This window comes from Canis lupus, chromosome 23 (genome assembly GCF_048164855.1).
Source record: "Canis lupus baileyi chromosome 23, mCanLup2.hap1, whole genome shotgun sequence".
NCBI lineage: Eukaryota > Metazoa > Chordata > Mammalia > Carnivora > Canidae > Canis > Canis lupus.
Genome location: NC_132860.1, coordinates 41,787,061 through 41,891,825, shown reverse-complemented (window position 1 = coordinate 41,891,825; position 104,765 = coordinate 41,787,061). Strand labels below are relative to the sequence as shown.

Here is a 104,765-nt window from a genome sequence, read left to right as displayed (position 1 = left end):
TCTGGAAAAAAAAACCCAAAACATTACTTGCAGTTAAAGAAATCTACTATTTTTAAAGCCTCTACTCCTTTTTCAGTTTTCCCAGATCTTAATAACTACGTACTCTCCAAAATGGCACAGGCCACTTCCACTTTCACAGACTTGTAGTATCAAAAAGGAGAAAGGGATGGGAGGATAGGCAAAATGGGTGAAAGGGAGTTGGAGATACAGGCTTTCAGTTGCAAAATGAATGAGTCATGGAACTGAAAGGCACAGCATAGGGAACATAGTCAATGGTACTGTAATAATGTTGTATGGTAACTGATGGTAGTTACACTTGTGTTGAGTCTAGAATGAAAGAATAAACTTTTTGAATCACTATGTTGTACACCTGAAAATAATGTAACATTGTGTCAACTAAAATTTCAAAAAAAAATTAAAAAGGAAAATATGCCAAACAAGTTATAAAGGTTTTAGATATATATTCAATGCATTAATATATTTAAAATAAACACAATAGAATATATAGAATGTATAAAACTCAATATTAGTGTGAACACACAAAAATATAATATGCACATGGACAAGGAAAAGATGACTTGCAAAAACACTTTCATTTGCAGGATGGTCCCCTCAAAAATTTTTCTTGGAAAATTGCATAGTAGGTTTAACAAATACAGATGAAATTTTAAATAAAAAATTTAATAAATTAAAACCTATGATGTAGACACCATGGCAAATTTTACATACAACAAATAAATTCCTTTTTAAATAAATTTTTTAAATTATGATATATGATATAAATTAACTATGTTATGCACAAGAAAATTACAGAATTTGTGAAAAATATGAATTCACAATAAACTATAAAGTGTTGCTCTAAACTGGCAAATACATATGGGTATGTACAATGAAGGCTTTATTTTATTTGTAAGTATATATCTCTGGCTCAATATACAATTCCCTTGGAGAGAGCATTAATAATCCACATTTCAGGCCTGTTATTGTCATTGTCATGGTTTAATGTCCTGACCATAATGTGAGAGTAAGCCACAAAACATGCAGAATCAAGTCAAAAGTAATATTAATATCCCCAAGGTTTATGGCCCTGCCTGCCAGATGGGAATTATGTGGGAATAATTCAGAATGAAATGAGTTAAAAAAAAAAAAAAAAAGAACCTTGAATCCATTCTGTATGTGGAGTAATCTAGGATGGTTTGAGACTCAAGAAGGATTTGTAAGGTATCTATTAGCTAACATAAATCCAGAGAATTTAGGATAAAGACCCTATTAGTTAGAATGTATGGAGTTGGAGGTGATATATAAGAATTATAAATGAGGTCTCTATGTATTTCTTACTGTCCTGAGCAAAGCCATTCAGATGTCGGGTCTCTTCCCAATCACTGGTTGGTCTGCAACCCCAGCTAAATTGGGCGTATAATCCAAAATTCAACTTAAGGATAACCTTAAGTTGCCTGAAGTGATATTAATGTTTCCTTGGTAGATGAATATGGTTCCTTGGTGGGCAAATCCACTTAATTTAAAATAAATTATAAAAATTTAGAAGTAATGGTACCTATAATTTAATGTCCTTAAGAACAATTTGTGTGTCTGGAGGTATACATATACAAAATTGTAAATATTGTTTGTTTTTTTTTTTAAAGAAGATTTTCCTTATGAGAGAGAGAAAGAGTGAGCACAAGCAGGGGGGAGAGGAGGGAAGGAGGTAGAAGCAGACTCCCCACTGAGGAGGGAGCCCAACATGGGATTGATACCAAGACTGGGATCATGGCCTGAGTCAAAGGCAGACACTTAACCAACTGAACCCAATACTGTTTTTTTCTTCTAATACTGTTTTTTAATAAGAAAAACCACACACTTGAATACCTAATAGCTTAACGTTATGATTATAATTAAAATATTTATGTAAATGATGAAACTTATTTTATTTTTTATTTTTTGAAACTTTTTATTTTAATATGACAGGTTAAACATTAATGAATTTGATAACAGTATTAAATATAAGAATTAGCACATACTAACTTTAATCTGTTGTATTTATAAGACTCATTTAAATACTTAGAAGGGTTCTATTTGTTAGGTAGTAGAAGTACTAAAGGAGAAAAATTGATCAAAGGTGATTGTTAAAATTCGATACATTAATTAAATAGAAGGAAATATTTGTCATTGAAAACTAAAAGCTTAAGGGTTAATAGGTTTTAAAATTTGAATATAAAAAAAATAAAAAATAATAAAATTTGAATATAAAACAATTATTTTTAAATGCTAATATAACTACGAATTTTATTTTCTGTGCACAAAAGCCACCCTCAAAGACACCAAAAGAATTTCCCATTAACAATAATAAATGTGAGATTCAGTGAACTTTGTAATATATTCGGCTTATAGCCCTAAAATGCTTATGAATTTTTCTCATTCTGAGTACCAGATTCCTGACTACTAATTAGTCAGGTTTCACCCAGTCAAATTACCTATATTTTATAGTTTGTAACTTGAAGAATAGTCGAATCTATAATCTAAAATCTATGATGAAAACTATATATACTTTTTTTATACATAACTTTTTACATACAAAGGAAAAAATAACTATAAAAATACAGTTATTACAGAGCTGCAGTCTAAGAGAGGAGCAACATGACCAGGGTAAATAGTTGTTCATTACGGAGACATGTAGGTGTGTAGTGATGTCAGCAAGATGTCCAAATAAAATGCTCTTTGTTTACATCCCATTCTCAACACTCTTCCACATTATTAATCATCTTGAAAACGCAAGTCTAAACCACAATGGGCTATTGCATCACACCTGTTGGAATGGCTATTATTAAAAAGACAAGAGGCGTTGATGAGGATGGGTAGTTAAACCTTGTGCATCTTTGGAACATAAATTGGTATAGCCACTTGGAAACAGCAGAAAGGGTTCTCAAAAAATGAAAAATATAACTACCATATGATCCAATAATCAATCTCTCTGTTGGATGTCTATCAAAGAATATGAAATCACTGTCCCAAAGAGATATCTGTATCCTCATGTTTATTGGGGCTTTATTTACAATACCCAAGACATGGACACAGCCTAAGCTTCCATCAGTGAATAAATGGATAAATAAGATGTGGCATATATAATAAACAGAAAATTATTTAGCTGAAATAAAGAAAGAAATACAGCCATTTACAACAATATGGTTATACCTTGAGTATGTTATGCTAAGTGAAATAAGTCAGACACGGACAAATACTGTGTGATATCACTTATATTTAGAATCTTAAAAAAATAAAAAGCTGAACTAATAGAAACAGAGTATAATGGTGATTTTTCAAGGACTAGACAGTGGGAGAAATGGGGACATATTGGTCAACAGGTAGAAATCTTCAGTGATAAGGCGGTTAAGTTCTGGAGATCTAATGTACAGTATGTCATTTATAGTTAGTAATACTATATTAAATATGAAAAAGTTGAGTGGAGAATATGTCTTAAAATTTTCATTACAAAAAATGATTAGTTATTTGAAGTGATGGATATGCTAAGTAATCTTTTGTGGTAATCATTTCACAGTATATGCATGTAGCAAATAATCACCCATATGATTTAAATTTACACAATGTTATGTTTATTTTATCTTAATAAAGCTACATGGATGGGTAGAAAGCACCTAGATAGATTGTTGCTTAGTTATACAAGGTGATTATTATCCTGTTGTATCTCCTAGAAAGTGAAGAAGCAGCTAGTAGCAACAGAAATCAATAAATTGTCATGAATGACAAATATCAGACATTTGTAGGATTTGAGAAAAATAGAGAGGGAAGAATATAGAAGTAGAGAAGGTCAAATAAACATGGCATCAGGCAAGGCTATAAGAAAGAAAACTATTAAAAAAATGTGAAAGGGTTGGACAGAAGGCTGTGGCAGGTGTCGCCAAAGGGTCAAAGGATTGAGTTGCTTGATAATTCAGTTTTAAGTTATAACTTGTTCTATGCTGTGCTAAAATTTGTCTTTAATATTTAGTGAAACACTTTTGTCCAAATTAGTATAACCAATGGCTCTGGGGTCTGAAGAAAGGGGAGATTTTCCACGGTTAGGAATATAAAAGGCAGAGAGAAAAGTACAATCTTAGAATGTAAAATTGAGAATTCAGCAGAAGCAAGAAATTTGATCAAGGTATGCCTCCTAAACCCACACAAGACTGCGAGGTGCCTGGACTTTCCATATAAAGTGGAGTAGGAACTCAAAGTAGTTTGTATTTAAAGACAGAAAGATATGGACAACGACAATGAATATAAATAAAAAAAGGGAACCTCAGTTAGTTAAGTGTCTGCTTTGGTTCTAGTCAATTATCCCAGAGTCCTGGGATCAAGCCCTGTGTAGGGCTCCCTGCTTAGGGGGGGCATCTGCTTCTCCTTCTGCCTTTGCTCCCTATCCCCCACTCTTGCTCACACATGCACTCTGTCTCACGCATAAAAGATAAGTAAAGTATTTAAAAAGAAATAAATATCTGATGAACAACAGATAATTGGAAGATTTAATGACATTCCAGTGACAAACATATGGATTACTTTTATATGTAATGAAATGTAAAAGATGGACAGTAGACACTTTCTCCTCTACAAGGAATTGGCAAGAACATTTACTGCATCAGAGAGAATCTGTGAACTGGCTCACACTGTAATCTTCTCTTAGCCTTGCCATGGCTCTTTATAAACTTTCTGGTGATAGCCTATAAAATTTGCTGGGGTCAGATACCTGTCTTGAAAATTGTCCAGAAAACACTTCTCATTTTCTCAAGTTATGTTCCTTGTGTCTATATTCACAGCTTTATCTTTGGTTTGGAAACTGGCTTATACTCTGTTCTTTAGGTAACCCTTAGCTCTACCTGCTTCCTTAATGTCAATGTTATCTATCACTTTAGTTACAAATATTCCTCTGTTAGCATAACCTTCATCAAAGCCCTGCTTCTTTCTTCTGACAACCAAGGGATAGGGATAAAAACATTATTTCCATATTTCAGGAGAAACTCTTTGTGTTGTTTGCGGCTTTTTGTATCCTCAGATATCTACCAATTAAGACATGTAATAATGTTCTATAGTTTTTTTCTTACAACATATTTGCAACTATAACTACAAACTCTGGGAAGAACTTTTTTTTAAATTTTTATTTATTTATGATAGTCACAGAGAGAGAGAGAGAGAGAGAGGCAGAGACATAGGCAGAGGAAGAAGCAGGCTCCATGCACCGGGAGCCCGACGTGGGATTCGATCCCAGGTCTCCAGGATCGTGCCCTGGGCCAAAGGCAGGCGCCAAACCGCTGTGCCACCCAGGGATCCCATGGGAAGAACTTTTTTAACTGAAAGATTAAATTCTTAAAATTACATGAAAGTATTTGTCATGAATCTACAAAGTTTATAGAAATCATTTTCAAATGTCCTCCATCCAGAGGCCTCTAGCTAGAAAGTAACAGATTAGAAGAGCCATTCTGAGACCATAGCCAAGTTTGCCAACTTCAACTGGTCTACCCCAACCCTCCTTGTAATTAGTATTCATCTTCCAGCTGAGATGCTTTGGAGAAAAACATGAGGCAAATCAGCAGGATTTCTTATTAGTAACTAAAGCAAAAATAGAAAATGTCATTAAACAAAAACTCTTACTGAATTGTATGGGCTAGCAGCTAACCCTTTAAAAAAATCGGATGCATGAATAAGAGTAATCAATAGCTGGTATCATTGCTTCTTTTACATAAGGAGCAACTAGCTATGGAAAGAGATGCAGACAACCTAGCAGGTTATTTCTGAGAAGGAATCACAGATGGAAAGAGAGCCCTTCCTAACATCCTTCATTCACAGTGAACATAAAGCCAACACTATTTCTCTGGTGGAATGAAGCCTCTTGTTTAATTACAATGACAGCCCTCTTACAAGTATAGCTTCTACTCCCCTTTCAGGAAGAACTTTCTTGAGCTATTTCAAATAACAAATTATTTGGTAGTTTAAATCACTTCAAGAGAGTATATTTTTCTGAAGAATGAACTTAAACCAGCTGTATGAGAAACAATGCCATGCAAAGGGAACCTAAGAGAATGGAACTCTCAGTTACTGGCTCTAATCAAAGCCAATTCCTATATCTAAGCTTCATAGTTTTATAATAATTAAAATACCTGTGAATGTTGCCTTCCTTATTTATCCCTAATTGTTGGGCCCTTTCATGTCCTAGTGAGAGAAAGATTCCCAAAGTTCTTTTCTTGCACCTACAAGAAATTATGAGAGTGAATAGAATAATATTTATTTGCCTTTTCATCTATCTTACCCTATTTCCATGTCCCATAGGTAAGAGATTTAAGAGGTATTATATAATTTTCATTTGCAGATAAACATGCATGTATATCTATAGTAGGTCAGACAAAATCCTATGCACTTTCACAAATATTGTTTTTTTAAATTACCTTTTCTGCAAGATGTAATTATATCATTTTACAGTTTATAAAACTGAGACTTCATGAAAGTAAAATATTAGGTCAGTTGCCAAAGGTCAGTTGGCTAATGTGGAAGAGAATTGGGTTTTAGAACCTGGTATTTCCTTGGAGAGCCTGATAGGTAAGACATTCGAATTTTCTTGGGGAGAGAAACAAGGTAATGTTTTTATTGTATGTTGACAAACATAGAAAGTAATCAGTAAATGGTTGTGCAATAAATCTTAAGTCACTACTCCTTTTCTACTTGGCCACGTCTTCTTGTCCCTTACGTGTCTTCTGCCCCTCAATGCAAATCTGTGTAGAGTAAGTCACAACATTCAGCATTAAGGTTTGTAAAAGTACTGAGTGGCATATTTCAAGAAATACTCATTTAAACTTGGAGCCATTAAATGAGCCTGAACTCAATGTATAACTTAAGGTGATCATGGGCGGTAATACATGATAACCGACAGCATGGAAGGGGCAGGCCAGGTACAATAGTAATGTAATAGACAATAGTACTATACTTTTAAAATAACTGTCTACCCTAATGAAACCTTAATCCACTGTCCTCATTTACATTGGCTTCTTATACATTTCTCCTGTTTAGGAGTAGAGTTGAATACCTGAAGAGGTCAGTCACTGAGATTAGGTACTACTAAAAAACAATGGCATTGTATAAACCCTTGCAAAATGCATCACCAGAGCTGAGGTAACATAATCATTGGTAGATATTCTTTTCTCCTCTGTTTTTCTCTCTGTACAAGAAAGAATCAATCAGATTACCCCATGGAATAAAACTGAGACAAATTTAATTGGAGCTAGGCAGGCAGTGCACAAAAATGTAGATGTATACTTACACTTCCTTCTCTTCTAGATGTGTGTGGTTTCTCTTACTTCATTGAAAGCACAGGCCCAGCTCATATGATACCAAATTATAGGGCAGTAGACTTCCCTTTTCACCACAGCTTTTCATAACAATTTCCAATTAGTAATTCACTCGGTGTACCAGTGTTACATAATTTTTCTCTCATTGTATTATTTTTTGTTTGACAGTGAGGGGAAGTATTGGAGAGGGATTCAGAATGTATGTGTGGATGAGAATATTTTTCCATGGTTCTAAATTTCATGTTAAATGAGTTTAAGAACTTGGTAACCTCATTATGAATATATAAGTAATCTGTAGATGTTACTGGCACAGAAAATGAATAATTTTTTCACTTAAAGGAGAGAAGTTGAACTTTTTGGAATACTTCCATTATCTTAAGAATGTGCATTTCAAGAAGCCCTCAGGTCCCATAGATTACACCTAGACAATAAGGCTTCCCCACCCCTGAGGTGACACCAATACTGTTTCTGCTAAGTACAAAAGAGAAAATTGACTGTATCTTTTCCAAGGCAATTGGCAATAGGGCTGTAGTTATCTTTTTTTTTTTTTTTTTTCATTTTTAAAATAGCCAAAACCAAAGGAACAGCCTGACCAGTTAACCTGCCTACACAATTGCAGGGCAATGAGGATCACATGTCTTTGGGGCTGGCTCTGCCTCCCCCAACCTGTATTCAGCAAAGGTACCATCTTCTAAGCGAAATGACACTTTGACAACTGCAGTCATTATAAGACAAATGCAGTTCTCGGGAATTGGAAACACTCTACTGTCAGCTTCCTGGCTCAGGATGTTCCCAGGCTAATGATTATCTCACAGCTGCAAACCTTGGAGGATGCTGCTCTTTCGTTAAGGCTCAATGAAGATTTCTTCTCTGGGGTACCCAGACTGGATGCTGGGTGGATTTCTTCTCCACTGCCACATCAGTCTGACCAAATGAAAGAAGAAAAAAAAAGAAATGTCTGTGACTTAGACTATTTCCTCTTCTCAGGTTTTGGAAAGGTCTTCCCCTAGGTAGCCTTGGTATCTTGAATGATTTAACCCCACACCTAAAAGACCTGTGAGACAGGGTTCAGCCTTTCATGTGGACATTTGTGACAAAATGGGAGTCTCTATCCTTGCTTTTTTATTGTGATTTTAAACCACAATACATCTGAAATCAGGAGACTTGGGTTGTACTTCCAACTCCATCACAAATTTTTTACCTTCTCTGGATTTCATTTTCTCTATTTCTAAAATGAGCTCTTTAGGTTAGATGGTTTTAAGGTTTTCTCAATGTCAAATATCTTTAATCTTTACAGACTTTTTAATTTGCTTCAAGCTAACGATAGCTTGAGATGCAAACTGTCACATTAGTTGGCATCATATTGTAAACTATCCTCCCCCCATACAGACACAGTCTATTTAAGGACAATGAGAATCAATGCTATTGAAAATCTGCAAAAACGTCAAGCACTATTATTTTTTATTTCAATCCTCATGCAAGTTTTAGAATTTTTTTTTAAAGATTTTATTTATTTATCCATGAGAGAAACAGAGAGAGAGAGAGAGGTAGAGACACAGGCAGAGGGAGAAGCAGGCTCCATGCAGAGAGCCCGATGTGGGACTTGATCCCAGGATTTCAGGATCACATCCTGGGCAGAAGGCAGAAGGTAAACTGCTGAGCCACCCAGGGATCCCCAAGTTTTAGAATTTATATCATTATATAAATTTTTCAAGTAAAGAAACCAATAACTTGATAGATTAAAAAGCTTGAGGAATTACTTTGCTTGCAAATAGCAGTTTGAGGATTGTAAAGCTATGTTTATTGCACATTTTTATGGTGCCTTCTACTATATATCTATTTACATTATTCACTGATAAAAAGTCTTCTATTTTTTTAAAGATTATTTGTCAATAATTTATAGAATAATTTATAGAATGTGCCAGGCTATTTTCTAAATACTGAGAATATACATCCTGCCATCACAGAACTTATGTTCTAGTGGGGAGGAAAGATAATATACAATAAAAATAATGGGTAAATATCTGGCTATCATGCATTACTAGACAGTGATAAAAAACAAACAGAAGAATAAATGCTGGCAAAGGGATTGAGGTTATTGAAGTGTTAATGAAGGTGAGGATAGTGTGCCTATTTGAATGGGGGTAGAATAAAAATTTTCATTATGGAGGTGATATCTGAGGAAAGGACCCACAGAGGTGAGGGAATAAGCCATGCAGATAACTTGAAGATCTAAGGTATAAGCAGAGGGAACAGTAAATATAAAGCTCCTGAAGAATTAGTGTCCTGTAATGTACAAGGAGCAATCAGTGAGGACCCAGTGAATGGAAGGTGGGAAAGACACATCAGAGAGATAATGAGGTCATGGGTGATGGTAGGAAATGGACTCTACAAGGTCTTACAGGCCATTAGAAATTCTTTGCCCTTAATTTCAAGTGAGGCATAAGCCATTGGAGGCTTCTGAGGGGAGGAATAACCTATTTAACTTACATTGTGAAAGATATTTCTGGTTGCTAGGTAAATAGAATATATAGGAATAATGGAGGAAGTGGAGAGAACAGTTAGGGTCTATTGGTCATGATGATCTAGATGAGATATGATATTGGCTTAGACTAGGCCTACAGTGGTGGCATAGAAATAGTTAGAAGTGGTAAGAGTCTGGGTATTTGAAGATAGAACCCACAGAACTTCCTGAATTGAATGAGAGGTAAGAATAAAGAGGAGAACTAAGAAGGGGCCTATAGTTTTTGATCTCAGGAACTGTAAGTTTGTAGTTATCACGTGAGATACAGAAGACTTATGGAGAAGCAAATGTGGGGGGATACATTAGGAGTTTTGGATGCTGAATATTTGGGTGTTTAAAATTAGATTTTAAGTTTGGCTTATGTATTAAATACCCATGGAGACATTAGGGAGTTCATTATATGAGATCAGAGTTCAGAGGTCTGAAGTAGAGATACAAAATTTTAAATAATCAGCCTATATATGGTACTTCAGTCCTTTGAGAATGTATGATCTTTCTATGGAATCAGAGTAAATACAAACAAACAAACCCAAGAATTCCAAGAACTAACCCTGATGTATTCCAGTATTTATGGAATGAGGACTAAGGAAAAACCATCAAAAGATTATGAAAAGTATCAGCGAAAAGGTAGGTAGAAAACCAGGATCTGTAGTTTCCTAGAAGCCAAGCAGGGAAGAAAGCCTTTCAAGGATGAGGAAATGATTCTGCCACACATCAGTGATAGGTACAATAATATGCCATCTGGAAATTTACTGATTGATATAGCAAAGTAAAAATCTTGGTAACGAAGATCTTGGTAGAGACCAACTCCCCCATCCCCTCAACCCAAAATTGACTGAATTGCATTTAAGAGAACATGCAAGGAAAGAAATTGAGGCTGTAAGACAAGACAACTCTTAGAATTCTTAGGAATTTTGCTCTAAAGGGAGAAAAATGTGGTAGTAATTGACATGAAGCCATTATAAGGATAATAAAGATGGTTGCTAACAGACAGCATCTGAAAATTCTTTACTTTTTTAATATAGCAAAGAAACAACAGGATCAAGGTTGATAAGCATTACAATTCAGACGATCAGTAAATACTTACCGAATGCCTTCTCTGTGTCAGGTGCTTCTCTAAGGCACTGGATACACAGCAGTGAACCTGCAGAGAAGTCTGTTTACAAAGGAAAAAGTTCTGTGCAGAGAATTGAAACAGAGTTTGCATAAAAGGAAGAGTGACCAATGGCTATTAGAGATTGCATGTTCAAAAATGCAGTTCAAGAGATCTCCAAGACTGCCTTTAAGTTAAATAATTCTCTCGAAGGACCCACCAAATTCAGAAAAGCCCTGATACGTGGGGCTGCAGTTCATTAAAGTAAAAGGATGTGAGCTAAAATCAGCCAAGGAATGATTCACATAGGGCAGAGTCAGGAGATAAGAGATGTTAAACCTACGTCATTGTCCCTCTCAGTGGAGTCATGCAGACAGCAGTTACATCTACCAGCAACAATGTGTAGCAATATTTATGGAATATTCCCAATCAGAGAAGATCACTGAAACCTTGGTGCCCAGCATTTTATTGCAAGTCAGTCACAGAAGCATGACTACTCATAGTACTCAGCCTTACTAAATTGTGACCCTACTTAACTCAGTCTCTGGCCCCTTCAGTGGGCAAGCTGAGAGCAGTGGCCTAAGGCCCCATCAAAACTAATGTTGTTAAAATAAACTGTTTGTTGTGGCCCAAGAATCCAGGAAAAGGAACTCTTACAAGCCAGAACATTCCAAGACGTTAGAGGTTGCTTTGCAGGAACAGTCCAAGGGCCAAAATTTTCCTTGGAAGGTGTTCTCTCATACTGTAGTGTAGAATTTTAATGTTTTCATGTAACTATCCATATCTTTAAATAATCTTTAAAAGGTTCTGGTATTGTCTTACTTAAACAACTCTCAGCTTCCAGAAGCTCAGCTAGAATTTCTGAATATTTTAGCAGTTTAATCTGATTTTTCCTTCTATTCTTTTGGCTAAAAACTGTTTGGTAGTTTGAAATTTATTTGATTTCAAGAAAGCTCTGGGCTGAATCAACTGTGTCCAAGTTGGTAAACAAATTATTTTTAATTACTGAGCAGCTTGAAATAATTTAACCATTTTCATTCAGAAGATGAAAAAGATGGAATACATTTTGTGACAGCTGAAAACTAGTATCATATTAGACAATCTAAGAACAAAAATAATCTTTAACAGACCTGGGAATATAGAATTTCAAACCCATTGTTTCTCATGACAGAAATAAATATTTCAAGTTGTAAAAAATAAAAGATTAAAAAAATAGACATCCACTTACAGTCCAAAAAGAGATAACTAAAATGCACAAAGTAAATAACCTTCAAGATATAAACTATAACTATTGTCACAGTGTTTTAGAGAACCCCTAAATACCTTATCACAGCAATCCACATATCCCCTCCTGCATATATTCTGAAGTTTTTGAATTTGCCATATTACTATCATCAATAACCAAGAAACAAAATGTGGTAGTTTCTCTGACACAGAACAGCTTGCAAGCACATGCTCAGAAATCAAATATGAAGGGAAGAATAATAACTGATTATTTACTCTGAAAAAAACTTTGTGTTCAAAGAGGAAATATTAGTTTATTAGTTTTATCAGTTTTGAAGTCTCTATCAGTTTAGGAGAAGAAAGGAATTGGAGGACAGAGATTGAGTTTGAGGTGCTTGATGTGGTACTTGCAACTGCTCTATATTTTCTTCTTTTTTTAAGATTTATTTATTTATTTAATTGTGATAGACATAGAGAGAGGAGAGAGAGAGAGAGAGAGAGAGGCAGAGACACAGGAGGAGGGAGAAGCAGGCTCCATGCCAGGAACCCAATGCGGGACTCGATCCCGGGACTCCAGGATCGCGCCCTGGGCCAAAGGCAGGTGCTAAACCGCTGAGCCACCCAGGGATCCCCTGCTGTATATTTTCAAGGGTTCTCCTTCAGAGCAGCTCATGCTTGATTTCTAAGGGCTATCCTTCATCACATCTCTAGATCACTAAAAGAAGGATAAGCATTAGTTTATCGTTTACCATCTTTTAAGTAATCCTATCCTAACTACATATTTTAGTATTATCTAATTGTTTTTTTTAATCCTATAATGATGATGTTATTATGCCCATTTTATAGAGAAAAAAAATAAGGACTGGAGACACTGGATAACTTGCCTAAAGATAGAAGGCTAGTAAGGAGCAGGAGTGAAACCTGAACCTCGTTCTATCCCTGAATTTGAAACTGTGGAGGTGTTTTATAGAGATCCAAAGGATCAGATTCATGAAGGTCATTGGTCATGAATGAGTCTGCAGAATAAACACTTAAGGTAATTTTTCATTAAAAAATAATGGAGCCAGAAAAGAAATGCTTATTGAGCATTAGAACTCCTCGGCGGTGCTGGCCTACAGAAAAGAAAATAAACCTCAAAGGACACACAGTCTAGTCAGGAAGAAAAGATTCTCCAATCCATAATTATAGTCCACTTTGATTGGTGGTGTAAACGAGTGGGTTGTGGGACATAGGAGCGAGTACTCTGTTCTATTCCGAGTTTAACAAGGATCATATGAGAGTTGTACTCAAAGCATGAATTCTTCAAGGAGGTGAACTGTGGAAGGAAATTCCAGGTGAAAATGTATAAAGTATAAAGAAAGGCACAGAAGCATGAAAGATTGCAGACTGGTTAATGAAGGAGGAATTTAATGATTTGACCATAGCATGCCATGTTCGAAGGGATTTAAGAGGCGATAAGACTGAGAACAGTTTAGGATCAGATTACCTATTTTAGGAAATCTGGAGTCTATTGCATAGTCAAAGAATAATCATTGAGAAGGGAATGTATGAATAGATATCTGTGTATTGGAGTTTTTTAAATGCTTGCTTTTTTATGCCTTAAGGATTGGAACAGTTTCTCCCTGGAGTTAGATGGCTTTTATTTAGAAAAAATATCTTGATGAGTTACTTTGAATGTGAAAGATATAACATGTTCTCTTTTTCTCCTGCCTTCCTTCACTGGGACATAGTTTGAAAAGAGACAGTAAGACAAAATGATATGTAAGCTGGACTGCATAATAATTTATAGTATAGAAAAAGAAGTGAGAGAAGAGAAAAAGCTGAGCTGCATCACAAGTGGGCAGAGAGAAAGAAACCACTGTTATGATTTTGAGCATTGAGAATGCCTGAAATATTCCTCTTTTTTTTAATTTTTATTTATTTATGATAGTCACAGAGAGAGAGAGAGAGAGGGAGAGAGAGAGAGGCAGAGACACAGGCAGAGGGAGAAGCAGGCTCCATGCACTGGGAGCCCGACGTGGGATTCGATCCCGGGTCTCCAGGATCGCGCCCTGGGTCAAAGGCAGGCGCCAAACTGCTGCGCCACCCAGGGATCCCTATTCCTCTTTTTTTAAGATTGTATTTATTTATTCATGAGAGACAAAGAGAGAGGCAGAGACCCAGGCAGAGGGAGAAGCAGGCTCCCTGCAGGGACACCCTATATGGGACTGAGGCCCAGAACCCTGGGATCACACCCTGAGTCAAAGGCAGACACTCAACCACTGAGCCACCCAGGTGCCCCCCGAAATATTCCTAGTAACAGCAGAATCTAACATTCAGTCTTATGGGTCTCCATTGTAATTTTTACCTCAGACTTTGGTAAAAATTTATATATAAGCTTTGTGCAGATGTACTCGAGAAAAAGTATTGAAAAGGGACTATATCCCACATCACAGTGGCACATGTCAAAGAAGAAAGCAGCTGAGAGGAAAAAAATTTGATTTCTAAATGGATTTTAGAGTCCATTAGGCATATAAGGTAAAGGACAGAAGAAACTGTGAGAATAAATTTCCACACAGATTTGCAGATACCATGAGAAAATATATTGACTTCCCAATCACCCAAGGTAGGGGTTTTTAAGAAAATTTCATTTAAATACCATAGGACATTGATAAATAAGAAATAAATATGACAATTAAGTGATTCCTGCAGTATCCTGTGTAAGTGATGTGTAAGTGATGACAGTGATTTGAATTAAAGTGTTTGTGGTAGAAATGGAGAATATTAGATGGGAACAGGGTTTCACTCTTGAAAGTAAAATCAGAAGTATGTGGCAATTATTTCGAAAATTTTTAAGGTATTTCCTCCCTTCCCCCAAACAGTGGGATAGACACTAATGCCATTTACTGAGACCAGAGAAGGGTAGAGGGAAATAAGTAGAATTAAAACAAGAGATCCGTTTTGCTGCGTTGGACTTGAAATGTATTTTAGATAACTTAATGGAGTTGTTGCTACCTCTCTGTTGATAATCACCTAAGAAAATAGTATATCTGAGGCACTTGGGTGGCTTAGTCGGTTAAGCGTCTGACTCTTGATTTCAGCTCAGATTATGATCTCAGGGTTGTTAGATCAAGCCTCACATCGGGCTCTGTGTTCAGTGAAGTCTGGTTGTCCCCTCCCCCTGTTTTTCCCCCTTTTCCCTCCCTCTCTCTCTCTCAAATAAATGAATAAATCCTAAGGCAGAGGCAGGGAGAATATAGTATATACGAAGAGCGTTAGTGAACATTGAATGGAGCCCTCATGTACTGCAACATTCAGAGGCCTAACAGAAAAGGAGAAGCAAGGACAAGAGACTAAAATGGAATAGCCAGTGAGAAGACTAAGTTAACCAGGATGTGATGAAAACAAAACAAGAGTATTTCAAGAATGTAGGAGTCTGCAAATATACAGATGCACTGAAACGCCAGAACACCTGCACCCCGATGTTTCTAGCAGCAATGGCCACAGTAGCCAAACCGTGGAAGGAGCCTCGGTGCCCATTGACAGATGAATGGATAAAGAAGATGTGGTCTACGTATACAATGGAATATTCCTCAGCCATTAGAAACTACAAATACCCACCATTTGCTTCGAGGTGGATGGAACTGGAGGGTATTATGCTGAGTGAAATAAGTCAATCTGAAAAGGACAAACATTATATGGTCTCATTTATTTGGGGAATATAAAAAATAGTGAAAGGGGATAAAAGGGAAAGGAGAGAAAATGAGTGAAAATATCAGTGGAGGTGACAAAACATGAGACACACCTAACTCTGGGAAACGAACAAAGGGTCATGGAAAGGGAAGTGGGGGGGGACTGGGTGACAGGCACTGAGGGGTCACTGGACGGGATGAGCACAGGGTGATACGCTATATGTTAGTGAAGTTGGAGTTGAACTCCAATAAAAAATATATTTAAAAAAAGAATGTAGGAGTCTGTTTGTCCCAAATGCTGTTGACAATTTGGCTAGGAGGAGAACAGGTAAGAATTCTTTGAATCAGATGTTTAGAAGTCAATAGTAACATTGACAATAGTATTTTTAGTATAATCTGAGTAGAGTATGTGCGAGAATTTGCTGTAGAATTACAGAAAAAAAAATCAGGAGTTTCAGAAGGAAATGAAATACATTGTTTAATATGAGACATACTAGAAAAAGTTTGTATGTTCCTAGAACTATTCTAGAATGAAGAGATAAATTACAGAGAGTATGTAATAACAGGAACTGTGCTTTAAAAAAATGTATAGTATCCTCCAATTGTCTTGCAAAGATCTACTTACCATTGAGGCATCTGCTCTTCCCCAGACATTGAGGTTCCTGGGTACTAAAGGTTTGTAGTTGGCTCAATAATACCTTGGTTGACATTTCTTGGAAAATAAGTCAGTTCTTTTATTTCTCCTATCATTTTCTTTTTTAAATTTTTTTATTTCAGAATAGTTTTAAATTTTCAGAAAACTTGAAAAGATAGTGTTTCTCATACTTCTCCTTTGTTTCCCCTTTTATTAACATCCACTATAGTATAGTACATTTTTCCCAGTTAAGGAACAAATATTGATATATTAGCTAAAGTCTGTGCTTTATCCAGATTTACTTGGTTTTTACCTAATGTCACTTTTCTGTTCCAGAAACATCACATCTCTTTAGGCTACCCTTGGCTGTTTCAGTATCTCAGAATAACCTTGTTTTTGATAACCTTATAGATTTGAGGAATACTGGTCAGATATTTTGGAGACTGTCCCTCAATTGGGACTTTTCTGATGCTTTTCCCATTATTAGACTGGGGTTATGCATTTTTTGAATGACCACAGAGGTAAAGTGCCAATCATATTACATCATATCAAGAAAATATTCCATTACTATTGATGTTATTATTATTTTTTAATGAGAGACAGCAGGGGGTGAGGAGGAGGAGCAGAGGAAGGGGACAAGCCCACTCCATGCTGAGCATAGAGCCCAACGCAGGGCTCCATCTCGCAACCTTGAGATCATAACCTGAGTGGAAACCAAGAGTCAGATGCTTAACTGACTGAGCCACCCAGGCACCCCTGTTGTTAATCTTAATCACATGACTGAGGTGGGGTTTGGCAAGATTCTCCATTATAATGGTCCTCTTTTTCCACTTTTGTATACTGTAATCTTTGGAAAGTTTTTATGCACAGCACACACTTAACTGTTATACCTCCTCAAATCAGAGTATCTACACAAATTACTTGGAATTCTTCTGCAAGAGATTAGTCCCCTCCCCTTTATTTCTTTACTTACTTCTTTATTCAATCATTTGTTTACCTCAATATAGGTTTACTGGTATTTGTATTGTACATGGAATTATAATTCAGTACAAAACCATTTACATTGTTGCTCAAGTTGCTCCAGCTTTTAGCCATGGGGAACTCTTTCAGTTGTCCCCTGTGTCTCTTGGACAGATCCCTATTATGGGGTGTTTGTTTATGAGTACTTTCTTATTTTTGGCACTAGAAAATGCTCTAGGCACATCTTGTAAATTTCCTCTGCCAGTCCTACAATCAGCCGGAGGTTTGCAGCCCGGGTTCTCTTATATTTGACAATGGTATAATAAACCAAGATCTGGGCAGTGGTATGCTCACTGGTACTGGGATGTTCTTCTTTTAGATTCTGTCAGCTGTCAGAACAGAGAAATATATGTGTATATACTAAACCATGTATATTTAAATATATATATTTAAATTTCAAATCCCAATTATTCACTCTGGGTATATAGTGAAGTCATGATGCTTATATATTATGTCTGTTTCCTGTGACTATCCTAATATAGGATTTTGTTGTCGTTGCTGTAGATTCTTTGAGATTGTCTACATAGACAGTCAAGTCATCCATGAATACAATTTTGCATGTAATTTCTTTCTAATGTGTATACCATCTATTTCCTTATCTTGTTATATTGCACTAGCTAGAACTTTCAATGTGATGTTGAATAGAACATCACAATCCTTCTCTCGGTTCACCTAACCAGAAATTTATCAGTTTTATTGACCTTTTTAAAGAAGCAGCTTTGGTTTTTATTTTCTCTGTTTTTCTGGTTTCAATTTCATCAATTTCTACTCCATTTTTTAAATTATTTCTACTGCTTTCTTCTATAAATATAAATTGCTCTTTTATTTTACTCTGGTTTCTTAGATGAGCAAGCTGGAGTTATTAATTTTATATATTTCTTTGTTCCGAAATCAAAACAGTATAACTTAATGGTTGGCTTTTCCCCATTCCTTTATTTTTTGAAAAAAATTTATTGTTTGAGAGAGATAAAAAGAGAGAGAGAGAGCATGTGCTTGTGCACAAGTCAGGAGAGGGTCAGTGGGAGAGAGGGAAGCAGACTCCCCACTGATTGCAGGGCCTGAAACGGGGCTGGACTTGGGGCTCAATATGGGGCTCAATCCCAGTACCCTGAGATCATGACCTGAGTGGAATTCAGACACCTAACTGACTGAGACACCCACATGTCCCATCTTTATTTTTAATTTACTTTTATAGTCTTACTTTAAAAGAAGAACTTTTGTATACTACATATAGTTGGGTTTTGTACTTTGATCCATCTAACAATTTCTGTCATTTAATTGATGTGTTTAGACCACATTTACTTTGAAATAGATATTGATATAATTGGTTCAATATCAACTATGTTAGCAACTGTTTTCTATTTGTTGACAGAGGTTTGTTTCTCTGAGCATTTTATGTAATTTTACATATCTCCAAAGTGGCTGCACTAGTTTGCATTCCCATCAACAGTGCATGAGGTTTCCCCTTTCTCCATATCTTCGCCAACATCTGCTGTTTCTTGTGTTGTTAATTTTAGCCATTCTGACTCGTGTTAGGTGGTATCTCATTGTGGCTTTGATTTGTACTTCCCTGATCATGTATGATGTTGAGTATCCTTCATGTGTCTGTTAGCCATCTGGAAGTCTCCTTTAGAGAGATGTTTGTTCATGTCTTCTGCCCATTTCTTTTTTTTTTTTTTTTAAGATTTTATTTATTTATTCCTGCGAGACAGAGAGAGAGAGAGAGAGAGAGAGAGACAGGCAGAGGGAGAAGCAGGCTCCATGGGGGGAGCCCGATGGGGACTCGATCCCATGCCTCTGGGATCACTCCCTGAGCCAAAGGCAGACACTCAACTGCTGTCCATTTCTTAATTGGGTTGTTTATTCTTTGCATGTTGAGTTTGATAAGTTCTTTATAGATTTTGGATACTAGCCCTTTATCAGGTACTTCATATTTGCATATATCTTCTCCCATTCTGTAGACTACTTTTTAGTTTTGTTGATTGTTTCCCTTACTGTGCAGAAGCTTTTTATCTTGATGAAGTCCCAGTGGTTCATTTTTGCTTTTGTTTCTATTGCCTCTGAAGATATGTCTTATAAGAAGTTGCTGTGGCCAAGGTTAAAAAGGTAGCTGCCTGCGTTCTCCTCTAGGATATTGATGGTGTTCTGTCTCACACTTAGATCTTTCATACACTTTGAATTTACTTTTATGTATGTTGTAAGAAAGCTTTCCAATTTCATTCTTTTTTGCGTGTAGCTTCCCAGTTTTTCCAACACCACTAGACCACTAGTTGAAGACACTGTCTTTTTTTCATTGGATATTCTTTCCTGCTTTGACAAAGTTGGCCATATAGTTGTGGGTCCATTTCTGGGCTTTCTGTTCTGTTCCATTGAACTGTGTGTCTCTTTTTGTGCCAGTACCATACTTTCTTGATTACTACAGTTTTGTAATATAGCTTCAAGTCTGAAATTGTTTTTTGGGGGGAATAACACACCCTTTTAATGTTTTTAAATATTTTTAAGGTTTAAAAAGTGTTTAAAGTTTGTAATTCTTAGTAGGAAAACATTATCTGAATAAATATCCTAATGGCAAACCACTGTAGAATGTTTCAGTTGCATGTGGGGCAGAGGGGTAGGGATTCTCTTTCACAGCACCCCAGCTTTCTTCTTGAGAAGGTCAGAGGTACACTGGTTTGTATTATTGCAACATCCATTAAGTGATCAAAGTTGCTTTTCCTTCAGCAGGGGCTTTATTTGTCAGAAGGGCATTATGCTTGACCTCCAAATTTGGCTGACAATTTACTGAGGAGATTCATAACCTTTGGGTTGCTCTGATATTGTGACATATTTGCTGGGTTCTGGGCTACATCCTGGAAGGCCACCATAACTTCTGGATCCTGCATGGCTGCAAGAACCTCTGGGTCACTAAGAATTTCATTGAGCCCAGGCATTCCTGCCATTCCAGGCATCCCCCTTGGCATTCCAGGCATTCCTCCAGGAAAATTACTAGGCATTCTCCCCAGAAAGCCACCTGGGAAAGAGCCATACTGAGCTCCTGATTGTCATCTGGCTTCTTCCTCCCTCTGGGCTCTTTCATGTTTTTCCTGAGCTTTCTTAACCCTTCCTATTCTTTCTTTGATCTCTCGCTCTTCACATTTTTGTTCATACTTCTTCTGATGTTCAGCAATTTTGTGGGCCCTCGGTTGAACTTCTTTCAGCATTGCACTAGCATCTTCATCATAATCCAGTTTACAAGCAAGGGCAAGATCATGTGCTGCTTCTTCCCAATGACCCAGAAGTCTGTGTGCTTTCCCTCGCCACTTGTAAGGCTGAGCTGAATCAGGATTTATTTCAATAGCTCTTGTCACAGTCTCGAATGGCAGCATTTGGCTTCTGTAATTTGATGAAGACACTGGCTCTCTTGGCATACAAAATGGCTAAGCGAGGATTCAGTTTGATGGCATCTGTGAACAAGTCAATGGCTTTCTGTAGTTCACCATCATTTAGGGCATCAATGGCAGCCACTTTTTTCGTCATTTGCCTGATCCATCATTTCCTAGGTTATCTCTACATGTTCATCTCCCATTTGTTGAGGGGCATCAGTATCTGGTTCAGTTACACTTTCATTGTCAATTTCTAGATCACTTTCCTCACTTGAGGGTTCCTCTCTTTATGTTTTCCTCCGCCTTCTTACTGTTATTTCTTCGTTGATATGGTCTTCTGATTTAATTTTATGAGTAGCAGGTGGTATTTCACCCCCCATGCTCTCCACCCACTCCCTCAGGAAGCCATTTCCTCGGTGTGCAGAACTCTCGGATCCTGCTTACACATTTTCACGAAGGCCCGAAGCTCGCTCACTTTGCGGGGTCCCTGATCCAGAGGCGCTGGCAGGGGGCAGGGGGCAGGTGGCAGGTGGCAGGGGGCAGGGACAGGTGGCAGGCGGCGGGCGGCAGGCGCAGCTGAGCTTGCAGCCGATTCCAGGCGCGGGGACTAGCTCAGCGTGACCGTGTGGAAGGGGGCTCGAGTCTGGAATTGTGATGCCTCCAGCTTTGCTTAACCACATTTTTAAATTTCTATTACAATGTTTTTTTATTTCTAGTATTTCCTTTTGATTCTTAGGTTTTCCACATGCCTACTTATATTACTCAGCTTATTCATACATGTTGTTTACTTGTTCTGTTGAAGCTCTTAATATATTACTCATACTTATGTAATTCTTTTATTTCATTCCAAGCCTGTGTCATGTCTTGAGTCTGGTTCTGATGCTGGCTCTCTCTCTTCAGGCTGTTTTTCTTTTAACTTTTTGCATGTCTGTAATTTTGTTGTTGAAAGCTACTGGGGTAACTAGGCCTCTAGTGTGAGGATTTATGGTAAACTGACTAATAGTGGGACTTTGTTTAATGTTTGTCAAAGCCACAAGTGCCAGAGGCTTTGAATCCTTGTCTCCATGTTTGTGTCTCCCCTCTTGACTTTGGGGTTCTCTGTGAACTCCTCCTCAAAGAGTATCTTGTAGAGCTTTCAGCAGTGATCCACTATTATTACACTGCAGCTCTCTTGGAATGGTGGTTAAGTCTCAGGGAGAGGATCATTCTATTATGTTATGATTAAATATCAGTCCTCCAGCAGGCCTGTGTCTCTGGTCTGTGAGCTTCATGAGTGTTTCTTTTTATATAGCTTTCCAAACTCTTTAGGGAGTCAGGAAGGCTAGCACAGGCTAAAGTGAGACAAATGTATTTAACCCACTGTAACAGGGTTCTGGGAGTCTTTCCCCCTGGAGAGTAGGCCTTTGTTATGGAGAAGGTTCTAAACACATTTCATAAGAATTTCTCTTTTCTTCCCTTGCCAGAGCCACAAAGGGATCTTTCTCACATCTTCACCACAAGAACCTGGTGTGGATCCTAGAAGTATAGTCCATTAAAGTGCAGGGACCCCCTTTTAACTGCTGACTCTCACACTGGTCCACAATCAACCACAAAATTACCAATCAAGTGTTCATATCAGTTTATGGCTCTAGAAGCTTCTCCCATGGGTAATAAGATCTTGGCTGGGACTCCCTGAATTCACCTGTCTCTCAGGATTTCAGCGTGGCAGTTTGTATTGCAAATTTCATTGTCTGCTGTATCCAAGAAAAATTATTGATTCTTGGTTTGTCTAGTTCTTTCTTACTATAAGGATAAGAATAACAATTTCCAAGCTCCTTATATATCAGAGCTGAAAACAGAAGTCAGTTGCTTTGTGTTTAATTTATCAATTCATACCTGTCCTGTTTTTTCTGTCATCTAGGTCTTTTCAAATGAATAACCTGAGCTTTATCTAAGACTTCAGTGCCTGAGTGATACTGCTGTTAAGTGCTACTCTTCCGTGGAGTTATTTAAATTTTACCATGGCACAGAAGCATATGTAATATGAACAACAGATTTGGTTTTAGAAGACCTGACTCTAGCCCTTGATGGCTGTGTGACTTTGGGTGTTAGGATTATTAAATGGATCAGGTAGGGTATATGCTTAATCAATGCTTGATTTTATTAGTGTTATTTAGAAATATTTCTTAAGCTTTTAAATTATGTATTGTTAGTAATAAAATTATCATTTAAAATCTAAGTACGTGATTTATTTTTTTAATGTTTTATTTATTCATTTTTGAGAGACACAGAGAGAGAGGCAAAGACACCGGCAGAGGGAGAAGCAGGTTCCACGCAGGGAGCCCGATGTGGGACTCGATCCCAGGACCCCGGGATCACGACCTGAAAAGGCAGATGCTCAACCAATGAGCCACCCAGGCACCCCAAAGTACTTGATTTCTGTACGAGAGAATTCTAGATTTTTTAGGGCAGATCAGAGAAATATTTTCCAGCTGATAGTCATATAAAAATACTTTTAAATTTTTACCAAGTAGGTTACTCCTATTCACAACGTATTTAAGAGTAGTTAAGAGTTATCAAACATTGAAAGCTTAGGGCCTACTTGGGTCTGAATCCTTTGTTCTTTTGTTTGTTTTGTTTTTATAGGTGAAATCCTAAGAAACCAGGTCTTATTTTTCATTCATTCACTAATTTGTGTGTCCATTCACTCATTGCATATATTTATGGAGCTTGAACATGTTCCAGTCATGTGACTGGTATTGGAGATAAAGAGTAAATGACTTAAAGCTTCTCTACTCGAGGTGTTCAAATTGTGTTTGAGAACAGCTATATGAAGCAACAATTACATTAGATTGAGGAAAATTTTGTTAACAATAGGGCTATGAAACAAAATAAATCAAATTGTGAGAGAATGCTCTAAAGTTTAGACTTGATCATGTATACCTAGCATTAAGCCAAAGGATAATTTTTTAAAAAGGGAAGTGCATGATGAGATTTTTTATACTATATTTCTGCAACTGAGCAAAGGATTCCAAATAGAAAGATACTGCAATAATATAAGTGAGAGGTTTAAAAAGCCTGCATACGATAATGTAAATAAGATGAATTTGGGAGTTCTTCAGGAAATGGAATTGATAGAGGCACGTGGGCAGTTTAGTTGGTTAAGCATCTGGCTCTTGGTTTTGGCTCAGGTCATGATCTCAGGATAAGGATCTGTCCTCAGTGCAGAGTTCACTTGTGAGTAACCTCCGCCCCCCTTCCCTTTGCCCCTCCCCCCCAGTTCATGTGCACACTCCTGCACCTGCTCTCTCTTAAATAAATATATGAATAAAATATTTAAAAATAAAAGGAAAATGGAATTGATAAATGATTTCTGAAGATAAGTGATAGAAAGGCTTGTACCAGATTTCTCCCTCCTTTAATTCACTGAATGGTTAAAACTGAAAGCAGTAACTAGGACTCAAGCATATTCTGTGAGGGCGTCAAGTATAAAGAGGACTTTTTTGGCCACTAAACGCAGTGTAGTGGAAAAAGAGAATTGATCTGAATAAACAAAATTGTATGTATAAACGGTGGAATTGTATGTGCAAACAGAAGACCAGAAAAGGGGAGCATAGTTCAATGTAGATTTTTAAAATTATATTTTGTTCAATCCCACAGTGCAATGACAAATTCAATTGATTCTAATTCTGAATGGGAATTTCTGGGTTTTGAGGGTCAGATTAAAAAGGAGAATTTTTTTTAAAGTCAAAGACATCTTATGGGAGTACAGTATTCACATGAAATGTCATTGACAAAAGAAAATCTGGAAAAATTGTAAGAGTCAAAACTGGAAAAGAGAAAGATCAATAATGATTATTATAATAGCATACACTTAAACATGAACAAGGGACTTTTCTAAGGGCTTTACAAATATTACATCATTTAATCTTTGCAACAATCCTGTTAGGTAGACAGTGTTATTTTTCCCATTTGCCAGAGAGGAATGAGACACAGAGAGCTTAAGGAACTTACCCAACTTCACATAATTGATGAGTAGTACAACTGAGTTTTAAGCTCAAGCCATTTATTCTGATTATATTATACTACCTCCCAGATTATGACACTATAAAAGTTTTTTTTTTCTTTAGTGATCTGAATCTTTAACATTAATATAAGCTTTTGGGAAAATCAAAACCTTTGAATATTTTTTAAAGTTGACAGCTTTTGTAGTCATGATGGAGAGTCAAATGTGAAGGTATTGATGACATTTTCTATTATACATTTTTAGAATTGCACAAACATACAAATATTACTTAATTCATTTTTGTTCTAATTATGATAATTTCTGAGTGCTTACTATGGATCATAAAATATTCTAAGTGCTAAATATATTAACCCATGTCACTCTCATAACCACCCTGAAAGATAATGCCATTGTTATCCTCATTTTACAGAGGCACGGAGAGGTTGTCACCCAGGTAGTAAGGAGTTGAGATTTGAATCCAGGCTGTTTGACTTCATTTCCTGATACTTCTAAGCTATTTGGCTTTCACTATAAATTTATAGAAATTCTGGAGTGGCTAGGTCCCTCATATGGCTAAGAATCCAACTTTTGATTTCAACTTAGGTCATGATATCAGAGTTGTGAGACCCAGCCCCACGTTGGGCTCTTGTTGAGTGTGGAGCCTGCTTGGAATTCTCTCTCCCTCTGCTCCTCCCCTACTCCCCTGCTCATGCTCTCTCTCTCTCTCTCTCTCTCTAAAAAAAAAAAAAAAAAAAAAATCCACCCATTTTTCTGATCTTAATTATTTTTTATTGTGAGACTTATTATAACATGAATTCACTGCAGTTTTAGATGACAGGAGTTTTCTCCATCGGTTTGAGACTTGTCAGTATTATTATAATACAATAAAGGTAAAGTTATCCCAAACATCCACTAGCATTAGCAAAATTCTGTTTATTTACCACGATGAAAATGATTTGAGTTAGTGATATTTTTCTCATTACTTCATTGTACATATATAATTTCTTCATAATGTTTTTAGCTAGTCATTATTATTTATGGGCTTGTGATACTCTTACTTTGGGAACTAGACCTTTGAGATAGAACTGGCAAGATTATAGTTCATGACGGAATTGAATATATCATTAAGTTATAGTTCTTTAGAAAATAAATGTATTGTTCTTACCACTTAACCATGATTTGACCCTAGTTAACTCAAACATTGAAACTTTGAATGATTAGTGACTAAATGCTGAAGGATTTATTTATTTATTTATTTATTTATTTATTTATTTATTTATTTATGTAATCTCTACACCCAATCTGAGGCTCAAATTCATGACCCCAAGATCAAGAGCTGCATGCTCTTCTGACTAAACCACCAAGGTGACCCAAGGCTGAAGTATTTAGACACCATGTATAGGCTTCATATATATATATATGAAATATATAAATATATTTATATATTTATATTTTTACTCATACAGATATTCACCCATATTTGACACACTTACAAATATACAATGATGTATGCATGTGTATATATTTAATATCTAATGTGCTGTAGTGTGATATATGTATTTCAAAGCTTTGATTTCTTTCTTCAAAGTTCTATGCTATAATGGCAATGTGTACATAAATGATGTGAAAAGACAGACTCTTCCCTTTCTCTATACATACCTGGTATTTAAATATTTGGTGTATTGCTAAGTACCTTTATCTTCCTAAAACAAGAAATTCTGGGAGATTACACTGCAGTGTAATATAGGCTTAAAGAAAATGAGAAAATTTTGAATAAAAATATTTATCTTCCTGAACATTCTTTTCTGAAATCAAAAAGGTGACATAAGGTAATACAACCTCTAATTGGAAAGCCTTCAACTTATATAAGTATGGTATGTCTTATCTTCAAAATGAGAAGCCAACTTCTTTTCTGGACAAGATAGAGCAAAAGGAATAGGATTTACCTAGCCCCTGTAACAACCAAGAGGAAAAACAAACAAAATATGAAGAAATAGTTTCCAAACATTGTATGGTAGGCATCAAAGGACAGGGATCTCTGAAAGAGGGAAAACCAATGAAGTGAGCCCTATCATAATTCCAACTTACTGCCTAGAAAGTGAATTCAGACATCTGTTTAGAGAGGAGAGCCGAAACAGCATATACGTCTGCCAGAGTGAAGGAAAGAGAGCCTGGAATCCATGGATAGTAAGAGATCACAGAGTGAAGTGTTCAGGAAGGAGAGAGCTGCCAAAATAGAGCACTCTAGAGATCACAAGACCCCTACATACATACCTTAAGTTTTCGGCTCACTACTTGTATCAGTGCATGTATACAAGACCAGGAATAGAAACACCCAAAAACATCAGAGAATAAAATCCCTGGAGCTCACAAAGGGCCATAAATAGTCATATTCCTACTAGCCAATGTGAAATGCATACTAATTCATCATTACCAGGCAATTAATCACCAGGGTATTTGCCTCAAAGTGGGACAAAATTAGCCCTAAGATAAATGCTGTTTTGGTTTCACTTAACAAAACATATGATTAAAACTTTAAAGGATTAAACTGTTTCCATGTAGCTTAACTATATACCAGAAAAAGGCTCAATAAATGAAATTTATAAAAAGTCTAGTATTCAACTGGTAAAATTCACAGTTTATCACATATAATAAAAATTACTAGGCATGCAAAGAGACCCAGAAGATAGTAAAAAGACCCAAATCTAACTTCTTGAGATAAAAAAAATATGTCTGACTTAAAACTATTATTCTTGATGGAAATAAAAGCAGACTAAATGTTCAAAAGAATAGTGAATTTGAAGACAGTAATAAAAACTATAATTATCCCCTAAACATCATGGCGGTTAGGGGCACCAACCTTTCACAGTGAAAAATCTCTGTATGACTTTTGACTTCCTCCAAATTTAACCACTTAAATCCTACTGTTGATCAGAATTCTTACCAATAACATAGTTGACCAACATCTGTTTTATATATTATACTCTTATAATAAAGTAAGTTAGAGAAAAGACAATGCTGTTAAGAAAATTACAAGGCAAATACATTTATAGTACTGTACTGTATTTATAAAAAATAAATACATATATGAGTGGACCTGCTCAGTTCAAGCCCATGTTGTTCAAGAGTCAACTATATTTAAAATAAATATAAGGAGGGAAAGAGTCTGAAAAATAAAATAAACAACATCAGTGAATTTTGGATCAACTTCAAGCAGTATAAAATAAGTGTAATTTGAATCCAAAAGTAGGGAGGGCAATGGATTTTGAGAAGATATTTTAGGGAATACTTCTTGAATTTTTCCAAATTTGATGAAACTATAAACCCATAGAAGTGCAATGAATCCCAATAATAAGGAAAATAATATAAAGAAAAACAAACCAAGGCAGTTCATTGAGTTGATTAAACCAGCTTAATTAAATTAAGTTGATTTAACCTAAGAAACAATCTGAGAAGAGATTACACAGGATGACAAAGATAAGAATGATAGATTTCTTTATGGAGACATAAAAGGCAGAAGAGGAGTGTCATCTTTGAACTCTGAAGGAAAAAAAATCAATCTGATATTCTATATTCATCAATCATATCTTTCAAAGATGAAAGTGGAATAAAGACTTTTAAAAAACTGTTTTTGTTATGTCTCCCCAAAACTTCTCTTTTCATTAAGGTGCCTCTGAAAAAGAGCCATTTCAGTTTTTCTCCTTGATTTTTAAAAATATCTTTATTGCAATGTAATGTATATACCATAAAATCCACCCATTTAAAGTGTACAATTAAATGGTTTTAGTATATTTACAGAGTTGTACAAACATCATTACAATCTAAGTTTAGAGCTTTTTCTGACCCCCTTCCAAAACCTCATTTCCCAGTCCCCTAACCAGCCCCCTAGGCAGTCCCTAAGTGATTTCTTTCTCTATATATTTGATCACTGTGGACATGTCATATAAAAGGAATCAAAACACATGGTCTTTTGTGACTGGCTTTTTTAACTTAGCATGATGACTTCAAGGTTAATACATGTATTATTACTTCATTCCTTTTTATTGCAAAGTAATATATCATTATATGGGTGTAACACATAATACAATGAATAAATACATATTCAATGGACATTTGGCTTATTTCCCCTCTTTAGCTATTTTGAATAATCCTGTAGGAATATCTGTGTATGAGCTTTTGGGTGGCTATATGTTGTCATTTCAGTTAAGTATATGTCTAAGAGTTTGTGCAGTGGTTTTATCATGAAAGGATGTTGTATTTTGTTCCATGGTGCTTTTGGTCATATCCAAGAAATCATTGTCAAATCCATTATTGTAAAGCTGTCCCCCCATAATTGCTTTGTTTCTTTCATTTATAATGTTGAGTCATTTTTTTTCTTGGTTAGTCTAGCTAAAGATTTGTCAATTCTGCTTATTTTTTTCAAAAAGTCATCTTTTAGTTTTATTAGTTTTTTATGGCTTTTCTAGTCTCAATATCATTTACTTCTACTCTGATGTTTGTTATTGCCTTCCTTCTGCTAATATTGGGCTTTTTTTTCTTTTTCTAGTTTTGAGATATAATTTTTTTGTAATCTATTTATTCATGAGATACACAGAGAGAGAGAGAGAGAGAGGCAGAGACATAAGCAGAGGGAGAAGCAGGCTCCCTGTGGGGGAACCTGATGTGAGACTCGAGCTCAGATCCTGGGATCACAACCTGAGCCAAAGGCAGATGTGTAACTGCTGAGCCATCCAAGCATCTCTAGTTTTGACATATAAAGTTAGGTTGTTTGAAATCTTTCATTTTTCATAATGTAGGTATTTATCACTATAAACTTCCTATAAATGCTTTAGGTGCATCCCATAAGTTTTAATATGTTGTTTTTCCATTCATTCTTATTTGTCTCAAAATAGTTTGGATTACCATTTTGATTTATTCTCTCACCTACTGGTTGTTCAAGAGACTATGTGTGTGTGTGTGTTTTTAATTGGAGTGTAATTGGCATATAATATTAAATTAGTTTCAGGTTTGCAACATAGTGATTTAACAATTATATGCACTACAAAATGCTCATTATGATAACTATATTACAACATTATTGACTGTATTCTTTATACTGTACTTTCCATCCCAATGACATATTTTATCATTAGAAGTTTGTACCTCTTAATCCCCTTCACCCATTTTGCTCATCTCCCCACCCCCTTCCCTTTGGCAACCACCAGTTTGTTCTCTATAATTATGTATGTATTTCTCTCTTTGTGGTTGTTGTTGTTGTCATTTGTTTTTTAAGATTCTACATGTAGGTGAGCTCTTATGGTATTTGTCTTTGTCTGGCTTATATCACTTAGCATAATACCCTCTAGGTCTGTCTATGTTGTCACAATGTCAAAATCTTTCTTTTCTATGACTGAATAATAGTCCATGATGTATATATGTCACATCTTCTTTATTCACTCATGCATCAATAGACACTACCCATTTCCATATCTTAGCTTTTGTAAATAATGGTGCAATAAACATAGTGAATATATCATTTTTAAATTACTATTTCGGGCAGCCCAGGTGGCTCAGTGACTTAGCACCACCTTCAGTCCCGGGTGTGGTCCTGGAAACCTGGGATGGAGTTCCACGTCAGGCTCCCTGCATGGAATGGAGCCTGCTTCTCCCTCTGCCTGTGTCTGTCCCTCCCTCTCTCTCTTTCTCTCTCTCTCTCTCTCTCTGTCTCTCATGAATAAATAAATAATTTTTTTAAAAAATAAATTAATATTTAATTTTCTTCAGGTAAATACCCAGAGGTGGAACTACTGGATCACATGGTACTTCTATTTTTAGTTTTTTAAAGAACCTCCATACTATTTCCCTCAGTGGTTGCATCAATTTATACTTTTACAAACAGTGCGTCTGGGTCCCCTTTTCTCGACTTCTTTGTTAACACTTATTATTTTTTTAATCTTTTTGATACTAGCCATTTTAACAGGTGTGAAGTGATATCTCATTGGCACGGTTTTGATTTTCATTTCCCTAATGATTACTTATAACCTTATTAAGTTATTTACAACCTTACCAGTTTGATGTCCTTTCAGGAGTTTTGTGGTTTCATGTTTTTACATGGAGGTTTTTACTCCATTTGGAGTTTATTTTTGTGTATATTAGAAAGCGATTTATTTTAATTCTTTTGCATGTAGCCGTCCAGTTTTTCCAACACAGTTTATTGAAAACTATCTCTTGTATATTTATGCTTTCTTTGTTGTAGATTAATTGAACATATGTATATGGGATTTTTTTCTGAGCTCTCAGTTCTGTTCCATTGATCATTGTGTCTGTATTTTTGTGTGTGCTGTGTGTTGTTTAATTTCCATATATTTGTGAATTTTTCCATTTTCATCCCTTTATTGATTTGCAGTTTTATGTCACATGGTCAGAAAAGATACTTGATATAATTTTAATCTTTTTAAATTTATTAAGACTAGCCTGTGGTCCAACATATGATCAATCCTCAAGAATTTTCTGTTTATACTTGAGAAGAATATATATTCTGGTGCTGTTGGAATGAATGTCTGTGGGCTGCCCGGGTGGCTCAGCGGTTTAGCGCCACCTTCAGCCCAGGGTGTGATCCTGGAGACCCAGGATTGAGTCCCAAGTCGGGCTCCCTCCATGGAGCCTGCTTCTCCCTCTGCCTGTATCTCTGCCTCTCTCTGTGTCTCTCATGAATAAATAAATAAAATTTTATTTTTTAAAAAGGAATGAATGTATATGTTTTATATGTCCTTTTTGTGTATAGTGTTATTCAAGTTCTATGTTTCCTTATTAATTTTCTGTCTAGATGACTTATCTAATGTTGAAAGTAGAAAGTCTACTACTATTATTGTATTGCTGTCTATTTTCCCTTCCAGCTCTATTAATTTTTGTTTTAATATTTAGGTGTACCAATGTTGGGTGCATATATATTTTCAATTCTCATATCCTCTTGAGGAATTGGCTCATTCATCACTATGTGATGACCTTCTATGTCTCTTGTGACTGATTTTGACTGAAAGTCTATTTTATCTGGTATATGAATAGCTACTTCTAGTCTCTTTTGGTTACTATTTACATGAGACATCTTTTTCCCATCCCTTCATTTTCAGTCCATATATGTCCTTTAGGCTAAAGTGCCTCTCTTGTGGCCAGCATATTGCTAAATATTGTTTTTTATCCATCAACCACTCTGTCTTCAGTGGAAAATTTAATCCACTTGCATTTAAAATAACTATTAATAGATAAGAAATTACTATTTCCATTTCCTCAATTGTTTTCTGACTTTTTATAGTTCTTTTGTTTCTTGCTTCCTTATTAGCCATCTTCCTTTATGATTTATTTTTTATAGTGGCACATTTTAATTCCTCTCTCTTTATCTTTTGTGTATCTACTATAGGTTGTGTGTGTGTGTATGTGTGTCTGTTTACCATGAGGCTTACATACAAGCTTATAATAGTCTAAGTTAATAACAACTTACCTTCAATTGCACACAAAAACTCTATACTTTTTCTACTCTTCCCCACATTTTGTCAGCAAAATAATTTACATATTTTTGTATTTTGCATCGATTAACAAATGATTGTATCTATAGTTCTATTTAATACTATTCTCTTCTAACTTTTATGCCATGGATAAAATGATTTATATACCACTGTTAGAGTATTAGAGTATTCTGATTTTGACTATATATTTACCTTTACCATTGAGTTTTATTCTTTCATAAACAATCAAATGAGGCTTTAGCCTTGCTCACATGGATTGGCATTGTTTGCAGATCTGTAACTGGGATTCCTGGGCATGGACCTGTCTCCCCACACGGCCTTCCTTCGACTTGAACTCCATTAAGTTTCACAGTTTCCAATCTGGGTCCCAAAATTCCCACAAAGACACATTTTTTTCAATGGATGGTTGCCAAAATATTGTGGCTGGGGGTATTATGAGTGGGGGACCTTTTATTCTGTCATCTTACTGACATCATTCCTCCATAATTACTTTAAATATAGCTTTCAGAGTACCCATATAAGAAGAGAACACTAGATTTGATTTTTTTTTAGTAGAGAACTGTTCTACATCTTCCCTTCAAGAAATCCAATTTAAATGCAAAAACCTTAAATATATCAAAATTAGAAGAACAGAAAAAATAAAACAGAAAAACACCAATCAAAATAAAACTGGATTTCAGATCAAAGAATATTACCAGAGATAAAGAGGGTCAGTTCACAATGATAAAGTGGTCAATTCATTAAGTGGACATACCAATCTTAAACATTTACATATCTAATAACAAAACTCTAAATCAAAAATGACAGAATTACAAGAAGAAATAGACAAATCCAGTTATACAACAGAGCATCAAGATATATAAAGTAAAAAATTATATAAATAAAAAGAGAAATAAAAATATCTACAACTCCAATTGGAAATTTCAATAGCCTTCTTTTTTTTTAAATTTATTTATTCAAGAAAGACACAGAGAAAGAGGCAGAGACATAGGCAGAGGGAGAAGCATGCTCCATGCAGGGATCCTGATGTGGGAGTTGATCCCAGGACCCTGGGACCATGCCCTGAGCTGAAGGCAGATGCTCAACCAGTGAGCCACCCAGGTGTCCCAATAGCCTTCTTATAGTAATGAGTAGATGTAGGATAACACTAAAGATATAGATTAGTTGAGAAACATTATCAATCAAATTAACCTACTTGATATTTATAGTTTCTTTCCCCCAACAAATGCAAAATGATTATTTTTTTTCAGGTATATCCAGAGAATTTACCATTATAAATTATATCCTGGGTCATAAAATAAGAGTCAACTAACTTAAAAGATTTAGTATTGTACAAAATATATCACAGATCAAAAAGGAAATTATCTCTTTGGCCTAAGTTAGGTAAAGGTGAGTTTCTGTCACTTGCACCCAAAAAATTCTGGAATAATAAAGTGCCACCCATGGTGTCTCTGAGCTGTGATTGCAACATAGGCTTATTATTTCTTAGGAGCTTACATCTCACTGTGACTACAGATGTTTGATAGTATTATTTAGTTTTCTTACATTGATCTTCCCATCTCAACTTCAGTTTTTTTCTTTTTGTTTTTCAAGTTTTTTAATATTTACTGCTTTTAACAATATTTTACCCACAGTTCAATGTGGAGAGAATTAGGAGAATACCTTTCTCAGTGTTGTGGTGCTAGAAGTCATATAACTATCATTTTTAACTAATCTCATAATATTCCCTCTATCTCACATCCTGAAAGAAGAAAGCAGGTATTGCATAACCTAATTGTTCCAAATTTGTAGAATAATAAACTTCATGCTTGAATGAATTGAATTAAACCTATAGATCTTCCATAGAAATGGTCAGACATACACACACAGCAACACATAATTTTCAGAATTTCATGGATTCCAAGTCAAGAATCTCTCTTATTAGCAGAAAGGTCTCATTCTAATTCAAAATGATTTTATCATCCATTATTGTATTTTTATATTTTATTTATTTTGACAAAATATAATACCAAAACTACTAGGAATTAAGAAATACTTTAATATTTTTATTGTAATGTTTACATAACACCTACATAAATTTTCAAAATACTAAAAGTCTAAGTCCACACTGTTTTGTTTATTCACCTGTTGGTCTTACAAGGTACATACATAGATTCTCTGCTGTAACCAAGTGGCTTTACCAGACATCACTGTGGTAAAATGAGCCACTGAATCACTGGTGTATACCTCTTTCAGATTCCTCTTATGTTTCTAAAATACTGAGTTACAGAATACAGAAGCCTTTCTAACCATCATGCTTCTCATTATAAAATGAAACCTGACACCTTCATTGGGCATCATGAAAAAGAAAAGCCAGATAGGATTAGCTGAACATTGTGAACAACTGTATATGCAAATAATGATGATCACTATGTATGCCAGGCTTCAATATAAAAGAGGAAAATTACAATAAAAATAGTCTTTTCCCATTTTCATATGTTTTCAGTAAGATTTGCTCATTTGACTCACAACAGCCCTATGAAGAATGTAGAGAGTTAATATTATTATTGTTGTTATATTTAAAAAGTAACAGTGATCCAAAAGAGACAATTAGCTCCCACTGTAGTTATGCAGCTATGATTTGCTCATATAAGCCCTAGTCATAAACCCTCACATTTGAAACAAAAAGCATTTATAAATCTAAATTTTATTTGCTAGTACATAGATGGCATAAAGAATTGTTCAAAAAAAGCCCAAACAGAATTTAGAACATAGAGATCCTTAGATTATTCTTAAAATGATAAATAAAGCAAATGCTCTTGGTAGAAAAGCATATAGACACAATTTTTTTATCAAATAAACTGTCTCTGCTAAGCTATCTGTCTTTTTACTATCACTTGCAGTGAGGGAGTCTTGGCACATCTGAGAAATCATAAAATAAATCCACAAATATAAAATTTAATGAGAAATCAAATAACATAAACCAATCTCATAAAAAACGAATGAGGAAATGAAATAAAAAAACAGTCAGGAAAAAAATTTGACTTTAGTACTCTTGATGGTTTGCCAGTTCACAGCCTCCTATAAAAAATCACTATTATTAATGGATACAGGAGCAAAATATCTGGAGAATGGAAGGAGAGATTGCCACAGTTATTATTTTTGCTGAGTTGATTATATAATTTATGACAAGAAGTATATGGAAATACCAGCATCATCACGTAAAGATTGACCAGATTTTCAATTATTTTTGTATTTTTCATTACTGAAAATAAAATGCAATGTAGTAATGATACAAATTCTGACTGAAAGGATGTTTCATGTGATATACCAGAGAAGCCTCTAGATAGCAGTCAGATAGCTTGGGCGTTTATCTCAACTTTTCAGCTGATTAGCCCTGGTGTGATCTCAGCAAGGTCATTTCACCTTTCTGGCCCTGTCTTTCCTTATCTAAATGAAGAAGCTTATACTAATAAACCAAACACACCAAGTAAAAAAATTAGAAGGCAAAATATGAAAAGTTCCTTAAAGAAGTACTTCAAAGAAATATAGTACAAGTTTTGATTGTATGTGAGAGTAATGAGGTAACAATAGTGATGAATATTTATTCAGCGAATCTTTATTGAGAAACTACCATGCTATCTGTGTTAGGGACTAGAGAATATCATCAGATAATCTGAAAAGGGAAAGATATAAAAATACATGTATATGCAATTTACAGAATATTCATTCAGTTTACAACATGGAAATAAATATTGTTATGTCATTTTAAAGTATGGCTCTGACTACATGAGCACTAGAAATTTTGTCCTCATCACAAAAGCAGTTATTATCTCTTTCCAAACTTAAAAATATTCTTAGAAGAAGTATCTGAGATACTGAGACATAGCCCTTATTAACATATTTCCAAAAAGTTATTAATGTGATTCTATATATACCCAGACAATTAAAAGTCAAATAATATTAAAAGTCTTCCAATGAATAGCAGTCATGAGCTCCAGCTAGAACTTCCTATCACCCAAGTTTTGATCTTTTGAGACAGTCACTTTTAACACATTTAATTTGTTTCTGAAATTTATTTCCACATATCTAGATAATAAGATTCGTGGTATTTATTGATTTATCAGTATATTATATATTGATTTTATTTCATTTTACATCAGGATTTAAGTATTTTATACTCACCTTCCCCATCCTTCTTTTTTTCCATACATTGTTGGTTTGCTTTTCTATAGCCACAAAAAATTATAAAACTTAGTGTCTCAAAAAGCACAACTTTAACATTTCACTTTTCTGTGAGTCAAAATCTGGTAGATCAGCTAGTTTCTTTGCTCTGGTTCTCAAGACATCAAATCAAGATTTGGTGAGCCCGGGCTCCCATCTGGAGCCTCTTGAGAAACCATTCCTAGGCTCTTTCAGGTGGTTTATACACTCAGCTTATTCAGCTGTAATCTGAGGTCATCATTTCTTTCTTGGATGTCAGCTGGAGGTGTTCTTAACTTCTAAATGCTTTTCTCCGGTCCTTTCACACCGCCCCCTACATCTCAGAACCAGAAAAACAAAGGTGTGAATATTAGGAGGTGGGAGCTATCCTGGGTTACCATGGAAGCTGTCTGCCATAGGCTACCATCCAGCCTCCAGTGATTTACCATCTTCCCACATGCAAAAGATTTACACGCTCCCAAAGTTCTTTACAGGCCCGCCCCCTTAGAACATTCCTCAAAGTCTGTGATCTTGTCATATAGATCACATCCACATTCAGATGAGGTTTCTGGGTATAACCCATTAAGTACAGCTCTTAGGAGACAATACCCCTCCACTGTGGATCTGTGAAACTAAAGAAAAAATATATCTTTCTAACACACCCAATAAATGTTAGAGAAGCAGAGGATAAAAGTTATTGTTTTTCCCCCCTCTGGTCAAAAATAGAGAAATATAAGGTCGAAAAGGAGTCACAGGTCCATACCAGTTCTGGCATCCAGCCAGCAAACTCCAGCCGTAGTTCCTTGATTAGGTTTGGAAGTCTGGGAATAATTCTTCCCGGCTTCTAGCTCTGTTTGGGCCATCGGTAGTGCCCTCTGAGCCATACTTCCTTTTTAAATGAAAGATGGTATGTGTTTGCAAGGAATTTTATCAGCCTATTCGCTTCCAGTACAATTTGGGGGCTTCAGGATCTTTCTGCACTTTGCACCCTTTCTGTCCAAGTGGCCAGTTTTTGCTGAAATAAAGTTCTCAGAAATTCTGTACGTCTCCCACAGATGTCATTGAGGTTTACTCCATTAGACAAAAGCCATACCTACAATTTTTCTAGGTATTGTCTCTATTTTGGACTTCTGCTGGGATGGCTGAAGAACAGTGCCCCAAAGCTTGCTCAGGGTGCTATCATTTGATTGAGAGGATCTGGGAGATACACACTCAATCTTATGAAAGAGCCCTTTATGTGACAATTCTGACCTTTTTATCTTTTTTAAGGTTTTCATAAAATGCTGTGCAGTTAACATCCTGGCCTTTCCTTTAGAGCATGCTTCCCTAACAGCAAATTTCTTTGTGTTGGCATCTTTCACCATCTGGAGAAACTGAAAATTTTCAAAACTATTGACTCCTATTTCCTTTTTTGTTTAATAGTCTTCCCTCTACTTACCCTAAGCATCGAGGAGAAACCAGGTATTTCCTTCAACAACGTCCGTGGAAATCTCCTTTGCTATATAACCAAATATATCCCGATTAAATGTCCTGATTTTCATATAACTGCAGGAGATAATGTTGCTAAGCTTTCTGCTACCATATAACAAGGATTTCCCCCATACCTTAAATTTCTAATAATCTATCCCTCACTTCCTTCTGAGCCTCCCCCCCCCCAACACACACACACACACACACACACACACACACACACACACATTGCATTTCCTTTAAGTCTAGATTTCTACTAGAAATCTGGTCAGAGCAATTTAGGCTTTCCAGTATGCTCTCCCAAATTCTTCGGGCCTCAGTTCATCACTTGGTTCCAAAATCATTCACATTTCTAGGGCTTTGTACCATAGCACCTCACTTCTGATACCAAAATCTGTTATTTTTTTTAATCTTGGTGCATAGCAAATTATCACAAACTTAGGGACTTTAAGCAACACGCATTTATTATTTCACAATTTCCATAGGCTTCAGGTATATCTCAGCTAGGTCATCCTCTTCAAATTTCATTAAGACCGCAATCAACATATTAGTCAAAGGTGTTTTTAGCTTTTGGGCACTGATTGCTCAGAATTTTTAAACTACAAAAATTGCTGGTGCACTAATTTGTCTATATTTGAAGTACATGAATCCATGTGGAGTCACTGTTTTATGATGCTATGCTTTTGTTATTAAACCTCTTGATCTGATGACTTGAGAGTAAAGCAAATTGGTTTTGTTTTGTTTTAAGTAGGCTCCAATTCCAGCGTGGAGCCCAGTGTGGGGCATGAACTCACAACCCTGAGATCAAGACCTGTGCTGAAATCAAGAGTTGGACACTTAACCAACTGAGATACTCAGTTGCCCCAAAGCAAATGGTTCTTTAAAATTGACCTTAGAGAGCTTGTATTTAATATTATGGTTGGTAAAGTTTATCTTTTCATGAGTCATACTTCATTCTGAAAGATGTGATTCCTGTCTCATTTTTTAAAATGGGTCAGCATAATATTCTCTGGAATAACAACAAGGTAGGATAAGAATATGATGGAAACCAGGATGATAGTTCTGGCTAAAGAAGCTAAAGCTAAATGGTTGGCTTTTCTATATGACTTCAACTTTTTTATTTTTCTTTGTGATAGGAATCAAAAAGACAAATAAATGTATATTCTAAATCAATATTAGAATACAATGTGTCAGGGACAGTATTGATTTATTTATTTATTTATTTATTTTTCAGTATTGATTTTTTCTGATGAAGTTATACCATATCTAGAACCACCGATATAATTGATATGAACAGCTGCATTAGTTTTTTTTCTGCTATTATTTTCCATATCCTTTTTTTTAGACTGACCAAACAGGCAAGTTAAATATGAATATGGTAGGAATCACCCCATTTCTTAGGTTATAGGCAATAGTCTCAGGGATGCACTATTGCTTTTAGTTTACCATCTTGGCAGGGTACGCTCATATTGAATGCTTTCATACCCTTCTCACCATAGTAACAATTTCCTGCTCTTCCCATCCTGACTATAATGCTTAATGACAAGGGCAGAGTTCTGCCAGTAACTAAGTTCATTTATTCCCCACTTTCTGGGACTGGACAGATAACCTCAGGATGCATCCATGACCCATGTAAACTTCAGTTAGACTGACTTAGGTCAATTCTTCCGTTGTCACTTGACTACACTTACTCATGGCTTGTGGCATTTGGGGTTTACGAAGTTAAGCATGAAAGCAATGTCAATAATAAGTAATTCCAAGAATACCTGGCAATTTTCTTTCACCAGTGCATAACCAGTATCCCCTTGGGAAAGTTTTGGATGAAGATTAATGGCCTAATCCTGTGGCTATATACTAGGGTCCTTCCATAAAGGAACTCTGCCTCCTTCTCTATGTAGCACCAGACCAGTGAACTGTCATATGCCTAAACAAAAATAAGACTATTCCTACAGTATTAGCTACATTTGATTTCTGAACAAAAGAGCTAGCTTTATCACCTTGTATATGTTAGGTACAACCATATATAGCTGCCCATTTATTTTATCTTAAGGATGCCGATCCATTAGTAGTTGTCATAAATCTGTGTGTCAGAATAACCTAGTTCCCATGGAGTCCTTGTGGCTTATTTTATTACTTGCTTCTACTTTGTCTATGGTATTTAAGCAATCACATTAAGGTCTGGTCTGTATCATTCGGCTCTATTATTCTCTTTTTTCCCATTGAAATCATATAATTCAGTTCCAATATAGCACCATTTTTACTTTCTTCCTCACTTTATTTCTGACCTACATATGAAAACCACCGGAGACCTCCTTTAGTGTTGTTGATACTCCCTGATCAATATATTTCTGAATTCTTAAATGAAGAGCATGGCCTTGCTTATTGACAGAAAGTGTGGTTTAGGAGTAGCTGAACAGATTTCTTATAATAGGTCCATTTCAATGTGCTTATTTCTGAGAGTTCTCAGACACCTTTCTCTACAGTTATGACAAGAAACTTCTGGCATTATGGCTTCATTAACTAAAGACCACCATTCCATTCCATCCAGGCTTCAATTATCCAACCAAGTTAACCATTAATGCTAGTCCCCAGTGCTGAAGCTGCCAATTAAATACAAATCCTTGGTGGATGCTGTCCTGTCAGTGATGGGCCTAGAGGTAATGTGAAGTACTGAGCTGGGTCTTATGGAGAAATGCTTGCTCTCACATGCAAAGTATCCATTAAAATGCTTTTTAAATATAAAAAACATTCCTTCACAGAGAGATGTTGTCTGCAATGACCAAAGACATTCAAGGAAACACTGAGGTTCAAAGTTCTTAGCCTCATTCATGAATGTACACGTGTAACAATTCTATGTCTCAAGTTCCTGCTATTCTAGTCATACATGAGTATAAGAGACTTGGTGGGATTAAGCATTTAATTGGTATTGCAGAGTCTTTAGCATTTCAATCATTTCTTGGACATGGTCTTCATGTGAGTGAGAACAGATTCGTTTAAAGCTGCCATTGAGGCATTCCAATTTTTGACACATACTCTTAATTACATGTTAATAGTTTTTTACTTGTATTTGTACTTCTATGTGATCTCTAGGACCAATCCAGTAAGTGATGTGATTGCATAATTTTTATAATCACTAATATTGCCACTATGTTTAATTGCTACAGCCATGTGATTTCCCAAAGCCTGCCCCTTTACTTGTACTTTGTACCTTTACTTATACTTCACGCCATGTTATAAGCAGAAATAAAGATTAAACACGCCTCATTTTTTCTAGGCAAGACAATTATTCTTCTGTTACTAGAAAGTATGGACCAGTATCATCTCCAAATACGTATTCAATTAATTATTTTTTTCTGGTCACTTGCAGGACCAATTACTTAACAATTAGGATTCCATTAAGAAACAGATGGGACACTTAAAACAAAATCATTCGCGGAGGGTTTTCTTGTACATTTATAAAAGTAGCAATGTAAGGAAACCAGAAGGGATAGTAGGCTAATCAGAAGTATAGCTGTTACCACTCTTGGGCCCAAAGAGATATGGGAAGGAAGAAGTAACTGAAATTCTGATGGAGATAGTGGTTGCATTAGTTTTCTAGGGTTGACAAAAAAGCATGAACTGGATGACATAAAACAACAGAAGTATATATTTTCTCACAGTTTGGGAGGCAAGAAGTCTAAAATCAAGATGCCAGCAGAGCCATGACGTTCTGATGGCTAAAAAAGAGGATCCATCCTTGCCTCTTTCTAGATTTTGGAGTTTACTGGCAATCCTGATGTTCCTTGGCTTAAAGATACATCTCTCTAATTTTTGTCTCCATCTTCACATGCCCATCTTCTCTGTGTATCTTTCTGTCTTTATGTCACTTTACCTCTTCTTAAAGGACACTAGTCATTAGATTTAAGGTGCACTCTACTCCAGTATGACCTCATCTTAACTGATTACATCTCAAAGACCCTACATGCAAATCAGGTCACATCTGAGGTCCTGGGGATTATGTTAATTTGGGGGGCAACTCTGTTGAGCTCAGTACAATTTATATAGACATATCTTGAGAAAGGCTTTATCTTTCAATAGAGTGAAACAACTAGCTTGAATTCACCTAGTAATGAGAGCTAAGAAAATAAATATTTTGATTCCACTGATTTCTCTCCATCTAAATCTCCTGCTAGGTTCCCCACTGGCCAACACCAACTGGAATCTAAAAGCCATGGGACAAAAATACTTGGTTGGCTTAGTGGGTAAAGTATCTGACTTGATTTTTGGCTCAGGTCATGATCTCAGGGTCGTGGGATCAAGCCTGGTATCTGGTTCACAGTGGGCATGGAACCTGCTTAAGATTCTCCCTCTTCCTCTCCCTCTGTCCCTCCACACCATTTGTTTGCATGCAATGTGTGCATGTGTGCACTCTCTCATTCTCTAGGAAATAATAAATAAATAAATAAATAAATAAATAAATAAATAAATAAATAAATAAAATGGAATATTACTCAATTGCTTATCCAGAGAGCTAGGTGGAAAGAAGTAGAAAGCAAAAGTTGTAGAGCAAAAAATATTTAGCTTGCCCCTTACAGGATTCACAGAAATCTAAATAAGCTTACTAGGTTTTTAAGCAGAGTATTATGGAAAGTAGACCAAAAATTAAATATTTGGTGGGATAGAATGATGAAAAAAGAAGGTTATAACCTAACTTTCATAAGCAAAGCAATAAAAAGCTGATGTTGATAGAATTTTTCAATATTTACTCTGGAGTTTTATTTGTTCTTTAACTTCTCAAGAGTCAGAAACTCTTGGATACATGAGAGAAATTAAAAATGTTTGAAAGAAAACTATTAAATTCAAATATTTTGAAAATCTAATCCTATGGAAGGAAAACCAGTAAGTTTATATGCTGAGCTAGATAAAGGCAATTAATTTTCTAAAAATGCTTGGGAATAGAAAAGTACCTATTACTTCACTTTAGAAATAGTAGAGGCCAGGTACTCAAACACTGGTTATGAGAATATCTGCATGAGTTCTGATCTTCCAGTCAAATAAATATGTAAATAAATTTTTTTTGAGATTTTTTTGAAAATTATGATTGATGTAACTAGGAAAAAAACAAAAACAACCTTCCATTACCCAAAGTAAATAAGCATTTTTCATCCAAAAAACTCATTAAATTCATTCTGTTTTTTAAAAAAACGAATTCTTCTTTAAAAGGAAAAATGGTAGAGGCACCTCGGTGGCTCAGTGGTTGAGCGTCTGCCTTTGGCTCAATTTGTGGTCCTGGGGTCCTGGGATGGAGTACTGTATAAGGCTTCCCAGAGCCTGCTTTTCCTTCTGCCTATGTCTCTGCCTCCCTCTGTGTGTCTCTCATGAATAAAGAAATAAAATATTAAAAAAAAGGAAAAATGACAGTACATCTAGGTTAAGATAATGTAAATATAGCATTCTCAAATGTACCATCTCTGTATGCCATACCAGAATGTTTTAGGTATACTAAACAATAAAATGCATCAGCACTGAAAACTTAGGCTAGCAGTTATTAATTCATTAGTGTCAGTAAAGAATGTTCATTAGAGGCAAGATTTAGTGGCATCTTTTTGTATACTTCAGCTTCTGATCTTGAACACTAATCACGAAAGAGGTAAACTTTGGTTTTACTCGCCTTAACTCTCTTACTCCAGCTAAAACACACGTTTCTATATCAACTAGGTGCTCTGTATAGGAATACTCTTTTCTCAAGCAGTCATTGTCCCACATCCCACCTCATGACCTTTCTACATACAATCGTACACTACCCACCTGATGAGTGGGAGAAAAAGAAAAAGAAAACAAGATATTGAAACTTGGCATTCTCTTGGGGTATCTGGATGGCTCAGTTTGTTAAGCATCTGCCTTCAGCTCTGGTCATGATCTGGGGTCCTGGGGTCCTGGGATTGAGCCCTACATCAGGCTCCCTGCTCAGCTGAGAGTCTGCTTCTCCTTCTCCCTCTGCAACACCCTCCTTGTGTTCTCTTTCCCTTGCAATCGCTCACACACACACTCTCTCTCTCAAGTAAATAAATAAAATACTAAAAAAGAAAGGAAGAAAGAAAGAAAGAAAGAAAGAAAGAAAGAAAGAAAGAAAGAAAGAAAGAAAGAAAGAGAAAGAAAGAAGAAAGAAAGAAAGAAGAAAGAAAGAAAGAAAGAAAGAAAGAAAGAAAGAAAGAAAGAAAGAAAGAAAAAGAAACTTGACATTCTTGTGTAGAATCCTCTCACCTAAAGCACTGCAGCTGAAAGAGAGACAAGAAGAAAGGTAATTCCTGTAGAAGTCTGTGTGTGTGTCTATGTTCATTTTAATGTTCTTCAAATGATCAAAGAAAAGCTATGTTATGAGGGACATTGTTTTTTTGTCTTTTTTAGAAACTATGTAATATCCCCAGTTTATAAGGAAACATATCAAACAATTACAAAGGTTAGTGAAATGCATAATTACAGGTTATTTTTAATTTCCTTGTCACAAATTTCTGGATTTTCTATATTTTCTACACCATGTCTATATAATTTTTTGTAATTAATAGGAATAAAACAAATTTTAAAAATAAAGAAAAGGTCAAGAAAGGAAAAAAGGGAAAAGCAAAGGGAAAAATAAAAAGATAAGACCTCTTGTCTGAATGATGTTATCAGTTTTTGTAGCAGTGGCTGAAAAAAAACAATGAATGAAGAACAATGTTCATTGAACAGATGATGATTCTTGAGTTTCTCAGTTTGATTCTTGAGCCTTAATTTAATTTTTTTATATTCGTATCTTAATTCTGTGATGTTTTTCTCACAACATAGTAAGTGGATGTTCCCTAATACACTGGTATAGTTTCCTAGCAACACCACATGGTTATTTTAGCTTGTAGTTGGGTTTTTTTCCTCTTGAGTTTTTGTTTTTGTTTATTTGGGCCAACCTATTACGAAGTACTTACCTACAATTCAGTTGTTTCTTCCATGCCTCAAGATCTAGCTCAAATATTTTAAGAAATTTTCCTGAAATTTATACTCTGTGCTTATCTCTCTTTTCCTTTAATTACTATTAAACTGATCTGGCTTTTAAATAAATATACTCTTTTTTAGTACATTATTTTTTATGTTAAACTTTATCTTTTCAATAGGCTGTGATAAAAATTAAATTTGGCATTGTATTTGCATCCAGCTGTACCATAGCTGATATATTTTTATTTCTTCAACTCTGAGGAAGAGCCAATAAAAATTTAATCTTCCTGACAAAATTATACTAGATAGATACAGAGATATATTTAAGCTAAAAAATGACAAGGAATTAATTTGCATGCTGATTATCTTAAAAGTGATCTATTTATAATATGGTTTATGTGACAAAACTAAATTTTCCATTACAAACATATTTTCTTTTAAGATAGTATTTATTTATTTCTGTGTGAGAGAGAAAGAATGCTTGCACATGGGGGGTAGGGGAAAGAAAGGATGAATAAAGGGGGAGAGAGAGGGACAGGCTGACTCCAGGCTGAGCACAGAGCCCAATGTAGGACTCCATCCCAGACCCTGAGATCATGACTTGAGCTAAAACTAAGAGTCCAGTGCTAAACCAACTGAGCCACCCAGGTGCCTCTACAAAAATATTTTTATATTCTCAGTGAAAATTTTTGACTTTTGGTCATCATTAGTATTACAGGAAAGTTTGCATCATTGGGAAATTAAACATACAAATGAACAGTTTCCCTTTTCCTCTGTCGATACATCTAACTACCTAGAACAAAATTGCTAGTAATGAACACTGAATCTATGATCATGTTCATAAAGAATAAATATGTAGATTCAAATTTAATTACAACCTTTGCCTATTTGGCTAGACATTATGTTTACTGCACATGTGTAGTCACTCAGTCATAAATATTCTCTAAATTTCTCTAATATACCTGAGGATGTATTAACCAGTACTTGAGTATTTTTATATCAATAAGCATATTCTTTCAAAGATTTTTAGTATTGTTGAAACATACATTTTAAAAACAATTTTCTTTCAAGTTTCCACAATGCTTCTAAGTATCAGGTCAACAGATATTACACCTTACTAGAAGTGCTTTCTAAATGCTTATTGATTGAACATTTTTTTCCTACTTGAACTACTTAAGAGGAATTTCTCTCAGAGATGAGATACATATGAATATAAATAAGTCAAGAGTACCCACTCTTAAGGAATTTATAATCTAGATGAAGGAGACTAGTTTATACACAATCAATACAAGGTAATGAATACTATTCTGGATATATGAACTATGATCAACAGAAACACAGATAAAGAAATGTTTAACCCTGCCTCTGAAGGGAAAAGAAAGATTTAACCAATGAAATACTATTAAATTTGAAGAATTTATCCACTCATTTATTTATATATCCACCCTTTTGTTGTCGTTCTTGAGAAACTTTATGTTCCAGGCACTGGCCTAGGTAATAGTGATGTAATTTTTAGCAATATATTCAACCCCAGATATATTATAACTAATACAGGATACAGAAATGATTTAAATAATTTCCTTAATGGATATATAATTGCAAACTGAAGTGTATTATATAAAGACAAAGAATGAGGGTCTGTAAAAGCATATAAGACAGTACTCAAATTTACCCTAAGGAAATGTGGCTTAAGCTTGGTGGAATTGATTAGGCAAAGTAAAGAATGAGATCAAGAAAGATCATTGCATACACAAAGATCATCTAAAAGAAAATAGAACACATGGGAAGTGATTTTTAAAACACACAACCGCAACCACCAAAAACCTTGTAGTAAAGCAGAGTATTGAAGAAGGATAAAGTAAGATGGCATGAAACCCTAGTCAGGACCACATAGGCAAGACTCCTAGGCCATGTTTAAGACTGTATACTAATGCTTAAGAGCAGTGAAAACCAATGGAAACTTTTGAATAGAATTCTACCATTCAAAGAAAAGGATTTGGTACAATGCCAGCATTAAAATAAGAGAGCATTTGGCATACTCAGAAAATGGTAACTTGTTGAGTTTAATTAATGCAAAATGGATATAGAGAGCTCTCCATGACAGCCTTAATAGCCCCTGACCTCCTTTTTCTTAGAGTACTTTTTTTTTTTTTTTTTTAGTGGAGAGATTGAGTGTTTGTTTATTAAAAGATTTGGACTCCATTATAATTGGCAACTATTTTTGTTTGATTTCTATTCTTGTTTTTATTTGAATTCCTATTAGTTAACACAGTATAATATTAGTTTCAGGTGTACAATATGGTGATTCAACACTTCTGTGCAACACTTGGTGCTCATCACAAGTGTGCTCCTTTATCCCCATCAAGTATTTCACCCATACACCTCCCCTCTGGTAACCATCAGTTTGTGCTCTATAGTGAAGAGCCTGTTTCTTGGTTTGCCAGTCTCTTATTTTTCCCTCCTTTGCTCATTTTCTTTGCTTCTTAAATTCCACATATGAGTGAAATCATATGGTATCTGTCTTTCTCTGACTTACTTCACCTAGCATAATACTTTCTAGCTCCATCCATGTCACTGCAAATGGCAAGATTTCATTCCTTTTTATGGCTGAGTAATATTTCATTTTATATATATATATAAAGTAATATTTCATTTTATAATCACATCTTCTTTATCCATTCATCAGTCAGTCAATGGACACCTGAGCTGTTTCCATAATTTGACTATTGTACATAATGCCACTGTGAACATCAAGGTGCATGTATCCCTTTCAGTATTTTTATATTCTTTGGGTAAATAATCTAGTAGTGCAATTGCTTGATTGTAGGGTGGTTAGTTCTATTTTTAATCTTTTAAGGAACCTCCATACTGCTTTCCAGAGTAGCTGTACCAGTTTGCATTACCACCAGTATAAGAGGGTTCTTTTTTCTCCACATCCAATACCTGTTGCTTCCTGTGTTGTTGATTTTGACCATTCTGACTGATGTTAGGTGATATCTTACTGTAGTTTTGATTCGCATTTCCCTGAAGATCAGTGATGTTGAGCATATTTTTATGTGTATGTTGGCCATCTGGATATCCTCTTTGGAAAAATGTCTATTCATGTGTTCCGCCCATTTCTTAATTGGATTATTCATTTTTATAAGTTTTTCGTACATTTTGGATATTAATCCTTCATCAGAAACGTTATTTGTACCTTCTCCCATTTCACAGGTTGCTTTTTAGTTTTGTTGATTATTTCCTTACCTCTGCAGAAGTTTTTATCTTGATGAAGTTCTAATACTTTATTTTTGCTTTTGTTTCCCTTGTATCCAAAGACAAATTTAGGAAGAAGTTGCTATGGCCAATGTCTAACTACTTGTGTTCTCCTCTGGGATTTTTGTGGTTTCAGGTCTCACCTTTAGGTCCTTAGTACATTTTGAATTTATTTTTGTGTTTTGTGTAAGAAAGGGGTCCAGTTTCATTCTTTTGCATATTGCCGTCCAGTTTTCCCAACACCGTTTGTTGAAGAGATTGTCTTTTTTCCATTGGTTATTCTTTATTGCTTTGTCAAGGATGAATTGATCATACAGCTGGGGGTTTATTTCTGGTTTTCTATTCTGTTCTACTGATCTACGTGCCTATTTCTGGGCCAGTACCATACTGTTTTGATCATGACAGCTTGTAATATAATTTGAAGTCTCTAATTGTGATGCTTCTCACTTTGCTTTTGTTTTTCAAGGTTGCTTTGGCTACTCAGGATCTTTTATAGTTCCCTAAAATTTTAGGAGTGTTTTCTCCCAATCCATAAGTATGAAATGTATTTCCATTTCTCCGTGTTATCTTCTAATTTCTATCATCATTGTAGAGCATTCACTTTACAAACCTGTAATTACAAATTCTTTCTCTACTCATTTGATGTATAACTATTTTTAAAGGCTTTTTGCCAATTTTTCTTAGAGACTTAGAGATGTATCCACCGAGGACCTAGGAGCTATGTCTTTCAAATGTAATCATCAGGGAAGATAGCACCCCTATTTCCCACTCTCTGTGGGAGGGCTGATAGGAGTCTAATTTGGGCAGGTGTCTTATTTTTTTTTAAGATTTATTTATTTATTTATTCATGAGAAATACACACAGAGAGAGATAGGCAGAGACACAGGCAGAACCAGGCTCCATGCACCGGGAGCCCGACATGGGACTCGATTCCGGGTCTCCAGGATTGCACCCTGGGCCAAAGGCAGGCGCCAAACCGCTGCACCACCCAGGGATCCCCTGGGCAGATGTCTTATTCCAACTTGTAAAAATATTTCCTGTCATGAAGATAAAAGAAACTTTACTTTTCCTTTGTGCCAATTAGTAAACATAGATGGTCAATGACTCCCCACCTAACCCCAGCTCATAAAAACCAGAGTCTTTGCTTCAGTGGAATTGAGCTAAGACTAGCCTTTCTCCCCTATTGAAATGACCTTTGGTACAATTGTTACTTCCACAAAGATCTGACCATAAAACAGGAAACAGTATGCTCAGGAGTTTGCATTCCATTATTAGGCAACGTGGAACCATCAAAGGAAATTGAGGGGAGAAAAATTAGATAATTTACAAAGATGTCTTTTGGGGTAGTGTAGATGAAAACTTGAAGATTAGGTAAGAGATATTTTAAAAGAGCAGCAAGGATCTGATAATAGATTATATGTGAAAGATAAATTAGAGGAATTTTCAAGTCTGAAATCAAGATCTATAATTTAGCTGAATGGATAGATATTAATCCCAATTATTAATTGTCTCAGTTCATGCTTTTCTTGCTTGAAATATTCCATTCCTAACTCTCTATGTGGTAGATTGCTTTAAAAGCTTCTGTATGTGTCAACTTACTTTTGTGTTTTCCTGGTAGAGCTCCCAAGTGGCAACAAGTTATTTCTTCCTATGGATTCTAGAGTACATTTGATGTCATTCTACATTGTGGAGTCTATAACCTTGTTATTTATTTGTTTGTTTGCCACATTTTACAGAGAAGAAAAAGTCTTATTCAGGGTTGAATATCTACCATTGTACCTGTTACATAAAAGTTAAGGCTCATAGAAATGGGGAAGTAGAAATGATGAGAAAACCCCAAGTGTATATGAGTGAAGATAAAAGGAGGTAGGTTGTCAGGGTGCGTTGTGAGAGAAAGAGCACTGTTGATCATACAAAGTGGACCTAAGGTTTCTATTTAATGTACTAATATAAAGTTTCAAATTATAGAAGTTGCAGAATTTGAGCAAAATCAAACAGAAGCAGGGAAGAGGAAAAGCTAATATAACTAAGAGTTGCACTGTAACTAAGTACAGCAACAAAGCATGCCTCCAGAGAACTGCAAAAATGAGTGGATACACAGATTCCCAGGAGTACATGGAAACAACCCAACTTTTGGAGAAGCGACTATTACAGCCTGGCTTCAGAGTTGCACTAAGAAGCAAGGATATTAAAGGACTTTTAGAGAACGTCGCCTTAGGATAGGAACATTTCTTTTGTTTGGAGTCAGAAACTGGGGTAGAAAGAAGGGCTGCATGAATGGAAGCTCCAACTCCAAAGATGTACTTGAAAAGAGGTGACTTCAACTGCCTATTAAAAAGAAGAAAACCGATTTTTGTGATGGAAGTCTAAGGTTCTTAAATAAATATATCTTAAGATTTACTTGACAATCCTTCCTTACCATACCCTGGAATCCCAAATTATCACTATGTGGGATTTACCTCACTAGAAGGTACTCAATATTGTTTGTTGATTGGAATTGAATTGGTACATAGTCTGTATGTTAGTGTTTTCTATACAGAACTTTAGTCTTGGTAGTATTGTCTAGCTTAATCAACTATCAAAGTAAAATATTTCCTATGAAATTTACTAATTAAACAATTAAAGAATCTGAATATCTATATCCATTAGGAGGCAATTAACTATCATAGTATCTGGTACTTAATAGGTACCCAAAATTTTAGTTTCATTTTCCCGTGTCTTTTCTTTCCCTATCAAAAGCACATAAGGAAACAACCAACATGCTGTAATACTTTAATAAATATTGAAATGGAGGGGTGCTGAATTAATAATTCAGGCATCTGACTCTTGGTTTTAGCTCAGGTCATGGTCTCAGAGTCATGAGATCAAGCCCCATATTGGGCTACATGCTCAGCAGGGAGTCTGCTTAAGATTCTCTTTCTCCCTCTCCCTCTGACCCTCCCCCCATACGCATACACACTCTCTCTAAAATAAATAAATCTAAATAAATAAATAAATATTGAATTGGTATATAGAACTTCTGTTGATATTGTAACTGTATCAACTATAAATGATACCTAATTCAGAGATAAATATTCCTTAAGTAGGTTGAAGTTTTATAAATCTAATTAAATATATGTGAATGTTAAATGACCTCTGAAGTAATATATTTAATAAAAAATTTCTAAATGTATATTTTAAATAATAGATTTTGCAACATTTAAATTTTGTAGACATTTGTAATTAAAAATCATTAGAAATTCTGGGTGGCTGGTACCATAATTGACCTGTCAGAAGAATTGATGCCTGCTCTTCCATGAGTTAGCAGAATCATTTACTCACTCATAAAAAATAAGATGATTTTCTTTAATGACTTGAGACCATGCCTTTATTACTTTGGTGACTTTGCTTTAGTAAAAGGAATTCCATGAAATTTGTTAAGTCATTTAAAGTTGTTTATTTGCCTCTTTGATTTCCTTTTATGAAAATAAAATAGTCATGGTACACAATAAATATCTCAAGTATTTTAGTTGAAAAGATACCATAAAATAAAAGTTCTTTTCATTACCCTATAGGTGTAGGGCAATAGATAATAAAGACTAATGATGTATTTAATGATATTGTACTTATGCTGAACATGTCCACTGTTATAAATTCAGCACAGTAGGAGATATTTCAGTATGTGTATAGTGACAATTAGGATATGAGAATTTTGAAATTGAAATGGTACCTCAAAGTGACTCAATTAAATTATTCTTGTCAAAGATCCGTGTATTGTAACCTTTAGAGATTAAGTGATAAGTGCAAATTTTCAAAGCTAGTAAGGGACATATCCACAATATACCACGGGATACCATCCTACCCAACAAGCTTATTACCATCACTGAGCTCTAATTTTCTCAACTATAAAAATAGGATAAAAATACCTTAAAGTATTCTTTAAAAGGATGAAATGAGATAATGCCGTAAGTACTCAATAGATTATTGTTGTTGCCAATGCTATTATGCCACCTGTCTCAAGTTAATATTATTGCTTCCCAACCTCAACTAGGAAATATTAACAATAATAGAGTGTAATAATCTGAATTTAAGAGCAATCTATCTTAATAATGATTAAATGAAGGTAATCAAGGCATTTCTCATAAATGTATTTTTTCTAAAAGCTGCAATAAAGGCTGAGTACAATTACCTTTTGTAATATGATAAAATTGGGACACTAAGGCTGCAATTTCTTACCTCATAACAAATTAGTATGCAAGATGAAACCAAAGTTATTATCTATGCCAGAATTTCCTGAATTTTCAACACATTAGGTAGTTCTATTTGTCTAAGGAGCAGAGTAGGTGAAAATACTAAAATATTTCTTTAATATTAAAACTGATTTTACCTTTTGCTATTTTTACTTCTTTATTTCTATGTTAAATACTTTCCAGGAAGGAAGAAGAAAAATAGATGCCAAAATCAAATTTGTTCTGCCATAATGGATTAAAACTCTGAAAACCCCACAAAGGATGAGACTCATGTTTGAAAATACTCATCTCAATTGGTCAATCATATATACAACATTTAAGTTTAATAATTCTCTTTACCATCAGAAAATTATAAAATTCAAGAAGTTACACTTTAATAGCCCTAATCTTGAAAGAAGAAAATGATTTAAGTGAAACACCAGTTACATTCTAGCTTCTTCTTTTTGGTCAGACTGACCAAGGATCTCCTCTGTCCAGACCAAGAATCAGGTCCTCAAAAAGCTCAAAATGCTACCACAGGATTAGTGGAAATCACTAGGTCCAACAGGGTGATGTTATCAGCAAATCTAGGAAAAGCCAATGGAAATGTTGGGGGTGGGGGGGAGTGGGTGAAATAAGATGATTTTATTTTTTTTTTTTTTGTTTTTTTTTGTTGTTGTTGTTGTTGTTTTTAATAATAAGATGATTTTAAAAATGAAAGTAGAATAATTGGAAAAGAAAGAAAGGAAAGAATCAAACAGATGACCTAGTACACTGAGCAACCACTCAGTCATGCCCAGAAATTGTCTTCTCTTTAGTTCTTATTAGTGGTGCATTCTCTCCTTCCAAATGCATTTAAAAACAGAAATGGAAAAAGACTGAAAAATTGTGCCATAAGTAAGACCTTATTCTAAATTTAATTTCTTTCTAATTTTTAAAATTTTAATTTGAGCTCAAAGGGTTGAAAAAGTGTATTAGTTGTATGAACAAACAAAATCACTTTGAAGAAACTTCAACTTTCCTTAATTGCTTGCTAGTTTTACTTTATAAATATTGATAAATTACTCACTGAGAGTCTGGGCAGAATGGAATTGGCACACCTAAACAAAATACTGTGTACAGGGTTTGATATGGAAACTATTTGTAAAACTATAGGTGCAATTAGAAAATTTAGTAAGGTATAGCAATAACAGGGAGCTATTACTACCAACAGACTTTAGTGGGCAAGGGTGGTAGTTACCCAACAAATGATAAAAGACACTATTTTGTGGGTTACAATGACAACAAATAAGGTATTTTGTAAGTCCACAAGGGGTGGTGCTGGCACAACCAGAGAGGATAATAAGGAAATTCTATATAGTAAGAATATAGGTGTATTTTGAAGAAAATTGATTTCTATCTTTTCTCCATCTGCTACTTGTGAAAGATGGGCTCGAACAATCTGCCTATTGGCTGTTCATTCCTCCAGGGAATGATGGGGCATTAGTATAGGCCTCTGCTGTTGGCAAGTTGAGCACTCAACACTGTTAAAAATCAGATCACCCTTAATAAGATGAATTTGATGTTGTCAGCCTACTCCCTGCTATCATAGCACTTTTTAAGTGGACTTATTGAATAAGCATTGGAGTGGCTAGAAGTATTCTGACATCCACAAGATAGGTCATTTCATCTCAGCAAATCACGATGGACATTTATATCGAATGTGAATATTTTGACACTGACTATTTCAAGAATCACCAACATACCTCTCATAAAATCATTGTCACCAATATTTGTGGTGGTTAATTTTATGTATCAACTTAACTGGGCTAAGTAATGCCCAGATAGCCAGTAAAACATTATTTCTGGGTATGTCTGTGAGGGTGTTTCCAGAAGAGGTTAGCACTAATTCAGTAGACTGGGTAACGATATTAGCCCTCACCAATGTGGGTGGGGATCATCTAGCCTGTTGAGGGCCTGAATGGAACAAAATGCAAAAGAAGGACAAATTCCCTCTCTCAATTCTTGAGCTGAGACATCAATATTTTCCTCTTCTAAGACATTAGAACTGCTGGGCATTCTCCAGAATTTATACAAGCAGACTGCCCTGGTTCTCATGCCTTCAGACTTGAGTTGAATTATACCACTGCTTTCCTGTTCTCCAACCTGAAGATACCAGATTGTGGAACTTCTCAGTCTCCATAAATATGTGAGCCAATTCCTATAATAAACCTTCTCTTATCCATATCTATATATCTATATCTGTCTATATTCTATTGGTTCTGTTTTTCAGGGGAACAGCAACACAATATTCTAATCCTGTTCTAAATCACTAACAGGATGGCCAATCTATCAGAAACATCTGAATTCATATAGATTAGTACTTAAGTCATGTCTTCTTCATACAAAGTAGATATAGGCATACGATTCACATAATTGCCTTGAACCCCTAAGCAGGTACAGAGGCCATCCGCATCCAGTTGGTGCTGGCATACCAGAAGTTGTAGGGAAATACCCTTGAGGCAATACATATGTGTTGAGATAGAAATAAGCTGCAAGACTATATAGCATGAAAGAATGAGCCCCCTACTTAAGCAGTTTATTTGTACTTTCTGGGCTTGCTGAGCCTAAACTTATATATACAATTTTCTAATTTCCAAGGGAATGCTACTGCATACATCCAATTTTATTATTTAGTAGATAGGATAATGCCTCATATATGATGGATGACTCAGGTCATCTCGTTTCTTGTGTCCTCTGAACAGGCTTTTAGTTATCTGGAGGGCTCAATAGCAAGCCACAAACTGATTTTCAAATGGAATATAGTTATTGGCTAAATAAAGCATAGACTTAAATGGAAAAATTGAAAGATCTGCACTGTGATTATCCTATTCTGGCTTGCTGAATGCTCCCTATAGCATTTCTTTATGCTATAGGCACTTCCAATTTCATTAGGTATGCTGAGTCATAAAGTCCGAGTGGTTGTGCACCTCACATCACAGCTTGACCTGATTCAAGGTTCTTTCTTGCTCTCATCCTACTTAAAGCTAGCAGTCTTTAGGTGACCAGGAAAATGAAGCACAACAAAGAACCCATATGATGTATATTGCTTCCAAAAACCCAGAAAGGCATACCAAAAGAAATTTTCCTCCTCCATTATATTTTGAGGTAGCAGGTTCATCAACATGACTTATTTTAAGATAAATATGCAAATATACACCAGGCCACCAAACCCATTTAAATTATACCAACATAGCTGGCTCCTAAACTTCTGTAGGCTACATCTTAGACCTTAGACGTATATTTTTCTTATTAATACAATGAGGTGGTTAATATTTTCTACTCCTCAGGTTCAATTACTGTTATCAATATAATGGATTAGTATAATCTGTGAAATATCAAGGTGATCAAGATCTCTCTGGAATCTGTTATGACAGAGAAAATGAATGTTGACATGGTCTTGAAACAACGTGTAATACCTTTGCTTTTGCTGTATAAAAGGAAACTGGCTCTGATTATCTTTGTTGATAGATGGGGGAGGGGTGGCATTTTCTAGATCAATACCTGTATCCCAGATACCAGGAGGTTTATTGATTTATTTCAGTAACAAAATCACATTTAAGAGCGCATGGCAATTAGCATCACCACATGTTTAATTTTGTGAAAAATCATTCTTCAGGTGAGTGGAATCTGAATGTTGAAGGATTCCCCAGTCTACAGCTTTCAAATCTTTGAAGGTGGCACAAAATAAAATATATCCCCTTCTCCCCACTGCCACTACAGTTGTGCCAATTCTTTACTACTTTATAGGGGAGGGAACGATTCCAGATGCTTCCACTTGGCCTCCCCTATCATTCTCACTGCATAGACCAGGAAACCAGTGTGGGGGTACTGCCAATTATCCCTATAAGAATTCTGGGAATAAGAAAATAACCAAAGAATGTATTCACAGTCCCACTGAGCCAACTGTAGGATAGACTTGGTCCAGGACTCATCACTGGAACTTTATAAGCATTTACTATGTGGCATTGGGAATTTTCATCAATTCAAAACTAATATTTACTAAGCCCTGAAAATTCTAGAAATTTTAGTTAATTCCAGAATTTTATGAGTACACCGCCACTCTGGTAAATGCAGATTCTTTTGGGGAAACGTTATGTGAAGAGTCATAGTTTACAGTGATTTTCTTCAAATGAACCTATCTTCCACATCAACTGATGCCTCCAATATGTGGAATACCTTAATTTTAAGATACGGGAAGGAGGGACACCTGGGTGGCTGAGAGGTTGAGCATCTGCCTTCAGCTCAGGGCGTCATACCGCTGTCCTGTGATCGAGTACCACATCAGGCTCCCTGCATGGAGCCTGCTTCTCCCTCTGCCTGTGTCTCTGCCTCTCTCTGTGTGTGTCTTTCATGAATAAGTAAATAAAATCTTAAAAAAAAATTATAGGTAGGAGAGCGAATCCCAACTATGACAAAGTGAATTAGGATTCTTCCCATAAGACCTAAAATAGTGTGTGTGTATACATATATACAGTCAATTCTCATTATTCACAGATTCCATACCTTTGAATTCATCTACTTGCTAAAATTTATCTGTAACCTCAAAGTCCATACTCATTGGCTTTCTCAGTAATTTATAAATATGTACAGAGTGAAGAAAATATTGAAATCACCTAAAGCCTGCGTTCCCAGCTGAGTTTGGATGAGGTGATTCCCTGCCTTCGTGTTTCAGCTTACAAGTAAACAAGGGTCATTCAGAGTTATTTAATGCCACACTTTCTACATTTTTATGCTTTGTGTTGGTGATTTTACTGTTTAAAATGTCCCCCAAGCATAGACCTAAGTAATGTTCTTAAGCACGATAAAGCTTAGGGAGAAAACACATGTGTTAGGGAAGTTTCATACAAATTATGTTAGAAATTTCATAGTAATTATGGTGATGTTGGCCAGGTGTCCAATGTTAATAATGAATCAATATGTGTTAAATAAAGTGTCTTTAAACAAAAACACACATAAAACAAAGTTAATATATTGATCAGTTGATGAAAATGCTGTGGACAGAGGCTTTGGGGAACGTAGCCCTGTATTTCCCTTTTGGAGTAGTGGTTCAGTGCTTCAGTTTTCCCTAATTGAGTGGTTTGGTAGCTTTGTAGAATATAAATACCACACAAATAATGAGTACAGCCAGAATTGGCTGCCTGTATACATATATAACAAGAAGCTTGTTAGTTATCTGCTTATTAATTTCATTCCTAAAGACGGTATGATCAATTCATCAATATGGCAGATCTTTCTGGGTGAAACATTCTAATTACCTGTTCAATGTAGTTATTGTGGTAACTATGCCCACCTATCCCTTTGAGTTAAGTGATACATCTGGTCTCTCCATTCCCAAATCCTATTATTGTCAATGAAATCAGGAAGCCTGATACCATTGTATCAACCCCAGTGACAGCTCCGAATTACAGAGGTCAATCTCAATAGAGGTTTTGAGGAAACTAATGTCACTGGCTGTGTGCACCAGTTTTGATTACTTCAGCCTGATCAAACCTCATATTTCATTTCCCTTGGCCTAACACCCTTACAATCCACTCGTATATATCTTCCTAGACTCGTAGTGATATAAATTGGTAAGGTCCTATAAGTCTTTCAGTGTGTAATGTATCTCTTTCTATACCAGGCCTTGGGTGTCACTACCTGAACTATGTTGGCTCTAACTCTTACATGTGGAGAGTCAGTGAGGAGTGGGGCAAGCTAGATGTCCTGAGGAGTATGAGTATGCCATTGTGAAGTAACCATCCCAGATCAAATCACTGCAAGGCTATTATGAGACTTGAAAAACTGGTTCACTCAAAAACCATCTTTTTCTTTTCTTTTCTTTTTCTTTTTTGGCAGGTTAAGGAGAGAATTGTTGCTTCCCCTACCTAGGAATATTCATTGAAATTTGTGACATAAAATTCATCAGTCTTATCTGTGCTTACCAAAATATGCATTTACCATCTCTCAGGGTCTCTCTACTCCCACATCAGTTCTTTAATCTTTACTTAAGAGGCCTGATTGGGTTGATTAATTAGTGTTTCAATGCTGTAAGGCCCTGGGCTTTATCTTCTCTCATATCTATCTTGTGACTGCAAGAAATAGGAGACACCTTCAAAGCTTCCATAACAGATTTTTAAAAAAAATTTCCCACTGGTTTCTTCTGATTTGGGCAGTGGAAGTCTGCAACTTATCTTTCTCCCCTCTATGCTCTCAGATTTTCAGCATTAGCTCTGGTACAGCAGTCTTTGCAATCACTGTGGTCACCAAGGTTGGTAAATGCAATAGCCACTTGATATCCCAACACCTTGCTCTCTATCTGCACTTCACCCTCTGCTACCACTGGTGGTAGATCCGTAACTGTGACACCTTCAGGAGACACAGACTTCTACTACCCCATTCTGCTTCAGCAAAATGACATTACAGACCCATTTTAAAGGTCTGTTTCTTGGGGCAACTTCCTGTATCACTTACTGTATGAGTCAGGATCTGAAGAAGTGAGGGCACAATTAAAATGGGGTAACTTGGTATAGTGAAGAAACTGTTTACAGATGCATGAGCATTAAGCAAATGTACAGTGTCCTGAGCTAACAACAGTAGGATGGACATTTTGCCACTGAGTGTGGTGAAGCAAACAGAGGGAGTAGGAAGATATCTGTAATGGAGTCCCAGGCAACATGAGCCATGGCCTTCAATAGCTCATCTACAGTGACACCTACAGGGAAGAAAACACAAAATAAAAACCCATACTTAGGGGCACCCTGAGTGGCTCAGTGGTTTAGCACTGCCTTCAGCCCAGGGCGTGATCCTGGAGACCTGGGATCGAGTCCCATGTCGGGCTTCCTGCATGGAGCCTACTTCTCCCTCTGCCTGTGCCTCTCTCCCTGTGTGTCTCTCATGAATAAATAAATAAAATCTTAAAAAAAAATACCCACACTTACAACTGCTGCCACTATTCTTTCATTAATCAGAGGAAACAATGTTAATGTCAGAAAGCAATGGGGCAAATTGATAAAATAAAAGAAGTTCAAGTTCCTGAGACACAGAGCACAGGGAAGAGTGCTAACACAATACATTCCCTTATTCAACGTAAATTAAGGAAGTAATATATATCAAAAGCAGACTCTGTTGTGATGGAGACCAAAAGAAACTACACACAGCTCTTTCCCTATATTGCAATGAGGGAAACATAGAATTGATCTGTGCATAAAAGAGAAGCATATAAAAGATGATATAAATACATTAAAGGAAAAAAATGAATTAATTTTGAGTAAAAAGTAGGAAGGTTTCATAGAGTTGGCTTTTTTTTTTTTTTTTTTTTTTTTTATAGAGTTGGCTCTTAAAGGATTTATAGGACTTCTCCATGGAAAGGATTGAAGAAAAAAGGGCATTCTACGTGGAGGATCCACCAGCGTGGATAAAGGTGAAGAGGTGTGATTTTTTTTTTGTATGATGGGAATGAGGGGATGTTGGATGTAGTGGAATTCAAAACTACATAAGTGGGAATTAGTGGGAATGTGATTGAAACAGGCCTACATCTTAAAAAGAATCTTTACAAATACATTAAGGATTTTTAATTTTATAGACAATGAGGAAACAATGAAGATTTCTAAGCAGCATCTGCATTTAGGAATTTTTACTTAGACTTTCTCTCTGAAATGTTACTTTTATTAAATTATAGTGCCCTCTTTCAGAATCCCAAAACTCACAGGTGGAGGCTATAAAAAAAATTCTATAAACTACTTCCTTAAGGACAACATTCTGGCAGTGGATTTGTGGATCATAATTTAGCCCAGGTTTGTTACATTTTCTGATAAATCATCACCTGAGAGATTGATCTGTGAGAAACCAAGAATCACAAAAGTCAGTCTAGTCTATTAATGTAGTCTAGAAACATTTCATTAATGCCAAAGCAAATTCAGAATCTGTCTCTCATTTAATGCATTGAAAAGAAGCCAACTTACACAGTACCACATTGTTATTGCTCCTTGCTTCATGATAAGAAAAGAGGTATTATGTCAATATATTGGCAATGGAAAACTACATGTCATATGATTGCCTTGCAAACTGTTCTCCCTTATTTTTATTTTTTTAGAGAAATATCTTACAATAAACTGACATTAATAATAAATATGAAAGTCAAGAGGTTCTACTCACATTACATCTCTAGTAAAATATTTTTTATGCCAAATACACTTCATAATATCATGTCATGAGAAAATTCTTTCATCTTTTCTTGTGGAGTCAATAGTCATTGTTTCAATTTTATAATAAAAAGACTCAATACATAATGGCTTGCATATTTTACTTAAAATCACAAAGATGAATGAATTTAAAAAAAACTGTAAACATCACATTTTTCTTAAGGAGAGGCAAACAAAAAGTTAAAACAATCACAATACGTTTCCATAATGAAAACAAAGTGATAGCAAGGAAATCCTAGAACAGAAAACAAGTTCAGTGACAGATATTAGGGAAACTGTATTTATTATACTAGTAGAAAGAAAAAAACTTACATATTAATAGAAAAAGACACTATTGCATTAAAAAACAGATCAACTACATGCAACAGATGAGACATCTGAAAATAGGGATGTAGAAATGTCAAAAATAAAGGGATGGATGGGTAGGAGTACCTGGGTGGCCAATGTTGGTTAAGCATCTGACTCTTGATCTCAACTCAGGACTTGATCTCAGGATTGTGAGTTCAAGCCCCATGTTGGAGCCTACTTAAAAAAGGCTGAAGAAAGGATGGATAAAGACATATCTGAAAAATATAGATAATAAAATTAATAGGAATAAAAACTAAGGTTTAAATATTAAAAAGAATTTGAATTTACATAATACATTATTACATGATACAAATAGACAATTTATAATAACAGTCATTACTGGGAAAGAGGACATAGCTGTGTGGTAGCATAAATGGCTTAATTGTCAAATCAGATTCACATGAATCATATATCTTTCTAATACTCAATTTTCCTAATAAATGATAAGATACAGCAAACACAAGGCACAGGCAAACATTCTTCCCTGGGAGAAGTTTGATGCTGTCAGACTCAATACCCAATTAAATTCCTTCGCATTATCCTACATTCTGATTTCAGAGTTAATCTGGAGTGTTTTTTGAGAAATGTGTGTGGAGATATTGTTTTGTTTATGGCACTTCTCAATTTTATATCTCATTCTCCAGACAGCGGTGCTCCCACAATTCTATATGTATTTAAAATTAAGCAACAGAGGCAATCCAGGCATGTTAGTTTTCTATTGCTGCCACAACAAATTATCACACAGATGTCAGTTTCAAACAATACAAATGTATTACGTTACAGTTTCTCTGGGTCAGAAGTCAGAGGGACTTACAAGGTTAAAATCAAGGTGTCAGATAGATAGATTCCTCACGTAAGGCTCTAAGGAAGAATCTCTCCCAGGCAGAGGAAGAAACAGGCTCCCCGCAAGGAGCCCAATGTGGGACCCAATCCGGGATCCCAGGATCACGCCCTGAGCCACAGGCAGATGCTCAACCACTAAGCCACTCAAGTGTCCCAAGGTCCCCATTTCTTTGCTGGATGTCAGGCAGGGGAGTCCCTTAGCAACTAAAGGCAACTCTCCAGTCATCACACACAGCCTCCATGTTGCAGAACTCTAGCAATGATTTTTCTCACACTTACAGAATCAGCCTAATTTTCCCTTCTGTTGCATCATTTCCACCTTCTTCTGTTGCATCTCATGCCATCTACAAAAAGTTCTGTTTTTAAGGTCTCTTATGACTAGATTGGGCCCACCTAGCTAATCCAGGATAATTGCCTGATTTTAAGTTCCATAACCTTAATTACGCATGCAGAGTCTTTTTTCTCATGTATCAATAACCAAGACAGATTCCAGACATTGAGTCATGGACATCTTCGGAGAGCCGTTATTTGACCTACCACAACAAGAATATCCACTTAAAATTGTTTCATAGATAAGAACTTTGTTATCTTTTCACTAGTATTAGCATTACTATCTGAATCAGATATGATTATTAGCATGCATACAGAAGACTGGCCTGGATCATTCTTCCTTCCTGAACATCCCTGAGAGAAGAAAGAAAGGAATTTTGGCCTGCTGTTGACCTTTCTTATTTTCCCAAACTGGCATAGTACTTCAGGTGCAAAACAATATTCAATCAAAATATATAAAGCACAACTACCAGAAATTCATAGAATTAATACCTTTAAATATGTAATAAGGGTGAGCAATTTATGCTTATTTAAAGCATCATTAGTAGAAGACTATACTTGTCTTTGAAGAGTGTATCAAACATTACCAAATGTGACACAATGAAGAAAAACTCAACAAATCCTAAAAAATAGAAGTAGTAGATTCCAGTTGAATAAAAATGAAGAAAAAGGGAAGAATTACGTAAATATGAAAGAGGAGGAAAAGAAGAGATATTTGTTAATCATTTCCTATGTGCCAGGAACAGTTTTAAGTACACTTTCATCCTCTAAAACCCAGTAAGGTAGGGACTGTTATTTTTTTGTTGACGTATGATTAACATACAGTGTTGTATCAGTTCCAGGTGTACAATATAATGATTTAATAATTCTATAGTCATTGCTCATAATAAGTGTACTCTTGGTTCCCTTTATTTCACCCTCCCCCCATACTCTCCTCTGTTATTTTGCAGTTAAGGAGACCAAATACAGGGGTATTAAGTGAAATGCTCAAGTGAAATTCACAAGCGGGAAGTGGCATCAAAGTAAAGTGACTCAGAGTTTGTCTTTATTTTTTTTTAAGATTTTATTTATTTACTCATGAGAGACATAGAGAGAGGGAGAGAGAGAAAGAGAGAGGCAGAGACACAGGCAGAGGGAGAAGGAATCTCCATGCAGGGAGCCTGATGTGAGACTCGATCCTGGGACTCCAGGATCATGCCCTGAGCCGAAGGCAGGCACTAAACCACTGAGCCACCCAGGGATCCCCTCAGAATTTGTCTTTTTAACCACCACACTATGGTTAGCCTGAAAAAAAATCTAGAAATTAATAATAATATAAATTAGAATTTAAAAAATGTTTTGGTTTGAATGTCTATGCCCCTCAAATTCATATGCCGAAGCTCTAACCCCCAATGTAGCTATATTTGGAGATGAGGCCTTTAAGGAAAAAATTAAGTTTAAATGAAGTTATAAGAGTGGGTCCTGATTTAATAGAATTAGTGTCCTCATAAGAAGAGACACCAGAGAGCTCCCTTGTTCTCTTGTTCTCTCCACATGTACCACACACACCAAAGAAAAATCATAGAAGCACAAGAGATAAGGTGGCCATCTGCCACCCAAGGTGAGAGCCTTCACCAGATACCAGTCCTGCTAGTACATTCATCTTCAGTTTCCAATCTCCAGAACAGTAAGAAAATTAATTTTCGTTGTTTTGGCCGCTCAGTCTGTGGTATTTTGTTAGTAATCTAAGCAAACTAATATATACCACTACTTGGATATTTTAAAACTCTATAAATAGTTTTTGCATTATAAGAAACCAAAACCAAAAGTACAGAACTTATTGAAAGTAATAAAATTAAAATATAGCTTAATAAAAATGTGTAAGATAGAACCTTCATGAAAAGATGTTCTTTTGGCCATTGAATCTATATTTCTTCTGGCGATTGCCATCATTTTCATATTTTCAGCCAAGGACTTCTGAGGAAATTGTCCTCTACCATGACCCCAGATTTGGGCCCTACTTTATTTATTTATTTATTTATTTATTTATTTAGAAATGTCAGGTTTTTTTTTTAAATTTGTTTATTGGAGTTCAATTTGCCAACATATAGCATAACACCCATGCTCATCCCATCAAGTGCCCCCCTCAGTGCCCGTCACCCAGTCACCCCAACCCCCCACTCACCTCCCTTTCCACTACCCCTTGTTCATTTCCCAGAGTTAGGAGTCTCTCATGTTCTGTCACCCTCACTGATATTTTCACTGTGGTTTTGATTTGTATTTTCCTGATGGCCAGTGATGCGGAACATTTTCTCATGTGCTTATTGGCCATGTCTATGTCTTCCTCTGTGAAATTTTGGTTCGTGTCCTTTGCCTATTTCATGATTGGATTGTTTGTTTCTTTGCTGTTGAGTTTAAGAAGTTCTTTATAGATCTTGGAGACTAGCCCTTTATCTGATAGGTCATTTGCAAATATCTGGCCCTAGTCAATTTAAACCCATCCATGCTTTGTGTTCTCTTGGCCACAGCAGTTGTTTCAAGGATGTATATATGACCCAGTCAAGAAACCTAAGACCAAGAAGACTTTGGCTGAAACTCATGAGGTAAAAGCACACATTATTTCCTACAGGACTTGAGTGAAGTGGATATAGAGTTGGTGTGACATCTGCCACCATTGACAGAATAAGAAAGTCCACATAAAGAAGTGAGCCAGAGAAGCAACAAAGAAAGGCTAGGTTCTCTGGAAGATTTTGAGTTCAGTCAGAATCCTTTGATGCAACACCACCCTTGAGACTTAACAGTTACATAAGCCAAAAGACTAACTTTTTGCTTAAAACATTTGCGGTTGGATTTTCTGTCACATTAATACTAAAGAGCTCTAAATAATATAAAACTGAAGTTGTGCTCAGGGAAAATTCTATGACTTTTTGACAAACTATTATGTCATCAGACCTTTCATTCAGCCTTGGTTAAAAGTAAAGTAAAAAACAGAAGTCAGGGGTGTTAGTGAAAGGAAGAGAAATGGTGCAGTATATGTTGGAGAATGCAATTCACACAAGCAACTCCCTTTGGTAAAATGGATGAAAACCTGAGTGAAGTTGATATAGTCCCTTTGGTCTTGAAAAATAAATATATATTTTTATTCAGAAGTCTAAACGTTATGTTAATTATTATTGTTAAGTAATCATGCACAATATATACATTCTGAAGATACAACTATTATTTATGTAATTCTTCACCCACAGGCAAAAGGTAAAGGTGACCTCAAAACCATAGCTAAAATTGAATCAAATATATAAACCAAAATCAAACAAATGATTTTACATTATGAGGAAATTTTTTTTTTTAAATCTGAATGAGTTCCCCAAAGCCTTGGTTTGATTGCCTTAGGGAATGTTCCATGGCAAGACATCCTAAGAGTTTTAAGAACATTAACTCAGAAATATAAAACTCTGACATAAGAAATGCTATTTCAGAGCAAGATTTTGGGTGAATATTTTAAATGTAGACTTTGTAGAAATAACAGTAAGATGAGGAAATACATTTACACTCATCATTCCCTATTTTAACTTTTGATAGGCTACAAAATAGAATAGGCCTTCACTGAGAAGTGCTAAATGTTCTTGGAATATTATCAATGTCTACAGCTCTATTCGTCAGTTATTTTGTACATTAGGCATTTGCTAATTTCAAGTGTAAAGACATATGCTTAAAATTATAACAAGATGAATAAATACTCAAAACTAGGCTCATCTGACATTATTCTTAAATTTATTTTTTAATTTGAAGACCATTTTCAAGATATCCATCTTCATGTTGTACTGTCTCTCTCTCTCTCTTTTTTTGCTTTAGGCAATCTCCATGTTAAGCAACTCTGAGCATATAAATTTAACTGAAAAAAGTTTCTTACATTCCCCAAAATTGCTGAAAATTGAAACTGCAGATTTTGATATACATTTGCAAAGAAACTCATTTTTTATTATGAGCTGAAAAAGCTTGTCTCCTGAATGCTTGAGGCCACTCAGTCAACCAGCTTGCATAATTCAAATACTTGGAAACCCACAAATAATCTAAGGCCAAACTCCCAACTGCAGAAAATAGCACAGGAAAATCCTTTTTTGCATATTTCCAATACCATATGTTGAATTGCATTTTCTCCTGGTGGAGAACATTTTAACTCTGATGAATTTGTAATTTTATCCAACTAATTAGTGTTTGTTGGGTTTTTTTTTTAACAATGCTGCCCTTTCTTTTAAGAGGAAGAAAATTTCTGCATCTTCTTGCAGTGATTATCACTTTTACTTTTATGTGTAATTGTTATGGGGGAAGGAATTTAAAGCAGGCAACTAATCAATGTTCATGAAATAGGGATTGAAAAGGGTGGTGCCAAAACTGCTTTAGCCATAGAATCAGAATCCACAAGTTGGTGAAATATTTTCTATTTGACACTTTGGTTGTGCATGGGCTCAAGTCTGTTTCAAAGTTAGTCCAACTCCGGGAGTTTGAATGTGGGGACAAATCAGGGGAGGAGTTGTTTTTCTTTTTCAACTTCTCCTCTATTCTGTCAGTCAATCTGAATTTTAATACATCCCTTGAAAACGAGTTTCTGGGGTTTCTGCTGTTGCATTTCTATTCTCTCAGCAAAGCCAGTGCAGAGTACCTGCATTGTGGAAAGGGCACAATAGACAGGGTGCATCTGCCTACTTCCTGGTTGGGTCTACTGAAAACAGCAGCTAAAACCATTGCGGTTAGTTAATGGCTCTACACCAGTTCTTCAAAATGCATTGACATCACACTGACTAGGCAACAAGCTTCCCTGAATGGTCTCCCTTTTCCTGACCTTGTCTTCTCTGGGGGGAATGATGGGCAGGGAGAAGCGGCTGCTACTCTATCCAAGGCATAATATCCTCATCCTCTGTGCCCTACCTTTCTTCATCAAAATTTGTTCTCAGGAAAAATTCATTATGAATCACTTAGGTGTATCCCTGTGTTATCTCCTTTTAAAAAAAATTTTGGAGTACAATTTGCCAACATATAGCATAACACTCACGCTCATCCGGTCAAGTGTCCCCCCCCAGCCCCCAGTGCCCATCACCCAGTCAGTCCAACCCCCCACCCACCTCCCTTTCCACCACATCTTGTTCATTTCCCAGAGTTAGGAGTCTCTCATGTCCTGTCACCCTCACTGATATTTCCCACTCATTTTCTCTCCTTTCCCCTTTATTCTCTTTAACTAATTTTTATATTCCCCAAGTGAATGAGACCATATAATGTTTGTCCTTCTCCGACTGACTTACTTCACTCAGCATAATACCCTCCAGTTCCATCCACGTCGAAGCAAATGGTGGGTATTTGTCGTTTCTAATGGCTGAGTAATATTCCATTGTATACATAAACCACATCTTCTTTATCCATTCATCTTTCGATGGACACCGAGGCTCCTTCCACAGTTTGGCTATTGTGGCCATTGGTGCTATAAACATCGGGGTGCAGGTGTCCCGGCGTTTCACTGCATCTGTATCTTTGGGGTAAATCCCCAGCAGTGCAATTGCTGGGTCATAGGGCAGGTCTATTTTTTAAGTCTTTGAGGAACCTCCACACAGTTTCCCAGAGTGGCTGCACTAGTTCACATTCCCACCAACAGTGCAGGGGGGTGCCCCATTCTCCACATCCTCTCCAACATTTGTTGTTTACTGTCTTGTTAATTTTCACCATTCTCACTGGTGTGAGGTGGTATTTCACTGTGGTTTTGATTTGTATTTCCCTGATGGCCAGTGATGCGGAGCATTTTCTCATGTGCTTGTTGGCCATGTCTATGTCTTCCTCTGTGAGATTTCAGTTTGTGTCCTTTGCCCATTTCATGATTGGAGATTGTTTGTTTCTTTACTGTTGAGTTTAATAAGTTCTTTATAGATCTTGCATACTAGCCCTATATCTGATATGTCATTTGCAAATATCTTCTCCCATTCTGTAGATTGTCTTTTAGTTTTGTTGACTGTTTCTTTTGCCGTGCAAAAGCTTTTTATCTTGATGAAGTCCCAACAATTCATTTTTGCTTTTGTTTCCTTTGCCTTCATAGATGTATCTTGCAAGAAGTTGCTGTGGCCAAGTCCAAAAAGGGTGTTGCCTGTGTTCTCTAGGATTTTGATGGATTCTTGTCTTAAATTTATATCTTTCATCCATTTTGAGTTTATCTTTGTGTATGGTGTAAGAGAATGGTCTAGTTTCATTCTTCTGCATGTGGCTGTCCAATTTTCCCAGCACCATTTACTGAAGAGACTGTTCTTTTTCCAGTGGATACTCTTTCCTGATTTGTCAAATATTAATTGACCATAGAGTTGAGGGGTCTTTTATGGCTTCTCTTCTGTTCCATTGGTCTATGTGTCTGTTTTTGTGCCAGTACCACACTGTTTTGATGATCACAGCTTCGTAGTACAAAACCTGAAATCTGGCATTGCAATGCCCCCAGCTATGGTTTTCTTTTTTAATATTCCTCAGGCTATTCGGGATCTTTACTGATTCCACACAAATCTCAAGATGATTTGTTCCAACTCTCTGAAGAAAGTCCAAGGTATTTTGATAGGGATTGCATTAAATGTATAAATTTCCCTGGGTAGCATTGACATTTTCACAATATTAATTCTTCCAATCCATGAGCATGGAATATTTTTCCATCTCTTTGTGTCTTCCTCAATTTCTTTCAGAAGTGTTCTGTGGTTTTTAGGGTATAGATCCTTTTCCTTTTTGGTTAGGTTTATTCCTAGGTATTTTATGCTTTTGGGTGCAATTGTAAATGGGATTGACTCCTTAATTTCTCTTTCTTCAGTCTCATTGTTAGTGTATAGAAATACCACTGACTTCTGGGCATTGATTTTGTATCCTGCCACACTGCCAAATTGCTGTATGAGTTCCAGCAATCTTGGGGTAGAGTCTTTTGGGTTTTCTATGTACAATATCATGCCATCTGCGAAGAGGGATAGTTTGGCTTCTTCTTTGCCAATTTGAATGTCTTTTATTTCTTTTTGTTGCCTGATTGCTGAGGCTAGGACTTCTAGTACTATGTTGAATAGCAGTGGTGAGAGTGGACATCTCTGTCGTGTTCCTGATCTTAGAGAAAAGGCTCCTAGTGTTTCCCCATTTAGAATGATATTTGCTGTGGGCTTTTCTTTTTTTTTTTTTTTTGTAAATTTATTTTTTATTGTTGTTCAATTTGCCAACATATAGAATAACTCCCAGTGCTCATCCCATCAAGTGCCCCCCTCAGTGCCCGTCACCCAGTCGCCCCCACCCCCCGCCCACCTCCCCTTCCCCCACCCCGGTTCGTTTCCCAGAGTTAGGAGTCTATCATATTCTGTCTCCCTTTCTGATATTTCCCACTAATTTTTTTCTCCTTTCCCCTTTATTCCCTTTCACTATTTTTTATATTCCCCAAATGAAAGAGACCATATATAATGTTTGTCCTTCTCTGATTGACTTATTTCACTCAGCATTTCCCTCCAGTTCCATCCACATCAAAGCAAATGGTGGGTATTTGTCGTTTCTAATGGCTGAGTAATATTCCATTGTATACGTAAACCATATCTTCTTTATCCATTCATCTTTCGATGGACACCGAGGCTCCTTCCACAGTTTGGCTATTGTGGACATTGCTGCTAGAAACATCGGGGTGCAGGTGTCCCGGCGTTTCATTGCATCTGAATTTTTGGGGTAAAATCCCAACAGTGCAATTGCTGGGTGTAGGGCAGGTCTATTTTTAACTCTATGAGGAACCTCCACACAGTTTTCCAGAGTGGCTGCACCAGTTCACATTCCCACCAACAGTGCAAGAGGGTTCCCTTTTCTCCGCTACCTCTCCAACATTGTGGTTTCCTGCCCTGTTAATTTTCCCTATTCTCCCTGGTGTGAGGTGATATCTCACTGTGTTTTTTTGTTTTTTTTTTAATTTTTTTTAATTGGTGTTCAATTTACTAACATACAGAATAACACCCAGTGCCCGTCACCCATTCACTCCCACCACCCGCCCTCCTCCCCTTCCACCACCCCTAGTTCGTTTCCCAGAGTTAGCAGTCTTTACGTTCTGTCTCCCTTTCTGATATTTCCCACACATTTCTTCCCCCTTCCCTTATATTCCCTTTCACTATTATTTATATTCCCCAAATGAATGAGAACATATAATGTTTGTCCTTCTCCGACTGACTTACTTCACTCAGCATAATACCCTCCAGTTCCATCCACGTTGAAGCAAATGGTGGGTATTTGTCATTTCTAATGGCTGAGTAATATTCCATTGTATACATAAACCACATCTTCTTTATCCATTCATCTTTCGTTGGACACCGAGGCTCCTTCCACAGTTTGGCTATCGTGGACATTGCTGCTATAAACATCGGGGTGCAGGTGTCCCGGCGTTTCATTGCATTTGTATCTTTGGGGTAAATCCCCAATAGTGCAATTGCTGGGTCGTAGGGCAGGTATATTTTTAACTGTTTGAGGAACCTCCACACAGTTTTCCAGAGTGGCTGCACCAGTTCACATTCCCACCAACAGTGTATGAGGGTTCCCTTTTCTCCACATCCTCTCCAACATTTGTTGTTTCCTGCCTTGTTAATTTTCCCCATTCTCACTGGTGTGAGGTGGTATCTCATCGTGGTTTTGATTTGTATTTCCCTGATGGCCAGTGATGCAGAGCATTTTCTCATGTGCATGTTGGCCATGTCTATGTCTTCCTCTGTGAGATTTCTGTTCATGTCTTTTGCCCATTTCATGATTGGATTGTTTGTTTCTTTGGTGTTGAGTTTAAGAAGTTCTTTATAGATCTTGGAAACTAGCCCTTTATCTGATATGTCATTTGCAAATATCTTCTCCCGTTCTGTAGGTTGTCTTTGAGTTTTGTTGACTGTATCCTTTGCTGTGCAAAAGCTTCTTATCTTGATGAAGTCCCAATAGTTCATTTTTGCTTTTGTTTCTTTTGCCTTCGTGGATGTATCTTGCAAGAAGTTACTATGGCCGAGTTCAAAAAGGGTGTTGCCTGTGTTCTTCTCTAGGATTTTGATGGAATCTTGTCTCACATTTAGATCTTTCATCCATTTTGAGTTTATCTTTGTGTATGGTGAAAGAGAGTGGTCTAGTTTCATTCTTCTGCATGTGGATGTCCAATTTTCCCAGCACCATTTATTGAAGAGACTGTCTTTCTTCCAATGGATAGTCTTTCCTCCTTTATCGAATATTAGTTGCCCATAAAGTTCAGGGTCCACTTCTGGATTCTCTATTCTGTTCCACTGATCTATGTGTCTGTTTTTGTGCCAGTACCACACTGTCTTGATGACCACAGCTTTGTAGTACAACCTGAAATCTGGCATTGTGATGCCCCCAGATATGGTTTTCTTTTTTAAAATTCCCCTGGCTATTCGGGGTCTTTTCTGATTCCACACAAATCTTAAAATAATTTGTTCTAACTCTCTGAAGAAAGTCCATGGTATTTTGATAGGGATTGCATTAAACGTGTATATTGCCCTGGGTAACATTGACATTTTCACAATATTAATTCTGCCAATCCATGAGCATGGAATAGTTTTCCATCTCTTTGTGTCTTCCTCAATTTCTTTCAGAAGTGTTCTATAGTTTTGAGGGTATAGATCCTTTACATCTTTGGTGAGGTTTATTCCTGGGTATCTTATGCTTTTGGGTGCAATTGTAAATGGGATTGACTCCTTAATTTCTCTTTCTTCAGTCTCATTGTTAGTGTATAGAAATGCCACTGACTTCTGGGCATTGATTTTGTATCCTGCCACGCTACCGAATTGCTGTATGAGTTCTAGCAATCTTGGGGTAGAGACTTTTGGGTTTTCTATGTAGAGTATCATGTCATCGGCGAAGAGGGTGAGTTTGACTTCTTCTTTGCCAATTTGGATGCCTTTAATGTCTTTTTGTTGTCTGATTGCTGAGGCTAGGACTTCCAGTACTATGTTGAATAGCAGTGGTGAGAGTGGACATCCCTGTCTTGTTCCTGATCTTAGGGGAAAGGCTCCCAGTGCTTCCCCATTGAGAATGATATTTGCTGTGGGCTTTTCATAGATGGCTTTTAAGATGTCGAGGAATGTTCCCTCTATCCCTACACTCTGAAGAGTTTTGATCAGGAATGGATGCTGTATTTTGTCAAATGCTTTCTCTGCATCCAATGAGAGGATCATATGGTTCTTGGTTTTTCTCTTGCTGATATGATGAATCACATTGATTGTTTTACGGGTGTTGAACCAGCCTTGTGTCCCAGGGATAAATCCTACTTGGTCATGGTGAATAATTTTCTTAATGTACTGCTGGATCCTATTGGCCAGTATCTTGTTGAGAATTTTTGCATCCATGTTCATCAGGGATATTGGTCTGTAATTCTCCTTTTTGGCGGGGTCTTTGTCTGGCTTTGGAATTAAGGTGATGCTGGCTTCATAGAACGAATTTGGAAGTACTCCATCTCTTTCTATCTTTCCAAACAGCTTTAGGAGAATAGGTATGGTTTCTTCTTTAAACGTTTGATAAAATTCTCCTGGGAAGCCATCTGGCCCTGGACTCTTGTGTCTTGGGAGGTTTTTGATGACTGCTTCAATTTCTTCCCTGGTTATTGGCCTGTTCAGGTTTTCTATTTCTTCCTGTTCCAGTTTTGGTAGTTTGTGGCTTTCCAGGAATGCGTCCATTTCTTCTAGATTGCCTAATTTATTGGCGTATAGCTGTTCATAATATGTTTTTAAAATCGTTTGTATTTCCTTGGTGTTGGTAGTGATCTCTCCTTTCTCATTCATGATTTTATTAATTTGAGTCTTCTCTCTCTTCTTTTTAATAAGGCTGGCTAATGGTTTATCTATCTTATTAATTCTTTCAAAGAACCAACTCCTGGTTCTGTTGATCTGTTCCACAGTTCTTCTGGTCTCGATTTCGTTGAGTTCTGCTCGAATCTTTATTAACTCCCTTCTTCTCTTGGGTGTAGGATCTATTTGCTGTTTTTTCTCTAGCTCCTTTATGTGTAAGGTTAGCTTTTGTATTTGAGTTCTTTCCAGTTTTTGAATGGATGCTTGTATTGCGATGTATTTCCCCCTTAGGACTGCTTTTGCTGCATCCCAAAGATTTTGAACGGTTGTATCTTCATTCTCATTAGTTTCCATGAATCTTTTTAATTCTTCCTTAATTTCCTGGTTGACCCTTTTATCTTTTAGCAGGATGGTCCTTAACCTCCATGTGTTTGAGGTCCTTCCAAACTTCTTGTTGTGATTTAGTTCTAATTTCAAGGCATTATGGTCCGAGAATATGCAGGGGACAATCCCAATCTTTTGGTATCGGTTCAGACCCGATTTGTGACCCAATATGTGGTCTATTCTGGAGAAAGTTCCATGTGCGCTTGAGAAGAATGTGTATTCAGTTGAGTTTGGATGTAAAGTTCTGTAGATATCTGTGAAATCCATCTGGTCCAGTGTATCATTTAAAGCTCTCGTTTCTTTGGAGATGTTGTGCTTAGAAGACCTATCGAGTATAGAAAGAGCTAGATTGAAGTCACCAAGTATAAGTGTATTATTATCTAAGTATTTCTTCACTTTGGTTAATAATTGATTTATATATTTGGCAGCTCCCACATTCGGAGCATATATATTGAGGATTGTTAAGTCCTCTTGTTGAATAGATCCTTTAAGTATGATATAGTGTCCCTCTTCATCTCTCACTACAGTCTTTGGGGTAAATTTTAGTTTATCTGATATAAGGATGGCTACCCCTGCTTTCTTTTGAGGACCATTCGAATGGTAAATGGTTCTCCAACCTTTTATTTTCAGGCTGCAGGTGTCCTTCTGTCTAAAATGAGTCTCTTGTAGACAGCAAATAGATGGGTCCTGCTTTTTTATCCAGTCTGAAACCCTGCGCCTTTTGATGGGGTCATTAAGCCCGTTCACATTCAGAGTTACTATTGAGAGATATGAGTTTAGTGTCATCATGATATCTATTCAGTCTTTGTTTTTGTGGACTGTTCCACTGAACTTCCTCTTAAAGGGGAATTTTAAGAGGCCCCCTTAAAATTTCTTGCAGAGCTGGTTTGGAGGTCACATATTCTTTTAGTTGCTGCCTGTCTTGGAAGCTCTTTATCTCTCCTTCCATTTTGAATGAGAGCCTTGCTGGATAAAGTATTCTTGGTTGCATGTTCTTCTCATTTAGGACCCTGAATATATCCTGCCAGCCCTTTCTGGCCTGCCAGGTCTCTGTGGAGAGGTCTGCTGTTACCCTAATACTCCTCCCCATAAAAGTCAGGGATTTCTTGTCTCTTGCTGCTTTAAGGATCTTCTCTTTATCTTTGGAATTTGCAAGCTTCACAATTAAATGTCGAGGTGTTGAACGGTTTTTATTGATTTTAGGGGGGGATCTCTCTATTTCCTGGATCTGAATGCCTGTTTCCCTTCCCAGATTAGGAAAGTTTTCAGCTAGAATTTGTTCAAATACATATTCTGGCCCTCTGTCCCTTTCGGCGCCCTCGGGAACCCCAATTAAACGTAGGTTTTTCTTCCTCAGGCTGTCGTTTATTTCCCTTAATCTATCTTCATGGTCTTTTAATTGTTTGTCTCTTTTTTCCTCAGTTTCCCTCTTTGCTATCAACTTGTCTTCTAGGTCACTCACTCGTTCTTCCACCTCGTTAACCCTCGTCGTTAGGACTTCTAGTTTGGATTGCATCTCATTCAATTGATTTTTAATTTCTGCCTGATTAGCTCTAAATTCTGCAGTCATGAAGTCTCTTGAGTCCTTTATACTTTTTTCTAGAGCCACCAGTAGCTGTATAATAGTGCTTCTGAATTGGCTTTCTGACATTGAATTGTAATCCAGATTTTGTAACTCTGTGGGAGAGAGGACTGTTTCTGAATCTTTCTTTTGAGGTGAGGTTTTCCTTCTAGTCATCTTGCTCAGTGCAGAGTGGCCAAAAGCAAGTTGTATTGGGAAAAAGAGAAAAAGAGAGGAGAGAAAGAAGGAAAGAAAAGGCAAGCGAAAAAAAAACGAAAAAAAAAGAAGAAAAAGAGAAAGAAAAAGAAAGGAGAAAAAAAGGGGGTGGGGGAAGGAAACAAATCAAAAAGCATAACAAAACAAAAACAAAAACAAAAACAAACAAACAAAAAAAGAACCACCGGGGAGTATCTTCTGATTCTGTGTTCTTTAAGTCCCTTGGCTTCTCCTGGAAGTTGTCAGTCTAGCTGGTGTTCTGGGGGAGGGGCCTGTTGTGCTGATTTTCAGGTGTTAGCAGTTGGGGGAGCTGCTGTGCCCCCGCCTGGTGCAGGGCTCAGTGGGGGTTGTTTACCCCGTGAGGCCGCAGGAGGAACAGCCCCAGTGGCGGGGCAGCTCTGGAAACCTGGATTCAGCTCCGGCAGGAACTCCGTCTGCAGGGCCTGGAGGCTCCGGGGCGGGGCCGCTGATGTGCTCAGCTGGGGCAGGAGCGTCCTCGCTGTCCGGGGCCCTCCCGGCCTCTGCCTGTCCCGGGGGAGGCGGGATCCTGGGCTGTGTCCCGGCGCCCTGTGCTCCGGGGCCTGCGCTGTTGGATTCGCGCTCCCGGGCCGCGCAGCCCCCTCCGCGGAGCCGCCGCCCGAGCCCCTTCAGCTGCTCCGGGTCCCGCCGTGCGCGCTGCAGCCCTTAGGGAGCTCGGCGCACTCTCCTGGGTGCGCAGTTGCTGTTACTGTCCCCGGGGAGCCCGAGGGCATCCCCGCCCTCCTGGGTCCTGCTCCACCTCCCTGCGAGCCCCTTTCCCCCGGGAAGGTCGGTGCAGCTCCTGCGTCTCCGGGACGGGGCTCTCCTGTCCTGGGGACACTCGCCCCGGCCTCAGCCCGGCTCCTCGCGGGGCCCCTCCCCCTTGGAGGCCTTTTGTGTCTTTATTTCTTTTTCCCCGTCTTCCTACCTTGATAGAAGCGCGAACTCTCCTCACTGTTGCATTCCAGCTGGTCTCTCTTTAAATCTCAGGCCGAATTCATAGATTTTCAGGATAATTTGAAGGTTTTCTAGGTAGTTTGGTGGAGACAGGTGATTTGGGGACCCTACTCTTCCGCCATCTTGCTCCTCCCTGCTGTGGGCTTTTCATAGATGGTTTTTAAGATGCTGAGGAATGTTCCCTCTATCCCTACACTTGGAAGAGTTTTGATCAGGAATGGATGCTGTATTTTGTCAAATGCTTTCTCTGCATCTATTGAGTGGATCCTATGGTTCTTGTTTTTTCTCTTGTTGATATGATCTATCACATTGATTGCTTTACGAGTGTTGAACCAGCCTTGCATCCTGGGGATAAACCCCACTTGGTCATGGTGAATAATCTTCTTAATGTACTGTTGGATCCTATTGGCCAGTATCTTGTTGAGAATTTTTGCATCTGTGTCCATCAGGGATATTGGTCTATCATTCTCCTTTTTGGTGGGGTCTTTGTCTGGTTTTGGAGTTAAGGTGATGCTGGCCTCATAGAATGAGTTTGGAAGTATTCCATCCCTTTCTATCTTTCAGAACAGCTTTAGTAGAATAGATATTGTTTCTTCTTTAAACGTTTGATAGAATACCCCTGGGAAGCCATCTGGCCCTGGACTTTTGTGTCTTGGGAGGTTTTGATGACTGCTTCAATTTCCTCCCTGGTTATTGGCCTGTTCAGGTTTTCTATTTCTTCCTGTTCCAGTTTTGGTAGTTTGTGGTTTTCCAGAAATGCATCCATTTCTTCTAGATTGTGTAATTTATTGGCATATAGCTGCTCATAATATGTTTTTAAAATCGTTTGTATTTCCTTGGTGTTGGTGGTGATCTCTCCTTTTTCATTCATGATTATACTAATTAGAGTCTTTTCTCTTTTGTTTTTAATAAGGCTGGCTAATGGTTATCTACCTTATTAATTCTTTCAAAGAAAAAACTCCTGTTTTTGTTGATCTGTACTACAGTTCTTCTGGTCTCTAATTCATTGAGTTCTGCTCGAATCTTCATTAACTCTCTTCTGCTGGGTGTAGCCTTTATTTGCTGTTCCTTCTCCAGTTCCTTTAGGTACAAGGTTAGCTTGTGTATTTGAGTTTTTTCCAGTTTTTTCAGGGATGCTTGTATTGTGGTGTATTTCCCCCTCAGGACTGCTTTTGCTGTATCCCAAAGATTTTGAATGGTTGTATCTTAATTTTCATTAGTTTTCATGAATCTTTTTAATCCTTCTCTAATTTCCTGGTTGACCCTTTCATCTTTAAGCAGGGTGGTCTTTAACCTCCATGTGTTTGAGCTTCTTCCAAATTTCTTCTTGTGATTGAGTTCTAGTTTCAAAGCATTATGGTCTGAAAATATGCAGGGGACAATTCCAATCTTTTGGTATGATTAAGACCTGATTTGTGACCCTATTGTATGTGGTCTATTCTAGAGAAAGTTCCACATGCACTTGAGAAGAATGTGTATTCAGTTGTGTTTGGATGCAAAGTTCTGTAAATATCTGTGATATCCATCTGATCCAGTGTATCATTTAAAGTTCTTGTTTCTTTGGAGATGTTGTGCCTAGAAGACCTGTTATTTGTAGAAAGTGCCGTGTTCAAGTCTCCCAGTATAACTGTATTATTATCTAAGTATGTCTTAACTTTGGTTATTAATTGATTGATATACTTGGCAGCTCCCACATTAGGGGCATAAATATTCATGATTGTTAGGTCCTCTTGTTGGATAGATCCTTTAAGGATGATATAGTGTCCCTCTTCATCTCTTACTACAGTCTTTGAGATAAACTTTAATTGATCTGGTATGAGGATTGCTACCCCAGCTTTCTTTTGAGGACCAATTTGAATGGTAAATGGTTCTCCAACCTTTCATTTTCAGGCTGTAGGTGTCCTTAAGTCTCAAATGAGTCTCTTGTAGACAGTAAATAGATGGGTCTTGCTTTTTTATCCAATCTGAAACCTTGCACCTTTTGATGGGATCATTAAGCTCATTCACGTTCAGAGTTACTATTGAAAGATATGAATTTAGTGTCATCATAATACCCATTCAGTCCCTGTTTTTGTGGGTTATCTTTGGGTGTCCTCTTTCTTTTACAGAGTCCCCCTTAATATTTCTTGCAGAGCTGGTTTGGTGGTCACATATTCTTTCAGTTTCTGCCTATCTTGGAAGCTCTTTGTCTCTCCTTCCATTTTGAATGAGAGCCTTGCTGGATAAAGTATTCTTGGGTGCATGTTCTTCTCATTTAGGACCCTGAATATATCCTGCCAGCCATATCTGGCCTGCCAGGTCTCTGTGGAGAGGTCTGCTGTTAATCTAATATTTCTCCCCGTATAAGTTAGAGATCTCTTGTCACTTGCTGCTTTAAGGATTTTCTCTTTATCTTTTGAATTTGCAAGTTTCACTATTAGATGTCGAGGTGTTGAATGGTTTTCATTGATTTTAGGGGGAGGTCTCTCTATCTCCTGGGTCTGAATGCCTGTTTCCCTCCTTGAGTTAGGGAAGTTCTCAGCTATGTTTTGCTCAAATACACTTTCTGGACCTCTGTCCCATTTGGCACCCTCTGGAACCCCAATGAAATGTAGATTTTTTCCTTCTTAGGCTGTCATTTATTTACCTTAACCTCTCCTCGTGGTCTTTTAATTGTTTTTCTTTTCTTTCCTCAGCTCCCTTCATTGCCATCAACTTGTCCTCTATGTCACTCACTCTTTCTTCTACCTCATTAACCCTCGCTGTTAGGACCTCCTGTTTGGATTGCATCTCATTTAATTGTTTTTTAATTTTTGCAAATCAGATCTAAACTCTGCAGTCATGAAGTCTTTTGAATCCTTTATGCTTTTTTCCAGAGCCACCAGTAGCTTTATAATTGTGCTCCTGAATTGGCTTTTTGACATCGAATTGTAATCCAAATTCTGTAACTCTGTGGGAGAGAGTACTGTTTCTGATTCTTTTTTTTGTGGTGAGCTCTTCTTTCTAGTCATTTTGCTCAGTGCAGAGTGGCTAAAAACAAGTTGTACCAGAAAAAGGAAGAAAAAAGAAGAGAAAAAAAAAAAGGAGGGGTATCCTCTGGTTCTATATATTGTAAACCCCTTGACTTCCCCCTGGAGCTTTCCAGTGCTGCTGGGTCAAGAACTTGCTCTTCCCCTGTCCTTCTAACTGGTCTTCTGGGGGAGGGGCCTGCTATGCTAGTTCTCAGGTGTGTGTACCCGGGGGAGCTGCCCCGTCCCATGCCAGGTGCTCAGCTCAGTGGGAGCTGTTTACCCTAGAGGCCTCTGTTCCCTGGTGGCCCGCTCCATCCCAGGCACAGGATGACAGCAGGAGGAACAACCACACTGGCGGTGGCCAGCTCTCCAGCCCTGGAGTCAGCTCCCGCAGTAATTACCTCAGCTCCCAGTCTGCGCTGGCCTGGATGCTCATGGGGGCCGGGGAAGCTGACCTGCACAGCTGGGGGACACTTGGGGAAGGCGTCCTTGCTGTCCTGGGCCCTCCCAGCCTCTGCCTGTCCCTGGGGGATCCCAGGCTGTGTCCCCCGGCACCCTGGGATATGGGGCCTGCACTGTTGGAATCGTGTTCCGGGCCATAGCCCTCTCTGTGCGGAGCCGGTGCCTGAGCTTCTCCCGAGGCCCCACCGGGTGTGCACTCCAGCTCTTTCCTGTGCTCAGCCTGAGGGGTGGGGAGACTTCCCCTTATTGACCCTGGGAACCTGGGGGCTCCACTGCCCCTCCTGGGATCCTGCCCGAGTTCCCTGCGAACATCTTTCCCTCCGGGAAGAATCCGGTGCAGATTTTTAAAAGTTCCTGCTTCTCCGCGGCTGGGTTTTCCTGTTCTGGAGGCTCTTGCCACCTGGCCTTAGCCGGCTCTTTGCAGGGGCTCCTCCCCACTTGATTTTTTTCTTTTCTTTTTTTCCGCCTTCTTACCTCGTTAGAAGCACAAACTCTTCTCTCTGTAGCATTCCAGCTGTTCTCTCTTTAAATCTCAGGCCGAATTTGTAGGTTTTCAGGATTATTTTAAAGTTATCTAGGTAATTTGGTGGGGACAGGTGACTTGGGGACCCTACTCTTCTGCCATCTTGCCGCGCCCCCTCTCTTATATCTAAGCTTTCGGATGGAAGGGCCTAGTCTCTTGTGAAAGGAACATCAGAAAGTGATGGGGAAATTTCCTCAGAAAAAGGCTATTCAAACTCTTCTTGGTGTCCTTGTAATCATTTCTGGGCACAAAATCTACTAAACTGGATTAAGGCTTGCAGCAGCAGGCATATCATAATATTTGCAATGACATCTATTGAGGATCAAAAATAGTATGTACACATGGTACACTACATATGCTCCACTTCATCTAACTTAATCCTCACAGTCATCCTCATTTTATAAGTGAGGAAATTTATAGGTGAATTCTTAATCCATAAATTCTATGTTTAACATTCTGTCATTTAAAAAAATGGGAACAGAGTCTAAGAAGCTTTTAGTCTAAATTGACATGGGTTTCTTACTGAAACTCAAATGTCAGTCATTTATCATTTTGATGCTGCCTTTTCTCTTATTAAATGGTCCCATTCCCCTTGCAGAAAGAATGGAAGTCAATTTTGACTTTGTGTATTAAGCAAGTCAGATTATTTTCCAGCCTCCAAATTTGTTATTTTCCTCCATCAACCTGCAGTAACTTTCCTGTTTGCGTAAGGAAACCATGGCTCAAAGAATCTAAGTCACTTGCTCACATGGTTCTTCTGGTCAATGTAGCAATAAGAGCTTACCTGCTGACTCCAAAGCCTGGGCTGTAACCATGACCACCAATTAGCCTTGTGTCCCTTCCAGAAAATCTATGTGCCTTCCCAGGTTGAAATATGAGAAATTTCTAGACTCAAGAAAGAAAGAAAAAAAAAGAAAAAGAAAAAGAAGAAAAGGAACCGAAGGGAAGAAAGGGGAGGTACAGGGAGGGAAGGAAGAAATTCCCAGACTCTACTGGTCTTTTAAGGTTTGTTTGGTTTGGTTTTGTTTATCTGTTTTGTCCCAAATGAATTCATCTGGCTTTTTGTTTTGTTTTGTTTTTTACATGGGTTAATACATGGAACAAACCTAAACTCCAGTGAAGAAATCTGCACAAATGTCCATGCAATCATCTCTTGCCATGGTACATTGCTGTCTTTTCCCATAGCTTTTTAACAATATTTGGTAAAGATTTAATGACTATATCCTTGGCAAGAGATCCATCCAAAGTTTATTTTAAAAAATGAAATTGAATGTTGGCCTAGAAGGTAGGATAGGTTTAAAAAAGAAAGAAAGAAAGAAACTGGTAAAATGAGCTGCATAAAAGGGTATAGATAAAATCTCTCCCGGGACGTGGGTTCCTTTATAAATAAAACAAACATAATAACTTTAAAGAGCCTTGACACTGATAAATTTCTGTTTCCTCCTGGGATATCCCCAGGGTATCCACAGCCCGTTGCCCACAGCAAATACCCACATTCCTCTCAAACTCCCCGTTGCACTTGCATGCCCCAGCAGAGTTCCAGCCCACTTTTAGAAGACCACAATGTCCGCATTGGGCAGATCAATGAGCTACTTTTCACAACTGCCTAAAAGTAGTACCTAACTTTGCATGTGTTCATTCACTTCTTACTTGTCTCAGAAAAAGGATTATTCTCATATTTACTTAAGTTTAATCTCTTTTTGTACTTTCTTCTTTTTTTGTTAATCTTTTTGATGAATGTTTATTGAGTATCTTTTATATGTATTATGCTGGTTTGGGTCTCAAGCTATGGCAGGTATCCTGTGTCTGGCAGAAAAGTGGTTTCTTTAGCCTGAAATATTGAATGAAAATGTTCTGTAATCTCTAAAGTACAATATTATTGTGACATCAGCAGGAACATTTTTATTCTTTTTTCTATCTTTTCTTGTTCTCTCCCTGCATTTCTTCTTTTCTCTTTCTTTCTTTTCTTTTTTATATTTCATTATAGACATTATAAAACATATACAAATGGAGACAGGATCATAAAAGCAACCTTTAGAACCATTATCACTCAACTTCAACTTCAGCACTTATCAGCTCATAGCCAATCTTTTTTTTTTTTTCTGTATCCTAGACCCAGTTCCCCATTTCCAAATTGTTTTGAAGCATATCCAGAACACCAATCACATAGTTCCATTTATGGGTAATCTGGTGTCTATCCCCAAATGAAAAAACTTAAACCATCGTTATCACTTAAAAAAAATTGCCATGTCTTGTCATGAAATATTTAGGTAGTGATCAAATTTCCCATGGTCTCTTAAACATTCTTTTCATTTGTATGCTTGAATCAGGATCCAAACAAGGTTTGCACATTGAAATGTATCCTTTATGTCTCTCTTTTTACTTATAGTTTCCTTCCATCTTTTTTTTGTTCCTCCCTCCCCTTATAGTTTACTTTTGAAAAACTATAGAGTTTCCACAGTCTGGATTTTGCTGATTTTATCTACAAAGTGTATTTTATAATATGTTCTTCTATCTGCCACATTTTCCCAAAAATTGGGTTAGTTGCATATAAAGTATTGATTTGATTTCACTTTTTCTTTTTTTCTGGCAAAATTACTGCATAGAGGATGTGTATTCCTCAGGAAGAGGCTATATTTTGTGTCTCTCCTTATGTGATGTCAGAGGCCATTGATGACCAATGACTAGATCTCTAAAAATGGCAAAATAGTATTATTCTATCTTATTTTGTATATTTATTAGCTGGAATAGGTTCATGAAGAGAAATTTTCCTATCAACAACTATTTATTTGGTTTCCAAGTGATATGCTTCACCAGTTATCAAAATAATTAGTCATATCCCTGGATACACCGATGACAACCAAGCAGCGTTGTTTTTGAAGGACAGGGAGTCAGGCTTATTGAGGTAAAATTTACATACAGTAAAGTTCACACCTTTAATCATACAGTTCCATGAATTTTGACAAATGCATATAGTTATGCAATCACCTCTGCAATGAAAATATGAAACATTTCCATCATCCAAAAAATTCCCTGTTGTAGGGCATACCTGTTATAGTCAATACCTTCCCATCCTCAGCCTTTGGCAACTACTAATTTGTTTTCCATTTACATATTTTGCCTTTTCCAGAATGTCATATAAATGGAATCATATCCTATGCAGCCTTATGTGTCTATTTTCTTTTATTTAATGCAATTCATTTGAAATTCATCCATGTTGTATATATCAGTCTGTTCTGTTTATTCCTGAATAGTATTCCATTCTATGATGTATCTGAGTTTATTCATTCACCAGGGAAGGAACTTGAATTATTTCCAATTTTCCATAAACATTCATGTGCAAGTTTTTGGATGATCACAGTTTTTCATTTCTTTTGGATAAATACCTAGGAGTGAGGTTGCTGGGAATTATGGTGAATACATGCATAACTTTAGAAGAAACTGCCAACCTATTTTCTAAAGTAGCTGTAACATTTTTTTTTTCAAGTTCACAAGAGAACTCTTTATTATTTCAGGCAAGAGGTCTGGATGAAAGGGTTACCATTCCTGGTAGCCAAAATCCAGGTGTTAGTGGCACTATTTCAACTTTGTGGATTCAACTTAGTCAGAAAAGGGTGCCAGGGTCCTACGTTCCCGAGCTGGACAAGAGGAAGGGCAAAACTGGAAGAGACTCTAACCTACTGATACTGCTGTTGAGACCCAACACCTCACGGGCCCGTCAGCAGGTCACAGACCCACCACCGAGGGGCAGAGGCCACACTACGCTACTTACGGGAGGAGGGACATGGGGCACCTGGGCGGACAGGCACCAACAGCTTCAGAACTCCTCAGTTAATGGATAATCCTTGTGGGAGGCACAGCTCACCAAGGCACAGACCCTCCAGTTCTGGTTGTAGCTGAGTAAGGTGGTCATGTCCACGGTGCTCAGCTCAAAGTCAAAGACCTGAAGGTTCTCAGCAATGCGTTCGGGTGTTATGGACTTGGGAATCATGACCAAATTCCTCTGCATGGGGAACCGGATCAGAACCCGGGCTGTAGTTTTATTGTGCTTGGCTGCGATCGCTTTGATCCGGGGATGCTCCAACAGGGAAGGGTCCTCAGGCTTGGCCCAGGCCTGTCGGGGGAGCCAAGGGGACTATAAGCAGTCACCACTATGCCTTTGGCTTGGCAGTACTGGATTAACTTCTCCTGAGTGAGGTATGTGTGGCACTCGATCTGGTTAACAGCAGGCTTATATTGTAAGCCAGGTTTGTTTAAGATCTCAATTTGGAGATGGTTGAAGTTGGAGACTCCGAAGGCTTTCACCAGCCCTTCATCCACCAGCTGTTCCATGGCCTCTCACGTGTCCACAAAACTGGTGTCACTGGGAATCACATTGCCTTCCCCATCCAGTTGGAAATACTCCTTCCCGGCCTTGAAGCCCGTGGGCCAGTGAATAAGGTAGAGGTCCAGGTAGTGGAGCTTCAGGTCTCTGAGCGTCTTCTAGCAGGCCCCCTTCACCATGCTCTTCTTGTGGTGTGTGCACCACAGCTTGCTGACGATGAAGAGGTCCTCTCGCTTCACCACCTGCCCCTTGAGCTTCTTCTGGATGGCCAAGCCCACTTCATTCTCATTCTGGTACACGTGAGCCCAGTCGATGTGGCGGTTCCCAAGGTCGATTGCGAGCTTCACAGCATTGGTCACTTTGCCGGGAGGGGACTTCCAGGTGCCCAGCCCCAAGATGGGCATCTTGGCGCCGTTACAGAGCACGAGGTGGCTGGCCATGTCCGCTAAGCTCCACAGACCGCGCCCGAGGACCAAGTAACTGTAACATTTTATATTCACACCAATAGTGTGTGAGACTCCTATCTGTTCTGCATCTTCATCAGCACTATGTAATGTTAGATGTTTCTATTTTTTTCCAATTGGTATGTAAGGATATCTCATTAGGGTTTTAATTTGCATTTCTCTAATGACTGAGTGTATTGAGTATTATTTTTAATGTGCTTATTAACCATATGTGTATTGTTTTTTGTAAAATGCCTGTTTATAGACTTGGCCATTCTTTATTGTGTCTTGTTGTTGTTCATTTTCTTTTTTAAAATAAGATTTTAATTATTTATTCATGAGAGACACAGAGAGAGAGAGAGAGGCAGAGACACAGGCAGAAGGAGAAGCAGGCTCCATGCAAGGAGCCTGACATGGGACTCGATCCTGGGTCTCCAGTATCACACCCCGGGCTGAAGGTGGTGCTAAACTGCTGAGCCCCGCGGGCTGTCCTGTTGTTCATTTTCTTATTGAGTTTCAGAGTTACCTATATATTCTGCAGCCTTATCAATTTGAGTTGTACAAATATTTTCTCTTTATCTGGGGCTTGCCTTTTTTACTTTCTTGGCAGTATCTTTTGATGAGTAGATTTTTCCCCTTTGATGAAGGCTAATTTTTTTTTCTTTCATGGATAATGCTTTTGCTGTTGTATCTAATAAATCTTTATCTTAGTTAGATACACAGAGATTTTTCTCCTTTTCTTCTACGATATTTATAATTTTAAAGTTTTAAACCTAGGTTTATGATACTTCATATTTTATGGTAACTTTTAATATGGTATGTGATACATGCAGAAGAATGAAACTAGACCACTCTCTTTCACCATACACAAAGATAAACTCAAAATGGATGAAAGATCTAAATGTGAGACAAGATTCCATCAAAATCCTAGAGGAGAACACAGGCAACACCCTTTTTGAACTCAGCCACAGTAACTTCTTGCAAGATACATCCACGAAGGCAAAAGAAACAAAAGCAAAAATGAACTATTGGGACTTCATCAAGATAAGAAGCTTTTGCACAGCAAAAGAAACAGTCAACAAAACTAAAAGACAACCTACAGAATGGGAGAATATATTTACAAATGACGTATCAGATAAAGGACTAGTATCCAAGATCTATAAAGAACTTATTAAACTCAACAGCAAAGAAACAAACAATCCAATCATGAAATGGGCAAAAGACATGAACAGAAATTTCACAAAGACATAGACACGGACAACAAGCACATGAGAAAATGCTCCGCATCACTGGCCATCAGGGAAATACAAATCAAAACCACAATGAGATACCACATCACACCAGTGAGAATGGGGAAAATTAACAAGGCAGGAAACCACAAATGTTGGAGAGGATGTGGAGAAAGGAGAACCCTCTTGCACTGTTGGTGGAAATGTGAACTGGTGCAGTCACTCTGGAAAACTGTGTGGAGGTTCCTCAAAGAGTTAAAAATAGACCTGCCCTACGACCCAGCAATTGCACTGCTGGGGATTTACCCCAAAGATTCAGATGCAATAAAACGCCAGGACACCTGCACCCTGATGTTTCTAGCAGCAATGTCCACAATAGCCAAACTGTGGAAGGAGCCTCGGTGTCCATTGAAAGATGAATGGATAAAGAAGATGTGGTCTATGTATACAATGGAATATTCCTCAGCCATTAGAAACGACAAATACCCACCATTTGCTTCAATGTGGATGGAACTGGAGGGTATTATGCTGAGTGAAGTAAGTCAATCGGAGAAGGACAGTGTATGTTCTCATTCATTTGGGGAATATAAATAATAGTGAAAGGGAATATAAGGGAAGGGAGAAGAAATGTGTGGGAAATATCAGAAAGAGAGACAGAACATAAAGACTCCTAACTCTGAGAAACGAACTAGGGGTGGTGGAAGGGAAGGAGGGCAGGGGGTGGGGGTGAATGGGTGATGGGCACTGAGGGGGGCACTTGACGGGATGAGCACTGGGTGTTATTCTGTGTGTTGGTAAATTGAACACCAATAAAAAATAAATTTATTTAAAAAATAAAAATAAAAAAATAAAAAATAAAAATCCAGCTCGTCCAAAAAATATATATATATGGTATGTGATAAAGGTCAAGGTTCATTTTTTGCATATGGTTGTCCAATTTTTCCAGCACCATTTGTTGAAAGTTTAATGATACACTTGATTTTATTCTATTCCATCACCACCATGACCTTATTCCACATATTAACTTATAATTATTTTACATTTACTTTTTTATTATTATTCAATTGCTTATGAGTTACAACAAAACTCTTCAAAAATTTTATATATATTCCCTGTCACCATTTCCTCTTTTACTATTGTTTCCTAAATATAGAATAGTCAACTACCATAGATGATTTTTGAAAACAGTCACCTCTCTGATAGTACTAAGTTCCTTAAAGGTATATCATATATAGTGTACATCCCAATCTGGGAACCCTATGCAATATTTTACACAATATTCAGAAAAATATGGTACATAAAAAATTGTGAAAGAATACATAAAAAATTACAGCTTAACATAGTTATTATCATGAAAATATAGTAAAATATAAATGTTGAGATGTCAGTTGATGGAGTCCAGAAGTATGTACACATTTTTTCATATTTGAGTTGAAAATTTCCTTTTAAATCAGTACTTTACTAGGAGAAAAATAACTTCCTGTGTGAGTATACATGAAGTAAAAGTACTATGAGCACTTATAAATAATGATCTGGTTAGGTATAGTATTTCATGTCTGTCACTTCTTGATAATAGATATTCTCATTTCTCAAAGAAAAGCTATCAAAATATTTTTTATCAATTTCTCAAAAATATTTCTTGCCCAGTTTTATTTCAAAACTAAGTTCCTACAATAAATTCTCTAGCACAGCATAAACTCAACGACTAATCAATCCTTGTTATTTTTCAGATTAAATGTGTACATGTGAAAGCAGCTCTTCTGAAAACCTCCAATGTAACAAGGTAAAATTGGATATTTTATACTCATTTTTACTTATTTTAAACAAATTTGTATGTATATTATTATCAATTTCAAAGACTTCTTACTCTTCCATATAATTAGCAACTACAATATTCCATGAAACTTGGAATGTTTTAATTGTGGTTTTCTGGCAAAACTACAAGACCAGAAGGGATCCTTATGGTATGATAACTTTTAAATAATGGTCTCTTAGTATGACTTAATATGATTTGTTACTCTACAGTAAGTACTATAAAATTCTCTGACATTTATTTAAATTAAATAACCATTGCATTTCCCTATTCAAATATCATATATCCTCATCTCATAGGTCTTTAGATATATTGTTAACAGTTTTGTGGCAGTGTATCACTTAAATGTGATAAAGGGTATCTAATAAACCATATGAAATAAAACAAAAAAAGAAAGAAAATTTTATTCTAAGTATTTATTTTAGTGTCTGAGTATTTTTCAATCAAAATTTAGAGAGTACTGCCCCAAAATGCTTTTCGTTTGTTTCTAAAATAGATCTCCATATATGTAATTTATCTCACAATGACACAAACATAATTTCCATGAATTAAGCTCCAAACTGTATCATTTAACGACATTTAAACTAAAACACTCATTTTTATTGCTCTCATTTCATTGTCATCACACAAAATCAGAACATTGTAGAGACCAATGTACCAGACACAACAATGACATTGGGGTGATTGCAATCTCATTGGGCTGAGAAAATGGACCTAAAACATACAGCAAGAAAAGGTAATAATTCATGGTAAACCTTAAGACAGCCATCATTTCTAAAGAGGAAACTTGAAGAGATAACTCTCTTCTTAATGAATATTTCTCATTTTTAAGTTGAATTTCTGTAAATGTTGAATCCATACTATAGAAATCCCAGGAGAACTCAATTGTATCTTACCTACCCAGCTAACTACATTATTTGTCTATGGAGAATTCAACTAACCAGAGAAGGGGGTGGGGAAGAGCAAAATAATTCAAAAGAAGTACACTCACCATGAAAATTCTCTAGAGACTATAAATCCCTCAATAAATACATAACAAACTTATCTGGATTTATAAGACAGCTGCCAAGTAAGATTTGTCCTTTGTGTATCTTATAATCTAAACACTCCTACAATGGAAGTAACAGAAATATATTTATCTACTAATGTAGATTAAACAGAATACCTTTCTTTTGCTTCACTTAATTTAATCTTCACATTGTCCTTTATTACTTTATTATTACTTTATTATTACACGGTGTTCCTACTTTGGAGATGAAGAAAGTGGATGATAGACTTTAAGGGGATGAGCTAGAGAAAGAGACAGAGAGATAAAGATGCAGGGGTGGAGATGTAGATCCAGGTAAGATTAATCTAAAGGCATATTTTGGAAAGTGATAACGTGAAGAGAATACCAAATTTTTTTTCTTCTATGGCTACATGTTAATTGTATAAGCATATCTTCCAAGAAATGGAAATATTCCTTCAGTTCATAAATACAGTAATAGCCTCTACTAAGTTTAACTCATTAATTCAACTCATTAAGTTTATTCTTTTTTTTTGACGTATACTCCCGAACATTTTAATTCTAAAGAGCTTAGTACATGAAAAGCCCCATAGTTTCCAAATGCCCATCAAAAAGGGAATGAATAATCCGTCCCATCAGAGCTGGGAAAATTTTTTCTAAATGAGGTGGAGGGATGGAGGTTGACAACCATTCTCTTCCAAAAAGATAAACATTGGGCAGCCCGGGTGGCTCAGCGGTTTAGCGCCGACTTCAGTCCAGAGCGTGATCCCAGAGACCCGGGATCGAGTCCCATGTTGGGCTCCCTGCCTGGCGCCTGCTTCTCCCTCTGCCTCTGTCTCTCTGCCTCTGTCTCTGTCTCTGTATCTCTCTCTCTTTCTCTGTGTCTTTCATGAATAAATAAAATCTTAAAAAAAAAAAAGAATGACTTGCTAAAACTCTGAAAAAATGAAAGACTTCATACTTGTCATAGGTGGCCACTTCAGGAGAACATTCATGCACATGCCCAGGTGATAGTTTATTTCCACTTGTGCCTCTGTTAGCTCTGCAGCATCTTCATAGTTAGACCTTATCATCTTATGACCTCGCCTTTTCTTCCTGTTTTCTGGGATTTTGTATCCTAGAACCTCCTTTTTGTTGACAGAACAATTCATCACAAACACTGCTCTATACTGTCTTGTATGATTCATGCCTTTGGCAATCAAGACATAGGGTGGTCATGCAGGCAAGGCAATTCAAGACAGCATCACTATACGGAACAGGCTGTTGTGGTGGATGTGGTCTCTGTGTTCCAAAACCATGGTAGCCTCTTCTTTGTGCATCAACCGAGGCCTGATCTCTGTTATCTTTTTCAGGATCACATAATAACTCATCATTTGTTGAAATCCTGTGTCATTTTTTTCTTTTTCTTCTTCATTACCTGTGCTGTTTTGTCTTCATCTTCAGAATCAGAATCAAAATATATATCATTATAGTACTTTGTCAGAGATGTTCCAACATTTCTAGTTCCTGAGGAAGACTCTGTTTCCAGAAAGGATAACTTGTCCTCCATTGTTTTTATGGTAGAATTTAATTCAGCTTCCATTTCTTTTTCAAATTCGTCTTCACTAGATGATTCACTTTCTCCAGTAAGACATTCTCTGATGAGTTTTCCGTTTTGGTCAGGAGTTCCATGTAAAAGCACATCCACTTCATCTTCAGAACTGCTTCAAAGCAGGTTCCTTGTCACCAGGCTCTTCCACTGTGTAAGGGTGGTACTCATCCTGGAGCCGGCTCATAGACCTACACTCTTAGACACTGACTACAAGCATCTGCACAGCATCCAAGTTTATTTTTAATAAACTTAATCCTCCTACTACCAATTCTATTTTAATTTTATGTTTGGTGGTATTTTTTCAAGTGGGTGGGATCAATAGAAGAGAAAAAAGGAACATTATTGTGGTTTGACTCACCAAAAAATGTAAGCTTTTGTGTTAAGTGACTTATGGTGAGAAAAATAATATGCACTCGAGCCAAAGGAAAATTAATTCATTCTTTTTTATTTTTAGATTCCAATGAATAAATGTAATTTCAGTAAAGAGAAGTTGAACAGTTGTGTTTAATAATTTATGGCTTGATAAGAGGTGAGAAGAGACCAAAAAAAAAAAAAAAAAGTCACTGAACAAAGAAGCAGAAGAAAGTATAAAGAAAGAAGTGTTGAGACCCTGAGGTTTTCATAAGGACTATGAAGGTTCTGGTATAAATTGACTATTTAAATTTATTCTGTAGACCTTAACAGTCAAGAGACCAAATAGACCATAACATTATGTACCTAATCCTGTGCAAAGTGCTAGGGAATAAAGAAATGAGATATGGTTCATACCCTACTAGGCTACCATGTTCATAAATGATGATAATGCATGACATTCAATGAGTGAACCAATAAACTAAGTTCTACAAAACAGTTATTCCACGTTCAATGCTTTAAAAGGCTAAGGACATCAGGCTCAATGTTATTATTGGATTTCTTTCATCAAGTTGGAAAAGACATACTGGAAATGTATGTATATTCGTGTCTTGTTAAGGTGTCCAGGTCAATCTCCTCACTTAATAACCCATCAAGAAAACATTACTTTGTAAAACACTGAGCTATAACTTTCTGGCCTTAAAAATATCACAGGCTATGGGTAGAAATTTAGCTGTTTAAATTAGAAAATGACAGTTGTTTTGAATCAGAGATCAATACCGTGTTGTGAGGAGCTTTTTACTGTAATTTTTAAAAAGCTGTACCAGGTTACTTTTGCTTTTGCAAATGGTCATCTCTACAATCAACAGGGTGCATAAGATTTGATAACTGTTGAAACAGGAAAGCATCAGACAATGGGATACTATGCAATGTCACTGTTGTTGGAAACTCTGAAACAAGATGACAGAAGCTGTCATCCTTCTTGAGGACCAGTCTTTGAGACCTGGAGGTTTCAGGTCTTTGGAACAACTCAACTCACTCCTCTTTGACATTGGTATACACCAAATCCTATCTATTTCAACTATGAATTCCCCTCTTCGGTTAAAGTTGCTTCTTTTTCTTCCCTACTATTCTAAGAAGATTAAAAATATGTTTACTTTGTCTCTGCTGTGTGAACAGATGTACTCATTTGTATGGTGAAAAATCTTGGAACCTTTACTTCCAGACTAGAAAATACAGCTATTGTCAGGAAATCAGACATTGAGTAAATTTCCATGGAGACACAGGTAATCAGGAAATTGTATCATGTTTATAAATGGAGAGAATACTAATATGATAACTAGATTATGGAGTTATTATTACATGATAATTGTGGTATAGTATTGTGTTATACAGTAATACTCATGGAAATTTAAGTATAAACTGTCTATACTGTGCAAGAAAACAGGAGCACACCTGAATAGTGAGGTCATACCCTATACCAGCATCCTGAAAATGAAGCAGTTCTCCCAGGCAAGAACCCAAACCTGAAAGAGAAGGCCCAAGTAACAAAGAATAGCTTTGTCTTCTCTTAGTATTGACCAGGAAGCTGTCAAGATATTTTGAAAAAGTTCCTGAGCAATATATATAATGTTGTCCTCCAAAAGTTGGAATTAATAAATGCAAACTTTTTTTGATCAAAATAGAGTGCCCTGGTCATGACTAAAGAGATGTTTCTTAGTCACTGCATATTTTTAGAGCATCTGCTAAAAGAATTAGCACAGCTGTCAATAATGAGAGAATTTGAGAACACGGATGATGAAAAATTATGCATGTGGAAGGGAAAAGACAAAACCTCATTGCTCTTTTCTTCCATGCTCTGAAGTAACCTTACCTATGTTTAGTGTTTGCATACAGAAAATATTTCATACATAATTTGTGTGCATGTCTCTTTTCCTCATCAGAATGTAAGTTTCTAGAAGACAGCCATGCAGAGTTCCTGGCACAGGGCCTCATACTTGGAAGACTCTCAGTAGCTGTTAATGAATGAATAAACAGTACCTGAAACTAAAGCATCTTCCTATTGATGGATGAAATTAAATCATATATTGACAAACTAGTGATTATTTGCATTACTACCATTGAGTTAAGGTAGAAAATAAATGTTATTGGGGTATAAGATTAATAATTACTAGAGATCTGATACTATAAAGAGAACTAACTTCCTGTTCCTAACTAACCTGTTTGTTGAAACTCCTTTAAGGTAGAAGAACTTGAATAGTTTAAGATCTCATTTAGGCCTTAAACTATTCCTTCAAATGCCACTATGTATCTTACTTTTCACTGTTATGGGCCTTTTTGGAATCACATATGTACTTCTAGTCAGTACTCCCCAAACACACAAGATACCAAACACCTAAAACAAGATGCTGATCTATTGTAGACAGAAAGGGCTGAAATGTCAAGAGATGTTGGAATCCTTATTTTCACGTGGATAAGTAATTATGTAGGAGTACTGGCAACAAGAGCAATTGACAGGAGACTTGGAATGTTATTAATTTTTGAAACTCATAAAACTTTTGGGAAAAATTCTCCAAGTCTCTCTTTGTAGGAAGGAAGAAAGAGACCAGAAGTTAGCAGAGAGCTTCTAGTCATTCTTAGTTAAGGCTGAGGAGAAGGCGAAAGATATTCCTGCAAGGCAAATGTTATGTTAGGCACTCCCACACTAGCAGAAAATGAATAGATAGTTTATATCTGAATAGCACATTACAGCTTAAAAAGTGCTATAAATGGTTCAGTCAGTTAAGCATTTGACTCTTGATTTTAGTTCATGTCGTGATCTCAGGGTCATGAAATCAAGTCCCAAGTTGGGTTCCCTGGAGTTATGGAGCCTGCTTAAAGTTCTCTCTCTGCTCCTCTCCCTATATTGTCCCCCGTCTTCGCTCACGCGCACACTCTCTCTCTCTCTCTAAAAAAAAAAAAAGAAAAAAAAAGAAACAGATAAGTTTTATCACATTTAACCACATGTATAATCAGAAAAGTCATTATAAACCCCAATTGGTAGATGAGAAACCAATTTTAAAGAAGCTAAGTAAATAAAGCTAAGTGATTGTCTAAGTAGCAAACTGGGACTACAACCCAGCTTTTTTATCCTAAAGTCAATATATATATTAAAAACACACAAACAAAACCAAAAACAAAATACCCTTTATCTTTCATGAAAAATTTTATTGACTAGTGGAGTCTATCTAGAGTTCTGTTTTAGAAAGGATTTGAAGCCAAGCCCTGACTCATTGGAAAAGACCACTGTGGTTGATTATTAATGTGTGCCCTGGACAAAAAATAAAGAGCAGAATGTCAACCATTCCTGCACTTTTCACCCATGCTGAGGTCCCAAATAAGTATGTCTACCATGACAGTGACACTGATTATAGGATCATTGATCAATGGAAGGTAAGAATTGCTTCCAGCTGCAAGGAATTAGAGCAAATTGCAGGTGCCCCCTCCTAACCCAAGAGGCCAGCTAGGACTTCATTGACTAGATTTTACTCAAAGGCATATTCAGAGATGACCAGAGAAAGAGTAGGAAGGTAGTTATGCCCAGGAAGTGAATTGTGCCTTGGAAGACTGTGTTGTGTCTTCATTAGACAAAGCATGCTATCTGTATGTAACTGAAGTGAAGAGAAATCTTGCATCCAATTTACAGAGTTTAAAATATTTGCCTGGGATCCCTGGGTGGCTCAGCGGTTTGGCGCCTGCCTTCAACCCGGGGTGTGATCCTGGAGACCCGGGTTCGAGTCCCACTTTGGGATCCCTGCATGGAGCCTGCTTCTGCCTCTGCCTGTGTCTCTGCCTCTCTCTCCCTCTCTCTCTCTCATGAATGAATGAATGAATGAATGAATAAATAAATAAATAAAATATTTGCCTAAGTCCAGTAATTTTAAGAAGAGTGAAATTTAAGGAATATTATCATAGCCTTTTATATACATCACTTCCACCTAAATAAAGTACCTTTATCTTTGCCTTTCATAATAACAGGAAGATTTGCCATTTGAATAATGAGTATTCTTCCCAAACATAAGACAAGTAATTTTCCTCAGGTAAATAAGATATTTGTCTTTTTTAGGAGACCAGTTAAGTGGGCTCGATCAAGAGTGAGAAGACTGTACTTTTTATATTACTATACTTAATGTACTTACTGACATATTCTCTAAGGTAAAAAAAAAACTATATATAAAGAAGGCATTGTAGTAAAATGAGGTAATTGTTATCTAAATATGTAGGAAAAGATTTATGCTTTAAGATGCTGCATCAACTGTTAATGGTCTTTGGGCCACTTGTTCCATATTAGACTTTTGCATGCTCTTCAGTCTTTTTGTCCCTGAATGATCTTGCTGCCCATTACCTTTCTTCTGGCTGAAAAGGCAGAAGTACAGAGAGCCTTCCTCAGTGCCCAGTGCATTTCAAATCTATTCTCATTTTCAATGCCTGATTCTGTGTGAAAAGGTGTAATTTAAATTTAATTTTAGGGTAATTTTAATAGAACATTTGCATAATACAATTCTTGCTTCTCATAATTCAAGTCTGCTTACTCCAAATAGGCTTCTCCTTGGGCACACTTCGACCGTGCTCTAAATGCTAATATATTTGGCTTCCCTCAGATGAGGGTAAGGAAGCAAAAAGGAGCAAAGCCTATGGGAAGAAGGTTGAGGTGGGATTTCATGAAGCTATTAATTAATAATAAGAGACCTTGAATTTTCACAGAATCACACATTGCTAAACAAGCACACCTGTTATCTAATCCTTCCCTTCTAGTCTCCATTGGGCAACATCAGACTCACACAACTGCCTCAGGCAATATATCTGCATTTGAAGGGGTAGATGTCATCGACAAATTTCTTGATTTGTGGTAAAAGCAAAACTGAAGTTAAAAGAGCTTCTCTCAGTCTCAGCTAGCAGAGGCCTACAACTGCCCCTACCTATTCTTAAGTCTCCTTATTTTCTCATTTCTAATGGTTGAGTGGCTGTATTTTTTTTTCTAAAACTTATTTTGCCTATATTTTAAAAATATCTCCTCTCTCTCATAAATCCTTTCTGTAAATTATTCTCAGAAGTAAAGCAGAAGAGATGCTAGCATGCTCAACAATGTTCACTTCCTATTTACTGCAAAGAAAAAAAATTTAAGAAATATAATCACATATAGTGGCTGTTATCATATCAAGGAATGACACTTCATACACTGACTTTTATATCATCACTCTTTATATTTGATATAAAGCTTCTCTTTTTTTTCATTCTGTGGGTATGTTAAGTGTGTATCATTTAAAATTCTTAGTCTTCTATTAAGATATATTTAGCTAATCAATCTTCACCTTTAGTTCATATTTCTTTTTTGTTTCCAGATATTCAGCCTACATAAATTTAAATGGGTGGTTTTAAAGAGACTTGCACCTTCAAAGTGGCAGCTAGTACAAAAAAGAGACTCTGTCACAATAATTTTTTTTTCTAAAATAGTCTTCTAACTTGATGCTCTAACTTGGGTTTCTCACCTCTCGGAAACAGTTTTCAAGGGGCTGCCAAACTCAACTTTCTAAAATAGCTATTCTGGTTCCCCAGTCCTCGCATCAAGCCTACAATGTATTACCACAGCTTTCAAGATTTTGTATGGTGAGAACTCTCCAAGATTTAACAATGGACTCATTATTACCAATATTGCAAAGCCACCTTCAACTTCCTTGCCTTAACTCGTGGTGGTCCTTATGTTAGTACATAACATAACATAGTCCCCTCCACCATTTATATTCTTTGCTTATTGGAACACACTGTTACCTTAATGTTCCAAATCCTATATGGCCTCTTCTTTAGAAGCCTTCTACAATGAAATAATCACAAATATTTCTTCCTTTATGTTTCTATAACATGTTATTTTTTCCATTTATTTAGTGTGTATATCCTTCCACCTTGTATCAAAAGTAATTGCCTCTTTCTTAACTCACCTCATTAAATTATATGTTCCTTCAGAGACAGCATTAAGGTTTATCCTGCTCTCCTCCCCACAATCCCCCATCACCAACATGCTGCATAAATAAACGCTTTATAAATCTGCATTGACTTGAATTTAATTTCTAAAACTCATTAACATAAACAAGTAATTCCAGTACTATTTAGCTTTCACTCTCCATAGCAGCTTTTATGATTATCTTTCTTTAGTTCAATGACACCTCATTTAATTTTTCCCTGACCTTTTGACCTACAGCCTAGGAATCTGGTCTCCAGTGTGTTACACTTTCACCTGATCAATTTTGTGCCTATAATAATTTAATTAAATTATTGATTATTCACTGGTCTTTTATGTCTTTATGCATTTAATAGCATAAATAGCATTCTTGTTCTGTATATGTGCTTGAGCCCTGCTTCTACAGCAAACATCCCAAGGAAAAGAAAGGAAGAGAAAGAAGAAAAATGTAATCTGAAGTGAAATGACTTTATTGTCTTCTCAAACCGTGTTTGATTTCATTGGTAATTGACTTTCAAAATGAGTCTGATCAATGTGCATTGCTCTTAGTATGCCCCTCGATTTTATGCTTATAGCCTATGTCCAAGTAGTCTTTCCCAATCAAAGGAAAAAGAAGAAGAAAGAAAAGAAAAAGAAAAATCCAAGAAGTAGGTTGATTTAAAGAGGCTTATACAAAGTGTCAATATAGAAACAAAAGAGAAGACTCAACAGGGAAATGGTACTTGTAACACTAGGCAACTTGCCCACTGAAAAGCATTCTTAATTAGCATTATTACCCCCAAAGAAAATGGCACACTACCTTATAAGTAGGCATGCTTCCATCTAACAGATGGATCTGCACATGCGACGCCAAGAAACCACATATGAACATCAGACATGGCTCCTAACCATGTTATTTTCAGCTTATGGTATTTAAATGACTGTTGTCCTGTAATGCTGTGGTTATAGTCAAGAAGAGCAAATAACAGCAATTACAATCACAGCAACTGTCCAAGATCAAACAAAATGGAGTTCCTATTTCAACATATCTCTTGGGTTCTTATTCTGACTTTTGGTCAGTGAATGGAAAGGTATAAAGTTGTATTGCTCTGCTAACAAGTACAGAAAGTGTGTGTGTGTGTGTGTGTGTGTGTGTGTGTGTGAGTGTCTGTGTGTGTGGAGAGAGAGAGGGGAAGAGAAATATTAAATAGACTAAAGACTAAAATTATTAAATGAAATCCTCTCTTTTCGCATTCTTATTATAGCCCTCTATGAACCCTGTTGCATAGTAACCACTCAATTAAACTGTCGCTAATCCTAAAATAAAATTATTATTAAATAATTATGTTTATAACTTATAAATTCTATTTTATAAATATAGTATTAATAGATTATTTGCAAAATGTAGTATTCGACTTTTAGCCTTCTATAGAAAATAAGTCATGTGCAAATATTAGACACTAAATACAGGTTCACCCTTTATTCATTTTTTCAACAAATACTAGATACTCCATCAGTCAGGATTGGTGAGGTTATGTTGTAGTAATAAACAGCCTGAAGATTTAATGGTATAAAACAATAAAGTACGTCTTTTATTCATACTATATGTCTATCACAGGTTCATAAGAGGACTCTGCTCACTGTGGTCACTCACTGATCCAGTATGACAGAAATTTCATTTCACTTTGTTCTTCCACAATCATAGAGTATTTTGAGCTGAATACTGGTTCTAAAAGCTTTTTCATGGAATAACACATATCATATCTGCCAAAATGTTATTGACCAAAGAGAGTCACATGTCTACTCTTGGTTTAAATGGGCAAATATATATAATCCTCTCATGTTTTGAGGCATACATGAGATAAATCAGGATATATAGTGAATAGGAATACCATATTTCATAAGCATTGAGTAAATGTAACATTTGATGCATTAAGATACAAAGTGAGAAAGATGAGCTTGAGCCCAGGGTTGATTCTATTATCTATTAACCTCCTAAAGGTTGGCAACTATTACTTTATTTTTTGTGTCCTCCCTACATGAAAAAAAAATACGTGTTCAATCTATGACTGTGGATGATGATTATGATTGTCTTTACTCCTTAGAAGTAAAAACAAAATGAATGATAGCCTTTTACAATGAATTGAATAAACACTTTGGATGACTAAGGCATGAATGTTGAGCCTATGACGATTTCCTCCTGTTCACTTTATCCCACCAAGGCCCACTGTGAGCAATTATGCAGGAGACAAATTGCCCTTTCAATTGCCCATGCCATGCCCCTAACCCCGCCTGTTGTCTTCATCCTTTCTGCCATTCTTGCTAATACTCTTAATATGTCCGGATGCCTACAAGAAAAAAGTCTCAGTTACCTGCCAATCTTGCCTCTGAGGATTGCTACTGGAGTCAAAAGAACTAATAGATATAAATATGTCTCATAAAGTATAAAGTGCTACATTAATTTAAGAATGACTGCTATTATAAACCCAATGACCTTAGTGAGGTCTGTGGGGATAGAAGAAAAGAAAAGGGAAACAAAACTTAGGGAAGCCCTGGTCTGATAGTTGTAAAAGGAAATATCTAGTCTGTTTTTTTCTTAATCTTTAGGTCTAATTTTAAATTTTTACTCATTTTTTCAAAGTTTGAGTTCCCATTTCCTTTTAGTAATGGTCTTTTAATAAGAGTTGCTGGTTTGTTTTAGACTAACAAATGGTCTATAAATTTATGTTGGGACTAGAACTTGGGTGGAGCAGCAAGGTGGGGCTTAGCCAGAACTGCTCATTAGGAACCTAATCTTGGCTGAAGACCTGATGATATAATGGGATCACCATGGGAAGTCAAACTAACATAATTTTAAATACAGACTTGATTGCTCATTTCCAGATTTCTCATTGAGCCTCAGATCTTTTTTCAAAATGGATATAATGTCACTTACCTCATAACATTGTCATAGGCTTAAAGAAAAACAAAAAAGATAATGCAATACCATGGGAAAGTGCCAAACACAGAGCTTCTTCCTCTGTCCTTTGGTGTTCCGTATGTAGCCTTCTTTCTGCAAGGTTTTCTTCCTTAGGATATGTGGTATATTCCATCTTTATCTACAGTTTCTAACTTTATCTGAAATGTGAAAGTTATGACTATCTCAGGAAATGTTTTAGTGAATCTATAAACAGTAATACTAAATTATAACTAAGTAGAATAAGATGTTATAACTCTCTAAGGTAATTTGAATTTTGAAAGGGGATAAAATCTTAAGGAAAAGAATCTTAATCTTATATAAGCACTGTACTCTTAGTCTTTTGACTTTCAATTTGTATGACCCTAAACTAATCACTATGGAATTACCCCCCATGCTAAGCCTCAAGTTTTTGTTTTATCTGGTTTGGTTTTTGTTGCTTTTAACTTTAACACAATGAACTAAACCTCGGTTATCTTTAAAGATATGCTCATACCAGCCCTTAACATTCTGTAGTTTTTATTGTTGAATTCTCAAGTATTAATAAAATAAAAAATAAAAATAGTATTTACTAGATGCAAAATAGTTGGGCTGTGTGCTCTAAACAGTCTTTAATTCTCAAAGAATTTCTAAGGGTCATTATTCTCCCTGCTTTAAAAATGAGGACATCGGGATCCCTGGGTGGCGCAGCGGTTTGGCGCCTGCCTTTGGCCCAGGGCACGATCCTGAAGACCCAGGATCGAATCCCACATCAGGCTCCCGGTGCATGGAGCCTGCTTCTCCCTCTGCCTGTGTCTCTGCCTCTCTCTCTCTGTGTGACTATCATAAATAAATAAAAATTTAAAAAAAAAATAAAATAAAATAAAAAAATAAAAATGAGGACATCGAAGCTCAGTGAGACTTAGGAGGCTTGCATCAAACTGGTTGGCTGACAAATGAATGAGCCAAACTTCAAATTCAAGCTTGCCTGACTCCAAAGTAATGAAATTTTGGAATTATAGGTGAGGTCTGGAGCCAATGACCAAGAAAGAATTCTTGAGACTTCTTTAGTGCAAAATGGTGGTTTTGTTAAAGCACAGGGACAAGACCCATGGGCAGCAAGAGCAGCTGCCTGGGTCCTGTGAGAGGTGGCTGACTATATACCGGGAGTTGGGAGGGGTGTGAGGATAACGTATTCTCCAAGGAATTTTGGAAGCAAGGTTTCCAGGACCTTGAGGAGGCTAGCTATTGTTGAGAAAAGGTCACTTAGTACCATCTAATAAAACTTGAGTCATGAGACCCTTCAGATGTATATCGGTGGGTCATGTGCTTGGAGGATGTTGCCAACATGTATCTTGGGCGGTAGAGATAAAGGAAACTTCTAAAGGAATTTTTATATGTTAAAGTAGACTTATAGGATCCTGAGGGTTGGGCTAAGATTGCCATTTGCCTTTAGCAAAATATTAACATTGAGGCAGTTGAGTCAATAGAGGAATGTCCCTTTGCCTATTTCAAGGACTCGTCAATGTGCTGCTGTTCCTCAATCAAAAGCATTTGTTTTTTCACCAGGAAGGCCTTTTTTTTTTTTTTTTTTTTTTTTTTTGCAACAGGAAGACCATTTTTGCCACCCATGAAACTATACCATAAAAGAGGCCACTGTTATTTAGGTTGTTTTATTGTGGTTATCTTTATAGCAACACTTGTAAGCTCCTAGAGAGAAAGGTATGCATAATTTACTTTATTTTTTTAAGTTCTAGCACCTAAGAAAATTAAGCAAGCAAGTATGTTTTCAATAAGAGTTTGCAAAGAACAGAAGACAGAAAAAGGAAGAGGAAGAGAGGGAGAAAAGAAGGAAGATAAAGGAAACATTTTATGTCTTACCCATTCTGAACTTTAGATCTTGGTTCAACAGGCTGGAATAAGAGCTATCTGAGGTATATTTATAGATAGCCATTTTCTACAGTAAATAAGATATTGTGAAAATAATTTTTTTTCAAAGGTTTTATTTATTTGAGAGAGAGAGCATGAGCACAAGCAGGGGGAGGTACAGAAGAAGAGGGAGAAGTAGATTCCCTACTGAGCAGGGAGCCCGATGTGGGGCTCAATCCCAGGACCCTGGGATCATGACCTGAGAATCATCAAGGCAGATGCTTCACTAACTGAGCCACCCAGGCACCACAATAAACTTTATTTTAGGGCATCCTGGGTGGGTCCGCAGTTTAGCTCTTTCTGGTATAGGAAGGTATCCTTAAAATGGAGATAATCCTCATACATGTAAATGTCTCTTATAAAAGAGTAACTTCTACTCATTTTTTGAAGCTTCTCTTGTGTCTGCAGTTTCTTAAAAATAGCCAGCTTAAAATAATAAATATTCCAAAGAGACAAAAATGAATTGTCTTGGGGTTTAAAAATCTATTCTCCTATACCTGTGTCTTGAACTTCTTTTGGGCATAATTCATTTCAACTCTGAGGCATATATTGACTTAAAATGTAGCAATGTTATTTATTAACTTTATCTATTTTTGTAGAAGATTTTATACAAGTAAACATATTTAGAACCACCCCCTCAAGAAACATGTTATTTTTAAGAGGACACAAATCTTCTGGGCAATTTTAAATTTATTCAAAGTAATTTACCTTTTAATAATTAAACAATATTTTGATTAAAATTAATTTTAAGTTTTGACCTAGTCTCTGAAGGAATATCACCAGAGGAACTTGATTAAAGACAACTTATTTCCTATATATCTTATATCATTAGAGAATCAATCCCTATTTTGGGCTCAAAAGGATTGAGTCAAAAACATTTAAAAACACTTATCTTAAAAAGTTATTGTAAAAGTTGTTGCCTTATAATCACCAGAAAACTACATTTTTAAATCTCTTTCTGTATAAATTATCAAAATAACACTGTGTAGGGCATTAATGCTTCAGTATTATATTATATTATATTATATTATATTATATTATGTTATATATATGTTTTATATTTATGTTACATGTGTCAATTTTACGTTATTACAATACTGCAAAGTATTATTGTTGGGTATTATTGTTGTTATTTAGAGATAAAGAAATTAAGATCAAATGAGATCAAGAAGTTACCCAACATCAGCCAGTACAAGTGACAGAGCTAGAGTCTCTAGTATGAAATGAATGGTCTTCCTATTATATAAATATGACTGATGAAAGTCTACCCCAGAGAGTCACAGGATGAGAAATTAGTGTGGACAGGACTCCACAATATATGATCCAAGCAATAATATATAGATTGTGATTCATTGTCACTGTGTTTAGAGTTACAGATTCAATCATAGGATCCCTTGGTCTGTGCCCAACACAACTTAACTACCTTGAAATACTTGTTCATTTGATTTCTTGATTCCCCCCCCCCCCATTTTCCATCTATTGAGTCTCTAAGTGTTCAAATATTGTCAGAATTATGTCTCTCAATATAACCAGCTTCCTAACTCCTTTGTAGGATGAAACTTCAAATGCCATATCTCTTTTTAGTTAACTTTTATCTCCATTCAGTTATTTCTTTCCGCACAGATCCCTTCCGAAGAACACTAGTTTCCCATGTGTTTTAAACCTGGCAGTGATTTTGAGCAGGAGGAGAGATGGTACTTTCTTTTGAAAAATATATACAAATATTGTGTTTGTGTGTGTAGATTTATTTTTTTTATTTATTGTGTGTGTGTGTGTGTAGATTTAAAAATAGATTTAGATTTTTAAAATTTCCTGAAGGAAAATTGACCTTTATATTATTCCACGAAACATACAATTCCAACTAAATTTCAAGTCTGTGTTCCCCATAGTAGGAATATTGGGGAGCTTGAGAGAAAGTGTTACTCAATATGTGAAGGAAAGAAAGGGCTATTCAACAAATATATGAAAGAGAAATGGAGAACAAATATAAGAAGTAGAATAAGGAAGGAGAGAGGACTAATTTTCCACTTTTCCAAAAATATTTCTTGATCACCCATTGTGTGAGATACCAAGCGTTACCTTACAGAACACGTAAAAGCATTCAAACTATTTTCAAAAATGTATCTAATTCAAAAGTAATTAATATTTTTAGATTGAATATTTATTAATGAATATAGTCTTTTAATGTGACTTTGATTAGTTTAAAATTGATATAGGGAAAAAAATAAATTTTAACAAACAATGACTTAAGTTTGCAAAAGTTGATAGTTAAAAATGAGCTCCTAGAAACTGGATTCTGGCAAACAATTCTCAGAGGTATAAGGTGCAGCTGTGCATTCATGCCTAAAATCACTACAGCAGCTAATTTTAGACTGTACTTATCAGTAATGATGGTATCTCATTGTTCTCATTTCTTTAATTCTATATTATCCATGATTCCTGCTGTGACAGTTAAATTGTTCTCAAATTTACCATAGTCAAAAAAGTTTAAAATTACACATGTGTATAATTTTGTTTCTAGAACTTTGGAAAATTGATGATGGTGATGATGGAAAGCTTACTTCTGACTTTTGACAAGTTTAGATTGGACCACAGCCAAAAAAGATTTTCAAAGCACATAATACCAGTATTTTTATGTATTCAAGGAAACAATTTTATCATATTTCATGAAGTTCTCAATATACTGAGAATAAATTAGATATTAATTCTTATGTTAATGCTGTTACTTTTATTTTATTACTGTCAGAGGCTGTTTTAATGAGCATAGCAAAATAGTAACCTAAAAGACTCAAATTTCCCATCTTACCATGTTTCATCCAGTGTGGTTAGCCAATACTAGGACTAGTTCCACTCACTTTTATAAATGTTTGGCTAATTGTTTGTTTTGCCTACCAGGCTGCACACTGTGCACACTACTTGAGGATAATATATATGTTATTAGTTCTCACATTTTCACCATCCTAGTTCATTGTCTATTATATATTTGGTACCCCTAAAACATCTATTGAATAAGTTAGTGCTTCAGTGTCTTTGTTCTGTAGATAGTTCTATGATTAAATATGCCTTTAAAATCTCTAGAAAAGGGATCCCTAGGTGGCACAGCGGTTTAGCGTCTGCCTTTGGCCCAGGACGCGA

At 36.6% G+C, this 104,765-nt stretch overlaps 1 long non-coding RNA gene and 3 pseudogenes across 5 annotated transcripts; 1 reads left to right on the top strand and 3 right to left on the bottom strand.

Annotated features, from left to right (window-relative positions):
* Window positions 1–9,878: 9,878 nt before the first annotated feature.
* LOC140615145 (uncharacterized) lies at window positions 9,879–92,876 on the top strand. 5 transcript variants are annotated; one of them, XR_012015828.1, is made up of 7 exons: window positions 62,731–63,812; window positions 64,654–64,728; window positions 87,762–87,814; window positions 88,481–88,580; window positions 90,896–91,846; window positions 91,972–92,078; window positions 92,736–92,876. It is a non-coding gene; the product is annotated as an uncharacterized lncRNA (long non-coding RNA). The 5 variants fall into 5 exon arrangements; XR_012015830.1 differs by lacking the exon at window positions 88,481–88,580 and having other exon boundaries at window positions 62,731–63,746; window positions 64,657–64,728; XR_012015827.1 differs by lacking the exon at window positions 88,481–88,580 and having other exon boundaries at window positions 64,657–64,728.
* On the bottom strand, window positions 20,233–37,388 carry LOC140614600 (hsc70-interacting protein pseudogene; annotated as a pseudogene).
* On the bottom strand, window positions 83,515–84,799 carry LOC140615597 (aldo-keto reductase family 1 member B1 pseudogene; annotated as a pseudogene).
* Window positions 89,775–90,625, bottom strand: LOC140615596 (E2F-associated phosphoprotein pseudogene; annotated as a pseudogene).
* Window positions 92,877–104,765: the final 11,889 nt, after the last annotated feature.